We start from the raw sequence: 137,323 nt of genomic DNA, 5'->3' as shown, positions 1-137,323 counted from the left end.
CGGTGACGTTGATGGCCAATCTCCGGCAGTTTCTCCGACCAGTTCTCCTTCTATATCTCCTCCTCAAAAGCCTATATCCACAGCTCCCGCCATTTCTCCTGCTTCTCTGTCGCCGATATCAACAGCTCCCGCCATTTCTACTGCCTCTCCGTCGCCGATATCCACAGCTCCCGCCATTTCTCCTGCTTCTCCGTCGCCCATATCTACAGCTCCCGCCATTTCTACTGCCTCTCCGTCGCCGATATCCACAGCTCCCGCCATTTCTCCTGCCTCTCCGTCGCCGATATCCACAGCTCCCGCCATTTCTCCTGCTTCTCCGTCGCCGATATCCACTCCCACAGCAGCTCCGGCGAGGGCTCCAGCAGCAAGCCCTTCCATCAAGGCTCCTAAATCCTCTGCTTTGGCTCCCGCGAAGACTCCAGCAGCTTCCCCTTCCTCCATTGAGGCTCCTTCCTCTTCCGTGCCAATGACGTCTCCTCCTTCTCAAACACCTGAGCCCTCTCCTACACCTAAGGTCTCTCCACCGGCTCTTTCACCGGAGGCTGATTCTACTCCAACCCCTTCACCGGAAACTGATTCTCCTTCGGCTCCAGTGGCTGCGCCGTCAGCCCATGCCCCGGCTCCAGCTCCGAGCAAACATAAGAAGACTAAAAAGACAAAGAAGCACAAGAACGCGCCGGCTCCAGCTCCAGCTCCTGAGCTTCTAAGCCCGCCTGAACCGTCCGCGGAAGCTCCTGGACCAAGTGATGCTTTCGCTCCCGATACCACCGACGATCAGGTAACATTAATGTGATGTATGCTTTTAAATACTTCTTTTAAAATTAATCCGTAACGATCTTGTGGAAATTATATTTACTACAAATGCTTATAAAATGAAAATGTGTTTTCTGGTTAGGTTGTATTTTTTAAAAAAAATTGAAACGGATTGTTTTTGATGAATGCAGAGTGGTGTAGAAAGAACAACTGTGATGCCAAATGTGGTTGTGGGAGCTGTGGCAACAACGGCATGGGCTCTTCTCGCGCTGGCCTACTAATAAATTTTTGGTTTATTATGCTTTTATGTTTCAACAGCTCTCTTGATTTTTTTTCTAAATATGTTTTACCTAGCTGCTCACATAATTTATCAGCATTTGATATACAATTTGGGTTTTTACGTGTACAAATAAATCCATTTTCCTTTTTCGTGTGTATCAATCTTTAACAATTTAGATATCCGGATAAAATCTATATCTTTAATTGAAACTCATGTAAAAATGCATCACTGCAGGTAGCTCTTATGATTTGCTGGGGGTACTGAGTTTTGATATTTGTTTTCCTCCACATAATTATAGATTTTCAGTTTTTAGGATCAAATCAAAACGAATGGAAATAAAACAAATTAAACTGATATTTTGCCCATTCTTAGTTTTGGTATGGTGTAGTCATTTATGGTGTTTTGTGTTTAGGTTTTTACTAGAGTAGTCGTGTCACGGAACCCCCATATTCTGCCAAATTTCGTCCGTAACGATCGATTTAGCAATGGATCCGATCTCTTCATTGGTCGACCGACAAATCTGTTGTTATCTCATTGTCAACAAACACTTCTGCTTTTCTCTTATGTAAAAAGTAATAACTAGATTTGACATAAGAAACAAAGATGCATACTTTTCAAATGGACCACAAAACAAAGTCTATTAATGGTTAAAATACTCACTCAATTCACATTAACAGCTACATTGTTTACTTCAGAAACTTACAAATAAGAAAAAACTTCTAATTCCAAATCAAAGTTTTATTCCTGGGGAGTATCAATCGAAAATCAAAGAATGCAGATAATCAAGAAAAAACTTGGGTATATAATTATTTGCAGACGAAACCTCTTTTGTACAAAATCACTACTTCAGTAAGAATGACAAACACAAAACAGGCACCGAGGAACCAATATCTACCCATCATCATCATCATCAGCCACGCCCTGCATTTCCATGCCGTTGGTTCCTGAAGTAACTGAGCAATGCCTGTGCCTGACAAGTTACAACATCCTCCAAAAACATTAGAACAACATCAACGAGGAACATGAAATCTTTTATAATGAATGTACCTTTTCTCTGGCCCTTGGAGTACCAGACTGTGAGAGAGCAACGAGGGGAGGAACAGCTCCTTCTTGAAGAACCATGTTGCAGAACCTCCCACTGTTGGTCGAAAGCTGAAGCAGAGCCGCCGCTGCGTTCTCTTTCCCTCTAGCTGAACCCAACTCAACCACCTCCACAAGAAGACCAATCCCACCTTCTTGTCCAATAGCGTTTCTCCCTTCAGGGATCGTAGCTAGGTTAGCCAAAACAGCAACCGCTTTATCCACCATCCCAGCCGCCGGATCCATCAGATCAATAAGATACCTCACAGCCCCAGACTGCACAATCGTCCCCTTGTTCTCCTGATGTATCGACAGGTTAAACAACGCAGTAGCAGCGTCTTTCTTACCCCGAGGGGTACCGTTACCTAGAAGATCCACAAGAGGCCCTATTGCCCCAGACTGACCTATCTTAATCTTGAGCTCTTCTATAACAGAGAGGCTGAAGAGTGTAGCTGCTGCGTTCTCCTTTGCTTCAGAGCTACCGTTCTGGAGCACGTGGATGAGCGGCTCGATAGCACCAGCTTGAGCGATTAGACTCTTGTTGTTGTCGTTGATGGACAAGTTTAGAAGAGCCGTCACAGCGTTCTCCTGTGTAGCTGAGTCTGTTGAGTGAAGTAGCTCAACTAACAAGACGATTGCTCCAGAGTTCCCTATCACTATCCTGTTATCCATGTTGTGCTTAGCTAGCAGCCTTATCTCAGCTGTTGCTTGTCTCTGAACATCCAACGAACTGCTTTTCAACTCCTCCACAAGCTTCTTAACTTGGTTTTCGACCTCGATGAGTTCACGCCTCGTCTCATTCGAAGGCGCTGAAACAATCCTCGAGCCGAGCCTCTCCGAAGGACGACGCCAAAACTGGCCACGGCTGCGTCTATCCATAAACTTCGGGGAGAAATCGGAGAGGTCTCGCTGAGGAGGTGCTGCTGCTGAAGTGGTTGCTGCAGCGAGGGGACCTGATCTGATTTCTCCTGAAGCATCGCTGCTGTAAGGTGTGGCGTGAGGTGACTCTTCTGAGTTCTCGTTCGCTTCTGCTCTTGGAGAGTCCTCGTTAGAAACTGAGCTTGCGGCGGAAGGGGACCTGAGATGGTGGTGATTCTCAGATGTTTGTCCGTTTTCCACTGAGCCTCGTGTTGTTGAAGACACAGATGACCTTCCCGGTGCATCTGTCTTCATTTCTCGAGAGTCGTTAGACCTGACTTCATAATCATGTAGTGAAGAAGTGTCCAATGCAGAAGCAGAACGTGAAGGAGAGGGAGAAGGATGAAGGTTGGAGGATGAGGGCTTCCCGGCCTCACCTGTAGAAGCATCCCAATCATTTGACTTGTTGCTAACACTGGGAACAGAGTCTGTACATGATAAAAGAGGAGACAGCTCGTTTAAACTCGTTGACTTGTTGGGATCAGGCAGCTTGACATCATTTGTCTCACACCAGTTAGCGATCAAGGCTTTCACAGTGTAGTTAGGTATCAGAGTCGTGTGAGTCAGAGTCTGCCGAGTCTTGGGACAAACTTTCAAACCCAAATCAATCCATCTCTTGATGAAGGCCTTCTCGTACGTCTGTCCTGACGACACAATCACCGGATCAGTCATTACCTCAAGGGACAGAGGGCAAAAGAAGTCGGCAAGGATGGCGACGCTAGACGTCTGCGTCTGTTTGATCAGAAGAAGACGCTCGTGCATCCGGTTAACGATGACAATCAACTGGTCAAGGAACTCGACTTCTGAATTGTTCTCAGACTGCTCAGCGATCTCTTTCTGCCTCTCGAGAGCAACAGCTTCGATCAGAATCTCCTGGTTTGATCTCAGGCCAGTGTTCTCTCCAATTCTCACCAGGACCTCGGGGGTGGGTCCAGCCCCATCTCTCTGATCCCTTAGAGCACCGTCAATGACAGAAGATATTTCTTCGTAACTAAGCTGCTTAACCTTCTCTAGACATTTCTGCAATTATCAAAAAATTGTAAATTAACCCCCATTGGTCAATTGCTAATGTAAATGCAAGACTCCTAAAGAGAAGGTACCTCGAGGGAAGGTGGACTGAGCTCATCAGGTAGGTTGCTCTCAAAAGACATGAGGAAATGGAAAGTATCCACAATAGTTTCTCGCATCTTTGGTATTAAAGATTCGATTTGAAGAACCTATAATTGTAAAAAGATAACTTCATCAACCAAAGCGAGCATGATTAACCACGGCTCTTATATCTTTTATTTAAGAGACGGTTCTTAACTTTTTTTAGTTAAAATCTAATAAAATCTAAGAACCAGCTGAAGCTAAGATCCCCAGTTAAGAGACTGGGGTTAATCATGGTCTTAAAGCAACTATACTATAAAGGTTATACAAGTTGTTAATCAATGCATTGTTCAAACTCCACATTAGAACTTACGAAGTAGACTTTGCTGGAGAAAGCGTGCCAGCTTCTGAAGAGATCAATGGAGTGATCAACGTCCTGAGTCAGGTCATCAAACGATTTGCCGATTCTTTCCTCGGAAACGAGATGGGAGTTGATAGATGCAGCATCCGCTACGGGTTTCAGGACTATGAGCAGCTCTTCGACTCGCTTGTAGTACTTTTCGAATGGGTCTAAATCGATGTGTCTCGAAGACGAGAGGTTGAGAAAAGAGGAGATACTGTCGACGAGAGCTGAGGTTCCCATTTCCTCCCACCCTGAACAAAAAAAAAACAAATCAAACAAAAACAATAACTTTAGATTCGATTAAAAGGGCAACACGAATTTGATGAATGGGTCTACCGAAAGGAAAGAGCTTTGACGGAGAGCGAGAGAGAGAGGGGGAAAAGGGGAAAATTAGAAACCCTAAAAGTAGAGAGATCGAAACTAAAGAGAGAGAGAGAGAAGAAGGACGTACGTGCACGTGACGAAGATGAAGATCTATGTCTCGATCGATCTTCTTCCCTCTCTAGCGCAAATCTTCTTCTTCTCCTCTCTGTAATTGTTTTTTTTTTTGTTAAGCTATATCTTATTATTGGTGTCAGCTCGCCCCTTCACTTTAAAAAAAAAAAAATACAAGACAGTTTGTCACTTTGGTTCTGGTCTGGATTTGATACAAGTTTGAACGTTTCTGTACATTTGCAATATTTACTTATCTTTTTTTTAGAAAAAAATTAATTTTAATTCTTTTCATACGGTTTCATTGTGTTCAATTATTGTACTGGTCACCTATGCTATACTATTACCAATCTAGTAGGCCTATTCGATTTTATCCACAACATAATAGGATCAAGTATGATTCCATCTCCATTCCCTAATTCAGTTCTCTCATATGAGAGAATGCATTTAATATTTGCCTTAAATGGGACAACATACTTTCCTTTCTCAATCTTCATTAACCTATCTCTATTCAACAACAACAACAACAAAAAAATTCTCAAAATCTGTTAACTAGTAGTCTAGTACTATTAAATCACTTTGAATTAGATCTATTAATAATCTGATATCAGAGTCCATTTTTAAAAACAATTTCTTACTCCACGTGGATGTCAAGTTTCAATGAGAATAAGTGTGGTGGTAATCCTCAAGTTGAACAAACCTTTAGATGTGAGTAAGCTTTATTATTATAAATACCAACAACAACAACAGATGGTGAAATGATCTTTACTAATTCTCTCATTGAAGAGCTTTCTTTCACAAAACCAAGAACTTCTTATTATATGATACATATAATACAAAAACATAATAAGCCAAGCAAACGCAATTATCCTACTGCTCGAAAAACAAAATAGAGTTACATTGTTTGGTTTGGTCCCCCCATTCTCATCAACTAGACTCTGATTTAGCCCGCCACGGAGTGAAATTAATGCCACGAGCAATAAGGTAGACTATGAATGCACCATACGAAGCCGTGAACACAGTCACGAAACCGGTATAGACGACGCCACTAACCTCGGAGGAGAAGAACTCAAGCAACAGATAACCGTTTATCATTATCACAAGCGCGGCAACAAGCCAAGCGACTGTCTGATACAAAGGACCGATTTTGAAACTACCCATGATCTGTTCCTTGGAGACCAAACACAGCAACGGAATGAGCGCGAACGGGATCTGCATGGACTGAAGCACGTTAAGCCACTCGTTCAAAACATCCAAAGTAGCTTCAGACGAATCAAACACCAGAGCAACGATGATGGTCGGAATGATCGCGCAGCTACGCGTGATCAAAGCCCTCAGCCACTTCTTCATCTTGAAATTGAGAAACCCTCCCATGATGAACTGCCCCGCGTAGGTGCCCGTGATGGTGCTGCTCTGCCCAGCGGCTAGCAGCCCTATCCCCCAGATGTACAGTATCGGGAACACCCCGCCTCCGTACTTGTCCTGGAGGTACTGTCCCGCGTTGACCAGGCCGATGCTGTCGGCCTGGTCGGTGTTGTAGAAGCCTTTGGCGAATACCGTCGTGACGAAGAGGTTGATCATGAAGGAGACGGCGAGAGCGATGGTGGATTCGATCGTGTAGTAGTTTATAGCTTCTTGGACTCTGTGCTTCTGCCGCTTGTCGACTTCTCGGGATTGGACGAGAGCCGAGTGGAGGAACACGTTGTGTGGCATTATAATGCAGCCCACGACTCCGACTGCTTTTTGTATTGTTCTTGAGCTTAGCTTCGGTACCAATATGCCTGCAAGAAGAGAGAAAGTACACTTCTTTTAGAACTTACAAGTGAAGTGAGGATTCTAGTGGATAACGAGAGTGAAGAAAGCCTAACCAACGAGAAGCTCGGAGCCACTTGGCTTGGCTTGACCGAACATCCAAGCGAATGCCACCGCCATTGTTCCGATTAGAACCGCAAACACCGCCTCGAGTTTCCTGATTCCGTAGTTCTCAAGGAACAAGAAGACGAAACTGTAACCAAAAACACACACTTATGAATCAATGGCACAAGGAGAATAGTCAATTAGTAGCTTAAGCATAACCTTTGATGCTCCAAAGTATACATAGATTGAATCAGCTACACATAACGACAAAAAGTTTCTAAGTTTGAACTAAAAGCTAATGGTCAACAGTTAAATGAGACGTTATTATATAGCAGAAGTAAAAAGGAGAGGAGACACAGAGAATGGTCAAAAGGACACAAGGAGACACAAAAGTACATAATCTCAATTTTGACGATAAATGAGAAAAGGTTAAAACTTTAAATGTTAATTACCAGTCGAGAGCTGTAATAACGACACCAGCCCAGAGAGGGAAGATCCCATTGGTCAGAATCTGGATAGCGATGGCACTTCCAATGACTTCCTGAATATCAGATCCGATCAAAGCCAACTCAGCCATAACCCACAAAACCATACCCGCCCAAGTCGGATACTCCTCGCGGCAAAGCTCCGCCAAGTGGCGACCCGTCGCGACGCCGAGCCTCGCCGATAAAAGCTGAACCAAAAGACCCATCGCCGTCGCCCACATAAGCAGCCAGAGAAGCGAGTACCCCGCGATGGCACCGGCTTGGAGATCTCCTTCGAGGTTTCCCGGATCGAGAAACGCAATGCTCATTAAGAACCCGGGTCCGGTGAACAGCCATAGCTTCCTCCAGGAGAACGGCGGTGCGCCGCCGCATCCCACGCCGTGCTCGAGGTCTCTCTCGTCGTCACTCGCGATGTGGACTTTCTCCGCCTCGTCGTACGCCGTCTCTTCTTCTTCTTCTTCTGCGTGGAGCTCCTCGTAGATTCTCTCGGTTAGAAGCGGACGATCATTCTCGAGCCGTGACATCTTTTTGCGGGTGACTCTTGTTTCTATTTCGCTTTCTTTCTTTCTTTTGTTTTATTGGGTGGCTTGTCACGTCTTTCTTACTCTCATTTACTCAGCACACATATATATAATATGCACACGTTTCATAACATTCTCTTCATATTTGTCACACAGTAATCCATGAATTTTTAGAATAAGTAAATCCATAACATTCTCTTCATATTTGTCACACAAGTGAATTTTTAGAATGAGTATTCCATAATATTCTCTTCATATTTGTCACACAATAATCAATGATTTTTTTATAATAAGTAATCCATAATATTCTCTTCATATTTATCACATAAACATCAACGAAACAACGTATTTAAAAAATCATATTTATAATCGTTTAATTGGTTGTGGTATCAGATAAACACCTGCATATTAAAGCAGAAGTAAAAAAAAAAAGATAACTGATGTGTGGTGAGAATAGTTCTAAGAAAATTGTTTTCACCCTGTAACAAAATAATTCAAAAAGTGTCGTATTTTATATTGAAAAAAAATACATTTATCTAGAAATTTCGATAACATGAATATTTACATATTGATTTATTTTAATAGGGTAAATAGCCAAAAATCACCAACTTCAAAAGCTAAAATATTAATCTTTTAATAGGGTAAATAACCAAAAAATCACACAAAAAAGGCAATTCTCTCCGAAGATAGTAAACTAGATTTTTTTACTAAAAGAACACACAAGAACGAATAATCAAAAGATGTTCATTAAAAAGATAAAAGATCATTTATCGTTATTTTATAGATATATAAATATAAATAATTAAGTAAATAACAATTATTATTTTTAAATAAAATGTTTTTGAATTCAATTTTTTTTAAAAAAAAATATTTTAGTTTTCAAAAAATAATTCTTCAAAAATTTTATTTTCAAATCCAAAAATTATTTATGAAACTACTGTTAAATTTGAAGTATTATTAATTTATTCAAATCTAAACTATAAGTCTAAGATTAGTTAAACCTAGATGTATAAATGTAAAATTTTGTTTATTTTGACGTGATATATTTAGGATTTATTCCATACATTTATGATATAAAAAATCTAATACCACCTTAAAGAATTTCTCAAAAAATTGTTGGGATCAAAGTCCGCATCAACCGCCAAAACTGTAAGTAAATAATAAAACAATTTGTAAAAGTTTACGAGCCGAAAATGTTGAGCAACTAAATCCACGCATGTCGCACTTTAACTAGAAAGTTACCCAAAATTAATGTTGGCAATACTGTTTTTATCGTGTTTTACAAACAACTTTCATGAAGTAGTTTTGTCTGAAATGACTTTTGTAAAACAATATGAGAATCAACGTTTTGCGAAACAACTTCTGAACGAGCGATTGTACGGTTACATATTAGTTTTATATCTAATTGTGTTGTAAAATAGATATAGACGTTCAAAAGTCAACGAACTTTTAGAAAATATTGTTATGAAGTTGGTGTATTAAAATGTAATAGAAATGAGTTGTATATTATCACAGAATCTTTTCTTTTTGTGTATAAAAAGGCATGGGTCTTGACACTTGACAATTTAGGTGCGGCAGACAAGTTTATGGTCCTCTCTAATTATCATATTTCAACTTTTATGACGACTTTATTATACGTTCTCCTGGTCTGATTTCCCTTGGGTTTGGTAATTCAAAACATATGTTATGGGCTTTATTCAGACTGGTGGGATGGCACAACTTTCAAAGAGCAATCCGCATTTTCAAGTGTCGCTTGCAAGAATCTCTAGATCATCGTACAACTCCATTTACTAAAAAACAAGAACACGGTGTGTTTTGGAACTTTGGAGCAACATATCTATCGATTACTTCAAGGAACAATGTCAGAGGCAGTTTTGGGTAATATATAAATATATACGATTAGTTGCTTCAATATTTTGTTAATATATCCAAAAAAAGAAGAAAATATAGTTACAGTTTGAGATTTCCAAACATCCTACAAACTTTAGGTGTATAAGAAAGTTTTAAACGTTTAAGAATGAATTATAAATATTGTTAACTGCTTTTTCTATAAATTTATAATACCTTTCATAAGCATAACTAGCTTGTGATTTTAAAGTTATTTGGGGTTTGATGATTTTTGGTAGACTGGGACATTTTACCCGATACCGGAACACATACCTAAATTCGATCCAAAAAATTTGAACTGAGATTCGAACTAAAGTAGAAAATATCCAAACAAATATTGAGTTAGGAGAAATCGGATATATGAACCCAAACAATGAATATTCGAACCGAATGGATATTCGAAGATAATCGAACATTGTATACTTAACCATATATTCATACTTCTCTCATTTTATTCAAAATATTTATATTGATGATGTATATGGCTCAAGATCAGAAAATATCAAAATATACATATAGGGACAAAGTGTGCTACTCACTTAAAATGCATGTCAAGTTTCTTATTTTATACATTAACAAAAGTTGCATCCAAAATTTTAAAACAACAACCATATTTGTGTCTTTCTATTTTTAAAGTTGTATCTCCAAACATATTAATCGTTCAACTTATTATAAATTTTATAGAGTTAAAATTATATTTTAAAATATAAGAAATTTGAGCAATTAAGAATTTGATTTTTTTTTCAAAATCTAGGTATACAAACCCAACCCAAATAACCGAACCTAGACTAAAGTTATCTGAACGGGTTCTAGACTCCAAATATCCAAAAATCCAAAATACCCAAATCCAAGTCGAAACATATATCTGAACGTCCTTACCTAATTTTGAGCAACATAAAATGTTGTATGTGGGAATTAGTTTCACTTTTAGCTATTATCATATTTTTCAATAATATATTATTTTGTTGAACATAGATAGAAAAACATTAGTGGAGATTTCATCTTTAGATAGAAACATACGTTTACACACAAAAATATTGAAAACATATGTTACTTCTAAAGTATTAAACTTAAAACTTTCAAATATATATTATGTGATACTTCTAGTATTTTTATCTATATTTTGTCATGTGTTATATTATATCTAATAGATTACCAGTAAAACATTGTATGTCATAAAACACTTGCACGTTACTAAGTAGAGGCCAGAGTCGTATCTGCCTATCTCATATATGACTTAAGCTTTATATGTAGCTTGGTATATTTTTTTTTTTTTGGTAATCGTAGCTTGATATTTTTGTTGGACTATATGTTCGTTTTATATCATATTCGTTTGGCGGTCGCTGGCGATAGCGATCAACGATAATTTTTGTCATTCATTTTATAGTGACTGGTAACTAATGTTGAGAATAAAATAATCTTTGAACTGTCCACTGGTTATGAGCAGACACATGAATAAATACTGTCTCTAGCTTCTGGTTTTCGAATGAAACGATTTTTCTTGCGTAAAGATAAATGAAAATATTTCTTAAGATAAAGGTAATCATTTTAGATAACAACGAATTTTCCTAAATCTTCTTGAATATGGAAATATTCTAATATCTATGATTATTTTCAAAAGAAAATAAAAATATTCTATTATCTAAAGACAATAAATATTTCATACTCATACTATTATCTAAAGAGCCACAACTTCTACTATAAATATGAGGTTCCTAACTCTAAAGAAAAGAATCCAATTCATCCACCTAAAGAAAACATCAATTCGATAGCCGCTAAAGCATAACAAATTATCCAAAAGACCATTTTCATCGACATACCGATGACATGCAGATCTCCATGATTATTACCAATCACACTAAAATCTTTATTTAGTTAGTATTATTTTCTATATGTAATTTAAATTACCAACCAGACATGCATATCTCCATGATCACTATCAACCAGACTAAAGATTTATCCAAATTATTATTCTTTCTATTTGTAATTTAATTTGTTTCATATCCATTAAAAGTTAATATTTTTAAAAATCAGATATTAATCATCTACTCTATTAAAATAGAGTCCTAAATTTATCTACCATTGAAGTTGTCATTTAAATTTTGGACTGTTTCAAGTTTGTTAGTGTGTTACATAATTTATGGACCATATCCTGTTAGTTACAATTAATTATACAATAAAAATAAAACAAGATAACTTAAATTAAACCAACAATCTATTATATTATAACAACCAAACTAATTATGTTCTATTGAATTATGTTCTATCTACTCTATTAAACTATACCGATTGTATATTTACAATTATATTAGCAATTCAATAACTCTCACTTGGACCTCTTTTACTATAGATTAAACTTTGCTCTAAGTTGATTTATAATTTTCTCTTATCAACATCATATAATTTTCTCTATACTGAACATGTATATGTTTGGTTCCTCTTTGCTTCTATAATAGATTAGATATGATAACTTTTTTTACACCTCATTTTGTATATATGTTACTTGGCTCTAAGTTGATTGATTTTGTATTAGGCTTAGAGATACATGCCATTATGAACACATGAATTAGAGACTTAGAGATACATGTCATTATATAAACTTCAATAATATAAATCAAAAGTGCCAAAATATGATATCTATTTATAAAAATCTATTTTTTTAAAAAAAATAGAGTATAAGTTAGGAATTACATGTATTATTTATTTAAAAAATATTTGTAACTACTAATTTCGAAAATATAATCCTTATCTACAAGAAAATTACAAAGATATTATTCAGCAAATATTTCAAAAATATAATCCTTATCTACAAGATTCTTAACAAGATATTATTCATACTAACTTGACTTGCACACCAAATAATCGATAACAACTTAATACAATTTATTTATTACGAGATTCTCTCATATTTGAAAGTTTATATTTTTAAAATAAATTAAACAATCACATTAACCATATAATAAAAAATTAGATTTTTTTCTTATATGTTATATTTTGAATTTTTTAAAACGTCTATAAATTACTAAATCTCGGTCGATACAACAAAGATTTATTTAGAAACTATTGAAATCACCTAGCGAGAATATAGATTGCATAACAAATTTGCTTTCGTAACCTTTACCCCCTTTCTCTTCGTCACAATACCGAAAATGAATAATTTGAAAGTATCAATTAAAAATCTGAAATGGTAATGTTTTCTTTAGTTCAGTCCATTGTTTTCCTTAACTAGATGGGCCACGTACATAGAAGAATGTATTTTGGCCTAAAAATGATTCCATACCCAAAATCAATACGAATCATCATCAATTTCGTTTAAAATTTTGTTATAATAAAAAATATAGGTTTGGGCAAAAAATCTGAATCCAAAAAATCGTACCAAATATAATCCGAAAGGTAGTAATGAACTTTAATCAAAATTGGTTAGATATCCGAACGGGTTCAAAATTTTGGTATCTAGAGAACCATAATGGAATCGGATCCGAAACAAAATATTTCGGGTATCCGAATATATTCGAACCATATTTATATACTTAAATATATTAATTATTTTTAAATTTAATATTTAAAGAATATACAAAATATATAAGATATTTTTAGGTTGTCCAAAGTACTTAAAAATATATATAAATAGTTAAAAGTACATGTTTAAAATAGTTAAAGGATACTCAAAATACCAAAATTACTTAAAATATCTATTTATTTCATATCCAAATATTTAAGGTAAACCAAATTATATTTTAAGTTTAAGTATTTTGGCATACATTATTCAAATTATATGTTATATATTATTTTTATTTTTAGATTTTGAGATATTTAAAGTATATATGAATTTTATTTTGTTTTTAAAGTTCAAGTAGTTATCATAATACAAACTCAAACCAAACCCGCAAAGATTCGAATTAAATCGAACTCGCAAAGATCAGAACAAACCGAACCAAGCCAAATTGAACCGAACCAAATGGTACCCGAGTGTCCACTCCTAAGATTCAAATGTAAAAAAAAAAAGTTATTCATAGCAAAGTATACTATTTATAATATTTAAATACAACATATTTTTAAAAAATCATTCCGCGCAGAGCGCGGGTTATCATCTAGTTAAACCAGTAAATCTGGATTTTAAATAGTACTTAGAAAGAATAATAATATCTCTGAAAAAATGAATCTGTAATTCAATAACAAATAATTCTATTTAGAATTTTAAATCGATTAAAATCTACTAACTAATGATCCCACAAAATTATATTGGACCCGTTAGCTTCTATCTGTTTAATATTTTCCAGATATTGTATCCTAATTTTTATCGATGCTTAGACTTCTATTTCTTGGGACATTACGTTAGTCATTATTACTTGAATTCAGACAAAGGAGAGAAAGAGGTACTAGAGAACACATTGATCGGGGAAAACATCCGTACACCGATCGAACTTATTGTACGACACAAATCCTAAAACAGAAGCAAAAAACACAAACTCTTCTCAACGACGTCGTTCAGGTGACCACTGTGGCAACGCCGGGCTGAAATGTGTAGAAGCAACCCTTGAGTCAAGCAGCTCCATGATTGGCGTGAAACTCACACATCTCGGCACCTTGTACTGGTTAATCGACGCGCCTCTCGAGATGGCATAGTCCATGAGCTCCTCAAACGTCCCGTTCTTCACCACACGTATCTCGAGCGGTCCAATGGACTTATCAGCAACCCGGCTTTGTCTATAAACAGAGTTCAACGACTCCTCCATTTCAAGACAGCACTTAGCCATGACCTCGTCGCTCGGAGGGTTGGCTTGATCCTTCACAAGAAGCTCCCAGTAGATGACGTAATGGCCAGGTATGGTCTTGGTATCCGCGTAGCTCGTGTACTCGATCACGCGTGTTCCTTGCTCCTCAAGTAACACCGACGCGTTCTCTACCGCCTTTTGGAGCTCAGCTTCGTCGGTTTTATCAGACTCGATGCTAAGCAAAACGTTCTTCCTCCTCACGAACTTGAACTGCGGAGCGGAGTTGTAGAAGCCAGTCACCTGAAGAATATCGCCAACTCTGTAGCGGTAAAGCCCCGCGTAGGTAGTGATCACGAGCTCGTACTCTTTCCCCACCTCGACATCAGCCAGCTCCACGAGCTCGGTTGTTCTTTCAGTTGCGTCTTCATGAGGGAGAAACTCGAAGTAAGCCATGTTTGGCATAATGGTGTAAGAAACCTCAGAAGGTTTACACATCGGTTTTAGGTTAATCCCAAAGTAACTCTCTGACGATGCGTACATCGTACAAGCCATCGGTAACCCGCCGCTATAGTACTCAAGCATCGGAATATACTGAGCCATGGCTCCCGTGACGATGACGTCAAGGTACTTAGTGTTGGGCCAAATCTTAGTTATAACACCTTCCCAGTTACTGTCGTGACAACAAACCGAAGCTATGTAGTCAGCCAATTCTTGGTCCGGTTTGGTCAAGATCTTGGACATGCTTTCTCTGATCCCCGGGTCAGAGATTCTCGAGCTTAGGGTTCCGGTTGAGATATCGTTGACGAGCTCATGCCAGTTGGTTTGGAGGAACCGTATGGCACGGAGGAGACCGGAAGCGAAGACAGCACCGAGACGAAGGACTTCGTGACGCATGAGGAGACCACAAAGCATTTGAGTGTACATGCTTTGCGACGAGTCTGGACAAAGGATGGCTTCGTTGGGGCTCGTGTACACGTTGTAGGGGTCGTATGGACGTTTCTTGAAATGTTCGCTTTTGTAATAGCTTGTGAGAACCGGACGCGCCGGTAATCCACCAGGTGTCTTTGATTCCGACTTCACGAACAAGAAATGTAGAGCTTTGCCTTTGCCTAGTCCCGGCACGTAGCTGTAACAAAACATTGAAAGTTGTGAAAAATAATGATTAGTTCTCAGAAAATTATATATCTCCAACTAAGTTAGTTCATTATTCCGATTAGTGAAACAAATTAACATTTTAATGAATGAATCTCTTAAAACTAGAGAAATAGTTTGGATCATAGATTAAAAAAAAATCAAGAATTAGGTATTATGCTATATTATATGGTTTAGGGATTATAAGTTAAGAATTTGGAGATTATATATATGTTAATTCTTTTAAAAAAATCATCATATGCTTTAGATTTAATATCAAATACTGGACTATTTAGCACGAAATAATAGTATCTGAATAAAATAAAATGGAATAAAAGTAACTAACAGGTTCATCACAGGCATCTGAAGACTGTATAAAAGCTGACGTCGGTCCATGTCTTCTTCAATAGTCGGCATTAACTTCCTTTCACCAGCAGAAGTGCCAGAGCTGCACAAAATAGAGTGCAACCCACAATTATAATCAAATGATTAAATATGTTTAAGACTAAGAAAATATGCATGCAAAAACATTAATTTAAAATGTTATTTAGGGTTGATTTTTACCTGGTCAGGAACTCGGTGATGGGGTGAGAAGACAAAATCATGGACCGGTCACCATTTGCTATACGTTGAATCTCCGGTTTAATATCATCATAAGTAATAACCGGAACTTTGTTCTTAAATGTTTTCCGGTCGGTGGATCCCTTAAGACCGAACCGTTTCAGATACTCAGTCTCTGAGTTACGACTAAGTATCTCCTTGATGACTTTCTTCTGAACGAAATCGACTTTACGTGTCATCTCCTCAATGAACCTGAGAGCTTTCAAGTCCTTGTCGGACTGTGGTGTATGGATCATCGGAGACTTCAAAGCTAAATCAACGATCATGATTGAGTTGTTTTTTGTAAGATTATACACTTTGTTTTTGTCGTTTGATGAGGAGATATGAAAACTCGGCGTTAATGGAGTCGTATTTATAGTGGTAAGAAGGAAAATGCCACGTCAGGATTAACCACGTGTACAAAATATGGGGCCAGGACTTGTAGGGCTCGACGGGGGACAAGAGGGACAGTTGATACGTAACCTATTGCTAATATGGGCAGACAAGTGGGGCCCTAATGTCTGAGCCACGTTGGCATTTTCCTACGATTAGGCAATTTATGTCAGAGACATGACCGTAGCAGCGAGGCGTCAGCCCGTACGTACCACGCGGTTCCCTTTCGTTTTGGGCTTGTGACTCTGCCTGTCGCGGATAGCGACTGTCGATAGACTCAATGCTAAAGAGCTTTTCAATTTTATACTATAGAGTTTTCTTATATTATTCTCTTTTATCAATGCTAATGACATTGTCAACTGATTAATTAGGATTAATTGATACTATAATCATGGAGGGGATCATGCTATTGTGTCCGGAGGCTAACTAAATGTTTTATTAATTTATTCCATGCATTGACTTTGGTTCCTTCGATGTAATAAATACTCTTTCCTATTTAGATTATGAGCTTGGTTACTTGTTGTTGTAGCTTTAGTTTTTTAACTTTAAAAAATAGGATGTGAATTTTCTTATTTTGGCTTTATTTTTATTTATTTTTTTGCTGTGGATTTATTTTCAAAGCACTAAATAAAAATTGTAGAAAATTGATTTTGAGAACCAATATATTTTATTTTCTATTTTTTTTTCAGTAGATTTAGTTTTAAAATTTAAAGCATGATTGCTTTATAAAAATTATTTAGAAAAGAAAAATGGTTGTCCAAAGCACCTATATCCCTTTCCAATCAACTTCTATGTGTGATTTTTTCTTTTTCAAATCAAGTTAAAAAGAGTTAAATGTTTAGTTTACATTTATCTGACTATACGTTTTATGATATTAATGGTTATTAATTTAATTAGAAATAAAAAGATAAATCAATAAAAATTACGTTGAAACTGTATATGATATTTATTTTATAACAAAAAAAAACAAAAAAGTTTAACAATTTTTTTTTGAAATGAAATGAGTAATAGAAATTTTAATTGATTAACAAAATAAAAAATAAATACATGGTGGCTTAAAAGGTTTCAAGACAAATTTGTTTCTTTTGCATCTGTTTCCCAAAAAAACAAATTCCATTCTGTTTGAGAATAAATTTCCACAAATTTGTTTCTTAAAACATTCACAATAACCAAGAAAATCCAAAATATAGTTTTTCTACAGCATGGTTTAACTTTTGATGTAACTTGACTTGCAAAATGAGGTTTTTATCACTAGAACTTCACCACTGGATCCTTTTTCTTAAGCATATATATATTTTAAAGTCTTACCAAAAATAAATAATTTTGTAGAAATTTTATTTTAATGATGATATAAGAGTTATTAGTTATTACCATATTTAAAAAACATTGCCAAAAACAATAAAATTTTAAAAGAAAATTGTACATATCACAATTAAATTAATGTTATGTCACATTTTTTAAAAGCCATGTCATTTTTTTCACATTTTTTAAAAGCCATATCATTTTTTTTGAGAATTAATATGATGATGACACATATGCAATTCACAGATAATGTTTAGGGGATTTGGCTTTAGTATTGTAGTGAAAACTTCGATTTTTAAAACACAAATATTTATGGATTTTGTTTAAAAGATACATGTGCTAACAATACCTATTAAATATAATTATTATTTCAAATAAACGAGTAACAAGTAAACACGGCAAGTATTAACAAAAAATATAATATTTAATATTTCACTTGTATTTGCGAGTTACAAAATTTAGATACTGGTTAGCATCTTCATCTCTACTCTATAATTTACTTCAAAAATGAAGTATGAACAAAAAATAAAAACTATTATATAACTGGAGTAATTTTTTATTGTTTGTTAATACTCTATGTACCATTCCATTTTTGGAGTAAATTATAGAATAGAGATGAAGATACCTTTAACAACACCAAATATTTGTTTTTCTCAAGCCGAGTAGTAGACAAATAGCTATTACAAACCGAGTAATAAGTAGTTATACCTAGCCCTAGTTGGTCTATACTCGCATAATAATGCATGAATGTACAAGAAAGAACTGATTAAGACAATATTGTCATATGAACTTAAAGTCGTGGTACAACTACTAGTTGGTTGGTACTATTCATTGACAATTAAAACTAATTCTTGATTTGGAAGAACTAACTCCAAAGCAATTAAAGTCATGCATGGGACAATTCTTTTCGTTTTGTTCGTGCTGTACCCAGTACCCACTCCAACTTGCACATCCACTTAATTCTAGGATTTTTTTTTTTGTTTTTACTTAATTTATTAGTTTATCGAGAGAGCAAGATGTGAAATAATGATCATACAAATAAGAAAGAAGAACTGAACTTTTACTTCTTTAAACTACTCCACAATTGTTGACAACAAAAAAAAAAATTCCACAATTCCATTTTTTTTAACTGTTCCGTGATTCGTTTCTAATGTAATAGTATTACTTACATCAGAAACGATTTTAATAATAAAATACTCAGAAGATTTTTAAAGATCATTGACTATATGGATGATGTCTCTAGATGTTTTCTAACAAAACCGCTTTGTAATCAGAGCTATAGTTTTCGGTTCTTCTAATTGTAGTCAGTGCAGGGAGAAATCATCCAGGACTCAATCTAAATCTACTGGATCTATTAATTAGGAGATCCCAATTTCTTATCAGCGTATATTTGTCAGTTTTTATTCAATAAAAATAATATTATTTTAATAATTTTTAATATAATTTAAATTTTAATTAAATTTGAGTTATAGAAAATTTATATAACACTAAAATAAGGCCAAGTATTGCACGTGTCTCTTAATTTTTTGAGCATTTATTTTGAAAACTTATTTCATTTTGTCTTTGTCACTTTTATAAATTATACAATTGATGAGATATCATAAGGCCATCTGGATTGAAAGTCTTTCAACTAGAGTTTTTCATGAAAGTATGAATATTTAATTCGAATTTTTTAAAAATTTCAAAGACCCGTGAAACTCATACCAATTTTTTTTTTATTTGAGAGATTTTGACATACGACTATTAACATTTCTAAAACAAATTCTTATTAAATATTGTAATATTTTGGGTGAGAGATTTATGGTGAGAAATTTTTAATGTGGATGCACTAAAGAAAATGTTTATAGATAGTACTTAAAAATAGTTAGAGGTGTAAATTACAAAAAAAAGGATAAATGAATATCCCCTATATATTATTTGAGAAGCATTACAACATTTTTTTGTAACCACGTGTCATCAATAGAATGATTCTTAGAATCTTTAGAGAAATATGTTGGTCCATCTAAATATATAATAATTTTTTTATTAAACTAACCATAATCTATTATTAATGTGCTTCATTATTTCCGTAAATAAAATTACGGAATTATCTAATATGGCTAAAGTATATATGAAAATTAATGACTTTGAATAATAAAGATTTGATAAAAATAAGTGTATCTTATATTATATTTGTTTAATTTTAAACTATTAAAATAAATTAAACAACCATAGTAGCCATTTAATAAACATTTAAAATTTTTTGTATATGTTATATTTTGAATTTTTAAAAACGAGTATAAATTACTAAAACATTAAAAGTTTCACATTTAAATTTTATGATCTATGGTTTAAAATTTCTGTTATGACATGATACAAATAATTAAAAAATTATATAAGTTGAAAGTCTCATTTAATAAGTATTAAAAATTTTAAAAATATATATATATATATATATATATATATATATATCCTTTTAAATTAAATTATATGTCATATAAGAAAATAAATAAATATCTTAATTTTGAAATTTACTTTGAACAATTTTATTTTGATAAAAATTTGAAAAATATTGACAAATTAATTTTTAAAAATATAATAAATTACTTAAACTATTAATCTCACAATGAAAATTTTGTTATCAGTAATTTAAATTTTTTGCTATAACAAATATAAATGATAAAAAAAACATGAGCAAAAAGCATCATTTAATAAATATTAATATTAAATGAGTCTGTAATGTTGTCCACAAAAAAAATTATTAATATTAAAATATGCTATATATATATATGTTACTATCATTTAAATTTAATTATATACTATATCAAATAGAAAAAAATATTCTTTTGGATTAATAAAATTTATTTACATGTTCGCACCAACTTAATTATATAGGTAATAGTTACTGACTTTTTAATTATTCAATATATCTTTATTATTTGATAATAGGTTAGAAACATATAATATATAAAATAATTTAAATATATAACGTTCATTCCGCGGATCTTAATCTAGTGATATAGCGAAAGGAAAACAAAAATATCTAGACCAACTGATGGCACGAGTCATGCCTTATCTTTGATTAGACATATAAGGGGAACAACAACTGCTCATAGAAATGGACCGTTTCAAACATTTTTATAATGTCCAAATCACTATTCCTTAGTATTGCATACGTTAACGTGCTTCCTCTAAGACTATGCATAGTTTACTTCTTCCCATTTTTTCCTGTTCTTTTCTTGAGTAGGTATGAAATTCATTACTAAATAATTGGTCCCATGTGTCTAAAATAGCACACATGAAATTGAACTCACGTTTGAGCAATACAGTGCTTAAAATCACAAATGGTGTTCCACTGGCATCACATTTGCCGAATGGAATTTCTCTGTAGTGTCTAGGCTAACATCTGAATCCTACGATCTACAAACTTTCAAAAACATTTGCAAAAAATTACGGTCATTGCTTTCTGACAGGAACCTATAGATCTTGAAATTCTACGATTTACAAAGTCATTTAGGCGATTACATTTATGTTTTAATTTTTTTTTAAAAAAAATTCAAAAACAAAATTAAAGTCACTACTAGATAATAACTTGATCTTATGCAGCAATTTATATAAAACTATGTTAAATTTTAAGAAAACAAATTTACAAAAAAACAATTATATTTGAGTTCGAAGACTATGCTAGCTATCTTTGGACGAATGGTCACTAATCGACTTATATTTCTTTAGAATCTTAAGCTTTCCAAGTATATTGAAGACACACAATATTATGGTATAGTTTATGGTTTTGTGCCGCCACTTCCCACTTGGCACACTTCGAAGATTGGTTGATTATTATTCGTCACTGTAAAGCTTCGACTATTTTCTTTCAGGTGAAAACAGAACTTAGAAAATAGAAATGTAGAATCCATGAACATATAGAAAAAAAGAACGAACGACAATTTCTTTGAGAACCTCGTGAACTTATACCTTACCTATAAAAGATCACGGCAACACTACAAGCTTTTTTACTATTTCATTGTTATCAATATCATTGTCATTACTTGTTGAGATTAGTATCATAATTGTTAGTAGTAGTTAGTAAGCAGGTGGACGTTTAATGTTTGTTGACTTGTTGGCAATAATAGACCTTAAACCCCTTTTTTTTTGTAACACATAATAGCCTTAAACCATTGTTAATATCTCCGTGCGCAAGACAATATATACTAGTCAGTATATTAAATTATGTCAAATTTAAATAAATAAATGATGTCAAAATGAACCCCTCCTATATTGCACACGTTAATATTTTTTGAAGATTATAATGTTCTTTAATTCATTCTAATTTAATTTAAGTTTTTTTTAAAACCAATTTAACTTTTTTTTAAAAAAAATCTATGTAATTTTTCTTAACCTTGACGTATTCATTGAATACTTAAAAAAATCATTGAACAAATTATTTAAATTGAAATATTTCAATTGTTAAGGTTTTCTTCTTACACATTCTTTGATGTTATTCATCAACTTTGAATTTATAACTTGTAAGAAGATAGTATTATTCATGAATCTATGCACTTTATGAATTGATGAGGTCAGCCGCATGGAGTAAAGAGCAAAGTCGTGCATTTGAAGAAGTCGCGGAATAAACTTCGGATCCTGAACCCCTTGCATGTTCTATTGTTGTTCTTGATTATGTTTTCTAAATTCGAGGAGTAACGAACAGAATACTTCTCATGAATTTTTGTAGAAGAAATGAAGAATCCGTATAAAATATCGTGAAAAAAATATTTTCGAAATGTATTTCGTGTTAGTAATTTGATTTGATAATCAAGTCCTCCAAATATTATAGTGAACCTTTTTATATTTTGAAATCAAACTTATGTTTGAACTTCTAACTCATTGTTTTAAATTTTACTTTAAAAATATATCATTCCGCGTATATATATGTGTGACAAACCTTATAGAAAATAATATTTCTGATTTGTATTGAGTTGTTTGATATGTGATTATAACATATATAGTTATTAGCCTTAACATATATCCACAGAAACCCATAACCCCAAGATGCATATCTTGGTCTCCATGTTTTGTAATAGTGTTTTCAATAATTTTATTTGTCAAGAATTTGTGTAAAATATTTATCATGTATTATTAACCTGATGCTTGTTAGTACACCACGTACAGCGGATAATATCCCGCATCCTTATGGTCCTACAAACACACAGACACGCACACACAAGTATGCAAATACTTTGCATTGATTTGCCACTAAGAATTTCCAAATTTAGGAGAATTTTGGTTATCATAATTTCGATTTTGGGACCCTTATAAAAGTTGTAATCTTATTTAACTTTGCATAAGTATGCAGAAAAAAGACTAAACATTTTAATAGAAAAGAGAAAGTATGATGGGTTTATAGGCAAACACTGTCGTTGTTCTTTCTTTACTATTGTCTATCTATTGCGGTTCAACTTTTTCGTTGAATGTGAACTTTGATGTGTGATTGTGTTAACTTAAAAAGATTATCAATTATGTGCATATAATTTACATAGATAACCGAAATCTTGGCAGAATCGCAAACGAATCATCAAAGTCAGTTGAGAAACGATATATTCCTCTTAATAATGTGTTAACATAACGGAAATTGTGTGTGTGTGTGTGTGGGGGGGGGGGGGGGGGGGACACTAATGTTGTTTCTAATAACATATGCAGATATACTTAAGTTGTGGTTGTATTAACAGAACAAAATACAATGTGTATTTGTATTAACAAAAAGGAAACTTTAATATGTGTCAGTTTCAAACAAAAGTAACTTTTATGTGTTTGTTTTTGCAAGAACAATGATCATGTGTAAGAAAAGTCTGTATACAACATTGTGTCTGTTTACTTTTTTTTGGGCTTAGCCACATTCTCTATCAGCAACTAGCCAAGTTGTCTATCTGTAAAATAAAAGAAAACATGTCGCGTAGATTAGCATGTGATGAGTTTTTCTACTAACCAGTGAGAATAGATCGAAATGCTTAAGATAAAACAATGTTTTTAGAACTTTTTTTTCAACCTACTTTGTAAAATTTTAGTTAAAGAATGTTTTAAGAGTTTATTGATGAGAAACATCCCACATCGAAAATATAAGAATTAATCTACTACTATATAAAGGGTTAGGGCAAATCCACTAATTGCCAATTGGTTTTAAGTTGGAAGCCCATAATAAACCCAAATCTAACAGAGTTCGATCGACCAAAGGTCAGGTTATAGAGTAAGAGGCAGAAAAAGGCTAGCGAAAAATAAATTGAACACAATTACTTCAATTATGACTTACTTTGTGCTTGTTACACTTTTTCTTGCAGCTAACTTCAACAACTGATTAGAAAGGCTAAAATTTATGTATTGATATTAAAATATCAAAGTTCAAAATCTGATTAATCTAACAAATTATACTCTGACAAGACTTTGGACTGATGTCCATATATCTTTCAATTTTGGAACCAAAATATGCAAAAGAACTCGAAATGGATTTAAAGAGGGACGAAACTTGCCTCCAACATAAGTTCTCCAAAAAACTCGAAATGGACTTCGGGTCTTGATTTAAGCGATGCATTCAACTAATGCAATAGAGAAAGTTAAAGGCACATTCATTGCAATTATACCTTTTGAGCAGAGTTTAAAAGATGGCTGCGCCATGATTTTCACCATTAGTTAAATCATATGTGAGACATTTTCGTCTATTTAGGGCCGCTGTTCATTGTAAGTGTAATGTAACATTGTGCTTGGCTTTTCTTTGATGTGCTTAAACAGTTTTCTCAAAAAAAAAAAAAACATTGTGCCAGATTAAATCGTGATTTATCGAGAGGCTTTAAATTGTGAAATACTTTGTGCATGTGGAGATGCTTAACAAAATTGATTTGATTATCTATGTTACTAAAATGCATTTATATTTGTGGTCATTTATCGTGATAGAGTTCCAAAGTTAAACGTTCCAAAACTAAAATATTATATAATGCTATGTGATCCATCGGAAAATGATTCGTGATAACATGCGAATGAGGTTAAACATTAAAATGATTATTTTGTGATTGTGGTATTAGTAAACAAGTCTGAACTTTTGAAAAAAATTAACATATTGACTGTCACACGGAGTGAAACCCATGAGCTAAATGAATGGATTTTTGATGCTCATTAGCCATGGACGCATAAGGACAATTCATATTATTCGGATTATCTAACGAAAATAAAAGTAAGAAATAGAAAATGTATATATGTGTATATGTACAATATTCTAAGCTAAATATTAATATACGGTATAAGTTACGCGTACACGTTACTATTAGTGCAATAATAAAATTAGACTAAGTTCGGCGAATATAACGACTGAATTTGGCAGGAGCATTGTTACAACATTTCTGTTCAGTCGTTTTCTTTGTCGGGAGGAAATGACCCAAAACAATGATGTGTCGAGTATTGTTTTTCAGAGTCGTCCATTATCAAAGTTCAATTATTTTCCCATCACTTATTGTGCACGTGTGTTTAGATTTTACACACGTGTGTTTAATGTACTTGTTCATGTGGCTTTTTGTCTCGCAATGAGAGTTCGTATAACTATTGCTTGTTTTTTTTTTTTTTTGAAAGCGCTATTGCTTGTTTGTTTGTTTTGAATTGAAAATCACGTTGATGTCAGAATTTTTTTATTGCATGCCATACCGGCGAATGTAATCGATCACCCTTATAACTTTCTATCCATCCGGTTTAGAATCGAGTATTTTTTTAATATAGTCTAATATATATTATCCTCTTACAAAGTATTTTGACATATTTAATATAGTTACCAAAAATTATATTGAATTTTATGAATATAATTTTAAAATAATTTCAGAAATGCATATGATACAAATGTATAGTTATGCAACTTGACATATTTAATATAGTTACCAAAAATTATACTGAATTAAATTAATATTAAACACAACTATGATTACAAAAAAACAGAAATATAAAATTATATTTTTCGAAAGAAAATTAAAATAAAAAATATATCCGTACTTTAAAAAGGCGGGTCAGAATCTATTGCAAATTAAATTAAAGAAACTGTTGCATTTACCTGAGTTCTAACGAGTATATCGAAAAGTTTGCTTATAACAAAGTGGACAAGCTACATTATTCAAACATTTAGTGTTGAACACTATCCTTTTTGAAGAGTTTAACATACATTTTCGTTAGATACATGCACTTTGAAAACACTAAAGAAAGTAATTTCAAAGTTTGGTTGAACGAAATGTCACGTGGGGACACACAGACTCGTAGCTTTAGCTTTCGATTCAAAACGCAATTAATATGTTCCTTCTTCTTACATCTTTCTGTCACTTTTTCTTCCACTTCTCCTTTCTTTTCTTTTCTAGGTTTTGTCTGTTTTTCTTTGTAACATGTTCCTTTTTTTCCTTTAAACGTGAAAGCTTTGCTTTTTATAATAAATTTCATGATTTATTTATATTTTCTTTTTTTGTAAAAAAAATCTCTGACACTTAATTAGGTTTCCACCTATTACCGTAATTAATTAGTTTTCCACCTATTACCGTAATTAGGTTTCCACCTCTAACAAAAAAATCTTAAACAAATCTTTCTAGACTCTTAATTAGGTTTCCACCTGTTACCGTAATTAAATAAATAATACACTTACTGATATTCTGTTAGAGCATCTCCAATGGTTAATTTCATTTTTTCATCAAAATTTGAAGTTTTTCAAAAAATGAAACAACATGTTCTCCAATAGTTTGCTTCATATTTTTCATCAAAATGGAATATTCTAACTATATTCTACCACCACTTTATAATTAATTATTAATAACACCTTATACTTTTTCAAATCTACTAAATTTACCCACATGTTTTGTTTTAACATTAATTCGGCCCAATTACTATTTATTATAACTTAATAATTATTATATAATATAATTATTACACATAACATAAATAAATAAACAATTTTTTTTATAAAAAGAACTAAATACATATATCTCTTAAGTGATTAAAAATGTATTTTAAAACAAAAAATGATCTTATTTTATTCTAAATTCTTATAAATCGAACATAAAATTCTTAGAAATCAATAATTTTGTATTCTTGGTTATTAACATTCAATTAGATAAAAGTAAAATGTAAAATTTGAAATTTGAAATTAATTGGATGACATTAACACTTTTAATCTGTTTAAGTAAAATATAACAATAAATAAAAGTTAAAGATTAATTTTAAATAAAAGAGTTCATCTTCAAAAAATGAAGAATTGAACAATATTTCTTCAAATTTGAAGAAATGAATAAAAACTGAAGTACCAATGGAGTAAAAAATGAAGCAAAAAGTAAAAAATGAATCACCATTAGAAATGCTCTTAAACTGATTTTCTTTACAGTAAATGATTTCATTCAGAGATGATATCTCTTAATTTGATAAATGAGAAAATAAGGTATCCAAGTTAAGTATAAAATAAGTTTAGTAGGAAAATAAGGTTTACACATGTGCCTCCCTTATAGAAAATGAAACAGTCGCTTATACATCTCCAACAATATACCAAAACACCAAATTTGATGTAATTTCATCTCCAACAAAACACTAAAGTTGATATCATTCCACCAAATTTGGTGTAATGTGAATAGTGTTAAACTATTCATCACACCAAATATTTAAAATGCATATTTTATTATGTTTCATTTAAAAATATAGTTTAATTACTATCAAATTTGTAATTACACATTAATTTATTGTATTATTTGTATTTTTAATTTATTTTCACATAATTAAAGACCTAATTTAAAAAACAAAATCACTCAATGACTATTACTATTTATCACTTTCAAGTAATAAATTATAAATAATAATCTAAGTGCGATAAAATAATTATTTATCAATTGCAAAAATAAAAAATAAAAAATAAAAAAAATCAAATAATATATAATTTTATTTTCGGTGTAAAATTTGGTGTCATTGTTGGAGATGTCAAAAATATTATGACACCAAAAAAATAAATTTGGTGTACTGTCAACAACAAGTTTGGTGTCATTGTTGGAGATGCTCTTAGGGTAGTATTTTCTAAAATAAATAATAGCGCATCATCTGACAGTTATTGTTTTTACATTTTTTTATTAATTATATTATTTTAGTCCTAATAAGAGGATATCTACATACAATATATGAATTTTTTGTAAAATTTGAGACATTATATTTTCAACCGCTTATGTTAGTGATGAACGCTCGCATGGCTCTGGGTTCACATATAATTGTTCTTGTTTAATAATAATAGTTATCCTATCATTTATTAACCAAAGATGTCAAATGAGCCATGAAATCACGAACTGACTCAGTTCATCTTGTTTTTTTTTTATGAGAACTAACTATATTTTCTTAGTTAATTTTTAAAATGATTTTATTGATATAACTTCATTTAGGTTGCGAGTTATATGGATCTGTTTTAATAAGCATGAATTTGCTCATGATTTTGATTATTTTAAAGTAAAAACTATATCTATATATATATTAGAAATGTTTGTTTTACATTATAATTATATAAGATGAATAAATTATCTCTTTTTAATCATCTAAGGCTTTTTTTAGGAAAATCATTATTATATTCTGAAATTATTTAAATTTTCATTATATCAAAACATAATGATCAATTCATTTAACTTGTGATTATCAATACTATTAAAACACAATCATGACCAACTGATAAAAGTTGGGTTCATTTAGAGGTTGATTATTTGTAGTTTTTGTTTTAGTTTTTGGTTTTTGTTTTTGTAAAAACTATTTTTTATCCAATCAAGTTTTTAGTTTTTAGTTTTTATTTTTGTAAAAACCATTTCACTTGCCAATCAAGTTTTTCAATAAATAGATTCCCTAAAATTTAGGGAAACTAGTTTTTTTAAATTTCAACCAATTTGTGAAGAAAAGCCAAAAACCAACTTTTGTGGGTTTTCAATACAAAAACGAATTTTGTTTATTTTGTATAAAATACTATATTTTAGTTAATTAATAATTAAGTAAATAATGTTTTCATAAAGATAAAATTCCCATACAATTTTTTTATCATTTAACATTAATGTAAAATAATTTATGTGTTTCATATATGTAAATAAATATAGATAATATTAGTATTAGTTGTAAGCAATTACTTATTAATATCTATAAATAAATTATTGAATAATTTTATTATACATACTAAACAACAACTAAAAATTATAAATTTAAAATATTTTATTAATACAATATATTATATTAATTTGAAAAAAATAGCCATTCAAGTTCTAAAAAACGAAAAATATTTTATGTAATAAAATTTATCAATAGTTTCAAAATTTCAAAATATTTTAATTTTAATAATTTATAGATATTTTATTAATTATATTTAAGTATAACACTTAAAAATAAAATAATTTAAAACATGATAATGTTTTTATTTTAAATAACAGCCACTATATTTTGATAAATTTTAATGGTAATTTTTTAAAAATTTATTATTTTAAAATAATGTATTGCTTATTTTATAAAAAAAACTAAGAATACAGCAAAATCAAAATCTAAAAACCAAAAACCAAAAGCTGAAAATCAAAAACCAAAATCTAAAAGTTAAAAACCAAAATCTAAAACCAAAAACTAATGGAAACAATCATCATCTTAGTAACTTATTAATCACTTTCCATTACATGTTAATAACCCACTATACAAATTTTGCGGGACCCACACGATTTTGTTTTTTTAACCAACCACACATGATTTTGTTGTTATGGTCAAACATAATTTCATCATTTATCATATACTATTTATATCCTTTATTTTATAATAGTACTAATGCAATATTTTACAGTGCACCTCATATTACTCACAGTATAATGTTAATTGTATCAATACATCCCTTTTTGAATAAGATAATATGGTTTGTGTGAGGATTTCATAAATGAGTTTTAAAAAAGTGCAATCACTTTAACATGTTTCACTAAATATTTTTTCGTTCAGAAAATATAAAAGCAAAACATTTAGATTCCTAATGTCAATTTCAATACATTTCTAATCAGATTATATAGGTATGTATATTTAAAATACTTACCAAGTATCAATATTATTAAAACAGGAACATGACTTATTGATATAGATGTGATCCAACTATTTTAATATAATTATTAAAATATCTTATTAATCATTTAAGATAAATATTATGTAAAGAAAAACATATATATAACTAAAAACACAAATATAAAAATTAAACTTCAACAAAAGTGTAAAACAAAAAATATACCCGCCCTTTTAAGGGCGGGTCAAAATCTAGGATTCTATTAAATTAGCAATATGACCAGTTGTTATATGTTTAGTCCAATTGAACTAACTTTTACAATATTAACTGCATTATTCTATTAAAGTAATACGAAACCTTATATATCATAACCTCTCTTTTTTTCCGAACTAATCAAAACCTCTTCTTCTATTTATATATTGTAGGGATCCACCACTACAAGAAAACAGCGGTATTCTGACGGACGTTCCGATGGAAAATGAAATCCTCGGAAAATTCCGAGGCATTTCCGAGGATATTCCGAGGAAACACAAAATTTGGTTTCCTCGGAATTTCCTCGGAATATACCGACGGAATTCCAAGGAAATATCATTCCGTCGGAATATTCTTATGGAATACCGAGAAAAATTGTATTCCTCGGAAAAAACCGATGAATTCAGAGGAAATATTATAGACGTTAGAGAGCCGTTGGAGAGCCGTTGGGGGATTTTAAAAATTCCGAGGAAATTCCGACGAACTAGCCGTTGGCATCGGAATTCCGTCGGAATTTCCTCGGTCTGTCGGCAGGATTTCAACTATAAATACAAGCACCCCTCTTCATCTTCATTCACTCCATATCTTCATCCTCCCTCTCACTCTCTTTACACACGAATTTGATTCATAAAAAACATGTCTTCTTCAAATTATTTTCGTTCTTGGATCGATCGACCTCATTTGGATCCGAACACGAGATTGCTTACGGAAGAATACCAACGAGGTATAACCGAATTCATGGGGTTAGTTCACCGACAACCGGAAGTAAAAACATGTATGTTAATATGTCCTTGCTCTAATTGTAAAAATAAAAAGGTTATTAAAGAGTGGGATGTTTGGACTCATCTATATTTGAGTGGGTTTACACGAAGTTACAAAATTTGGTATCATCATGGGAAAACTGATTATGAACATGGTAGTACTAGCGAACCTCAACCAGCGGTTAGATTAGAAGAACCAATTAGAACGGATGTAGATTATGGTATAGGTACTGAGCAGATGGTAAATGATCATTTTAGAGGGGAAGATTTACCCAATGCAGAAGCTAAGAGATTTTATGATATGTTGGATGCTGGAAAGCAACCATTGTATGAAGGTTGCAGAGATGGTCATTCAACTTTATCATCTGCTACAAGATTGATGGGCATTAAAACGGATTATAATTTAGTTGAAGACTGTGTGGATGCGATTGCTGATTATGTTAAAGGTATTCTACCCGAAGATAATGTAGCTCCTGGCTCATACTACGAGGTTCAGAAACTCGTAGCTGGTCTTGGTTTATCATATCAGGTAATAGATGTATGCAGAGACAATTGCATGATTTATTGGAGGGCAGATGAACAGCGGGATGAGTTCCAGTGCCATATAAAAGGAAGAGTTCTAGTGCCATATAAAAGGATGTGGTATTTGCCTTTGACGGAGAGGTTGCAGAGGTTGTATCTGTCTGAACGCACGGCGCAACCAATGAGATGGCATGCAGAGCACTCAACAGATGGTGAGATCAGACATCCTTCAGATGCAAAAGCGTGGAAGCATTTCCAATCAAAGTATCCCGACTTTACGTATGAGAGAAGAAATGTCTACCTTGGATTATGTACTGATGGTTTCGGCCCGTTTGGCAAGAGTGGAAGACAGTATTCTCTATGGCCAGTCATTCTTACACCATACAACCTACCCCCAAACTTGTGCTTGCGGCGAGAGTTTTTGTTTCTCTCGATTCTCGTTCCCGGACCAGAGTATCCTAAGAGATCACTTGATGTGTTTCTTCAGCCACTAATATATGAGTTGCAACAACTATGGGCTCAAGGTGCTGAAACATACGATGTTTCGTATAAAGAAAACTTTCAAATGCGGGCAGTACTAATGTGGACAATAAGTGATTTTCCAGCATATGGTATGTTATCTGGATGGACAACGCATGGAAGGCTATCATGTCCATATTGTCAAGATAACACTGATGCTTTCCAACTAAAATATGGAAGGAAAACGTGTTGGTTTGACTGTCACATGAGATTTCTACCACCAGATCATCCATATCGTAGAAGTAGGAATTTGTTTACGAAGAACAAGAGGGTGTTTGACAGTCCACCTCCGGAAATTTGTGGGAAAGATTTGAAGACACAACTGAGAGATTTTGGTGCAGAAAGGATGCCAGACGTCGGTGGACATGAGCGTTTTCCGGTAGATGGTGTTGGAGACCTACATAACTGGCACAAAAAAAGTATTTTCTTGGATCTGCCATACTGGGAGGATCATCTACTAAGGCATAATTTAGATGTCATGCATATTGAGAAGAATTTTTTTGACAATCTCATGAACACGATCCTTAATGTTCAAGGTAAAACAAAGGATAATTTGAAGTCAAGACTGGATTTAGTCGATATATGTGCTCGTTCAGAACTTCATGTTGATGAGAATGGTAGGGCTCCTTTTCCCATATACCGACTTGATGCAACGGGAAAAGATGCGTTCTTTGATTGGATTTCAAACGATGTGGAATTTCCAGACGGTTACGCCTCTAATTTGCGTAACTGTATCGACAGAAAGGAAGGAAAGTTTACTGGCTTGAAAAGCCACGATTGCCATGTAATGATGCAGCGCCTCCTTCCGTTTGCCTTCAAGGAACTATTACCACGAAATGTTCATGAAGCAATTGCAGGGATAAGTGGTTTCTTCCGCGATTTATGCACGAGATCAGTGACTCTTGAAGGTATTGAAAATTTAAAGACTAACATAGCCGTGATTCAGTGCAACCTTGAGAAGATATTTCCTCCCTCATTTTTTGATGTTATGGAGCATCTTGTTATTCACCTGGTAAGAGAATTGGAACTTGGTGGTCCTGTGCAGTATAGATGGATGTATCTGTATGAGCGGTATATGTTACATTTGAAGAAGATGGTGAAAAATTTAAGTAGGGTGGAAGGTTCTATAGTCGCACAGATGATCAATGAAGAAACTTCAAACTTTGCCGAGTACCACTTTCCAGCAGAAGTTCATATCAAAAACAGAAGAAGAAGTGGGAAATAAACAAGGTAGTTTTTAATTTATTAAACAATTTTTAAATTTATTAAACAATTTTTTATTTATTTAACTATTTTTTTTTTTAATTAAAATGTCCCAAAGTCGATGAACGACATGGTCTGGAAGGAGTTGTGTGCGCATTGAGATAAGGAAGAGACGAAAGAAACTTCTTCCACCAACTCCAACAACCGCAGGAGCGATCGTAAAGGGAAGGGCATCTACAAGCATAACTTGGGTGCTCAATCTATTGCCACTCTGGGAGATCGCATGGTAAGTTCAACCGCTTTTTCTTCAATTATTTAAGTTTCAGAATTTTATTTTTTGTGCATTTCTTCAAATTTCTAATGTTTGTTTAATTTATGTTTTTTTCAAGGCGGAAGAAAATGAGGGCGAGCCGGTTGATGATCTCGCCCTAATGAAAAGGGCGTATACCAACAAGAAGACCGGTCAGATTGATGATGGTCTTGTGAGGGACGTGGTCGACCTGGTCCAAACTCAGGTGTATGACGAAGTGTCTCAGCTTCAAACCGATGATGACGATTCGACGGCTTCGACCAACTTGTCCAGGGTTCGAATCAACGAAATCGTTGAATCGGTAAGTTCTTTTTTTTTAAAGTTCAATTCATTTATTTTTTGATTTTTATTTTATCATCTTTTTATATTATTTAAATTTGGTTATTTAATATTTCAGTCGGTTCCAAAGAAGAAGGGACGTTTGGTCGGTTTGGGTCGTCGCTCCCGGTCGGCTGCTCCTTCTTCTGCACCACCGCCCTATGTTGATCCAGAAGTACTTATGGCTCAGCTGAAGGACAAGGATGATCGCATATCTGCGTTGGAGACTCAGATGGCAGCTCAACAGGCGGGCTATGAAACACATAAGAGGCTGAACGAGCAAATGATGGAGATGATGAAGAGGATGTACCCGAACGAGGTGTTTCCGAACATTCAAGACCCGTAATTTTTTTTTTTTTTCAAAAACTCGGAATGTTTTATTTAACTTTGAATATTATCTAATATGTTTTCAATTTTAAATTTAATTTTATATTTTCGAATTTAAATTTCAAAAATTTTAATTTTTTTTAAAAATATTTTTTTTAAAAAAATTATTTTTTTCCGAAATTCCGAGGGAAAGAAGTTCCTCGGAATTTTCCGAGGAAAAGATTTTCCTCGGAATTTTCCGAGGGCCAGGTTCCTCGGAAATTCCCGATGAACATTCCGAGGAATGTTTCGTCGAAACTTCCGAGGATTGAACCATCGGAATTCCATCGAAATATTCCGAGGAAGGCGTCCCTCGGTATATTCCGAGGAATCTTCCGACGAACTTAGTGTCCTCGGAGTTTCTTCGGAATTTAGTTTCCTCGGAATTCCGTCGGAAATTTCCGAGGGATTTCCGAGAAAATATGAATTTCCGAGGAGATATTTCCGAGGATTTTTTCGTCGGTATGTCCTCGGAATAGCGTTATTCCGACGACATACCGACGATTTTTTCCGTCAGTATGCCGATGTTTTCTTGTAGTGCACTACTCTCAACTTAACTAATTAAAATCCACGTTTATATAATATATTTGAGCATGTAACAAAAATAATGACATGTTCGACTACAATCTGTAACATATTTTGCCAAAAACAATTTTGTTCAATCAATTCACTGAAGATGTTAGGCATACGGCCTCAGCCCAATAACATGATTGGGTTACAGAGAGCAAGTTTCCATAAGAAATCCGTTAAACAGTAAAGGTTTCCGAAAAGCAAAGAAAATAGTTGTACCCCTTGATACCACAATCATTGAGAGAGGTCAGATAAGAGTTGATTAGGTCGCTCCTTTAAACTCAAGAAATTGGAGTTTTGATCTGTCGTTGCAATATTTACACTAAAGGATGTGGAAAGATTTTCTCCTTTGGAATTTGGTTCGTGTAACCTTAAGTGATTGGAGCTTGACATGTTGTTGTGTTACACATTAAGAATGTTGTGTGTGATACTTTTGTGGAATAAAGAAGGATCTGTCAAGACAAGTGTGACGTGAAAAGTTTTTATTGGTTCCTTTATCAGATATGATAAGAGATCTATAATCACAAATTTTCTAATTAATTTGGTGATGCCAAAACTTTGAAAAGAATATGTTGTTTAATAAGAAAATATTTTGTCAATATATAACGTAAGTTTAGGTCATGCTTTTTTTTTTTGTTCAGGAAAATACAAGGGTTGTAGGGTTTTATGGGTGAGTGAATTAATTAAGAAAAGTGATCAACATGTGCGGGATCATAGAAAAGATGGCTAGCCTAGGAATTTGTCCGTCTCGAATAATGTTATATATATCAAAGTAACTAGTTAATACTTACTAATGGTATTTAATGGTCTCAAAATTAGGTGCAACAGAGCTAGATAACGTCCAAAACTGGTGAGGACCAATAATAGAAAACGACAAAAGTAGGGTTTTAAACACTTTCAACAGCGCACTGACATTTCATCTCCGTATGTATTTTCTTGAAAATCTCAGTTTCGCCTTGAGCTCTTCAGTTTTCTCTCTAATGGCTATGATAAGCTTACTTGAAATCTCAGTTTCTTTCCTTTGTTTCTCCTACTTCTTTGGATATTTCTTGATTATGAAGAAACCTCACCGTTCGTTTCCCACGAACTGGCCATTCCTCGGTATGCTCCCGGGCCTACTCGTAGAGATCCCTCGTGTGTACGACTATGTAACCGAGTTTCTCGAGGCCTCCAACTTAACTTTTCCTTTCAAAGGCCCACGTTTCGGAGGCCTCGACATGCTGTTCACCGTAGATCCGGCTAATATTCATCATATCATGAGCTCAAACTTCGCAAACTACCCTAAAGGATCCGAGTTCAAGAAGCTCTTCGATGTCTTAGGAGATGGGATTTTCAACGCGGATTCAGATTTATGGAAGGATCTGAGGAAGTCAGCTCAAAGCATGATGAGTCGTCCGGAGTTTCAAAGGTTTACACTAAGAACAAACATGAGTAAGCTAGAGAAAGGTCTTGTCCCCATTCTTGATCACTTTGCTGAGAAGAAACTAGTCTTTGATTTACAGGATGTGTTCCAAAGATTCACCTTCGACACTACGTTTGTTTTAGCGACCGGGATCGATCCAGGTTGTCTCTCGATCGAAATGCCTGAAATCGAGTTTGCTAGGGCTTTAGATGAAGCAGAGGAAGCGATATTTTTCAGGCATTTCAAGCCGGAGATTGTTTGGAAGATGCAAAGGTTGCTTGGGTTTGGAGTTGAGTTGAAGATGAGAATAGCTCACTCGACTTTCGATCGAGTTTGCTCTAAGTGCATAGCTTCAAAGAGAGATGAAATAGCACGTGGAGTTACTAGCATAGACTCTTCTTCTAAAGATTTGTTGATGTCTTACATGGATGTAGACACCACCAAGTACAAGTTGTTGAATCCGGGTGACGACAAGTTCCTCAGAGACATGATTTTAAGCTTCATGTTAGCGGGGAGAGACACCACAGGCTCTGCTCTCACTTGGTTCTTCTGGCTTCTCTCCAAGAATCCAGAAGTAACGACCAAGATTCGTCAAGAAATCAACACAAAGCTATCTCCAAGAACCAATAATGATTCTGATCATTTCTCTTCGTTCAATCCCCAAGAGCTAAACAAGTTGGTGTATCTACATGGCGCCTTGTGTGAAGCCCTCAGGCTATACCCACCGGTTCCGTTTCAGCACAAGTCTCCTACAAAACCCGACGTTCTTCCGAGCGGACACATAGTCGATGTAAGTACGAAGATTGTGTTTTGTCTGTACTCACTAGGGAGAATGAAATCGGTATGGGGAGAAGATGCATCAGAGTTTAAACCGGAGAGATGGATTTCGGAAACTGGAAGGTTGATACATGTGCCATCTTTTAAGTTCTTGTCGTTTAATGCTGGTCCAAGGACTTGTTTGGGGAAAGAAGTGGCTATGACGCAGATGAAGACAGTGGCTGTGAAAATCATTCAAAACTATGAGGTAAAGATCGTTGAAGGACACAAGATTGAGCCAGTTCCTTCTATTATTCTTCACATGAAACAAGGCCTTAGAGTCATGGTCACTAAGAGATGTAATTTGGTCTGAACGTTATGCAATCCTTTTGTAGTATATAGTATGGCAACAATTATTTAAGTTCTATATAAATGTTTGACTCGTTATTAAAAATGAATTATTTTTGAGATATATTCTATTTTTAGTTAGATAAATTATACTAGAGTTTATCCTGCACATCGTGCGGGTATATTTTTATTTTATAAATATTTAATTTTGATATTATTATATAAATTTAAATATACAATTTATATTTTAGTGTTATGTATTTTATAACTTTTTAATTTTATTGTTTAGGTTTTTTATTATTTTATTAATATAAGAGTTTGTTTTATATATTTTACTTTTTTATTACGTTTTCGAGTTTTCATAATTTCAAATAATCAAATAAAAAATAGTTTTCAACATATGATTTTTGAAAATATATAGCTGTAGAAATAAATTTTTAACATATGTTAATAACTTCATTTGTATAAAAAAAATCTGACATGATTAACAAATTTGAATCCATTTTAGTGGTAGATGATAATTTATTTAAATGAAAGCATTATATTACTTAATTATGAAATTAATTAATGCAATATTTAATAAAAATTATTTAAAAATTTTGTAGAATTTTGTTAGATTTTTCTCAACAGATTTTGTTATAACTGAAAATAAAATTCAAATCTATAGTTAAAATTAATTTATTATTAATATTCCTATTAATTATTATGTCATATTATGTGATTAATGAAATGGTCTTAGTAAACTTCTAAATAGTAGATAAAAATGGTACTTCGCTTTTAATAGAGAAGATACAATAAATTTTATTGACGTATTTTATAAAAGCTTTCAAGTATATCTTCTTATCAACGTTTTTCTTTTAAATATATTGACAAAATTTACTACGGCTAATTTCTTGACGTGTCTCTGACTATCAAAATATCATGAATTAAATTAAAAACATTACTTTTGCAACGTTCCAACATTTTGTAAGTTAGTAAAGTTACAAAACTGTCATGTAACAAAAACCAGCATTTGTCATTTTGCTTTTGATACCAGCGCATCTGTCAGTTTTATAACATAAAATGGTGAACATGAATTATTAATAACTAATTATTAAAGGAAATGTGTGTTTGGTAAGATCTTTTCCAGTTTTGATTAAAAATGTTTGTGTATTTAGAGATTATTGTTTTATATATAGAGGATTTTTACTCGCTTGTGTATTTTCATTAATTTGAACATCCAATCAAAATCTTGTGCATTGTACTCTTGAATTAACAATTATCCTTAAGAAATCTCCAATCCCACTCTATTTTTCACTTTAAAATAAAGTTTAGAGTAAAAATGCTTCAATGGTATTCTATTTTTCACTCTATAATAGAGTAAAAAATAGGTTTACTATATATATATAGATGTAATTTGTTTTTTGTTTGTTCATCACTTTATTTTTTACTGTAAAATAAAATATCATTGGAGCAACATCCAACTTAATTGGTTTAATATATATGAAGATAGCCTCCATAAACTGTTGAAAAATATTTTTGACCAAAAAAAAAACTGTAACTCCTGAAATCTCTGACCGACTCTGATGCACATGCCAAACTGAGTTCCAATACTGTTTCAAGTTCCATAGATTTCCAAATAGAAGCAGTTGTTAATGTGTAGGATAGTTCTACTTGGTTTTTAAAGGCGCTCACCTTTTTCCATGGCTCCAGTACCATCTTATACTTATCCATGTGGTAATCTTAACATTTTTTTTATTCCTACCTTTGTTTCTGTGATAATAATTCAGAAGTTTGCAAAGGTGGAGTTGAGGTCACTGTTTGGGAACTTCCAAATCAATAATATCCTCAGGATGATAGCCGGAAAACGATTCTATGGAGACGGAGCAGAGCAAGACGACGATTCAAAACGCGTGAGGCAGTTGGTTGACGAAGCAGTATCAAGTGCTGGTGTAGGACACGCCTCTGACTATCTTCCTCTCCTCCGTTGGGTTACTAGTTATGAGAGAAGGGTCAAGAAGTTGGCGGTTCGGGTGGACGAGTTTCTTCAAGGACTTGTAGAGGAGAAACGTTCACAAAAAGAAAAGGGTAACACTATGATTGATCACTTGCTTTCTCTCCAAAAAACTCAACCTGATAATTATACGGATGTCACCGTCAAAGGACTAATAGTTGTAAGTATTCAGGAATCTGTTTAATACATCATTAACACAACACTAGTCAAGATCTATATAATTAATAAAGCTTGACTTTTGTTTGTATAGGTACCAAGAACCTTGGAATGGGCGATGTTGAACTTGTTGAACCATCCAGAAGTATTAAAGAAAGCAAAGATTGAAATCGATACCAAAATTGGTTTAGACCGGTTAATGGATGAACCAGATGCTTTGAATCTTCCTTACCTCCAATGTATCGTATCAGAGATTTTTCGACTTTACCCGGCAGCTCCGTTACCTCCACGTAAGGCGACAGATGATTGCATAGTTGGAGGCTACAACTTCCAGCGTGGCACGACGGTAATGGCAAATGTATGGGCCATTCACCGAGACCCTGATATATGGGAAGAGCCAGAAAAATTTAAGCCAGAGCGGTTCGAGAAGAAAGGAGAAGATAAAAAGTTGATAACGTTTGGGATGGGACGAAGGGCTTGTCCGGGGTCTGGGCTAGCTCAGCGGGTACTGCGGTTGGCTCTAGGGTCGATGATTCAGTGTTCTGAATGGGAGAGAGTTGGAGAAGAATATGTTGACACTACCGAAGCAACCACAATGCTTCCAGCGACACCTTTACTAGCCATGTGTAGAGCTCGCCCTATTGTTCATAAGATTCTAAATGCTTAACACTCTTTTCTTTGTCTTTTTATATCCATTTAATAAAAATAAATGGGTAGTAAAATGACATTTATGCTATATTACTTAATAAATGGCACTAACGCGTCAAGTTAGCTTTTTTATTATTTGGTTAATATTTTGAAATATGGGCTATTCTAATGAATTTTTTTTTTGCTTAAAAAATGAAAAATTTATTGAAATGGTAAGACTGATGAGTGTTCACGTAGTAAGTGTTTGTGAACAACATACGGAAGGGGGGGGGGGGGGGGGGGGGGGGGGGGGGGGGGTTTCCGGATAATAAGAAGACTATGTGGTTCAGTGGTAGGACATATATACTGGGGCTGTGGACATCTAAAATAACTAGAAACCAAGGCTCCACAAACTCAAGTGTCTTTTTGGTTCATAATCTTCTGGTTATAAAAAGTATCAACGGTTAACTAGTGCTTTATTTGATTTTTCATTTATCAGAAAATCTGAAATTTTATTTTGTTTTTATTTCAATTTTTTTTGGGGGAAGCCAAAAGTTCAAAAATTCAAATAATTTGTAAGCTAGAAAGAAAAGTTGCCCATCCATTAGACCCTAATAAAAACAAAATAAATAGACAGTTATTATTTTTGTACAATTACTACATAAATTTAGTAGTCATTAACTGCATTAGACGTTACGAAAAACTTTAGTGACGGGTGGTACAACACCCATGCAAATACAAAAAAAAATTGAACTGATTTTTTCATCATCATGCATGCTACTTAGCGAGACGACTCTCGCTTTCATTATAAAATAAGGTATAACGCTTAAGTCTCATCTCCAACAACAACAAAAAGATTAGATCTAATGGAAACCCATTTCCTAGTTTTATCTCTCGCTTTCTTCTTTCTCATTTCTCTAAAACTTTTGTTTGGTAAACTGCATATCAAGTTTAACTTACCACCAAGTCCGGCAAGACCACTGCCTTTGATTGGACACCTTCACCTACTCAAGCAGCCGCTCCACCGTACATTCCTAACCTTCTCTAAGTCCCTCGGCGGTGCTCCAATATTCTCCCTCCGCCTCGGAAACTGTCTCGCGGTTGTCGTCTCCTCCTACTCCGTCGCTGAAGAGTGCTTTACTAAAAACGACATTGTTTTGGCTAACCGGCCAGAGTTCATTGTCGGAAAACACATTGAGTACAACTTCACCACTATGACCAGTGCGCCTTATGGTGACCACTGGAGAAACTTGCGCCGTATCAGCACTCTCGAGATCTTCTCGTCACACAAGCTCAATAGCTTCTTATCTGTTCGTACGGACGAGATCCGACACTTGCTACTGCGTCTCTCCAAGAACTCTCAACATGTATGTGAGCTTTTACGTATCAGTATTTTACAGGAGCATGTACATAGATTAAATTATAGAGCTCAATTAATATACATAATTCAAAATTAATGGTCTTCCTAAACCAGGACCATGTTCAAGTGCTACAATCAGACCCTGACTTGAGACTTCCAATGCTCTATTTAAAAAAAAATAAAAACTACAGATTAACTGATGCTTTTCATAAACTGTACCAACAAAAAAAAAAATTAGTTTTAAAACCACAGTTTTATGATGTACAATTTTTAGACTAAAATTCTAATGAAGTAAAATTCATCCAAAATGTTTACTGATTCTATCTAAGCAGATTTCTTTATTTTATCAACTGTTTTCATTCTCTAGTTACACAATATATTTCATTGTCATATCAATATATATATATATATATATATGTATTTATTTATCTTTTTGGAAATGAAAACCCCATAAAATGAAGGGCCATTAAGATGTTTCAGTGTACAAGCCCAGCTCTGGTTACAGTTTCAGATGTTGCTTCGGTACTATATATAACACCATGCAAAGGAATTCTAATAGGAACAAAATGTTTCATTTCAAGCTTATCTTCATGGTAATGACTTTGTTTATTTTAATCTAATGAAAGGTTTGCCCAAAAAGGAACTCTAATAGGATTTTCGTATGATCTCAAAATGTTTATATATTCTGAACAATTTGAGAACTGATCATATGTTTGTGTGTTCCACTTATGAATCAGGGGTTTGCGAGGGTGGAGATGAGATCATTGTTTATGGACTTGACTATAAATAACATCCTTAGAATGATGGCTGGGAAACGATTCTATGGTGACGGAACAGAGCAAGACGACAACGCGCGGCGAGTGAGACATCTGATTGACGAGGTGGTGGCCAAGGCAGGCGCAGGCAATGCTAACGATTATATCCCAATCTTGCGTTGGTTCACAAATTTTGAAAAACAGGTCAAGGAGTTAGCTGGCCGAGTCGATGAGTTCTTACAGAGTCTGGTGGATGAGAAACGTGCTAATAAAGAAAAGGGCAACACTATGATGGATCACTTGCTTTCTCTCCAAGAAATGCAGCCTGATTATTATACAGATGTCACTCTGAAAGGAATCATAATAGTAAGTATTGAGAATTATACGGGTTGTGTGACACAACAACAACACTAGCACAAAACACTATATGCTATGTCTTGGTCTTGAGAAATCCATTTTTAATATGTAAGAACACTAACTAAACTTTATAAGTTATAGCCATTGATTGATTCTTGATTTTAATTATACAGGTTATGATTCTTGCTGGAACTGAAACATTAACAGGGACGTTAGAATGGGCCATGTTGAATTTGTTGAATCATCCAGAGGTATTAAGGAAAGCAAGAACCGAAATCGATACCAAGATCGGTTTTGACCGGTTAATAGATGAACCGGATACTAAAAGTCTTCCTTATCTCCAAGGGATTGTGTTGGAGACCTTACGTCTTCACCCGGCAGCTCCGACACTTGTGCCCCACATGACATCAGACGATTGCATGTTGGCAGGGTACGATGTTCCACGTGGGTCAATGCTATTGGTAAACGTTTGGGCTATGCATAGAGACCCATCTGTATGGGAAGATCCAGAAATGTTCAAGCCAGAGAGGTTCGAAAATGAAAAGGAAAAGCAAAAGTTGTTGTCTTTTGGGATCGGACGACGAGCTTGTCCCGGGGTCGGGCTAACTCATCGGCTAGTGACCTTGGCTCTCGGATCGATGGTTCAGTGTTTTGAATGGGAGAGAACTGGAGAAGAGTATATTGAAACTAGAGAAGCACCCATGATGCGTCCAGCGACTCCCTTGCTAGCCATGTGTAAAGCTCGTCCCATTGTCCATAAAACTCTCGATGCTTTTGCTTGAATGTTGTAATTTTGCTTGAATGTTAATTTGTCTTTTATGTTCGAAAATAATATAAGATCATGTTTCTGGTTCTCGGTGTTATATATTTTTTTCTGTTTATGAGTTGATACGTTTGTTTTTTTATTGGCTAATTGGGTAAACATATAACACATTTACGAGACACAAAATACTCAAACATCATACAAATACTATAAACAAACGATCTCAAAATATATTTTGATCATAAAGAAATAAAATTCGATAACATAAATCAAGTTACTACATCAAAAGTGAAAAAATCAAATAAAACCAAATTCGAATAAAGAAAAATTTATCTTGCCAGAAGAAACCAAACAAACATAATAGATAACAGTAGGGATGAATGACTAAGTCAAATTTGGAGAGCATCGTAAGGTAAAGATTAGTTAGAGAGAGAGACGAAGACTTGAAAAGTCCACTCGAGTCTTCTTCCAATAATCTCAATTCTTTGTTACAGTATCTTTCAATCTCATCTTCTTCCTCAATCCTCTTCCACACCAACCACATGTTTCTTCATCTATTGACTCTCTTTATTTCTCTCTCTCTCTAGATTTTTTCTATCACAACTATGGAGAAACTCTGTTTTAGATACTCTGTTTCTCTCTTCATGACAATTGTAGCTATTGTTCTTCTTCTTCCACGTCACACTCTTTCCGCTACTTCTCCATACTCTCGTCCCGAGAAGTTCTACGTCAACTGTGGGTCGGATTCTAACATCACCTATGGTGGTCGGACCTTCGTCGGAGATATGATCTCCGGTGGTAACTCCCTCTCCTTCAGCAGTAAAGGAACCGAAGCCATCAACCAATCCGGACCGGGAATCTACGGGACGGTGAGGATATTCAGACGCCCTTCTTCTTACAACCTCCAACTCGATTCTGTCGGTCTACACTTTGTGCGTCTCCATGTCTCCTCTCGGACAGACCTTTTAACTTCTCGCTTCACCGTCTCCGCCACTTCTGGCTCCACTCACCACTTCAAAAGTTTCTCGGTTCAGAACTTCACCGAGACTCCACGAGTAGAGGAGTTTCTCCTGATGATCAACTCGCGGAAACTCGAAATCCGGTTTGTTCCTGAACCTACCTATGTAGCTCTTGTCAACGCCATCGAAGTGTTCTCCGCTAATAACGACCTCGAGATTACGCCCGAGTCCGACAAGAATCTCCATACGGTTTACAGATTAAACGTAGGAGGGCAGAAAGTTACTCCTGAAAACGACACCTTGGGACGTACCTGGTCGCTAGACGACGACTTCCTCTACCAAAGAGATGCTGCGAGAAACAATAGAACAGCGCAACAGCCTAACTACGATTCGGGTTCGGCCACGGAGTACACAGCGCCTGCTTTCGTCTACCAGACGGCTAAAGCAATCAACCGCAGCTCGAGCGACCAAACGGATATGTTGATGAACGTTACTTGGTCGTTCAAGGTGAAAAATAAAACAAAGCATTTCATCAGGGCTCACTTCTGTGATATCTTGAGCGGTTCGCAAAGCCCCGACTCCGATTTTTATCTGTATGTGAACGGGCGAGTGAGGAAAAACGTAAATCCTTCAGAGCAGATTAGGCTGGTCACTCCTTTTTATATCGACGTCGTGGACGTCTCTGATGGGTCTGGACTCTTGAATGTTAGCATAGGTACTAAGGAGCCCCGTAAGGATGCTGGTTTTCTTAACGGTCTGGAGGTGATGGAGTTTCTGAACAAATCAGATTCTTCGGATAAAAGTAGTTCCCTGGTTTACATCATTATTGGTTGTGTTGCTGCTGGTTTGGTCTTGGTCTTGAGTTTGTTGCTTATGGTTTTCTTGAAACGGAGGAGATCGAAGAAGAAGAAGAAGAAACCAGAGGAGGAGGCAACTGTATGGTCTCCTGTGGAACTGTACAGAGGTGGGAGTTCCGACAATAGACTATTCGATCCGGTGTATAATTCGCCATTACGCACCAATAGACCTTTCGATCCGGTCCATAATTCGCCACTACGCAACCTAAACTTAGGCTTGAAGATTGCATTCGAGGACATTCGGAGAGCTACAAACAACTTCGACCCCCAGTGGTTGATCGGGAAAGGCGGTTTCGGAGACGTTTACAAAGCCATTCTTCCGGATGGAAGCAGGGCAGCCATCAAGAGAGCGAAGACCGGTTCAGGACAAGGGATACAAGAGTTTCAAACCGAGATCCAAGTCTTGTCAAGAATCCGGCACAAACACCTCGTTTCTCTAAAAGGCTACTGCGACGAAAACGCGGAGATGATCCTTGTCTACGAGTACATGGAGAAAGGTACGCTTAAAGAGCATCTCTACGGCTCGGATATGCCTTCGTTGACGTGGAAACAGAGACTAGAGATATGCATTGGAGCAGCCAGAGGATTGCATTATCTCCACAGCGGCTCGGAGGGAATCATCCACAGAGACGTCAAATCAACAAACATACTACTAGACGAGAACAACGTCGCCAAAGTTGCGGATTTCGGGCTCTCGAAGCTCGCGGTCCGCGAACAAGATCCGGTCAATATCAGCATGAACATCAAAGGGACGTTCGGTTACCTCGACCCGGAGTACCTGCAGACGCACATCTTCACGGAGAAATCGGACGTGTACGCGTTCGGAGTCGTACTCCTGGAGGTTCTGTGCGCGAGACCTGCTCTCGCGCACGACCTTCCGCACGAGGAAGTGAACCTCGCGGAATGGGCGTTGTTCTGCCTATCGAAAGGGATAGTCGACGAGGTTTTAGATACGAAACTGATTGGTCAAATAGAGGCGAGTTCTTTGAGGAAGTTCATGGAGATTGTGGAGAAGTGTTTAAGGGACTGCGGCGAAGAGAGGCCGAGCATGGGGGACGTGATCTGGGATCTTGAGTATGTTCTGCAGCTTCACATGACGCCGGTTCAGAGAGAGCCTCACGAGGATAGCACCATGACGATCTCGGGCGTGGGAGGTGGAAACTCGTTGGTGGTTCCGAGGTTGATGGTGAGTGATTCGTTTAGCGAAAACTCGTTTGTTCAGAAGAAGAGCAGCGATGGAGATTCATCCGAGACTCAGGTTTTCTCCCAGTTGAAGATCTCTGAAGCAAGATAAAAAGGCTTTGCGTTAACCGGGTTTCCCAAACTTACCGTGTCCATACCGGTTAACCGGTATGGAAATCTTATCCAATTTGTCCGTTTGGAATTTATAGATTTAAAAGTTGATAAAAAAATATTATAGATTTAAAAAGTGATGAAATATTTTTCAAAATTTTTTTTGTGTAATGATTGGAGTTTTTTTCTTCTTTCACAAATGTAATGATTTTAGTTATTATATTTCATGAACTCTATTTAACAAAAATAATATGAATTGTTTAACAGAATTAGCTATTGTCACTATTTTTTTCACCAATTAGATCGATAAAGCTCGATCTATAGTCAATCTTATAATGTAGAAAACATGTTTTTGTAGAATCGAATCGAACATTAGACCATTTAGTAAACTCACCTTCTCCAACTTCTTTTATTACTATTGGAAATACTTCATAATATATTTTTAAAATTCAAGTTACTTATTTTAGTAACCGTTTGGTTCAACTTTTGTAAAATCATGAGCTGAAGTTTGTTTCAGACAAACTAATTGGAAAAAACTTAAAATATAATACTTTTATTAAAAATTCCAATTACTCATTTTAATGAACATTTGGTTCAAATACTGAAACAAAAATCCGGTTATCGCCGGTTTAATTCAAAGCAGAAGCATAGTCGTCAGGTGGTTGACTGGTTGTTGATTTCGGCGATGAACAAGTCCACATTCCGAGCCGACGAACCACCAGGCTCCAACGCCGATGTCGCTGCATTCTTCAGCTCCATCGCTTTCCTCCTCATATCCTCCGCGGCGGGTCCTTCCGTGACAGCCTCAATGCACCTCTCAACCTCCGCGACCTTAAGCTCGCCGTCCACAGCGTCATCCCTCATCCTCACTCCCATTCCGAACACATCCACAAGCAATCTCGCGTCAAGCGGCTGATCGATCCAACTCGGGTACGCCACCACCGGAACACCTGTCGCCACCGTCTCTATCGTCGAGTTCCACCCACAATGTGTAACAAAACAAGAGATCGCCACGTGGCTCAATATCCTTTCTTGAGGACCCCACTCGATAACGACCCCTTGTTCTCCTTGAACCATCTCTTGCAAAACGCTGACGTTTTGAGCGTTCTCCTTAGGTCTAATCACCCAGAGGAATGAAACTCCTCTGTTTCTCAGAGCCGTCGCTATGCTCTCGACTTGATTAACCGAAGATTTGAGCAAGCTTCCGAAAGATATGTAAACAACCGAAGACCTAGCTTGCTTGTCAAGCCACTCCATGCAATCACCATTATCTACGGTTTTCTCTTCATCAGCTCCCATTAGAAATGGAGAAACCAAAGGACCGATAGGCATTACCGGTTTCAACTCGGACATCGAATCGATTATCTCTGACTCGAGTTCGTGAAATGTATTAACCAAAACCCATTTCACATTTTTCAAGCACTCGACGAAATCCACCATTAGGTTATTTAGGTGACTTCCTGCAGAAGGCAAGAGAAATGAAGGGAGATCTCCAACTTCCAACATTGGCAAACCTGGTAACTCAACGGTTTGTGTCAGATCTTCGAGATTGTCGGGGAAAGTGTTTGTCTTCATGTAGTAACGGTAATAAACCGAGAAAGCTCCACAAGCTTCGATCCAGAGGAGTGCACAAGGGATGTTGTGTGCAGCTGCAACACTTGGAACCCATGGAGCAAATGGCACGGTGACCATGCAAGAGAATCTCTTTGATTCGACGATTTCAGACAAGTTCTTGGCTCCGACATTTCTCAACGAGACGATGAGAGAATCTGCATCTCTTGGGTCGTCTTTAGGTAGACCGTCGGGAAAGAAAGCGAGGTCCACCGGGCAAGGTTGTTCATCTTCTGCGGCGGTCGAGAGGAGGTCACGGGCTTGCTCGGTGGTGGCGAGAGTGAAGTGTAGGTTCGGTCGTGAGAGAAGTTTGGCGAATTTGAGCATTGGTTTGAGGTGACCTTGGTACGGTAGGGCTACCAATAGAACATGTGTTTCTTGACTCTCAATACTTCCCATTATTACTTCTTTTTAGTAATAACTAATAACTTAAGAGGTATTAGACTTTGAGTTTTGTATGAACTTGTGAGCTGTAATTGGAGTAGTATATATAACAATGGTTATCTATTGATAGATTTTGGTCAATGAGGATATTAACTATTAAGTGAGATTTTGGTAAGGAAATCTACTTTTTGTTTTTGAACTGGAAAAAAAATAAAATTTACCATCTTACCTCAATTCAAACTTGTAAACATGCTGGAAAAAGAGCAAGTTCTACAGTCATAAGTCTTTAAATTAATGCGGCATAAGTTTAACAATAATTTAATTTGGTTAGGAATGGGCCATACTGACGAAATAAATACTGGTCAATATTCAAACTTATTTTTTCTGTGTTTTGTAAAATTATTGACAAAAAAGCATTCTTACCCATTTTGTTAATATATATGGCCATTGGTCAATGGTCATTTGGGTCCAATTATAGTTAAGTATATTACGTGTTACATGCCATTCATGAACAACTAACCATCACATGCATTAATGTGTTAATTACCTCTATAGTTAAAGTTACCATGATACCATCCCATCATATAGACAATATTGTTGCATCTTTGACTGTAACTAGTTAATTTCAAGAGAATGTGATGAAAAGAAAATGAATTATTATTTTAGAAATGAATAAAAAATGAAGTAGAAAATGAAATAATATTAGTGGAATAGTGAATCTCTTCATTGTACCCATTTATAGTAAAACAAAAAAGATAATTTTAATAAGAACTATTTATAGATTGGAATACGTAGAACTTTATTATAAGTAATTTATTATATGAGCTAATGGAGTGATGCATTTCAAATATATCTATAGTAGAAAAAGGGTTTGATTGCAACTTTTAATCAATTTGTTAGCTCAGCCCTAGTACCTTTTAAACTTTAGACCCAACTACATTCACTCATTAATTAGGTTGAATAGCAAGTATGAAACAGAAGAGACCGAATTGCAAATCAGTTGTTCCTCTTAGAACATTTTAGTCCAATTTTAACATGTGTTTAGCATTGTTTATTTATGTAACAGTCCTTAATATATAAACTAAAAAAATGTTTAAAATAATTGGAGTTGAAATACAGATGCACTGCAACTGCGATTGCGAAAGAGTAAAAAGGCGATGATGGAGACAAAACTTTTAATACTTAAACGAACAGGCACAAAGTATTCAAATACAAAAAATATATGCAAGACATATACAGTTGTAATTTGGTTAAAGGCAAAAAAAAAATTTAAAAGTAGATTATTCTTATTGATGGGTTGGCTTTGGTGCTAATTTTTTATTTAATCTTATTGATTATAATATTAATTTAATGTAGATTACATCATTTATAAAACAGATCCGACAGATTAAATACAAAGAGAAACGGATTAAATAAAGTACAACTGATGACAACGGACTTGTAACGAGTCAAATGGTTGTGATATCTCTGACGAACGAGTCCAAATTTTGAGCCGAAGATCCACCAGGCGCCATCGCCAATCTTGCAGCCTGCTTAAGCTCCGTTGCTCTCTTCCTCATACCCGCCGCCGCAGTTCCCTTTGTCACAGCCTCAATGCATCTCTCTACCTCTGTGACTTTAAGCTCGCCGTCTACGGCGTCGTTTCTCATCCTCACACCTATCCCGAACACATCCACCAGCAGTCTTGCGTCAATCGGCTGATCCGTCCAGCTCGGGAATGCCACCACCGGAACACCAGCCGCCACCGTCTCTATCGTGGAGTTCCAGCCACAATGTGTAACAAAACAAGAGATCGCCACGTGGCTCAATATCCTTTCTTGAGGACCCCACTCAATAACGACCCCTTGTCCTTCTTGTACCATCTCTTGCAAAACGGCGACGTTTTGGGCGTTCTCCTTAGGTCTAATCACCCAGAGAAATGAAACTCCTCTGTTTCTCAGAGCCGTCGCTATGCTCTCGACTTGATCCACCGAAGATTTGAGCAAGCTTCCGAAAGATATGTAAACAACGGAAGACCTAGCTTGCTTGTCAAGCCACTTCATACAATGATCATCAGCTTTCCACATATCCAAATTTTCCCCATCTAGGGTTTGGTCCTGATTAGCTCCCAACAGAGAAGGAGAAACTAGAGGACCTATTGGGATTATAGGTTTGAGATTCGACATCGACTCGATGATCTCTGATTCGAGTTCGTAAAACGAGTTCACCAAAACCCATTTCACATATTTCAAACAATCTGCGAACTCTGCCATGAGCTTATAGAAGTGACTTCCTTCACAAGGCAAGATAAACGAAGGGAGATCTCTCACTTCCAACAATGGTAAAGACGGTAGTTTCACTGTCTGATTCATATCTTCGAGATTGTCGGGAAAAACGTTTGTCTTCATGTAGTAACGGTAGTACACCGAGTAAGCTCCACAAGCTTGGATCCAGAGGATCGCACAAGGGATATTGTGAGCTGCTGCGACGGCTGGAACCCATGGGGTAAAAGGAGAAGAGATGATGCAAGAGAATCTGTTTTCACCAATGATCTTAGACAAGTTATTTCCTCCGACATTTCTCAATGACTCTAGGAGAGTTGGTTCGGCTCTTGGGTCGTCTTTAGGCAGACCGTCCGAGAAGTAAGCGAGATCCACCGGGTTACATGGGTTGTTTCCGGTGGTGGTGGCGGCGGCGGAAGAGAAGAGGTCACGGGCTTGATCAGTGGTGGCCAGGGTGAAGCGGAGGTTTGATCGTGAGCTATGTTTGGCGAATTTGAGCATTGGATTGATGTGACCTTGCATTGGTAGTGTTACCATTAGAACATGAGTTTCGTGACACTCGGAACTTCCCATGATGACGTATAATTATTGTTTTTCTTTGAGGTATTAGAGATTTTAGAGTTATATTTTGATTGTCAGTTGAAATTAAAAGTAGTATATATATATATTTGATGATTTGTTAGTGATAGAATTTGCTTCATAAAGACATTATATGAAATTGTGGTAAGAAAATCCATCCATAGTAATTGCTAATCCACAAAAATGTTAAACTACGTCAGTTACAAATCTTTTTTTTTGGGTGAACTTTACACATCACGATTTGTCAGTTACAAATCTTATCTTAAACTAAAACTTCTTTTTTGTAGTGTGACACGTGACAGAACTATAATTATCATATTTTTATTTGTGTCAAAAAACTTTGTGAGATTTATAACGTTTGTTTAGTACGTATGTTTTCTTACTTAATATAGTATCTTAATTTCATCAAAAAAATATAGTATCTTAATTTATTAAATATAAAAATTAATTAATACTAAAAGAAAATACTACAAAAGTACTAAAATACAAAATATATAAGAGAAATAATATTATACTTTGTGTTTTTTTTTTTGCTAAAAATCATTATAAATTTGTTGCAGTGTCAGAATTAGGAGTGTTAATATTTCTAATGTTTGGTTATCAGTTCAGAAAATTATTTACTTATATGATTGACAAAAGAAATTGGGTATGTTAACACACAACATAACTGTAATTTATGGATTTTACAGGTGTCAATTTATATAGAATCTTAGCTAATTAACTAAAGTTGGATATATTTATATCAACATGACACATAACAGATTTGTAGTTCATCACGTTATGACGTATGTTAAAAATGTGTGATTATTATAATACGTGTTAATATTATTTCCTTTATAGCAAAGTCCTTAATAGTAAGTAAAAATACAGTAAAATTTTCTTTATCAAGAAAATATGGAAAAAAAAATTCTTAAAAGAAAAATATACAAAGATAACATTCATAAATTGGTCCGGGTATATTTTTTCTTTTATAAATATAACTAAACATTTTAAATATATGATTTATATCTTAGTGTTATATATTGTATGACTCTCTTATCTTATTTTTAAGTTTTTTATTCAACATAATTCATATATAATTATTTGTTGTATGCATTAAACTTGTTATTAATTATTATTACATACTAAATTCGGTACAATAAGTTTATAATTTGAAATAATTAAATAGACAATTACGTACAAAATATATTTTTTCTAATTTCAACAGTTTGCATACAATACATTTTAAAATTTTATTTAGTTATACTATAAATTGATATTTGTTTAGAATAATTTATGTTTTATATTTTATTTTAAAAATAGACTTTAGCATCTATCATTTTAGTATATTGTATAATTTTATAAAGTAAATACATTATTCTATTTAAATAGTCCAGTTCTATTATTTTAATAAATTTTATGCATAACAGCATCTATATAATACTATTTTAGTAATTTTATCGATATATGATGTTTTTTGATGTTATAGTATTAAGTTATTATTAAGTTTTCTGATTTTTAATAGAATTAAGATTTCAAAGCATTATACTATTATAATTTTTACACAATATTTTATTTTCGTGTTGCATTTCAAAAACATTATATTTGAGAACCTATTATTTTATCTTTAGTAATTTTTTTTTTAATTTATCATAATGAGTATGGAATATTTATTTTAAAATTATATATCTAGTCAATAGGAATTTGGAAAATAAGACAATCATTTTTGAGTTTGGAAGACTTTTGAATCTTCTTTTTACTAAATTAATGCATTGTTTTATTTAAAATATATTGGAAATTTCAGTAATTTTCATATTTTCAATATTTTTTTGTTATAAGGGTAAATAAACAATAAATTTATTGTTATAATTGATTGATTATTAATATTTTTTTTAAATAAATATTCAAATTTTAAAGTTTTATAATAGCATAATTTTTAAATAATACATAAATTAAATGTTAGTTATATACTTTATTTTGTAAATAATTACCTTTAGATGATATATTGTTGGGAGTTTCAAAATAAATAAAATAATAATATATAATATTTTGTTGTGAGTTACAAAAATATAAGTTAACAATTATTTTTTTTATAAAAATATTACATGATTTACAAATTTTAACCCATTTTAACAGTGAGTGATATTTATTTAAATGAAAGCAGTTTTAAAATATAGTAGGTTACTTTACTAATTTAATTTAATTTTGTTACATCTATTGCGTATATAACTTTAATTTAATTTAATATAGATTATTATTTTAAAATTTATAAAATATAGCGCATAGTATTATTTTAATTCAAATTAATTTGTAATTCTATTTAAATACAAACTAATAAATACTTATTTTATAAAAATATATAAAAAATTTGACATAAAAATATAATAAAAAAATATAATTTGATTCATGTTCGATGCCTTTAGAAATGTGTAAAAAAAAGATGTAACAATTTTTATAAGGGTGTAAAATATTACATGATTTACAAATTTAACTCATTTTAATAGTGAGTGATATTTATTTAAATGAATGCTTTTTTTAAAAATAAAATAGGTTACTTTGATAATTTAATATAATTTATAAATATAGCGTATAATTTTATTTGAATTAAAATTTATAACTATATTTAATCACGAAATTAAGAAATATTTATTTTATAAAAAATATTTAAATTTTTTGGTAAGATTTTGTTAGATTTTTTTCTCAACAGATTTTGTTATATTTAAATTGATATTATTAATATCTTTATTAATTATTAAAATATTTTTGAAATTATATATTTTTAGTTAGTTAATGTAAATAATCAAATATGTCATATTAAATAATTAATGAAATAGTCAAACATGATTTTTGTACATTTTTTTTTTTGTACTTCTCTTTTAATATAAAAGATGCTATTTGATTATGTGTATCTGCAAAATCTATCAAGGTGGCAAAATGAAATTTACTATATATTAGAACAAAATATCTTCATTCACATGGATATGAAGAGGAGTAAAAAAGTATATTTCAAACTAAACTTTACTGGTTGAATTTTTAAAATTTTTAGAATAATGTCTATTTTAAGTGAAATTGCACTCAATAACGTTCAAAAATATTATAATTAAAAATCAAAATCAATGATATATTCTTAATATGTAATGAAAAGGGCAATTGTCAATAATAGCACCTTTGAAGTTTATGTCTCAAAAATAGCACTAGAAGGAGAAAGTCACAAAAATGACATTCATTAAAGGATAAAATATCTCTAATACTCTTGGTTTAAAATTAAATAAACAAACAAAAATTAATAAAAATAAATAAAATAAAAATGAAAAAAGAATTTTTTTTTTATATAGTTTCAGATTATATGTTTTCAGATTCAAAATTTTATAAATTTTTTTTTTCGATTTTTTTTTATATTTTTTTTTTTCAAATTTTCTTTTTATAATTTAAAAATACTTTTTGAAACTGTTTTTAAAATTTTTATTTTATAAAATTTTAAATCCTAATTCCAAAACCCCACCCCTTAACTCTAAACCCTAAAGTTTGGATTAATTAACTCAAGGGGTATAAGTGTATATTTACCTCTTTAATGAAACCTATTTTTGTGACTTTGAGCCTTGAGTGCTACTTTGTGAATATAAACTTGGTTTGGTGCTATTCTAGTATTTTTCTCTAATGAAAATTGGTAACTTCATAAATTGATCCATTATTAAAAAAATGCATTGGATGACCAACAAAAATATATAATATCTAACTATTTTATTTGGTACACCATGATATAATATATAAAATTACCATCATATCCTTTTATTTCAACGACATGACCATAACTAACTATTAATTAGATATTAAATAATTATTCAGTAATTTATGAAAATTAAATCATGGATTAATATACTTCACATATTTACACTGTTTAAGAATAATGTAAACCAGTTTCTTTGTGAATCTCAAAGACTAACGACGGCGATACAATTAGATGGAACAACGATAGGCACAAATAAAAGGAAGGTAATGAAGCAGAGGCGACACACAGATGACGACGTCGGTGAGGATGAAGCCGGCGAATCTAAAAGCAGAGAATCTTGATTCAAAGGCGGCAAAAATGAGTAAAGAAAAAAAATTGGTCTTCGTCATATCACCAACTGTAAGCTCCTTCGATGTCGCTGATCTAAGCATTTTTGTTGCTATTAATTTTTCCTTCATCACCTTTTTTTTGTACATATGCTCTCTTCACCGTGACTCAGAGATGACGGTGGGTTGAGGCAGAAAGAGAGGAAATTGTTATCCCTGTAAATTTATTTAGGTATTACTATTTTATAATTTGAGGCATTTAATATATTATTTCTAGACCATTTGATAATTTTATTTATGTGTACTATACTATTTATCATGTTCAGTCTATTTATATTTATATTTTCATTTGTATACAATATTTCAAAATATTTATTATCTATACCATTTGTTTATGTATTAATTAGTAGTTCAATACTATTTTACATGTGATGATCTTTTTGATAATTTGCGGATGATTTGTTACGTTGTTTCCATCAACATGTCCTTATCTTTTGGAAAGTTACACATTCAATCCGATAGTTGTATAAATATGAGGTTAAAAATTGAGCTTTATCGAAGGTAAATGTTTACGATTAACTGGACATCATAGTTATGTATATATTAGACCATCTTCAACCTCAATTTCTGCTGGCCATATTTGCACTCGTCGATGTCATCTCTTGCGTTCTCTATCACCTGTACTTAGAAACAATAAGCGTATATTTGGACAAATGTGCTGAAATGTTGTTAGATTAGTAACATCGAATCAAAGCTATTTTCTTAATTTTAATTCCAAAATTAGTTAGTTGGCAACCCGTTATTATTTACCTAAGATTTTTGCTTTTTCACTCGAGTACAGGCCAAATTTTTTATAACAATTGTTTTGAAAAACACTTTAATTTCAAAGGTTGAGTAATCAAAATCCACTTCGCTCATGATTTTTCAAAGGATGCTACTTTGAATGGAAATAAAACAACAACGTGAGAAACAAACAAAAAAGTAGGCAGATTGGTGTTTGAACTTTTGAAACATCGATCAAGTTTGATATAGTTGACTCAGACATATCCAAACGATACTAATTTTCAACTGAAAACTATTTTGACTGTTAATTGGATATTGACTTTTTCTATGATATTAATTAATATCTGTGATTTTCATATAAATGTTTTTTTCATATAAATATATTATTCAAACTAATGAGTACTCACGTTTATTATACAAAATATAATGCGTTACATAAAAATTATAATTAATTAGATTTTGGTATATATATTGTTAATTGAAATTAGTATATGCATTATAAATTGATTTAAAGTAATCATCATTTTCATTTTCCTTGATTCTAAATTATTTAATTTTATAAAAACTGAAATAATAAAATAAAATAACAAATAAAATATTTATAATACTAGAAATAATAAAACTGAACAAGAGTAAAAATATATCTTGATTCCTTAACACATTGAGTTTTCCACATAAGAGATGCATGCGGCTGATACAGTTCCCATTGTCTGCACTACAGTCATCCATAGCAAGTTTAATGGAAATTTCCAGCCAAGATATGAAAAATGGCGTGGTATAGATATATTATCCGATGCCATTCAACCACTAGTTTGGTTTTATGGAGGTACAAGTCTTTGTAGATGAGTGTTTCCATAATCCAATTGGACCACTTGACCATTTCCTTGTTCCCAAATCTGTTTTCAGGAAGTCATAGGCTAAAGGTATGAGTTTTAAGGACGTTTTGTCGCTTTATATAATATAGAATTTTTTAAAAAAAAATTATAGGCCAGGATATACATCAAATAATATAATATACACTTTGATCAAAAATAATATAATATACACTATATATGACTTCCCAACATCTTTTATATGATCTACAACTAAAAGTCTGCTCCAAACAATCAGAGAGAAAATCTATTTCTTCAGCCAGGAAAAAAAAACTAATCTCCATTCCTCCTTGATGGCTTTTGTATTCTTCAAAATTATATTATTTGAAAAATATAAGGCGACCAAGAACAAGAAGCAACCTCGGTGTCTTCCCAGGAAGTAGCGCTCTGTTGAATTCTAAACTTATGAAGTCAAAACTTTTAAAAATGCATACTTTTCTTCTCCTTCAAGGCTCTCCACACCATTATATATTCCAACTCCAAGTTCACAAACTCTTCACAACAAATTTCATCATTTCGATTTGACTAGTGAAAATATACATATACAAAAAAGGACAAAGACTTTCTGTTATAATTACTCAGAAGCGTCTAACAGAAAATTATAAATCATGATGAACAAAGTTGTTCTGAGTTCGATTCTGTTTTTCATGTTGGTGGGTTCGGTTCTTGTAGTGGAGGCTCGTCCCTTGGGTTTAACGAAGGCCGAAGAGAAGCTAGTGGCTAAGTTCTTCGATGGTTTATCACTTAGAGCGATCAAGGAATCGGGTCCTAGCTCCGGTGGTGAGGGTCATAAGGTCGTGGATCGCAGTGAGCCGCTTGTATATGTTAAGCAATCCGGTCCCAGCCCGAGCGGACCGGGTCACTAACTAAGGAACCCGTGGTTCCAGAGTTCCTATCGGACTGGTTAAAGTGGCCAGATTACTTCTTTCGTTTCTTTTATTTGTTATACTTTTCAGATTAGTTGTAGACTTGTAGGTAAGAATTTTTCTTTACCTACCACTACCATACAATGATGGAGGACAACATTCTAGGAAATCAAGAATTAGTAGAACCTCAATTTATTCTCTGTTGACTTTTTTGGATTATGGAAATTTATTTTAAACAGTTTACAATGTAATAAAGTTCATTGATTATTTTCACTGATATAATAAATTCATTTAAATTTATGTTAAGGGTAAAAAAGATAAATACATGTAATGGTCTCTCCGTTTCATTTAATTGTCGTTTTAGGTTTGATACACAGATTAAGAAAATATTTAAATTCTAACGCCAAACTCTGGTCAGTAATTCCCAACAGTCTACTTCCATCATGGATTCTTGGCCACCAGCGCCCATCGAAAATTCCTTACCGCCAACTTCAGTTGACAAAATTAAAATATTTTTATAAAGAATATTTAATTTTTTTTTCTATAATATTAAAACCCAAAAATATTTAATATATTAATAAAAATCATAATTAAATTAAAATTAAATAAACATAATTTTGGTTAATTGATATGTTTAGTAAAATCAAAAGTGTAAACATTAAGGTTTAATGTTTATGATTTAATGTTTAGAGTTGAAGACTTAAAAATTAAATAAGTTTTATATGTTATAGGTTTAGTGTTTGGGGATTAAAATTATAATTTTCTAATTAAATTGTATGTTTGATACAATTTTTTTTTCTATTTATACTTTATGGTTTATATTTTAATTTATAGTTTAATCAATTTAGAATTTATAATTCAGGGTTTGGATGATGACAAAAGAAAACATTTAGGCTTTGGAGCAATGTGAAGTTTAGAGTTTAATTTTATGATATTGGATTTTAATTTTAAATTATTAAATTATTAAATTTGGAATTTAAAATATAAAATATAAAATTTGATGTTTATATTTATGACTTGGGAGATAGGGATTATGTTTAGTGTTTGCGATTGGAGTATAATATTTATGGTTTAGATTTACAATTTGAACTTAAATTTTGAAAATAATTAAATTTTGACTTTAGATTTAAGGTTTAAAGTTAAATATTAAAAATAGAGTTTTAAGGTTTTTCTTAGGAGTTAAGTTTTAAAAGCATTTTAGGATTTAGGGTTTCACATTAATACAATAAAAACAGTGGCAAAATCGTGGCATTTTGTGGCTATTATTTGTTAGCTACAAAAGTTTGTGACAAAATCTTCACAAAAAAGATATTTTGTAAATTAGCCATGAAAAATTTTGTGACTAAACCCGACAAAAGAATATTTTGGTAGACTGGCCAAGATTTTAGCCATGTTTTATTCTGTGAAAATTTTGTCACAAAACATTCATGGTAAAATCTTGCCATTTTAGCCACGTTTTATTTTATAGAAACTAGGATTCGGACCCCCGCGGTTCGCGGAGGAAAATAAAACATAATTATTATATATAAAAACCTCGAGAGCAAAAATAATTATATATAAAAATGAACATTTTAACATATAATTTTCTGAAACTGTTAGATTAAAGAATGATATTTAACATAATCACTAAATAAAATAAGTCTCTTGACACTCTTTATTGCCTTCTAATAAATTTATATATGAATTTCTTAAAAAATAATAAAATTTTCCATCAGCCGTAAGAATATTCTTATAATAATGTATAAAGACATTTTACATAACTAATAACATTTGAAAGTTTGACTGGCCAGCATAAAGGCAAACATGTAAATTTAATAAATAGTTGGGAATGATATAAAATATAAATTTGGACGATGATAGGGTGCATTTGCGCATTTTTTGGAAGATTATTTCAACATTTGTCAAGTTTTAGAAGAGTAAAACACCTATAGAGTATTCAATTATTATAATTAAGGCTAATATACAATTGATGTAAAACTGTGTTTTCCATATATATTTTATTATCTTTTGATTAATGAATCTCTTTATTAATGTGCACAGTTATTTATATTAAAAAAAAATGTATGATGGTAAAAAGTTTTAAAATATGCAATGCCTATTCCATTTGCAATGGTTGATACAAAATATTGCAATGGTTGATCACGATATATTGCAACTGTTAATCATCTAACTATTGCATTGATACATTTATACAATATTACAAATATGCATCAAGAAAATTAGAATGGTTTACTTTAATTATTTAAATAATGTTAAATATTCTTCTTTGATCCAAACCCTTAATGAGCATTTCCCATTTTTCAAGAGTTAGTGTGTTAGACGTCGACATCACCTATTTCCAAACACAAATATAAAAGCCTCTTCAAGACAACAAAGTATGTTTTTCGGAAAAAGAAACGACAAAGCTAAAAGGAAACAAAAGCCTGACACCGGCCGGAGGTCACTGCGTGATCGTAAGTAGTTATTAGATGCTACGTCTTTTTTCTTGGTATTATACTAAGTACTATTCTGTAGAAGGAATAATATGATAAAATATGTTCATTGTGTCTAAACTAACATGGTTCAGCAAAACTAATATGCTCCTAGGCACACATAAATCAGTTTCTTTAAACCCGTTGTACAGTGTTCTGTTTTTCGAACATTTGACTCAGTGGTTTAAAGAGAATTATTCATCTTTTTCAAATCTCACTGGGTGTTGTTGGTATAATTCTGCCCATACATAGTTAGTTACGCATGCAATTATTCACATTCGTAAAGAGTGAAGGAACATCAATCGAGTTTGGAAACAAATATGAACTTATTGAGAAACAGTGAGCAAATGATTTCGTAGAGAGGAAAGAGGGCGAGAGGAACGTCTATCGATCAGCAGCCCCAAGTGACCAGTGATTTTTTTTTTTGACCGGGTTTGGAAGTGGAGGGAACGGAGAAATAGAAAAATTTCGCAAGAGCTAAGCCAGAGAATCAAAGTTTATGCAAAAAAAAAGTCAACAAGCCAGAGAAAATCTGATGAATAAACTACAAGAAAATTTGCATACTTATACAATCTATTATATTAAGAAGTTTGTGGAAAGAGACTACTCTTAATAAGGCAGATGACGACGGTTAGACAGTTCTGCAGTTCGTGTAAAGCGGTGCCATTTAGGAGCTATGAATTGGTGAACGATGAGGACATAGTTTTATTTGTTTATTTTTTTCCTATAAAAACTGAATGACGTCAATGGTTAAAAAACAGATTGCTATTATCTGTAAAATAAAAGATGATATACTTATCTTAACGTTGTTTTAGGTAAAAAAATATTTCGTAATGTGAATTATTAAGAAAAAACTGCATCGGATTTTTACAAAAAAAAAACAATCTGAGTTCAGATACATACAAGTTTACTACATCTTCTCTGGTTGCCTCATGTAACATAGTTGTCTTAGCTTAAAATCCACAAAATGTTTCTGGACGAAAAAAGAAGAAGAAACAAGCGCTTAAAAAATGTGCAACATTGCGACATAAATATATGAAACCTCCATCACTTTCATATATCTTGAAACCGTGATAAAAGAAAGGTTACCACTGAAGTTAATGGCTAGTGATTTCAAAATACCACAACTTCCTACCCATTTTACGTACTTCCTCTCTCTTTTGCGTCTTCCTCACATGCCCACATCTCTATTGCAATTATGAATGGTGGATGATCGGGAGATAAAATTTGGTTATGTATCAAAAACTTTAATCAGGAATCAGGAAAAGAAAGAGGAAGGATAAACTGGTTATCAAATATATATAAACAGAGAAGAGACGCAAACCAGAAGGGGTCACAACTCCATTAACGGACGCAATGCTTCACTAAGGACACGACACAAAGCAGCGTCTTCGTCAAAAACGTAAGTCTAATCTCAACCCTTAGATAAAAAGGTGCGATAATATCAACCATTGGATTAAATTAAATTTCTAAAAAGATGACATCATCTAAAAAAGATAGAACCCTTGGATTAAATATCCAATCGACATGAACCATTCGATCTTCAATTTTTTTTTCCTATAAAAAATGGGTGACATCAGCGGATACTAAAATTCAGTTTGCTATTATATATAGATTTCATAAATTCTTGCCATAATCTACACATGAATAGTCATATTTTTTAATGATTTTTTTGGTAACATTTTCATGGCTTTTTTAACATTTGCCACGAAATTTTCGTGGCTATACCCGAACATAATTGAAAAACAAGACGAAAACAAAAGGAAATATTTTAAAAACATTTACAAGTGATAAGGAAATGGAACATAAATATGGTACTGGAAATCTTTAAAAATGATTTATCATGTAAAATTATCAAAAAATGCATTTTTTTCCCTGTAAAATGGGATCATTATGAGGCCATTTTACAACATTTTCGTATAATTCCAAATGGCTCCCTTCTCTTTCTTCTTCTTCTTCTTTTTCTTCTTTCCCCTCCCACCAGATCAGAAGTGCAACAGCGGTGAGCTCAAATCCTCGACTATGGAACCAACTGCTTTTACACATTCCTCTTCTCTCACTAGATTCCCTTTCCCTCTCAAAGCCACTCTCCGTCTCAACTCCTTACTTCTTCAACCTACCACTCTTCCCATTCACACCTCTCCCCGCCGATCAGTTCATCTACTGACCAAATCAGCCTGCGAAAACCACAGTCACCATCACCACCACGAGCACGAGCACGATCATCACCACCACCATCATCACCGACATTGTTGTTCCGTGGGACAAACGGCATCGAACTATCCTCAGAAAGTGCTGATCGAGTTCGCTAAGGCTATTGGATGGATTCGATTAGCCAACTTCCTCAGAGAACACCTCCACTTGTGCTGCTCCTCAGCCGTGCTCTTCATTGCCGCCGCGGCTTGCCCTTACTTGATTCCTAAGCCTTACATCAAACCTCTTCAGAACTCCTTCATGATTGTTGCTTTCCCTTTCGTTGGAGTAAAGAATTCTCCCTTCTTTATTTCGTTGAATTAACAAGCTTAGTTGCTATTTGCTAAAGAAAGAAACGGTTTCTCTCTGGTGTTAGATCTCAGCATCACTTGACGCAATTATGGATGTAGCTGGAGGAAAAGTGAACATCCATGTTCTAATGGCATTAGCAGCTTTTGCATCTGTGTTTATGGGAAACGCGTTGGAAGGAGGATTGCTTCTTTCCATGTTCAATCTTGCTCATATTGGTGAGAACTAACTTGTAGTTCTAATTTGGTAGTTTTTAACCCCAACTGAACTCACTTATGAGTTTGATTTAATTTGGTAGTTTTTAAAAATCTTGGTCATTAGGTTCGGCCTTAAAAAAAACATTCTAAAAAAATCATTTTGATTTTAACTAAAATTTCAAACCGAACTAACAAAAAGTTTTAAAATAAACTATCCAAAATAACCATAACTGCCTGAACTTTTAACAAAAATAAATTGAATTCTAACAAAAACAAACAAAAAAAAAACTTTGTAAATTTGGCAGAATTTTCATAAAACAAACTTTTACCGAATATCGAACCGAGCTGAGTTTTTGAGTTGATTCGATTCGGTAAGATTTTGTGCAAACCGCACAAACCTGCACTGGTCGGGTTGAGATTTGAGTATGCATCTTGACATTGTTTTTCTGTAGCTGAGGAATTCTTTACTAGGCGTTCCATGGTCGATGTTAAAGAGTTAAAGGAGAGTAATCCAGAGACTGCACTGGTGATTGATGTGGATAATGACAATGTACCAAACTTCTTTGATTTGTCATACAAAAGCGTCCATTTGCACAATGTAGAAGTTGGATCCTATATATTAGTAGGAACTGGTGAGGTTTGTGAAACCTGTCTCTTTTGCTTTCGATTTCTTCAAAATTCTTAAAACTTTTACCAGCTTAATTTAACTGAAGCTGTTTTCTATTTGTGGTCAGATAGTGCCTGTGGATTGCCAAGTCTATCAAGGTAATGCAACTATAACGGTTGAGCACTTGACTGGTGAGGTGAAGCCATTGGAAGCAAAAGCTGGAGAGAGAGTGCCTGGTGGTGCGAGGAATTTGGATGGAAGAATTATTGTGAAGGTACATACATATAATTTGACTATATGCGTATGTTCTCTAGCTTATTTTTCTTCAATGAACTACATAATCAGGTTATGAAGGCATGGAATGAGTCGACACTAAATAGGATTCTACAGTTGACTGAGGAAGCAAACTCTAATAAACCCAAAATTCAGAGATGGCTGGATGAGTTTGGTGAGATTTACAGCAAGGTGGTGGTTGTTTTATCAGTATCTATTGCCTTCCTTGGTCCAGTTTTTTTCAAATGGCCCTTTCTCAGCACCATAGGTATGTATACAAGTCCTTTCCTTCTATTTTTAAATGGAGTATTGACTTACTTTAAAGTCCCTAAAAATGGTTGATATTTAATGATGTACAGCATGTAGAGGATCTGTTTACAGAGCATTAGGATTTATGATGGCGGCATCACCGTGTGCCTTGGCAGTTGCTCCATTAGCTTATGCTACTGCTATTAGCTCATGTGCCAGAAAGGTATCTTACTAGTATTCTATGTAGTCAAGCTGAGTAAATTGAAGTTGACAAGTTCTTTGCTAGCTCTTTCAGTTCTGACATTGGTTTGTACACATCTTATTATTAGCAATACTGTGCTAAAGTTGCATTGATGTGATCTTCATGTGTAAGTTGTGATCTTTTTATAGGGAATATTGCTGAAAGGTGGACAGGTACTGGATGCTTTAGCTTCTTGCCATACTATTGGCTTTGACAAAACCGGGACCTTGACAACCGGTGGCCTTACATGCAAAGCAATTGAACCCATTTATGGGCATGAAGAAGGAAATAATGCAAGTGTAACACCCTGTTGTATCCCAAATTGTGAAAAAGAAGCATTAGCCGTTGTAGCTGCTATGGAAAAAGGTACAACGCATCCTATTGGAAGGTACTGCATGTTCAAACATCAGTTTTCTTATACGGCTTTGATTATCTCAAATTCTATCATTGTAGTTTATACTAGTAGTTCAGACTTTAAATATGTGTTCATTTAAAACATTCAAACTCAAAGAATGTTGCTAGAATTAGCCAACTTATTATATAACTCGCTGTCAGTAACTGAAGCAAACATTATTTTTGCAGAGCCATGGTAGACCACAGTATTGGCAAGGACCTGCCTTCTGTATCTGTTGAAAGCTTTGAGTATTTTCCTGGCAGAGGCCTTACTGCTACAGTTAACTGTGTTCAGGTACAGGAAATTTATTTACTAGATTATGTTAAATTCATTTAATATTTGCAACCAATCTCCTCTCAATACAACTTTTATTGCTTTGTTATGTAGTCGGTAACTGAAGACAGTAAAGTGCAGAAAGCGTCACTTGGTTCTGTAGAATTCATCACTTCACTCTTCAAATCGCAAGACGAGTCTAGGAAGATCAAGGATGCTGTAAACTCATCTTCGTACGGAAATGACTTTGTTCATGCCCTTCTTTCGCTTGATCAAAAGGTATCACTCTTTCTTGATTGAAAGTCTAGAGGTGTTAAAGCCTGAGATCCAACTCTTTTGACTAGGTAACATTGATTCACCTCGAGGATCAGCCTCGTCCAGAGGTACCAAAAGTTATAGCAGAACTAAAAAGCTGGGGTAGGCTTAGGATAATGATGTTAACCGGAGACCATGAGTCAAGTGCTTGGCGAGTTGCAAATGCTGTGGGTATTGATGAAGTCTATTGTAACCTAAAACCAGAAGACAAACTTAATCATGTCAAAAACATCTCAAGAGATTCAGGTTATGATTTTCTTGAAATGGATAAATGCTAGAACTAGGAACCAATTTTTTTTTAAGGTTTTGGCTCAGGTTTGATTAAGAGTTAAGTTCGTTCAATAGGTTAGTTTGGTTTTAATTTTTATAATGAATGAAAATTTAACAATATAGATTTATACTAAACTAAATCAGAATACTATCCAAATTTTGAACCAAAATAACTAAAATAGGCAATTTAACCAAAATTACCCCAAATTTTAACCAAATTGAAGTAGATCTAGAATCTAACTGAAAATTAAAAACTTTAGTTCACTTTGGTAGAATTTAAAAAAACCAAACAAGTTTTGTTCGGTGTAGCTCAGTAAGATTTTGAACCAAACTCGCATGCCTTTAAGAGGCTGAAAATTGAATTCAGGTGATTGAGTTTTTGTTTAGGTGGAGGATTAATCATGGTGGGAGAAGGCATTAACGATGGTCCAGCTTTAGCAGCTGCAACTGTAGGGTTTGTTCTTGCTCAACGTGCAAGTGGCACGGCTATAGCGGTTGCTGATGTCTTACTGCTTCGAGACAACATCACTGGTGTTCCCTTCTGTATTGCAAAATCCCGTCAAACAACATCACTGGTACTAACAAAAGACTTAAACAACACGGAAACCAGATGTTAACTTGTCAGATTTATATTTCATAACATCATTTTGCAGGTTAAGCAAAACGTGGCTATTGCGTTAACCTCGATACTCTTGGCCGCTCTCCCATCAGTTCTCGGATATCTTCCTTTATGGTTAACGGTAACAATCATGGTCTGCTTCTCCAAAGCTTTTTAAAACTGTTCATATTGACTCATATTGTACTCTTTCTCACAGGTGCTGTTGCATGAAGGTGGAACGCTTCTTGTTTGCCTTAACTCGATACGCGGTTTAAACGATCCATCATGATCATGGAGACAAGACATAACTCAAATGATCAGCAACTTCAACTAAGACACTTGTGTAATGATCGAACTCAATTTCATATAATCAAGTTTTTAGAAAATTTGAATTGAATCTCAAAATCTAAAAAAAATCTCTAAACCCTACACTACGACCATTAGCTCCTTGCACCATACACGAACTTCCTCATCCGCCATTTCCTAGCTGTAAATCGCAATCATCAAAGCATCATCATCTGGTGTGACATCAGACAAGGCAACGGCTGCGTTGGCTGAATCCAAACCAAGTTCTAAGACCATCTCCAATGGTCTCTATAATTTTCTATATAATTTTCTAAAAATAGAATAACTCAATTATCGAGTAATTTTTACTACAAGAAAATTACTCTATTATAAAATAAAAATAAAAATAGAGTAATATTTTCGTTCTATTCTAAAAATAAAGTAAAATAATAATATTACTCTATATTTCACTATAAAATAGAATAATAATATTATTAGACTAAAAGTTACTTATTCCATTTTACAAAATATTATAGAAGAGCATTGGAGATACCTATATTAAAGGAATTTTGTCTCGCTACTTCCGGTGGATTTTGGCATTTTTCCTTTTACTTTATCTGATACTTCTCTTTTCGAAAATATTATAGAAACGCATTGGATATGCTCTAAGTTAAAAGAATTTTGCTCGCTGTCTCCGGATTTTGGTATTTTTCTTTTTATTTTATCTGATACTTTTTTTTTTAAATTTATTTAATCTTTTTCGAACAAATATCACATTTTAGAAGAAAAAAAATGATAAATACATAAAAAAAATTCAATTGTTAAGATTTGAAACAAAAAATAATAGTAGCATTTAAAATCAATTTCGAATCAATAAATAAATAAAAAGAAATTCTCTTTTTTCAAGTGCCATCTAGTCAAGTAGTAAAGAAGAATGTAGACAAAAAAAAGAATAGAGTCTTATAGTCACGAGATGATCACGTGAGATATGGAAAGACCCACCAAAAGAATCGGACGGCTGAGAACAAAGCACAGACCATTTCTTATATTTTATCTTCAGCCGAGTTAAAATAAAAAAGAAAAAAGATCGTACGGCTAAGACGGAAGCAGGTTATTCTTGTTATTAATCTGAACCGTGAAAAAGAAAAAGAAAAATAGGGTTTTCGAGCAAAGGCATCATCGTTGAGAGACTTGAGCAAGTATATAAACTCAAACCTTTTCTCCATCTCTCTCCCCGCTGCGGTCTCTCCGTGCTGACCACAACCCCCGACTTCGTCTTTCGTCGTCCTTAATTTATCCCTATCTAAAATATTAAAAAAACTAAAAAAATGGCTCAGGCTCCTCCTCCTTCGTCTTCTCCTCCTGCTACAACGGTGGCTTCTGATGGACTCAATCTCGGTTCTATGTGCTCTCTCTACATCGGAGATCTGGATTTCAGCGTCACTGATTCTCAGCTCTACGACTATTTCACCAAGGTCTGTCAGGTTGTATCCGTTCGCGTTTGCCGTGACTCAGCAACCAATGCTTCTCTTGGATACGGCTACGTCAACTACTGCAACATGGATGATGGTTTTGTGCCCTAAAGCTTCCACCTTTTTTGATATTTAACATTTGCACATTATTGATTATGATCTGTTTTTAGGATAATCTGAGTGATGGGTTTTGCTTTAGATTGAGCTGTTAATGCAATGTTTGTGTCAGAAAGTATGTTTCTTTGCGTCTCACTAGAAGTTTTTGGTTGTGTTTTTTTTTGTGTCCTAAAGTTCCCACCTTTTTTGATATTTATCATTCCGCATTGTGCTTATGATCTGTTTAAGGATAATCTGAGTGATGGGTATTGCTTAGATTGAAATTTTAATGCATGTTTGTGTCAGAAAGTATGTTTCTTTGCGTCTCACTGAAGTCTTTGGTTGTGTTTTTTTTGTGTCCTAAAGTTTTCACCTTTTTTGATATTTATCATTCCGCATTGTGCTTATGATCTGTTTAAGGATAATCTGAGTGATGGGTATTGCTTAGATTGAACTTTTAATGCATGTGTGGTTGTGTTCTTTGTGCCCTAAAGTTTCCACCTTTATGACATTTATCATTCCACATTATGATTATGATTTAGGAGAATCTGAGTGATGGGTATTGCTTAGATTGAACTTTTAATGCAATGTTTGTGTCAAAAGTATGTTTAATTTAAAGTCTTTGTTACTTTTGATTGAGTCTTGTGTTTTGTAATGACAGCGGAAAAGGCAATCAAGAAGCTTAACTTCACTCATCTCAATGGCAAGATGATCCGTGTTACTCACTCTACTCGTGACAATGCTGCTCGTAGAAGTGGGGTTGGCAACTTGTTCGTCAAGAATCTGGACAAGTCAGTTGACAACAAGACGCTTCACGATACCTTCTCAGAGTGCGGAAACATCGTGTCCTGCAAGGTCGCTACTGACCACATGGGCCAGTCCAGAGGCTACGGTTTCGTGCAGTTCGAGAGCGAGGACTCAGCTAAAACCGCCACCGAGAAGCTCAACGGTAGACTCCTCAACGACAAAGAGATCTTCGTCGGACCGTTTCTCCGGAAGGAGGAGCGTGAGTCTGCTTCCGATAAGACCAAGTTCACCAATGTCTACGTGAAGAATCTCTCGGAGACGACTACTGACGATGAGCTGAAGGCTGCTTTTGGCGAGTACGGTGGGATCTCGAGCGCTGTGGTTATGAAGGACGGAGACGGGAAGTCAAGGTGTTTCGGGTTTGTCAACTTCGAGGATGCTGGAGACGCGGCTCGTGCTGTTGAGGGGCTTAACGGGAAGAAGTTTGATGATGACAAGGAGTGGTATGTTGGTAAAGCTCAGAAGAAGTCCGAGAGGGAAGTTGAGCTGAGCAGAAGGTATGAGCAAGGCGTGAGGGAGACGGCGGGGAACGGATTCGATGGTTTGAATTTGTATGTTAAGAACCTTGACGAGACCGTCACGGATGAGAAGTTGCGTGAGCTGTTTGCTGAGTTTGGTACTATTACTTCCTGCAAGGTCAGTATTGTTTGCTTTGAGCTTTACTTTTACCTTTTGTCTCTTGAATTGAATTGAATCTTAACGGTCAGGTTATGAGAGACCCTAGTGGAATTAGCAAAGGATCAGGATTTGTTGCCTTATCTGCTGCCAGTGAACCTTCTAGAGTGGTAAATACAACTTAACTTAAAAAGTCATTTCAGTCTCGTTTTTATGTAATAAATGTTTTTTTTCTGGCAGCTGAACGAGATGAATGGTAAAATGGTTAGTGGCAAACCGTTGTATGTGTCTCTTGCACAAAGGAAGGAAGAAAGAAGGGCTACCCTGCAGGTAATTTACTTAACTGACCAACCTTATCATCAAGTTACTTTGGTTTGATCCATCATCATTATGGGTGTTGTTGCAGGCACAGTTTTCTCAGATGAGACCTGCCTTTGTCCCTGGGATGAGTCCTAGTGTGCCAATATTCCCAGGTGGTGGTGCTCCAGGTATTGGACAGCCCATGTTCTACGGTCAAGGGCCTCCACTAATCATCCCTCACCAGGTAATTAACTTTTTTTCTCTAAAGCTGAGGTTTGTTTCATTTTGATGTGCTCATTTACTTAAAAAAAATAATAATCTGTGATAGGGTGGATTCGGATATCCGCCTCAGATGGTTCCTGGAATGAGGCCAGGCTTTTTTGGGCCGATGATGCAGCAAGGCCCACGACCAGGTGATGGGCCCATGCGCCATCAGCCTCAGCAACCAATGCCTTTTATGCAGCCACAGGTTAGTTAGTGCTTTAGATTGATCGTTGAAGCCCTTGCTTTAACTTTGTTCTCTTCTTGTATAGATGATGCCAAGAGGACGTGGATACCGTTACCCTCCTGGTAGAAACATGCCAGAAGATCTAATGCCAGGAGGAAGGGTTCCATTGCCTTTTGACACTAATGGAGTGCCTCTTGGTCAGCATTTGGACGCCGATGCATTGTCTTCTTCCCTTGCTTCTTCCCTTGCTCAAGCTTCCCCTGCTCAGCAGAGAACTGTAAGCATCTCTCTCTCTCTCTCTCTCAATATATAGTCCTGGGGGCTTGGAGAAGAGTATGTTTTACTTACATGGTATGTTTGTGTAGCTTCTGGGTGAGAGTCTGTACCCATTAGTGAACCTGATAGAGCACGTGAACGCTGCCAAAGTGACGGGTATGCTTTTGGAGATGGATCAGACCGAAGTTTTGCATCTGCTCGAGTCACCTGAGGCTCTAAATGCTAAAGTTTCAGAGGCATTGGATGTGTTGAGAAACGTGAATCAGCCAAGTGATCTCTTGGCTGCACTTACCATTCATGATCACTGATGAGTGGCTTTTGTCTGAGTTCTACTCTTAACTCTCTCTCTATCTCTCTCTCTCTATCTCTCTATCTCTGATTGACAATGACAATTTTTGTGGGAACTGGTTTGCGTTCTAGACTTTTGCTGGATGTTATGATTGTTTCTGTTTTGACTCTAGACTTGGAATGATGTTTTTTTTTCTGGTTGGATTATCTTTTACTATTGCGAATTTTCGACTGGTGAAAAATCTTTTACGATGATTCATTTAAATTATTACACTAAAAAAGCATCATCATCTAAAAGTTTGCTACTGATGAGTGAATCTGAGAGACTGAACGCAAGTTTTTGTGTGTTTAATGGCACTAAAAAGTAAACATCAATTTGTTTCAAATTAAAGTGACAATGATTTGCGACTGATGAGTGAGCATCTTAGAAGTTTTTGAGTAGTGTTGTTCATATACAAAGACAGATCACCTAGTTTGCTAATTAAATTTTTATTTAGACCCATTATAAAGTCATTTCTAAATAAAGAAGGCGTATGTGCGTTACAGAAAAAAGGCGTATGCTTGTTTAGTGAAAGTGATTAGGTAATAGCTAGTTTAAGTTAAGGCATCTTTCATAACAAGAAGAGTCTGCTACATAAACATAAAAACACACTCAAGGCTAAAATGTAAAAAGAAAAGACAAATAAGGTGATCTTCCTCCTAAAAATAGAAGTAATTTCCTTTAATATGCATTTTGATTCGAGAAGCTTGTTATTAGTTTAGAGTTAATTTCCATTTAAAAGATACCAATAGTTAAGTCTTAAGATTGAGATCGTAAAGCTAAACTACAAAACAAAAAGCTCTTCTCAAAAGTTGATCAGAATTGTACGCTTAACTCAATTAATTATTACAGTAAAGCATAAAGCATAAAAAAGAGAATTAATAAAGTATAAGCTTAACGTTTTAAAATATTAGAACGCCTAAGTCCTTCTTAAGGATTAAAGGATTCTTAATTTCCTACTAATCACTCTTTGAGTCTTTGGATAAAAGGAAAGTACTAGTGCTAAATAATTAATTTGCTAAATATTAGAATTCCGAGGTCCGTGAAATTCATAAACATGTTTACATTTAAATATAAATTAATTTTATTTTAGTCTTTAAATAAGAGATTTAATTAAATAATATCGTAGGATCCAACGTTCATGAAGCGTACGTGGACCATTTCGATCAGACCCTACCCGACACATCCTCTCTCACTCTCCCACTCTACAGTCTCTCTCTCTCTCTCTCTCTAGAGTTGTTTTCGAGTCATCTTAAACAGTCCCTTTCCTTACACTTTCATTATCTATATTTTCTTTGTCTTTGTTTCAATCTCTTCGTCCTTTGTCTTCTCTGTTGTTAATCTCCATTGTTGTTTCCTTCAGACGATCGGAGGAGTTTGGTGCGAGTTTATTTCGATTTAAAGTGAGTAAAGTTTTTGTTTTCTTTCATGGCTTTCTCCAAATCTTCTTAATGTGGTTAAAAAGAAATCTAACTTTATTGATTCGTCACGTGTTTCTATTAAAGTCTTCAACCTTTTTTAGTTTAGTTTAGTGCATGTAGAAGCCATTGATTGAGCTTGGGAGATTTGTTTTTTTTTTAATTTGGGAACTTTTTATTCAGTTCTTTTTTTGGTTTTGTTCTTCATTCTCAAGTCTTTATTCTGAGTCGCATTCACCTGTAAATGTGGGTCCATTTGACAAATGTGGGATCCAAAAAAAATCTGAACTTAGTTTATGCAAATGAGTTACTAAAAATCTTTTGTTTTTTTTTACTCTGTGTTATAATATATTGTCTCAAAGATTCAAGAGTAGTTGTGGGGTTAATAGATGGACCATAAAGCATGGCCTTGGAAGAAGAAATCAACGGAGAAAAGCAATGGCATATCCTCCAATGAAGAGGTAAGTAAGGTGGACATTAATGATAACATTTGTGTCTTTTTGTTGTTAGGTTGGACATTTGGATCTTATTATGTACTTTCTTGAGACATGTTTCTATGGTTTACTACTTGAATACACAGAGTGGTGATCTGTTTGAGTTTTAACTCTTTCGATTAACTAGGTTTTGATTGTCTTTCTTGGTGAGACAAAAGCAAAGCCCTTGATGCTTTTTTTTTGCTAAGATGTTATAAAATCTGAAGCACCCATTGATTGAGAAACCTTCTTCGGTTTCGTTGCCGCTATGAACCTTTGCTGATCATGAGCTTGATTGTGTTCTTAAAATTAGATTGAGAAGCTTGTTGCTGACAAGATACAGCTGGAGAATCGCCTTACAAGCCTAAATGATAAGCTTACCTATGTCGAAGCTGAGAGCAATAAGCATAAGTCTGAGACACAAGAAGCAATTATTGGTAACTTCACTGAATCTTAAGCTCTTCTGATGGATCTTATTTTTCCTTTTGTCCTCTTCCTGTTTCATATGCATTTTCTGTTAAACAGGATGGGAGAAGACAAAAGCTGAATCAGCATCTCTCGAGAAGAAGCTAGAAGAAGCTTTGACTGAGAAACACAAGAGCGACGAGAGGTCGAGTCACGCAGAAGCTGGTCTGAAAGAATGTATGCAGCAGCTTCGTTTTCTCCGGGACGAGCAGGAGCAAAGGATGCATGACGCTTTGACAAAAGCATCACACGAATACGAAAGAAGATTGAAAGTTGTAAAGACAGAGATTGCGGACACGTGTAAGAAGCTTACAGAGGCAGAAGGCGAGAACACTCATCTCTCAAAGGCTTTGTTAGCAAAGAACAAAACTGTTGAAGAGTTAAACAGAGACAGGAGCCGCATCGTGTCCGATTTCAATGCTCTGGTGAGTAGCTTAGAGTCGAAGGAAAAGGAAAACGTTACGCTGAGGTACGAAGTCAGAGTGGTGGAGAAAGAGCTCGAGCTTCGGAATGAAGAGAGAGAGTTTAGTCGTCGAACAGCTGAAGCGTCTCATAAACTTCACTTGGAGAATGTGAAGAAAGTTGCAAAGCTGGAACAAGAGTGTCAAAGGTTACGTGTACTTGTCAGGAAACGGTTACCGGGACCTGCTGCTCTGTCCAAAATGAGAAACGAAGTAGAGATGTTGGGAATGAGAAGAAGCTCTAACAGCACGACGATCGATTCTGAAAAGATTAATAACCTCACAGAGCAGCTATGCTTACTGGAAGAAGAGAACAAGACTCTGAGGGATGCATTGAACAAGAAAGTTAATGAGCTTCAGTTCTCAAGAAACATGTATTCGAGAACAGCGTCTAGACTAGTAGAACTAGAGGAATCTTCTAAAGGCACAACAAACATTGAGCCAAGCCGGAGCAGCAATGTGTCCCATGAAGTCTCTCTTGCATCGTTTCCGGAGTTTGACAATGATTCTGATTCTTGGGCTTCTGCTTTGCTTTCAGAGCTGGAGAATTTCAAGAACAAGAAGCAAATGGTCTCGACACCTAAAGCTTCAGAGATGAAACTGATGGATGACTTTGCTGAAATGGAGAAGCTTGCAAGTACAGAACCTGGAAGCTCTCCTATCTTCTCTTCTGATTCCATCTCAGCTACTGGTCCCTTAGAGAACGAATCTAACGAAGATTCATCAGAGGCAGCGAAAACTCAGATGAACGTCGGTGAAGTAGTTGAAGATATCAGTAAAGCTCTGTCAGGTGTAAACCAGACCGAGACTCTCACTGTGGAGGGTGCAGCAGACACAGAGTGTGATATCAGCAAGTGGATTCACAGAATCGTTGAAATTATCGAAGGAGTCGGCTTAAAAGGAGAATCAGAAAGGCTTTCGGGTTACACTGCTCGTGTCTTGCAATGGAAAACAACAGAGCTAAGTAGTGTGTTGCAGCGGTTTCTCCAGACTTGTTACGATCTAATAGACAGAAAAGCAGACATGAAGAAGTTCGCGGAAGAGTTAAGCACTGTGTTGGAATGGATGGTGAACCATTGTTTCTCTCTTCAAAATGTTTCAAGCATGAGAGAAGAGATCAAGAAGCAGCTCGAATGGGATGAGTCACGGAGTGGGAGCGATGTTTCCTCTTTAGCTTGCAAGGATCACGAGCTGCCAAGCAAAATAGTTGAAGAAGAGGCCAAGGACAAGACGGCAAGGTAAATATGAATGCTTGAAGACTTTGATCAATCATAGAGTTTCTCTCATGCATCCAATGGTTTGCTTGTTGCAGTGTTACAGCGAACGAGCTCAAGCTGGAGGAACAACAAAACATGCGAACTGTAAGTAACCAGGATAAGATCAAATCCTTACATTTTGACAAATGAGAGGTTGAGATTTTTTTCTTCTGTGGCTGATGATTCAGGAACTGGAGATCACTGCTGCTTCTGAAAAGTTAGCCGAGTGTCAGGAGACGATTATAAACCTTGGTAAGCAGCTCAACGCGTTGACTAACTCAAAAGAGGCAGCTTTACTTTCAGACAAACTCACACCTGAGCTTACCCACAAACCGAACAACCTAGCTGCTGCACTACTACCTTCGCAAGAGACAAAACCAGAGAAGAGATTGACCACTCAGAGATCATCTCTTTTGGATCAGATGAAGGCAGAAGATCATGACACTGGAGATTCCAAGGATCAGAAGAAACCTCAAGCAGCTGATAAAAACGGAAAAGGAGGCGGTTCTGTCTACAATGAAACCATCGACGCATTAGAGCAGATTCTTCTTTCAGAAAGAAAAAGCAAAGGCTCTGAAACAAATTGCTGCGCCATTGTTCCTCAGAAAAAGACCGGCGGAGCTAAGAGCCTCTGGAGAAAGCTGTTGGGGAGGAAGAATAACATCAAGAGCAAGAAGCTCCCTAATCTATTTGCTACCTAGAGAAGACAACGTTATCTGGACTATATCATCTAATACCTTGATCATGTTTACCCGTACTACGCAAACTTTTTTTTTTGAACACACCCGTACTACGCAAACTAAAACTGTAATTTTTCATAGAACGTTTTGGCAGTATATATATAAATCTCCACGTATCTGGCTTTACCCAATGAGATGATCATTCTGTTTCATTTCACTTCTAGTCTCAGAAAAGATACAATCAGTAATCTTTTTGACCCAATGAATCTATCTTTAAGCAGGGTTTATGTAAATTTCAAATGTGGACACAATATGCAAATACCATTCGCCTTCCACGTCATGTCAAGTCTCGGAAAAAAACATCAGTACCACTGATCAAGTGATCTTGAAAAGAGACATCTCAGTCTCTGTAGAGAACAAAGTTGGCCATGTCGTTTAGTCCAGCATCTTTGTAGCACTGAGCAACCCGTTCACGTGACTCGTCCCATGTCCCTTCAAGTGACGCTAGATCCAATAACAACCCAGCCTCGTCGTAAGATGCCTGACAATTACAAGTTTTGTTTCAATCCTTTGTATCCAGATGAGTATCTGAAATGAGAAAAGGTAAAGAACGAACCTGGGCCCTTGGCTTTCCTCTGGATATATCCCGTTGTCGTCTTTCTCCCGTAAGTTTTTCTTTGTACTGCACAATTTGCTCTTCTCCCCACTCTGCTATTAGAGCAATTTCCTATGCATCCATTTCATATATTCAACACTTTCTTCTCTTCTCTTTTCAATTACCGAAATGATTGAACGACATTCAAGGAACTGTACCTCGTATCTGCATCCTAAGGTCCACCACGAAGATTTCAGAGCACCCCTAGCCGCATCTTTCGCTTCTAAGCTACGCCCAAGTCTACAAAACCATAGAGGTCTTAGCGTTTTCTAAAAAAGACGTAAGCATTAACATTAAAGAAAGAGGGCTGGTGAGGGAGGATTATACGAACTTTAGCAAAACCTTTGCGTTAAAAGCAAAAGGCCGAGCAAATCCGGGAAAGTTTCCTCTCTTCGTATAAAACTCGGCAGCCACCAAAGCTGAAACCTTGTATTAGTAGCACATGAAGTTAATTAAGAAAAAAAAAGAAGGTCAACCACAACAGAATAGACGTTATGACTAGCCTTACATGGTCTCCATTCTCAATATGTCGAATAACTTTGCGTTCTAGAGAATCCGGAAACAGTCCAACCTGAACAATAAAGCTAATAATCATCCCAACAACATCTATGTGCCGAGAAAGTGTCTGATATCAACACGTTCAACAATATGTACCTTTCTTAAAAGATAGAGATCTAAATCCATCAGTTCTGATCTGGCAAAATCACCCTTACTGTAAAGTTTCTTCCCAGCTTCACCTGCAGCATCGAAGATCACTTGGCTGGATTCCTCGGGTTTAGAGATATCTTCTTCCACCAATATTCTGTGAATAAACTGATCAACCTGAAATGTTGGCCAATGATGTCGATATGAGAATAAACAGCAATGCTAAAACAGAAAATGAACCTAGATCAAGGCATCTCATTACATTACTGGCCAAAAACCAAACCCCATGTTTCTGAACTTCCACCACAGGCATCTCCATACTGCAAACACAGGAAACAAATGATAAGGTATCACGAAACAGGAAGAGAAGCAGAAAGGATCATCTGACCTAGGACGAGCTGTTGGCCAACGTAGTAGAGCGATTGAAGAACCTGAAAAATTAAAGATTAAGTCACACAAATTTATACAAGTCTTGTAGTCAATACGAATGTGTTTTAAAACTTATACCTGGGCTCATTCTCACCAGCGGAATAGTAAGAGGCAACAAGCCTTGCTTGGCACCAGGAGAAACTATGGATTTGCCTGATACATAAAAAAACAAATACAAGTCACCAACCAAGTCAATGCAAACACACAAATCTACAAACCAAGTCAGTGTAAATATTTGATCTACCTCTAGCTGTGAAAATGCTAAGCAGCTGAGTCAAATGCTGAGGAGGCTGAGCTTTGGCTACCTCCTTGATGAAACATTCATGTTCTGCAAAAACGAATAATCACTATCACCACCTGTTAACTTCAATTCATACGTGAGCTCAACGATAAGAATCAAATCTAACATTCGCCAAACGATCTCAAGCAACAGTTCTAGACGTTGAAACGAAATAGCGGAAATGCGAATCATAAGAAGGGGAATAAATACTATCAATCACCGGATAATGGAGACGAAGAAGAAGAGAGAAATGATCTTGCGGCGAAGTTCCTGCCTACGCGAAGTATCAGTCGTCGATTCCGTCCGTTAGCCACCGCGCCGCAATGCATCTTTCGAGTTTTTCCGATCGTCGTGTTTGTTTCTCTTCCGATGTGATGATGGATACAGAGAAGACGCATCGTTTAAAGAAAAACCCCAAATAAAGCCCATGTTCTAGGGTTTAAAGGCCCAATTAAATTTTAGGCCCAGCAATGTTGAAAGAGGTTATGTTTTTTTTAAGTAAAGTTTCCATTAATTTTCCCAAATGGACATTACACGGCAGATACGATCATACAAAATCGGCACAACCATAAATCTTAAGTTATCTGCCATTTTTTTTCAAAATACATTCGATCAAAAATATCATAACATTAAAATAAGTTTATAATTATTGTTTAATACTAGTATTTACGAGGTAAAATTGATTTATAAACTTGAACTAATATTTTAAAAATTATTTTAAAACATTTATAAACAATTTAGAAAAGTTAATTTAACTTTTTTATCACAAATTAAAAATTTTATAATTTTTTTAAAAAGAAATTTGAAAATGATATCACTCAACCGGACGCTTGTGGTCTGGTGATAAAAAACTCATGGTTGTAAATTTATATATCGGCCACCATCGATTAAAACTGAGTGAAAATGCGGCTACTTAAATGCCTTCGACATTTTTCTTGGCTCAGTTTCAGTGGACGGTCATTTAGTATCGTAATACTAAAATCATCCAAAAATAATTAAAATTACTCCAAAATTTATTTTAGAAAGTGATAAACTTTGGTTAAATGATAATTTAGCGTTGGGTATTACAAACTTGTATAAAACACAATTATTCCACCCACCTGGTCAAACAAGTTTTTTTTTTTGGTCGACGGTCAAACAAGTTAAAATCAAATTTTCCACAGATTTCTTTTTTTTTTGTTAATTATCAAAAAGAAAAATTAATAAAATCAAAAGCACAACACAATTAAAGGGGTAAGACTAGGTCAAAGCTGAAACAGTGGGTTTTGTTTATGTGGTTGTCCTCGTCTCTTTTTAAATTCTCCATTTTTAATTTTCTTCTCCTCTGACCACCACCAAACCACTCTCACTGTAACCAAACAACACACGAAGCCATTTATTTTCCTTACCACAACAAATTGGAGACACAAACAATGGAGCCGAAAGAGAATGGAAACCAACCGGGTCGGGTCATAGAAGGACCCACCAACCCCATGGTCACACCTCTCCTCAACGATCTCTACCAATTCACCATGGCTTACGCTTATTGGAAAGCTGGCAAACAAAACGAACGATCCGTGTATCTAAACAACCTTCTTCATCCCTTTCGCTTATTAAAGTTCTGATCTTTATGTTTCCTTTACAGCTTCGATCTGTACTTTCGTAAGAACCCGTTTGGCGGCGAGTACACTGTCTTCGCTGGGTTAGAAGAGTGTGTCAAGTTCCTCGCCAATTTCAAATTGACCCACCAAGAGATCGATTACGTTCGTGACTCCTTGCCTGGATCTGAGGTATCCTGATTTTTGAATTTGATTTCTTCTTGTTATTTAGTTCTGATTTGATTCGATGTGGGTTTTGATTGAAATTAGGAAGCTTTCTGTGATTATCTTAAAGGGCTTGATTGCTCTGACGTTGAAGTCTATGCGATTCCTGAAGGGTCTGTTGTTTTCCCTAAGGTGCCTCTCATGAGAGTTGAAGGACCTGTTGGTGTGAGTCTCTCTCATGTTCTGTAACACTGTCTTGTTTTTTTTTTTTTTAATAAGATTATAAACGATGGTTTGGTTGTTTGTAAAATCAAAATCATAGGTTGTTCAATTGTTGGAAACTCCGTTCCTCAATCTTGTCAATTTTGCATCTTTGGTAGCTACCAACGCAGCAAGACACCGGTTTGTTGCCGGCAAGTCTAAGAGTCTGCTTGAGTTTGGTGCTCGGAGAGCTCAGGTTTCTATCTTTGTTCTGTGTATATATTTTGAGATCTTTCCATGTTCTTAGTTTTTGGTATCTTAGGGACCTGATGGTGCAATAAGCGCATCTAAATATTGCTACCTTGGAGGTTTTGATGCTACAAGGTAAGCTATTGGTGTTTTTTGATCTTTCTTGTTTGTTCTTATAAATAAAGGGAAAGTAGAAATGATATGCTTTTGTGTTATTGTGTGTATATGCCAATGGCAGCAACGTAGCAGCTGGAAAACTTTTTGGGATACCTCTCCGTGGCACACATTCCCATGCTTTTGTTAGCTCATTCATGGTCAGTCCACTTCAGCAAAAAATTAATAAATATATTTTTTAAACAAATTTAGCAGTAGAGAAATAACATGAAGTTTCTTGAAAATAAGTGGTTCTTGTTAATCTGTTAAATTACAAGGACAGGTTCTGAATCAATGCCTTTGTGTTTTGAATCTGATATACATTTTTTTTTATCTTATGTTCTGCCAATATCACTAGCAGTATTAATATAGTTACTCGAACTTTGGTTTACAGAGCACTGATGAGATTGTTGACAAAGTGCTTCAAAGTGCTGATGGGGAAACCACATGTGATGACTTTATTAGTCTGGTTCAGACATGGTTAACAAAGATTCAGGTTTGTCACAGGATCATTGTTCTACTCCTGCTACATATTTATAAAAAAATTAATCTCATTTTTTGGTTACTTGTGGATGATGATAGTATTCACCTTCTCTAAGTGGCTTTTTCTCTGAGACAAATCAAAGCGAGCTAGCAGCTTTCATCTCATATGCACTGGCATTCCCCAAAGCCTTTCTTGCCCTTGTAGACACATACGATGTGAGTAATAATAGCTGTTGGTGCTAACGTTGCAAAAGCTACAAAGTAATAACTGTTGCCAACGTTCTTACAGGTGATGAAGAGTGGGATTCCTAACTTCTGCGCAGTTGCTTTAGCTCTGAATGACTTAGGGTGTGTAAGAATCTCTTTATCTTTCTTCTTATTCAGTTGCATACGAGAATCTGAGATGGTGTTGTTGATGTGCAGATACAAAGCATTAGGTATTAGACTGGACTCAGGTGACTTGGCATATCTATCTACAGAGGCCAGAAATTTCTTCTGCGCAGTAGAGAGAGAACTAAAAGTGCCTGGTTTTGGGAAGATGATCGTCACCGCTAGTAATGATCTAAATGAAGAGACTATCGACGCTTTAAACAAGCAGGTGATTCCCTAAACTAACCTCACTCTCAAGTGACCCATCAGATTGATGTAACCAAATGTGTTTTTTTTTTATCTCGGTAGGGACATGAGGTGGATGCTTTTGGTATAGGGACTTACTTAGTCACTTGCTATGCACAAGCAGCCTTAGGCTGCGTTTTCAAACTCGTCGAGATAAACAATCAGCCTCGGATCAAACTTTCTGAAGATGTTACAAAGGTTATAAACTCTCTCTCTCTTGTGCTTCTATCATTTAATGTAACATTGCACTTAATATAATTATCATTATGATCTGCTTAGGTATCAATACCGTGTAAAAAGCGAAGTTACAGATTGTACGGAAAAGAAGGTTACCCACTAGTGGATATAATGACTGGAGAGAATGAGCCACCTCCAAAGGTAAAAAAAAATAGATATTAACATTTTTACCTTATTTAAATTTTACATGATTATTATTCTTTTTTTAATGGATTATAAAGGTTGGTGAGCGTTTACTGTGTCGTCATCCTTTTAATGAATCCAAAAGAGCATATGTAGTGCCACAACGTGTTGAAGAGCTCCTCAAATGTTACTGGCGTGGAAGTGCTGGTAAAAACATTTTACTTTACTGTAAAGCCATGATGTTGTAACTAATTCAGCTTTTAATCTCTCTTTGTCTGTATGGTGAAGATGAAGCAAGAGAAGAATTACCACCACTGAAAGAGATACGAGACCGTTGCATCAAACAGCTTGAAAACATGCGACCTGATCATATGAGAAGATTAAACCCTACTCCTTACAAGGTTTATAATCTCTCTTAAAAAAAGGTTTAAAAACTCATATTCTGGTTTTATGAAAAAAAAATTTGTATATTTTTTCCCATGGTTGCAGGTTAGTGTCAGCGCGAAGCTGTACGATTTCATTCACTTCCTATGGCTCAACGAGGCACCTGTTGGTGAATTACAGTGACGACCAAGAAGAAGAGAATTGCAGTGAACCAAAAGAGAAGAAGATAATCATTGTTTTGGTTGGAGTAATGTATATATCATATACCACATCATTAGAACGTGCGATAAGAGTTTTTTCACTTAGTTTTTTTGTTTTGTTTTACAAACATTTGATTGATTTCATGTATTTTTGTCGTAATAAGTTTCATCTTCTTGAAGAGGAAAGAAACTTTTTGCGCTCATTTGACCTTTGTTTTGGATTTGATTCATATTGATAGTTGAAACGAATTTCAACATATTTCAGTGGTTGGCGATTAAAATATCATGTTTAATCGGTGGAACATATATTAACAATCAAATAAACTGAAACATACCAACGATAAGCCGGTAGATACTAAAAAGTTAAAACAGATCTCTGAAAATTTCCAATATCTACCGCTTTATCCTTTGGTTAACACAAAAAAAAAAAGATAATTGTTTCTGGCTTGTTTGTTTTTTTTCTGTTTTTTTGAATTTAATAAACAATCTTCTTTTATTGTTTTAGTTAGTAGCTTTTTTGATAATTCTATGTGTGGTCATCATAGACACTTGTAAGTAAGACATCTTCAATCTCATTCTATTTTTATTCTAAAATAAAATTTATAATAAAATGCTTCAAAATGATATTCTATTTCTCACTTTATAATATACTCCTAGTAAAAGATATGTTTACTTCAAATATAGAATAATTTGTTTTTTTGTTTATTATTTTATTTTTAACTCTAAAATAGAACATCACTAGAGCAAACTCAAACTCTGTTAGAGAGTTCTATTTGACATCTGATGAAACTGCATTTGGTGTGACTAACCTTAGCTTGCACCGTACAAATATGGTTTTTGTTTGATGGGATCTCTTAACTTCCAATTTGTTCTCTTTTTCTTCTTTCTTTTCTTCTCTGTTTACTTTGGAAAACACTGCTTTGGAAGAATCTCTTCGTTTAAGGGCAATACAAGTCACAAAGCGTTAAAATGAACAAAACACCAAAAAGACCTTTTATTATGCAATAGAATCATAGTTAAGTTAACTACTATATTGTAGTTAATTTTTTTCTGTAACAACTCACATGCAAATTATATATACCGAACCTTAGAAATCAAATAAAGAATATATATAAATCAAAATTATAAGCTTTAATCGAAGATGCAAGTCGAAAATTTTATATATATATATATATATATATATATGTCTTGATGAAGTCATTTGTTGTTAATACATAAGGCATGCAAAGCAAACAAACCATGTGGATGCAAAATGCTGAGTTAGAATAAGATAAACTTAAGCAGTAAATTTATGTTTTAGAAAGAAAAAATAAGGTAAAATTGGAAAACAAACTTATGCTTTAAAAAAATGAATAACCGCAATTTCAAAAATAAACATATACTTATTAATATGAAAGATGTCCATATTCATAGATTCCTTAAAGATCTTTGGATTAAGATTTTGAAAATACGAAAACATTATAAAATGGCCAAGAAATCGACAAAGAATCGATAAGACACTGAAAAGTGATTTTATGAAAGAAAAATGAGAATCTCTTGATAAGTGTTCTTGGGTTCATCTTGAGTAGTTAGACGTTGACGTATCAGACGACAAAAAACCATAAATTTATATAACTTAACATCGTTCGTAGCGATTGCTATCGTGTTAGTGTAACCATGATTGAACAAGTATTGCAAAGAATTGTTTAATATAAGTTCTAATATCGCAAAAAGTGTTTGCTTGCTAATATGATAATATATGTTTGCTTATATTCATTATCCCTTGATAAATCTTCTGCGCTATTTTATTTTGTTGCTTTTTTACACTTACATTAATTACTAAGAAAACTGGAATGGCCAAAGCTAGCCAACATGAACGAACTCATATTTCGTTTTGTACAGATAGTAGTGGAGTGGATTAGAGGGCAGGGCAACTGGCCTGCCTATCAGTGAACCCCACCAACCTGTGGCTACACTACAAATTTATGTAACCTATGAACATTTTCTATCATCTATTTTTCGTTTATAGTTTTATATTATACGTATCTTATGTGTGCGTCTCTGAACCGTTGTAGCTCTTCCCCTGACTAGTTATGGGTAGCTCCATCCTGGAAAGGGTGGGTTAAAAGTAAATTTGTCAAGATAGGAAACAAAGAGTTTAAAAAATGTGGGGCTTATTTTTTTAAGAAGAAAACTACAACGTCGAGTTTAGAAAAAACAAACAAATGGTCCATGAGAAAAATTTAGACAAATGTACACCCAGATGGTCCATGAGAAAAGCTTTGTTTTTAAGTCACCGGAAACTAGTCCAAAATCATTTTTTGCATCATTTGTAATAATGTGATTTAAACAACAATATATGCATTTTGGAAAAAAATTAAAATTACTCGACCCACTATATCCTAATAATTCTTCTGGTTTCAAAATAAATGTTGATATATACTGATTTTTTGTTACATAAAATATCTTCTTAAGGATTTAATGTCAAATTTTCTATGGACATATCTAAGTTTCTGTACTTTTAGAGTCGCAAAAAGTGAAATTCAACAAAAGTTCAAGGAGTCGCATGTATTCGTATGAGTATAAACAAATTTTTTATTTTTATAATTTGCATGAAACCTGGTAAAGGAACACTTATATCGACTATCGAGACGGATGAAGATGACGTATGCGTAGTGGATTTGTTATACTTGCAATGCATTTTTCTTTCAACGAAAGTGCCTTGTGACGGAATGCTGATGGTTTGCTATTAATATATATATATATATATATATATATGAGTAATTGTTTAAGACAATCAGAGTCTATCGGCATACTATTTGATATTCTGATTGGTAGAACAGTTGGTATGGTTGGTACGGGTTGGTGCATAAAAGGGTAATTAAAATGTCGACTAGCGGACTAAAATTATTTTAAGTGTCAATCAATTTCAATATATTATCTTGGCATCGGTAAATAGTAATTCACTCTAAAGCAAAAAAAGTCAAAACTAAGCAAGCTGTATATGGTAAACGTTAGTTTAGGGTTAGGAGTAAACTTGTTGGTTTTGATTTTTTGTTATCAAAAATTAAGTTGTGGCTAAACAAAGATAGAATCATATTTTGTTTTCATTACAAATTTAGAACCTGATTAGTTATTAGTACTTAACTAGTTGAGCTTTGATGTATATTCCATTGATAAGAATATTCAGAATTTCAGAAAAGCGTTTGGGATGTTTAAAACGCACTGAAAGACCAAAACGCTTAGGGAATTTTCGGAAAATCATTATAATGAGAGGACAAAAAAAAGAGTGTGAATATAGAAAATCATTATAATGAGAGGACAAAACTGTACAACATGAGAGAAGAAGAAGAGGAGAAAGAGTTAAGCAAAAAGACACAGCTTTTCTGGGTTTATCTTTTTTCACTTTTGCAGAAAACAAAATCTGTTCTGAAACCCCAAAAAGCCTTTATTTCTGTGCAGATTCGTACTTTCAAACATTCTGCTACAAATCTTTCCTCACAAAAGCTTCTATTCTAGAAATAAATAAATTGGAATTATTCTCTGAAAATTAGATACTAAAAGTTAAATAAACGTATGCTTCATCACCATCATCATTTTCTTCATTACTCTGATAATTTAACCCACTCGTAGCGTCCTTCTAATGGCTTCTCCTTCTCGAAATCAAAGTTATACCTATAAATTAACAGACAAAAATACAAACTCTCTTAAGTTGTAGTTAAAGACAAGAAACTCTCACTCAACTTTGTTTTTTGATAAACATTCTCCTAAATTATAAATAAAATTGACATTAAAAAAAATAAAGTTGAAAAATTGTAAACGTACTTCTTCTTGAAATTATCATGGAGCTGTTTCTCAGCTTCCACGAAAAAATCTTCAATCTCCACTGCCGTTGGTGGTTGCTCCGTCGCTGATTTCCCCTTCTCCTCCGTCGTTGACAAAGATGTTCTCCGGCTGCAACAACAATCCGATGATTCTTTCACGGCGGAATCAAAACCAGCTACGATTTGCTGTGAATTCTCCATAGATTCTTTTTCTCTAAGGTTTTCAAATAGCTTCCTCTTACTACTCCTGAAAGAAAATAATTAGAAGAGAGAGTGAATTAATATAATGAAACAAGAACCGGGAAAATTCATAAACCTTCAAATTTCAAATGATTTTAAAAACATTTACTCACCGTCGACACGACGACGTTTCAGTCTCACCATCTCTTTCCTCCTGTAACAACAACAATAACAAAAATTCAAATTTTCGAAAAGAAAAAAGAAACCGAAGATCTAGCTAGAGAGCAGTAAATGAAAATCCTCATAAATTTTCAAAAATATTAAATTTAATAAAAAAAACATTAATGATTATATTTTCTACAGTTACAAGATTCTAGAATCCGTATTTAATAGTACTAGTATTGAATCACCTCAAGATCTATAACTCCATTGTTGTTACTCGCGCAACAAGACGACGACGACGAGCTAGCTTTTTCCGATCTGTAAACGATTCTCCGGCTGCGAAGCTGCATATACGTAGACGAAGCTCCCACCGTCCCTTTAGTTTTTCTGCATTTTCTCACCATTGCGTGTCCGTGACGTTAAAGTCTCCGAGAGAGAGAGAGAGAGAGATGATTAGAGCTGAAGAGGACGAGGAAGACGAAAGACAGAAGCAAGAAGAAGATGGAGTTTTGCTTTAACGGTCGGGATTGAGTTTTGAGTTTGTGTCGTGATAGAGAGATGGCGTTGTTTCTGTGGTCCCGTTACAGTGACGGGGAATCTTTGACGGGTAACTGAAGGCGCCGTTATTTGGATCGCATGCTGCTGAGTAGATTGAGCGACACGTGTCGGTTTTCGACGGTGACTTAACGGGACGGGAACAAGGTAGCGTAATAATTGTGGCGTAACTACTTTTAAAAACCCTCCCATCTGTCGCTAAATCACATATTTGCCATTACATGTACCATCAAAATGAAAATATAAAATTTGATGGAGATAATTGTAATTAGTTTTTAAAAATTGGGGTCTTTTGTTCTTAATAATGTTTACTAAATTTGGGGTTATTTTACACATTTACATGCATGTTTGATAAAACTTTCAAAGTGAGCTGACGACACTAATTGAGTCCGTCCTCGAAAGAAATTTTTTTCTAGATTTTTAAAATATAAAATGTGATGGAAAGAATTGAATTTAGTTTTAAGAAAATTGAGATTTTTCAGTTCTTAATAATGTTTAATATATTTGGGGGTCATTTTAGGCATTTACATGCATGTTTGATAAAACTTTAAAAGTGAGCTGACGACAATAATTAAACAACCACTCTGTCCTCGAAAAAATATATTTTTTAAATATATTTTTGTTTTACAAAAACAGATTTTCTAGAATTTAAGATAACTTTAGTAATTAATGATAAGTTGTGTAACATTAATTGAAATTTTTAAATTAATTAAATATTATTGGTTGATGGTTATTAGAAAATGTATTTTAAAATAAACACGAAATTTAATTGTAAGCATTCATTATATTTTTAATATACATGAATACTCTAAAAAGTTCTTTTTTTCAGAGCAAACAGAAGAAGTATATTTTTCTTTTCTTTTTAGTATATCAATCTCATAGAAAAGTATTATGATTTTATTCTCATTATATTTTTTTTTCTTTCTAGTATTATGATTTTATTTAGGTTTCTTCTTCTTTTTCTCTTTTAACAATTTCTTCTCCTCTAATAATGTTTTTTTTTTTGCTTTCGAGTATTATAATTTTATTTTGATTGTTTTTTTTCAAAGTTTTTGGGGATTTTTTTTTTCCTCTGGTTTTTATAATTGAAGATATATCCAGTTTGCTTTGATCTTCGTTGTAATAGTTATCACATGTTGTTCGACGGGTTTTAGAGCAAACCTTTTTGAAGAGACCTTTTCTGGAACATATCTAACCAAAGAAAAAAAAATCTATTTTTATTTGGAGAATTTTTAGGATCTGACTGGTTCAACCGCAGCGGTTGCGGTTGCGGGAACGGGTGGTTGCGGTTTCCAGCAGTTTTAAAAGATTTGTACGACTGGTTCTGCGGTTAGAAATTGGTGAGTTTGCGGGATACTTATGACTGATTAACTACCAAATGCAGCAGCGGTTAAATAATAAATTAACAATATTTACATTTTATACAATTATAAAAATATCAAAAATAATAATATTATAATAAATATAAAAGTTCTATTTAGAAAGTTATACTTAAAATTTTTTAAAAATTATAGAAAATATTTTTATTTTAAAGTTTTATAATATTAATTAAAATATAATAGATATATTTTAGCATTTTTATAATTCTAATTTAATTTTTTTATTGAATATTTTTATTTTTGTATTTATATTGTTTTGGAAAAAAAAGAAATTTTTTTTATCCTCCCGCAACCGCCCGCAACCGCAAACGCTAGCTGGAACCAACTTTTGAATTTTTGAAGTTCAGAACGGTTTGGAACGGTTTGAAGCGGTTTGAACGATTGTTGCAAAACTCCAACAACCGCTACCAACCGCAAAAGCTGCGTTTGCGGGTGGTAGCGGGAAAACCAGTCATATCCTTAATCGATTGTTAAAAACGCAGAACAAGTTTTTCTGGTATCAATGTATTGGGAAAATCCAACCTAATTTCGGTATGGATTTCATAAATGATTTCTGGTGAAGTCACATTTGACTGATCATATTTTTAATGGTTTAGATCTGTTTTTCAAAAGCTTCTTTAGGCTTTTTTGAAACGATATATCCTATCAATTTTTTGTTATTGTCTTTAACAGGCCATATTGAATAAAAGTAAGTTTTCGACAAAAAAAAAATATCTCAAAGAAAACGTTAATTTTATGTTTAGTTCGTATTGTTTCATTGTTTTTTTGTGAACTTAAGCTTTCATTGCTATCTTAATCTCCAAGAATGGAGTAAAAGTTCAATACAAATGAAAATGAAACGATAGCCAAGATAGCCAAGATAGCCAAAAGAACGATAGCTACAAAAGCAATATCGAAACTGAAAGTACGGTAGATAGGAACAGTATTCACACAAGCCCAACACTGAACATGAAGCAGTCCTCTATAATCGACGTTGATGTTGGAGCTGAGAATAAGAATGCCATGGATACTAAGCAAGCGCACAAGATGCTTCTAAGCCTTGAGAACACAGCCATCCTCAATCAAGGAGGAGGTAGAAGAGCATAACTGGATTGGACCGTTATGTAGAGAGGCTTCAAAAGCGACGAAGCATAGCTTACTCATTTCACCAAGAAATGCACATGGAACTCTAGTAGCAGCAAGGTAAACTTGATTCCCTGAAAAAAGGATGAAACTCTCCCCAAGGGAGTAATATTCCAAACACAACCATGGCCAACTAGAAACGGGAAACTTGAGAACTACTAAAGCAAAACAATTTGCAGTTATAACTATCAGAGGTTTAGGATCCCGTCGAGACAGCTTGATCAATCTATTACCAGCCGGAGAAACATAATAAACTTGCGCGAGTTAATCCGAAAACATCTTTGTTGTTGACTGGTTGGTCCGTCAGGCAAACTGATGCACATCACTTTCATAAAAGCCTTGTATTCCCATGTTCGTATTGAGGTGATGCGGTTCCTTATTTCCACTAGTTTGACAATGATTGATGGTGTCGAAAGGACTTCATAATGTCTTCTTTTGTTTATCCCTTTAAGAGATGTTAGAGAGTTTATAAGAGGTGTTAGGACTAACTGAGAGTTTTTGCTGCACTTGCTTCAGCCGAATTTCTTCACTCGAGCTTCTTCAGCTTGGAGTTTTGATCGGCATTCAAAATACTTTCTCAAAAGCAAAGCTTGATATTCAAAATACTTTACTGATCACCGGAATAACAACACCAAATTCTTGGTTTATATTGTGACTCAATTCTTGATATGTCATTTGTATTAAGAACGATTAGTTACAAAACATATTATGTAATCAAAATCTATAACTTAATGGATATATTAAAATAAACTTCAACAAATAGGATCTATTCGGAATATCCATGGATAGAGAAGGACGACTAAGCTTATATCATGAAAGGGCAGCTATGAATTAAGGAAAATAAATAAATTATATTCTTAATTATTTAGTACTTACTAATAGTTGTAAAGCACACGGACTCTTTAACTAAAATATTTAAAATAACATCTCAAGTGTTGCGCCCATGTGATGTACTATATTTCATCTCTATAAATAGACCAAATGTTCCAAGAGGTTACATGCATCGACACATAATACATACTCGCCTCGACTATATATTATAAACAATAAATTTATTTTTCTAATTCTCGTTTCGGGTTTTTAATCAATGGCGAGAATTAATGTTTACCTTTTTGCATTTATGTTGCTTTTGACTATTAAACAAGAGCTCGGTTCCGTTGAAGGCCGAACACTCACCACGTCCACCATGGGGACGGCTGAGGAAATCAGCGCTGATGGCTCTGTGCCGCTATTACCACCGGCTGAGCCACTTCAGCCGCCACCGAGCCACGGGGTTGATACCTTTAGGCCCACGGTACCTGGACATAGCCCTGGTATTGGACATTCCGTACACAACTAACGGAGATGGACAATGGCATGGTTTATGTGATTATAAATCAATGTTTTCTTAATATATGGTACCTTATTGAACATAAGCTTGTGCTTATGTTGTTGTTGGTGTTGGCTTTTTTTTCTGAATGTGAATTCTTATTTAATATATGTACTGGCTCGTCATATTCAGTTTCTTGCAAGTGTGTGATTGTAATAATGTTTAGTTAAACCGTGTTTTTCAATTTATCAGCTTTTTTTTTGTTTAGAAGAAATTATCAGCTTTTTCTCATACATTTTCTACTTTAAAACCATGTCTATCAATTGAGACATCTCTTCACTGAACTGAACCATACGAAACTAAACATAACTTTAACCGGTGCATGGATCAGATAACCTTACTATTGGTCCTTCCAGTAGACCATGTTAACCAAATAAGGAAAAAAGAGAGAGAGAGAGAGAGAGAGAAAAAAACTCTATCCGCAAACCGATTTACAGAAAAATGATTTCTTGTTTATCTTCGAAATCGGTACGCTATAATTTCATTCTTAAAATAATTCCCACATTATAGAAAAACGTCTCTTTGTTTCTGAATTTAACCTAGACATTTACTTGTATCTTGCATGTTTTTTTGTGGGGTGTCAAACGCTGATTTCATTGAAATTCACCAAAGTTACTTTGCTACGAATATTTTTCATGGTCAACTTTAAAATTTGGAGAAGATTTATACGGAAGTAAATATTTAAGAAATATTTTATGTATTTATATAGTAAAAGATGGGTGTCTACGTAATTCAAAGAAAAAGATACATAAGATAGAAAACTGTAACTTATAAGAAACATAATAAATGGCAAATCGTGACCTTTTAACAATATTAGATAATTATAGCTACTATACAAAGATATGTTTTAATAGAAAACATATGTATATGAGCTTTAAAAAGACAACGGACTTTTCAAATAGAGAACCGGCTCTGAGTTTTAGAAGATTGTAAGTTAGAAAAAAAATTATACGGATTTACAATATGAAGTTTCGAATTGATGCCCGGTTGCAAAAGTTTTTTTTAGTTTTGGCAGTAACCTAAAAAGATTGTATACAGTTTAAGAACTAACTGTAGTTTAAAAAGGGCCGCAAGTACGAACTTGTCCATTTTAAGAACCATTAAGAGCATCTCCAATGTATATCTCTATATTTTTCTCTAAAATAAAGATTTCTATTATAGAGGTGGATTTGCTCTAATGTATGCCTCTATAATAGAGTTCCTCTATTTATATGGGGAAATATAGAGGTAAAAAGTAGGATTCCTTTATATTTTCCTTTAAAATAGAGAAACTCTATTATAGAGGCATACATTGGAGCAAATCCACCTCTATAATAGAATTTCTTTATTTTAGGAGAAAATATAGAGATAAAAATAGAGGTGGGTTGGAGATGGTTTAATGTACATAATAAGGAAAGCCACATCAAAACTGTGGTTTCTGTTAATTTTTCCACAGCTTTTCTTTTCAGTCTGTTGAAAAATCCGTAGCCAATATATAACATAGAGTTTACATGTTAAAATGAAATCTGGACTAAGTTAAAATTGCTTAAAAATATATTTTAATTATAACAAGCGGAAGAATGTGTTAAAGAATACTGGTGAAACGTATATATGATGATGAGAATTTGGTTTTCTTATAATTTTCTAGTTTGATTTTCTATTCCTAGAAACAACGAAACAACCATAAATAATAAGGTTTATAAGAATAAAAATGAAACCGGCTAGAGATCTTCTGTATAGCAGAAATTAAGAGTAGTTTATGGGCTGAGACACAACTTAGCGATGCAACAACTTCAGAAGAGAAACCGAACCAACAAATGGGAAATGTTATATGGTATTATATATGAGGATGTAATCTGAAGAGAACAAGATATTTTTATGGCACAAAGATGGTTCTGCAGCACATCAAGCTCAACCGACAACATTAAGCCATGAATATGTGACGAAGCATATCTCCTTTACATACAAAATGTGAAGTTTTGATATAAATTATAGAGTGCATGAAATTTCTACAGTTTTTAGAGGTGGTGTTGTAACAGAGTATTCTCAACTGGTAAAGATAATTTTTACACTACAGAATAAATGGCTTACACTTTTCATTTGGATGAATTTCAGTGATGTAAGAAAATTTTCCCTAATTTTATAATCCGAAGTATTCCAAAACTAATACGATAACAGATGAGTTTACGGTGTTAAATTTTTTTTCAGCTATAGTTTAGGTTGACTATGTTTCATTGGTTTGAATTTTTTGATTCAGTGTAACTAGTATAGTTATTAGTGGCAAAAGAAATAGCCAACATGTTTAACCGAAGAACAAATGTACATTTTTCTTCTTTTTTGAGCTTTCTGTTTTTGTTCCAAATATTAGATCCCTTTTCAGTGAAACAGACAAAAGGATACTATTTTTAGTAATCTCTTAGGAATCTACACTACATAAATCATACATTTTTCATACATAAGTAAATATCGTTGGGATTTTTTATCAAGTAAACAACAATTCGATTGATTACCATTTGACCCTTTAATTAGTATATGTTTGGTTTGAAAAAAGTGACATGTTATTTTGTCTAATAGTACACTACTTTAGCAGAAAAGGCAACATCGTGCACATTTATTTATGACTCACGATCGCGCTATTCATAAATAATCTGTTACTATTTTAGCAGATGTCATGCTTTTATAAAATAACACAATTTCGCAAACACGTAGATACTATTTTTTTTCAACCCTGCAAAATTCACAAAACTAGTTTTACATTTCACAATAAAAGGTGATTGGTGATTTGTTATGAGATTAAACTAAACAACTAACATTAGTTAATATTATTTACTTATATGTACCGAAAATATAGTAATGCCAGATATTCTAAAATTTTAGCTGTAAAAAGCAATATAGTTGACTTTTAATCAAAACTAGATTTTGACTCGTGCAACCGCACGGGTGTTTGTTTTCACTTTTCTATACATAAATTATTGTTTTACAACATAAGTGGTATATATTTTTAATGTTAATCATATACTTAAATATTTATATAACTATTTCAAATACAATAATTTTATAATTTACATGTTATAATTAATTAATTGTTTAAACCTTATGTATTTGCCACTTCTTATTATATACTTATCTTATTGTATTTGTATTTAGTTATTAAGCAAATTAATATATTCATGAAAAAATATATTTAAAAAATATTTTGTATTTAATTTATGCTAAATTCTGACCCATATTTCAAAACTGGATTTCTTTTTACCAATATTTTTATGCTTATTCATTTTAGATAATTTATTATTGTATATATAAAAGTGTAAGATATGTTAATTTTTAGACATGTATTATATAGTTTGTTAATTTTAAGCCGTTCTATCATCATATTATATTTTAAATAAATAGTTTATATTTATGAAAATAAAATTTATAAATTTATCAATTGAATATAATTTTATCATATTTATTTTAGTATAATAATTATATTTTAACATGATCATGACTATAAAAGTAGACAAAATAGGATATAATTTATTTATTTTCATTTCTAAACGATAACTTAAAATACATTAAGTTATTGTTTAAATATTACACAGATTTATTAGAATTTTAAAATATAATAAATAAATATATATTATATTTAAAATGAAAATATATTATGATTAAAGTAGTTACAAAGATTTTATATTATTAACTTTAAAGAAATACATGTTAATTTTTATACATGTATTATATAGTTTGATAATGTTAACCCATCTTACCAACATATTAGATTTTATTTTTGAACATAAATATTATAATTACGAAAATATAATATATAAATATATAAATTTAATACAATTTTATTATATTTAGCTCAATATAATAATTTTAGTTTAATATGATTGATTATGATTATATAATATAATAATAACTAAAATATTATAGATTTTTTTTATTTTTCATTTTATATAACTGAATATATTAATGTATAATAATATTTTAAACTAATTTCGAAATTAGTGAAAATATTTAAATATAATTTCGAAAATGAAGATCTTGTAAAAATCTTTTTAAACAGATTTGTTAGAATTTTAAAATAAATATATTTATATTTAAAATGAAAAGATATCAAAAGATACTATGATTAAAATATTTTAAAAATTATATTTATTATTAGTTTGAATTAAAATATAATATGAATTTCTATGAATAGGTCCATTAGGTCCATTTTTAAAAAAATCACACATGAATCAAGGTTGTGACTTCTGTTTTAATATATAAGATAACTAAATCAATAGTTGATGTGATTATGTGGTGACTAAACGCACAGTTGACAGTTTTTCGAAAAGTACTGTTTGTGTTGATTACAAGGTTAACTGTTTTTAAAAAAAAATTAACATACGTGAAATTTCAGTTCTTGTCTTCTTTTATTGATTATAGAAATGCTCAACTTGAGTTTAAAATGTTTGGTAAGATATATATATGATATCTTATGGAGTATATGTTTGGAAAAAGCAAATCGTACAAAAAGAAACCAAGTTTCCTAGGATTTCTTTTTTTTAATCCTAGGATTTATTAACTTGGCCTCACGTTACATTGGACCAAAAATGTAAGTTCAATGATAAATAAACATAAGATAGACAAAAAAAGTGACTAAGATCGTGAGTGAGATTCGAATAATGTTTAAAAGGTGTCCTGTGAGCCGCTAAAATATTTCGTAGGCTGCAACAACCAGTGGGATTATTAATTTAGTAGATCGTAGTACTTCTTTTGTGTTCAATATTTGGCAATAGCAGTAGTAGTCTTAACTAAAATATTAGACATAATTATGTCGGCGGGTAAAAAAAAGAGACATAATCATGTCAATAACACATGTGTTTAGTACTTCTTCACTGATATCTTGTTTAACTGACTACACAGTCCCAAGTCACAACTATATAGTGACTATATATCTTCATTGCTGAAAACAAAGATCACACGATTGATATATAGTGGCTTTATATTTTGGATATTACTAGCAAAAAAAACACTGAAGAACGTTGTTTTTTTAGTTGCAACAGTTTTGAAAATTTAAATGTTATCAACGATCGATTTGAGCCTAAACGATTTAAACCAAGTCATCTTCAACATCATCCATACAACATGTACCACATTTTTATGATTACTGATAATTTGTTTTTCACAATACAATATCATTGTCGTGGTGTAAGTTGTACACATTAATTTATTAAAAAGGTCAAATACATTCCACATACACACTCTAGTACTAATTTATGAAATTCTAAATTAGAACTAAAATTGCTTTTGATTAAGAAATCAGCGGTGATAGATGCACGACAGCATTGCAAATCAATTTAATATATAAATATATGAATTTGTTTCGTGGCGCATGAGCTTGTTTAAAGCCACACATCCTATATGGCTCCTCTTAACTTCCAGTAGCCAACTCAAATTATTTCCACTCTTTATTCTTCTTTTCTTATGATCATTAGGATTTGCCATATATACATATAGAGAGAAATACTTTAATCTATTGAACTAAACGTTAAGCGGGGTCTATTCAAGGGGCTTCCGAAAAGGCAGGAGCCAAGAAGAATAAAGTCAAAGTTCTAAAAAGTACTAGTAAAAGTTTAGATTCCATTGGTGCTCCACAAGACATAAGGGGTGTAATTAAGGAAGGTGCACGGTTGAAAAAAATTAGATGAAACTATGAAAGCTTCTTACCCCACCTTTTAATTATTAATGATGTTAATTGTAATTAATGAGAATTTCAATTTAATCACATGTGTGATATCAATTTTCAAATTTATCCTTAAATAATAATTATTTTCATAACTATTTTAAATTTGTGATAAAAATTAAATTAACTCTTTTAAATCATAATGATTTTAAAATAGTTTATAAAATATTTATAAATGTTTATAAACCCCAACTTCCTCGTAAATACTAAACCGTAAACAATAATCACTAAACCCTAAACTTTTTAATGGAAGACTATTGATATTAAGTTTTACTCAGCGCAATACACACTAACAATTGAATATATATATATATATATATATATATATATATATATATAACATTTTTGAAGATTGAATCCAAAGAGCTTTTCACTATGGTTCTTTCATATTGAAGTATAAGTAACAAAAAGCGGTTGTAACTGTTTTTTTAATCAAGCAAAAATAAATAAATAGAATAATTAATTAGATAATGTAAAATTTTGAGAGATAAATAGTTAGGTGTTAGGTGTTAGGATGAGCCAGAAGAAATTAGAGGTCGTTAATCAGTGAATTAAACATGGAAATCATTTTAAACGCTGTACAACTCAAATCAGACACACACACACACACACACCACACACACATATATATAAAAGTTTCCTCTTGTTGTAGTGTTAATCATTATGTTTTAAAACCTAAGATCCTAAAATATTGTTTGGATTCAAGGAGTTATACATGCAAGATATGTTCACAAATCGAAATAGAATCAATTGTCATTGGCTAAAGACAATTTAATCATCTACGTTATTTCAAGCATTTATTAATCAATCACTCTTGCTGTGTTAAACAATCTAAGATCCGAAACTTAGCTAATCAAGTTTTAGCATAAATATCACCAATAGATGAAGACCTCGAAGATAGATCATCATTATAAACAATCTGATTCAACGATTCAGCAGGTTTTTTGAACCCTAAAACCTCTCTTGGACGTATAATTACTCAACAAGGACCTAATGAGTCGAGAATGACTTGAAAATACTTCAAAAAAAAAAAACTGTTAAATGCGCCAAAATGCCACATATCAATTATGAGTCATCTATGTGAGGTAACAAAATAAGAGATCAATGAAGGGCCATAACAAAATTATATGTTAAATTACATTTATCTGTTATTTTGAGATGTTACCTAGAGTATACATTATATATAGTTTGATAAACTAAAATCAAAAACAACAAATACAAATAAATTATATTGGGTGTTTGGGTGTCCAATCGAGGTTTTGTTTAGATTCAATCCGGTTTTGCTTCTTAGAGCGCATAAAATTTAGTCTCATCTGGATATTCTTAAAGTTTGGTTCAGATTAGGTTTGAGTTTTCTTGAGTTTTCTCGAGTTCAGCTTGGATATAGTAATACAAACCTGGTTAAAACTGTTTTAAATCCAGGTTCGGTTTGGGTCCCTTTCGTTGTTCGCGAATCTCCTCCCTTCTTCCACTCCGTCCCGAAGAGATAATTCGGGTTTTTATTATCTAAATACTTATTTTTATTGGAAAGTAGACAATTTAGTTCACAAATTTTAAAATCTTAATCAATTTGCACTAACAAAAGCTTGGTGGCATGACTAAGGACTGGTTAAGAGGAGAGAAATATAAAGGAAAAAGGATTTGTAGCTACACGAACTATTAGTTTGATAAACTAAAATCAAAAACAACAAATACATCTGAAGTATTAAAATGTGTCTCCAGCAACATAAACTCTTTGAAATGTATATAATTAAGCATGCAGGGTCTAATTAGATCTACTGAAAACTCCTTGAGGTCAAATCGAATTTTTGAAACTTTAACCCGCCCAAGCCCAAATTGGAATCCAACTATTAAAATAAATCCGACGACCCACTGTGTCCCCAAGGATAATGGGTCAAGGAAAATCTGAAATTAATAGTCAATATAAATATTTTAAAATATATATATAAGTATTTCAATTATTAAATTCAATATTTGTGGTAATATGATATATAAAATATAAATATAATTTTTTTAATAAATGCTTTAAGTACACAATTAGTTATAAATAAGTACTTTATAATCTACTCACTGAAATAACAAGTTTATTCTCTATAAGGTAATACATATTGTTTACAAATGAAGATTGTTTTCACACTTGATTTAACTTTTTATTATTTTATTAATTTTAAGTGTGATAGATTATTTTTTATTTAATTTAGGTGTTTTTCTTTATGTTTTGCTTTTAAAATTTTGTTTTTTACTTCGGTTATATCCGAACCAAACCGATATAACCCGAATCCGAATGATAAATGGTTACTTTATGGGTTTTAAGATGCAACTAGATTTTGACCCGCGCTTTCAAAGCGCGGGATTGTATCGTTTGAAATATTTTATTTTATAAAAGTTAAATTTTATAACATATATTTTTCTGAAAAAATTACATATGATAAGATTTTTTTTTGTATATGTGTAGTAGTTGTTTTATATGTTTAGGATGATAATTCTAAAGATATAAAGGTAATATAATATATAATCTAATGCTAATTTATAATATATATATATATATATATATATATAATTGAGTCGGTTTTAAAGTGAATATAATCTATTCCAACTTGTGATTTATATTCTAGAATGACTTATATGTTTATATTTATTAATTGTAAATTTGACATTTTAATATAATATCAAAGGCAAAGTATAATATTTTGATAAACTCATAATCTAAAATATTGAAATAATTAAGGCAAAACCCATATACTTAAAGATAGTTTAATAGATATTAACGAAACCCAACAAATTTGTAAATAGAATGGGCCACCAAAAAATGGTTCATTTCATTTGTAACCCAACAAAACTGAACATATATCTTTGGTCTTTTAGACGGCTCAGATTTTAAAAAAAAAAAACAGTAAAGGCAAGAAAACAAAAGACAGAGATCTAGAACGGTCTCTTAATCGACAAAGGATGAGATGAAGAGAAATCGTTGTCGATGTTGAAAATCGAAGCTGTACGACTCAGATTTGGTAAAGACGATATCAGAAACTCGTAATTTTAAGGTATAACATCGTTTACTCATCCGCAATTTGTTTTCTTCTATCTGTAATAGAAGTCCTAATCGAGTTATTTGTTGACAAATCCTAACATGCAGGTGAAGGAATATTAGATCTGAAATATTATTAAAGAGAACAGACGAACACCATCACTTTTCACCTCTTGGAGATGTCGAACATCTGAAGAAACCAGGAACATAAGGTGAGCATTTACGAAGATTCTCCTATATTATTGTCAAAACATGTTGAATTTAGCTTAGAAAAGTCATAATATAAGCATACTATGAAGAAAATAGATTTCTTCACATCCTTGATATGTTGTTACTGTCGCAGATATCGTTTACCGCTTTGAGAGGGACAACATGATAAATCTAAGCCTGAAAGAAGCTCAGGCTAAAACGCTAGCGCTTTGACCAAATCTGGTATAGTCTATTTATATTTATCTTCTTATACGCCTGTTCTGTTTTATTTTAATGTGTTTAACTCATTTATTTGACATATATCATGTAGAAAATAGTATGCTGAGGAAGGAGATGAGGACAAAACCTTAAAGTACGAAGATAAGCGTTACACTTTGTTTATTAAGTTACCTTTTAACTAAACTGTTTGGTAGTTCTACTTTATATTGAGTTGTCTTATTAGTGTATACAGTTCATGTGCAGATGTTTCAGTGGCTTCCTTAGTGCCAGAATTCACATAAAAGACATTGGACACAGACATAAGCAAGGCATTAATAATTTCCAGATAGGTATTGATTTAATTTAGTAAAGATATTCATAAAAGATAGTGGGAAAGTATAGATTATATTGAGTTATATTATTAATGAATACAGTGCATGTGCAGGTCTTGCAATATAATCGTTTGAGCCATTATTCAGTTGGAAACAGGTTAGAGGTTAGTATTGATTTTGAACAAAAAAAAAGGTTAGTATTGATCGCAAAAACTTTTAGTTTCTAATCTATAGTGACTTATATTTACCAATTAAATTTTTTCATCAAGTGTTCCAGAAAAAACCGTTTGAAAGTCGGCCAAATTAAGATACAACTCATCATTCATGTGATTGGATCGAGTATTGTATTGATGGTTTGTTGATCGATAAGCTCCTATTGCAGGTCTAACATGGAAATTCCAGATTTTGCGCCAGAAGCCTCCCTTTACTCTCAATGTAAGTCATTTTACATGTTGCTTGAATCTTATCACCCTTGTACATGTAAAAAATCAGATAGAAATATTTAAGAACACAATCAAACTTTTAAAAAAGACATACTTAAACAAAATTTACATATTTCAAAACTATAAATAGGCAGCTACGATTGCTTACATTCTCATCAGCTAAGATGAATTCCATGGTTTCACCTGATAGTTGATGTTTTGGATCCAAGAGTAATTTAGTAGTGTGTTGGGGCCTAAAGTGTTGAATGGTCACTTTTTCATTAGAGGCACTTGATGTTTGGATTTTCTTTTGTGTAGCCATTGCTTTTTTTGACGGTGTGGGTTTGATTAGGAAGAGGTGATTGCTATTTATAATAGGAAGAGGTCGAAGGGAGAGGTGTTTAGGTTTTCCGTGTAACTTGATGCACACTCTAGATCGTATCTTTCGAGATTTTATGGTTTTGATTTCGATATGAATAATTGTTAATATTAGGAAGGTCCAGTCCCTAATTCGAAATCCCAAGATATTCTGTGGGTATTGCACACGCAATATGAGTAGATGTAATTCTTTAAAGCGTGATTTTAGGAAAATCGTATAATCTACTTCCTCTATATATTCGGTTACATTTAATATAGGTATGAAATAGTGAAGCTTTGCCATAATCTATTTTTTTTTATTTTTAATAGGAAGAGAATAACACAGAATGAGCTAAAGAATATACTTAGAATGGATTTGACATTCCAATTTAATTACCTGTTTTTAAATTGATTACGAAAATTAGGGGATTTGTTGAAAAATTATAGTTCGAATAGATATGGTATCCAAAATATTTATAAATTTATTGGTTGTTTAAAAAATAATTAGATTTGTAAATAAATATTGTTATAAATTTTTGAAATATACCATACTAAGTTGTGGTCAAATATATTTTAATTTTTTTGGTTTGATTAAAGTGTCGACCATTATATATTGCATTTTTTAAAGGAGACAACATATATGTAGGTGTCATGTTGTATGTAAATATAATTTAAATAAGCTTATTATTATTATGAACATTGATTCATCTTGGTTAGTGTTTTCATTTCAGGGCATAGGGTTTGCCAGAAAAAAGAAGATGATTTTGGTGGGGTTTCAATGGTATAGGGTGTTTTATCACGAAGATAATTTTGATGGGCTGAACATTCATTCATGTTTGGATTTAAAAAAAAAGCCTAGAATTAATCATAGATGGGCTTAAAAACGATTTGAATATGTTTAAAAAATCGAAGGATTGCGATTGGTTTAAAAATAGTTGTCGACATTTAAGTTTTAAAAAGGAAAAAAAGGCAATGGCAGAGACTTGTAAATAACTTGAAAAGGCAGGGGTAGAATCTTAGTAGGTATTCTGCTTTAATAGTATAGATACAATTTTGAACCGAATCCGAAGTGTTAATATCCGAACCCGAGCCGTACTAATAAAAATTTTGTATGGGACCTAGGAGCATAAACCCGAGAACCCAAAAATCTGAAAAACCCGATCCGAACCACGGGTACTCGAACGCCCATGCCTAGTGGGAATATAAGAGTTAAAATATGGTTTGTGAGATTTGAGATTTATGATAAGTAGTTAAGAGATTTATTGGGTTTAGGATATTACAATATTCGGTTGAAGTTCATTGATTTGAACAATATTTGTTAAGTTGATTAGAAAATGAGGTATTCCAGAAAATGTGTATATGCGCAAGTGTGTAAAGGGGAAAAAACGTGTTCAAACTACCAATTAGATCTGAGATTTCATTATCATAAATTTAATCAAGAGGCCACTCCAATTCCTAAGTCCGTTTGATGATAAAAGGTTTCCTTAATAATGTACGGTTCTTCCTCTGCTCATACACTGAGAAGGTTTGGAAGGGGCTGGTGTTCAAACTATTTCAGGGGTATTATTCTAACCAATGGAATCAGATTCTTCAAGTGTTGTCGAATGGTGTTCGTCATTATCTTATACTTGTACTTATCTTCAACTACTATCATCCTTATCTCCTATACGATGATCCATGCAGTATGGCATGACAGAAATATCAGAAGAATGGGAGAGCATCCCATGATTTGGTCTCGACTGCTTAGCTCTATAGACGAGCAAGTCAGAAACAAAATAACTGCTATTCAAAGAACTCGGGGGAAATGGCATGAAAACGCAATGAGCGTGTGGTTTGGAACTCGTTGACTCAGCTTCCACTTTCCTCATTCAATCGTTTGTTTCAAATCAGTTTTTTTTTCTAATAGCTTCCATTGTATTTAGTTTCATTATACTATTAGATGCATTCATTGTAATAACGGTTTTTTCGGATGAATAAATTTAACATTCATTAAAAAAAATAGTTTTTGGTCGAAATTGTTGAAAATTATTGCCTAATTGACATCTAACTTTATAGTGTTATGAAACAGAATAAGACAAGTTACGATAAGATCATTGTAGTTTGTTCCTGCTCCACAGATATGTACTTGTAAACTAATGTTGGTTGGTCAACCAATTCGTTTATAATTGAATTAAAATATGATAACTATGAAAACAATAAATTTATTTAGTAAAGAACTCCGAGTTCGTTAGCAATAATCATAGCTGAAAACGCGTTCAAATCCTATTTCAAATCTAATCATGAAGATTTGACATTAAATTGATCTGTTTCTTTTCTCAACTAAAGAAGTCATTTATATATATTATCAGTTCCGGCGGCTCTTAGATGGGGACAATGCGACCGAAGTCTGTTTTCCGTACCTTACCAAATAAAAATCTTAACAAATATATATATATTATCATGTGTTTCCTATTAAATTTTGTAAATACTAAAAATACCCAAAAATATTTTTAATGTATATATTTTCTTTGCATTTAAAATAATTTCATTTTTTAAAAAAAAAAATATGAAATTTTTAAGGGTTTTAAATATTTTTCCTGGTTAGGGTCTGTATAAATGTTAAGCCAGCCTGAATATTTTAACTTCTAATCTGATACGTACGACGATTAGAACATTCTTACTAGACTTTATGTGGTAATGATTGAAAGATTGTTTACATTTACTCATGTATAAAACTGTAGCCTCCATCGTTAATCTCTCTACTTATCATTATGAAAACTGAATGATGTTACAAAAGCTACACAAAGATGAACTTACAAACAATAAAGTGGTACAAAGCGTTTTGAGATCATTATCATCACCTGGGCATGTTACCGAGTAAAGTATTTGCAGACGGTGAGCTCTGTGCACTTAACCAAGGATCTTGAACCGAGACTGGTGAGTTATCATTCATCTCTTCAACAGAAGCGAGGATATCAGGTTGCTTGGGAGGGACAACAAGTCTTCTGCTTCCTGCTAATGCTTTTTTAACTGATGCCGATCTTTCGCTTCCCTGATCAGATGACCTGAGAGAACCGGTTGGTGAATCCAAGCTCATGTTTGGGATCCAGCCGCTGAGCCGTATCTGTTCAAGCTCGTCCGCCACTTCAGTCATCGTAGGTCTCATGTCACTGTGAAAGGCTAAGCATCGGAACGCGAGCTCAGCCACGCTGTGGATAGACGAGAGAGTCCATGCGTCAAGGTTCAGGTCAAGAACCGGGTCTATAATCTCGTCCAGACAACCTGACCCGATTTTGTCGACAGCAAGAGCTGCCAAGTTGATTTCAGTATGCGGTCGAGTGAAATCGACAACTTTCAGTCCTGTAATAATCTCAGCAAGAACAACACCGAAGCTGTAGACGTCGCTCTTGTCCGAAAGATGGAAGCATTGATGGTACTGCGGGTCGAGGTAGCCAGGGGTGCCTTGTGGAGCCGTTGAAATGTGGGAGGTTTCAGTCATTCCTAGCCTAGAGAGACCGAAGTCCGCAACTTTGGAGTTGAAATCATAATCGAGAAGAATGTTGCTGGACTTGATGTCACGGTGATAGATAGGTGGGTTCATTGCAGAGTGGAGATACGCGATAGCTTTAGCTGTTTGAGTTGCAACAGTGAGACGCACAGTCCATGGAAGACCGTCCCCTATCTCTCTCTGCAGATGTTCTGATAAAGTACCATGTGGCATGAACTCGTAAACTAGAACCGGGTCACCTTGGTCTATACAGCAACCCAAGAGACGGACAAGGTTCGGGTGACTAACAGAGGAAAGAAGCTTGATCTCGTTCATGACTTGCTCAACACTTTCCGAGTCTCTATGTTTGAGTCTTTTGATAGCAACCCATTCATCGTTTTGGAGCTTTCCTTTATAGACTGTGCCGTACGCGCCTGTTCCTAGCCTCTGCTTTTCGGAGAAACAATTCGTTGCTTTCTCGACGTCCTTGTAAGGGAAGAACGCGACGCTTGTGTTCCCTGTAGCTTCAGTCAAAAGACGCTTTGCGCTTAAATGGCTTCTCAAAGAAGCAGACCGTCTCCGCTTACAAACGCACAAAAGAGCCACTCCAGCTAGCAAAAATGCTCCACCAACAGTTCCTATATGTAGCAAATGAATAAACAAAGCCAAAGATCCATAAAAACGAACAGAAGTTACAGAATCAAAGAGTTACCTCCTACAACAATAGCAAGATTAGATCTACAATGTCCCCGGACCAGCCTTGAACCATGGCAGTTCGGTGTTGCTGCAAAGGGAGGCAACAACATCATTAAAAGAAGTAATAAATAATCTATACACCAAACATCATACTTGAATCATCTTTTAACAAGTTACTCCAACTTTTGAAAACCATTCCCACTGACTAACCTTTCCGGCAAGGAGACTTGATGTACCCGTCGCCGCGGTACCCCTCCAAACATGAGCACCGGTGTCCTGCACTTCCATCAGGAGTTTGAACTGGCGTACACATGGCATTAGCCCCGCAAGTAGAGTCTCTCGTCTCACACTCCCCCTTCACCCACCAACCCAACCTAACCCGTTCAAACTCCAGCGCTATTCCCGCATTCCCACCCACAGACTCGAACGCAACCGACGAGAACAGCTTCTTGCACGAGCTCCTCCTCAAATCCTTCATACTAAAAAACCTAGCTGTACCATTGGAGCTCGAGTTCGTCTCAGTAGAGAAACAACTCACGTTATCCTTTCCCAGAGGATCACAGCTCTGCAGATTCAGCTTAGTCTCCAAGAACTTCTGCTTGATCGAACACCCGTCCGTCGCGTTGGTGCATTCCTCCATCAGGAAGCTGTTCTCCGACGTCGGCGCGTAAACCTCCCCGAAGAGCGGCGCCATGGCTTCGATACTCCGGTTGCAGTCGTGCGGGACGGCGACGAATATGCTCCCTTCCGTCGCGTTCACGTTTCGCACGGAGAAGCCTCCGATCTGCGCTCCCTCCGTCCCGGAGCAAGTGAATTTGATCGGGCAACCGTGTGAGAATCCGAAAGGGTAAGGCATAATAATTCCACGGCATGTTCCGTTACAAGGAGATGAGTAAGAAGAGACGGATCCTCCGATGATGACCGTTAAGATCAAAAATAAATTCAAGTTATGAGAAATCGCCATCATCATCTTATCGATGTTAATGATAAATCACCTTCCTGCAACAATATAAGAATCATGTGATGAAGCTAAAACCCTTAAGAGCTAGTAGGAGATTTAGTTGAGCTATTAAAGCTCTCTCAGCTCCTCAACCGTAATAAATAAATACACACATAGAGACGAAAGAAAGAGAGAGAAACTGAGTCCTCTCCATTAATGGCGGATACCATAGAGCTGAAATATTGATCGAAATAAAGTACCTCTGTTCTTCCTCTACGACGAGCTTCTTCTCTTCATCTTCTTCGCATCCATTTTTAAGAGTGTTCCACTTCGAGAAACTTTTAAAATCGTCTGCTCTTCGGTGGAGATTTCGGTTGATACTGATCGGAGAATCGAAATCTCCGTTTTGGGGTTTTCCGGTGATCTGCTTCCTAATCGGGAGAGTGAAAATTGAATTTTGATTAGAGACCGGAAGGGAGGAGAAGCGTAACGAGTGGGTGTCTATTTTTTCTATAAAGACGGATGAGTCCTTAGGAAAAGTCTGGGAACGGTTGTGAAGTGACGGATATACCCTTTTTGGTCAAGGTCAACTACCAACTTGTTTATCTTTGACTTGGCATTGAGACATTTCTTTATTTTTATTTAATTGATGCGTTTGTGAGTGGGTGGACAGCATACTATTTTTTCAAAGTAAAATTTTTATTTTAATTATAAGAGAAATACTTTTCAAAACAGATTTTTGATTGAATCTAGGAGTAACTTTCGTTCTTATTTTTCTTTTAATATATTTAAGACAGCATAACTAGCAAACAAAATGGTTACGTTACGCATGGATGTTAAGTAGCTGTTTTTTTTTTTGTCGACTTCGGACCACAACGGACCGGCCCATTAGCCCATTAACTCTATGAAGGGGAGGCTCCTTCCTTTGGAGCAGAGGAGGGATTGAATCCTTGATGCCAAGGTGAACTTTGTCACAAGGCATGGTCACTGGACCATAACCATCTCGGCATGTTAAGTAGCTGTTGAACCACTGAAAGCAGGAGTGGACAAAAAATCTAAATCGAAACTAATCCGAAAAAATAGTTATGAACATGAATCAAAGCAGGTTCGAAATTTTGGTATATAAAGATAGAATACCGGAACCGCATCTGACTCGAACTGAAATATTTCATATATATCTAAATATATTTACATACTTAAATATATTAATTGTTTTAGATTTTATATCCAAAAAAAAATCAAATACACAAAATGTTTTAAAGTTGTTCAAAATATCTGAAAATATATATAAATAGTTAAAACTAAATATTTAAAACAACTAAAAATATTCAAAACACCAAAAATACTTGAAATATCTATATATTTTTAGGAATGTGTAAAAATCCCATACCAAATCAAGCCAAATCAATCCAACCAAACCCAAACCAAACCAAATTATATATCTAAACTATTTGGTTCACGTTTTCATCAACCCAAATGGTTTGGTTTGATTTGGTTTTAAACCCTAGACGAATTGATTCATTTGAAAGGACTTGAAGCACTTAAGCTATAGGTTTCCGGTTCGTGTATACTTAATAACCTAAAGAGAGGGTTAAATTACTAGTGTTTGTCTCTGAACCTAGGAGGATTAATTAAGCCTTAAAATAAAAGGAGAAAAAACTTTAAATTATTAGTTTTTATCTTTATTTTTTTGTTTGTTTGATTGATTGCAAGAAGTTTCGCGCCAAAATTCTCATATTTTCTTGAGCCATGAATAAGAACCGGTTGCTAAATTCTTTCTCCGCTGTTGCTAGGATTCGTACTTGGCGTTTCCACCCGTAAGCCATAAAGTTTTACCAATAAAGGTAGCAGCTTCAAATTTTTATTTCTAATGTTCAGTCGTCGCAAGATTCTAGTTTCTCATAATCTTTGATTCTTTTCTTTAGTAAGCTTCCAAGATCCGGTGGTAGGTAACCAAAAATCGATTTAACAAGAAAAACTTTTTCAATTGATAACAAAACAAGAATTAGTGAGTCTTTCAACATGGCTGAGTTCACCAGCAACTTGGTACTTGAGATATACTCATGAACACTCCAACTCATCATTGTTATGGCAGAAGACATGGGGACGTAATATCCGGTAGCAATTCCGCCATTATAATAAACGCTTGTATAGGGGTCCTTTGACAAAATATATATGCGATCAATAATAAGTTTTTATGATAATATTTTCTCTGTAAGTTTTAGCTGCAACACCAAAACATAACAAATTATCAGTCTTTGAGATACAAGTTGTACAATACAATAATCACTTATAACATTGAGCATTCAAGAAGTTAAGCGCATGTGTATTTGTTTTATAGTTGGTTCTTGGCCAAGGCTCTCACTGTCTTTTACTTTTGTGCTTGGTTTTTTTATAATGTGGTGTTTGTGTGTGGGTAGTCCTTAAGCTTTTCCTAATTTTTATTAGCACTGACTCATCATGGTTGAAGCTTTGTCTCTCTGTTTCTTAGGACTTTGTCTCCTGAGATTTTATACTTGTGGGCCGAAAACGTAAGCTTTTAACGTGTGGCTAGTCTGGACCCAATACGATGGAAACTATTATACTCTTGTATAATAAAAAAAAAAAGAAGAGATTTTACATCCGGTGGTTTGGTATTCCATAAATATCTCTCATCTATCTAGAATCGCATCTCTACACATTGAAATAAAACATTTTAATAGCCCCCATTTCTAAAAACAAATATATATATATATATATATATATATATATATATTAGTGTAAAATATGTTGTGTAAAGAACAAGATATATGATCATTTTTTAAAACTGTTTATAGAAATAATTAAGAATTGGATGAATATTATTTTCTCATAGTTAAAGTAAAACTAATTTATGAAATACTATAGTTTCTTAAAAAGAAAAGTTTTGTTCATAACATCGTCAAATTAATTTGTAAAAAAAATATTTTGAATAGTGTTCCATAAATTTTACTTTTTGTGAAAACAGTCTAAATGTAAATGGTAATAACTTTTTGTGAATAGATTATTACACTTATTTTTTTGGTGTAAATTATTACACTTATTGATGTTTATTTATTAAGATTCCCACATCAAAGAAAAAAGTTTCAGTTTAGAGCATTCATCTCTTCTTTAAACTTAACCATTGCAGCTCTTGGCAACGTAATCATGACTTGAACCCCTCCGACCATTGAAGGTTCTAACCTCGACGCTGGCATGAACATACTAACAATTCTAGCTATCTCTGCTGGAACCACCGGGACAATATTCACCGGCTCACCCCACCCAAAATCCATCGATCCAAAAATCCCTATGTTCCTCCAGTCCGTCAAACAAAATCTACCTTTGATCGTTAAGTTCATATTGATGATACTTTCAATGTTCGCAAGCTCTTCTTGGAGATAATCTTTATCGTATGCCTTTCTCTTTGCTTGTTTTATGAGCTTCACGATGTCTGAGATGGTATGTTCTTCCACTTCCTTAACAGTTAATGGCAAGTACACGTCTATGTATGCATTACCGTAGTATTCATCGGGCAAAGGTGGATTCACTGCATTTCGGATTCCTACAGCTACACCCAAAGATGTGACTCCATCTCCATCCAAACTCAGAGCTTTAACTCTTGACTTCCACAAATAAGCCCCTACGACTTCGAAAGTAGTGAGTGTCTCATTAGAGAAGTCACACTCTTTTGATGTAGCTTCTTTCAGTTTTCTTATGCTCTCAGCTCTAATATTTATTTTCTCAGTTACCTGATTACATATATCAAAAATGGTAGAGTTAGAAATATTTTTTAGATTATAAAATAAGAATAAATAATTTAGCCCATCTATTTCTTTTAGTTGTTATAAAATGAGTTTTGATAAATGTTTCTGTAAAAAGAGTAATAATCATAATAGTTTTTCGAGAGGAACAAAAATATTTTGAGATTTCTTTAACCTAAACATCTTAATTCTATTATACTTGCAGTCCAAAGTGTTGACCAGAAAAATAACATCCCATTTAAAAGTTTGTTGTTCTTTTTTAATGAATATACCAAATGATTCATGGAAAATGTTGAATTATGGTTTCAAATTAGAGAATTACATTTTTTCCTCCAAAACAAGAATCGCATATTTGATTTATAGATATAATCGTGAAGTAACCCGGAATATACAGAGAATCAGAAATCCAAAATTTCACTACTAATTATATATATATATATATATCTTAGATATTTTCCAACAAAATATAGATATATGTATCATTTATACACATTGTTATAACATACACATCTTAATACCATTAGTAATTTTATAATTCAAAGAAAAACATCAGTAATTTGACATCTGATTTTTTGAAACAAGTTTTGTTTCATTTTTAGCCAAAGTTTGTCAGCACGCAAGAACTATTTTTGTATATTGCATTAATTACTGAATCATTTCAAACAATTCAATTTTGCTAGCTTTTAACACTAGACTAACGTCTTTAAGTGATTGTAGTTGTCGAGTAGCCTATTCACTGAGTTTTCTAATAGATTTATAGCGTGACACCATTTTGATTTGCCAAATAAAAATGGTTAGGGAATTTCAGTTGAAGATATCTTTCGTTGAATAGTGCAACCCAAAAAGGTAAGAAAGAGATTTGAAAAAGTTTTATCTAAAAACTTTTGAGATATCTATAAAATATTTGTCTTTTTATGAATTGTCAATTAGTTTTTTTTTCAAAAAACTGTATTAATAATTTATAATAAAATAGCAATATTTTTTTTTGAAAAAAATAAGAATCGCATGGATAATGCTCCTGGATAATTCTTCATGTAAGGAGAACCGTTCCTAGCCTATACTTGTAGGAAAATTATTCAAGTGGGAACCACTAAACCAATCCTTAGCTAATTTTGAAATATTTCGCAACTCCAAATATGTTAAAACTGGATAATATCACATATTATTTTCTTGGTTTTATCATAAGGGTTCATAAACTCGTGTGAAAGGGTCCGAAATCATTTGCAGGAAAGTTTCCTAAAACCTTCGTAGAGAAAATAGTCTTTTAATATTTTTAGAAGGGGTTATTGATAGATTAATTTTAAAGGAATTAAAAAGTTTAGAGATTCCATTGTGGTTTAGGGTTTCAAAATCTTAGTAGAATTATTTGTTATTGGCTTAGAAACTTATAAATTTCAATAAAATCCTCGTTTATTCAAAAGATTTCATTAATTTTGTAATTATATATATTCAATTATCTGGTTATCAAGACATAAATTCTTTCAAATTTTACTCATAAGACTCAGTTTTAGAAATATTATATATATTCTTAAGATTCTTTAAAATTATTTAACAAAAAACAGATACACAAACACACTTTTTTATTACTTTTTATTCTAAGTGAAAAATTATGAAAAAAGAGAATTATAGATAACAAAATCATCAAAAAGTGATGTAAGAACAATTTGAGAAAATATTATCTAGAATCATGAAAAAATTATAGGTTGATCTTGAATAAGAATATGAACAAAGATCACACAAAACTTGAAACAAAATCACAACAAGACAATACAAAATGTCAAAACAATTATTATTAAAATGCAACAAAAAATATTTTAATATTAAATAATTAGAAAACAATCATTTTATGTGAAAAGTTCATAAGTTCTTAGAAAACATGTATACACATTATTCTACAAAATAAGTTTTGAGAAAAAAATATGAAATCCATGATAACCGAAATAATCAGTGACATCACTTTCTTTTCTTCGATGTGTGGAAATCATCAAGTCGCCGGCGTCCTGACCCACTGGCACCGGCGCCCAGACCAACTGGCACCGGTAATTTGAAAACTTTGGTGGGCGAAAAATTAATATATATAATTACAAAATAAATTCATTATTTGTTAAATCTACTTGGCTTATAAAATTCTTTTAACTTATTTAATTTTCTGAGTCCACAGAAATTCTATTTCCAATAAGCCTATCTTAGTTTCTTTAGGGAATTTCAATCTTTTGTTTTTTTCTTTTACTAAAAGATTTATGTTGGGAATTTCAGTTTTTTGTTAGTTTTTCTCTAGGGAATTTCAAATTTTGTTAGTTACCTCATTTATCTGTAGTTTCTATTTCCTCTGCCTTTACCAAATCTAATGAAAATTTCAAAACTATGTGATCTTGATTGTACACATACCCAATCATCAGTAGGTAAGTAGGGTGAAGCAGCCGTGTCGCCCCCGGGAATAAAAGAATGTTTATCGTTTTCTTTAGTCTTTCCCACGAGCCTCTCTCTTTCCCAAACCGGCGTCGCCAGTGGCTTCTTTTTCCCCCGGGCCAACTCCGTTAAGGCACACATGATATGTCCCTCTCCATATCCATCGCACATTGAATGGGACAGAGCAATCCCTAAGATGAAGCCTCCACATTCAAAGTTGGTCACCTGTCATCATGATTGGTATTTCACTGAAGGTGTTTTTTTGTTTTGTTTTTTTTTTCGGAGAAAATGGACAAGAAGACAAGTTTTAGGGGATTTGGGAAGACCAGACCGATTTTATTTTATTTTATTTTATTTTTCCTCACACTGTCGGTACTCATTATTCATTAATATGGTAAAATCTAAAGGTTTCAAATTACAAATCCACTCTTCTTACGAAAAAATAACCTAATTTATATTTCTTAATTAAACGTGATCAAATATATGCAAGATAAGTAATAGGTCTAGCTATTTGCATGCATGAAATGTTCGTCCTTATCATATGAAACATAAATGGTTTATGTACCTGCAAGGCAAAAGGTGGATAACCATCCTTATCCACTCGAAGCTCTGGCAAGAACTTCAAGGCTGTATCTGAGTCAATGTTCTCTAGATACCTCAAAGAAGAAAGCTCCACGTTTGCAGTAGCCACCGTGAACGGCACACCGCCTCCCTCGCCGCCGCAGCTCAACTGAATCTTCCGATCAGTCTCCCGCCGCTTCATAGTCCCCGAAAGTGGGTAGTAGTAGCCAAGAAGTAGAGACAAAGCCTCCCTAACCAAATATCCCGGCTGGTTATCATCACCAACGACGTTCCTGGCTTTGAAAACGTAACATAGCTTGTAAATAACTTCGTTGTAAGGAGCATTGTCAAGTGTTGAAAGAGAAAGAGTATGTGAAGGTATGCGCTTTAGTGGTTTCACCATTTCGGTGAGTTTTTTCTCGACCATTAAAGGGATCGATGAGCTTTTTTGAATCGACATGTTATTTTTTCTACTTGTTTGATGAATAAAACTCTTAAGAACTCTTTCGTCTTTTATAGAGAGAAGGGCATCTGTCAAGATGTTAATTCACGTTTGTTTTCTTAGTGAATTGAGTGGTGGAGCAAAGTTAGGTTACCGGAAAAGGACATCAGAAGACTATAGGTTGTCCAGATCTGGTAAGTATAGCATCTCCCTGACACGCACCAAATCTGGCCACTTATCAGGATTATAATTCACTTTTGTTTTCTTATCATAAAATGGCCCGCAACGTTAAAATGGTCCGCAACGTTGACGGTGGACATTATAATAGCGCACGTTAGTCTTGGCCACGTCAACTTTTAAGTTTTTAACATTTCAACAACTGTTAATCTTTGCATATAAGACTATCAGATTTGATTTCAGTGTCTTGCATCTAATAGGCTGGTGGAGCAATAGCTGAGTGTCTATGAAAAGTTCTACAGGAAATTTATTTGCCTAATCACATGCTGCTCCTATTGTTGCTCACGCTGCTCATATTGTCGATATTGCATTGTCTGCTGCGTTTATAGTATTTGTTGCAACATTTGCATCTCAGTAACAATTTTGCTGTTGCTAGCGTTGTCCATGATGGCGATATTTTGGTCTTTGATTTGGTCGACAATAGAGAGAGTAATGTTACATATACATAAAAGAGAGGGAAACAAAAGAGGTTAGATTTATCAAGGAGCTTGAACAAACAACAAAAGAAACATAACAGAGGGAAATGGCAGAGTGAGGGAGAGAAAGACTGAGAGATAGTTTAGGTTTTTCGTCCCAAACTTCTTTTGAAGGCCATTTTGGTCCTTCTACGCTGCATTAGTCTTGCACCAATGCTATCTAGATTAGATTCTTGAGTCGGTTTCCTCTTACTTCAGTTTCTCGAGTATTCATTGAGTTACCTATGTTCAGTTTCTCCTGAACATCGACTGCAAGACGAGTCTTTTTGACATGAAGAGAATAAAGAACAAGAGTAAAGACATGAAGAACATGATTGATCATGGACAGGAGATTATAAACAGGAGATCATGGACAGGAGATCATGGACAGAAAATCATGGACAGAAAATCATGGACATGAAATCATGGACAGGAAAACTGAAGCAAGGAAATGTGTGAGACTGATTTAAATATCTTGCCTGAAGTCTTAGACGAATTTAAACAAGTGGAGGCAACTGGATAGAGCTGTTGGAGTGTGGAAACAAGCCAAAGTCACATGATATGCTAAGGAAGGAAGAGAGAAGAGAGTTGTCACTTTCCGAAAGTGACTTTCCCAAATCTGGTCTTCATTAGTTTATTCATCTCCATTTGTTTATTCATTCTCATTGTCTTATTCTCCTTGCTAGATCTATTTATGTAACTATTGTAGACACTAAATCAATCTAAGAAAAAATGTTCCTCAAATATTCTTGTTTCTCTCTTGGATTTTCTCACATACCTCTCTTAGTTCTTCACCAAAATCTCTCAAATAATTCTCATAAACTTTCACTAATTCTCATAAATTTTCATGGTATCAGAGCAACAATCTCTTGAAACCTAAATCTCTTCCGTAAATTACTCTGGTTTTATTTCTCTTTTTCTCTTTAAAATCTCTTATCATTCACACCAGTCTCTCTCCTCTGTTCTTGAACTGTTCTTGAATTTTTCCAGTTCTGTTCTTGTGATTCTTGATGGATCTATAGATGCAGACATAGTATTATGTGTTTTACAGTGTTGGCAAATTAATTGAGGCCAAGGTAATCTATTGTATTTATTGTATATACAATAGATTAATAGGAGCTGATATTATATGTATATTATGCTAATATTTTTAATATTTCATAATAAGGCCGACTTAGAGGGTTACTAACATTGATGGGTTTTCCAAAATTGTCTTCGACCCCATTGGTGTTCCAGAAATTGATGCTTTACGATTGAGGTAATACATGCATTCACTTATTTTGTTAAATAATGTTTTTAATTTCTCTAGATGATCTCTTTGCTATTGCTCATAATATGATTGCAAACGAAGACTTCTGAAGGCATTATTGACAGCAGTTATTTTGTCTCTATTTTTCATTTTCTTTTATTTATAAATTGACCTTTATATTTTATTAGACTATTGCTTATGTTTCATTTAATATTATATTTATAATTTACCTACATGCAAACAAATATACAATTTAATTTTAAAGTTCATCGCATATAAATTTTTATTGACATACTAAAATTCTTAGTTATAATCCGTACTTTCTTACATATATATTTTTTACTATGACTTTAACTTTTATTATGCCTACATATTAAAAGTTATAAAAAAATCTTCTCGCTCCCCGCAGGGCGCGGATTATCACCTAGTCATTTATTATTGGATTAACACTTTTATACTACTTTGACATAGAATTAGCAATAGTCCTTATCAAATTAAAGTACTATAAAAGTGTCAATTTAATCCCAAATGACTATGAAATGTTCGTCCTTATCATATGAAACATAAATGGTTTATGTATCCTGCAAGGCAAAAGGTGGATAACCATCCTTATCCACTCGAAGCTCTGGCAAGAACTTCAGGGCTGTATTTGAGTCAATGTTCTCTAGATACTTCAAAGAAGAAAGCTTCACGTTTGCAGTGGCAACCGTGAACGCCACACCGCCTCCGTCGCTGCCACAGCTCAGCTGAATCTTCCGATCAGTCTCGCGCCGCTTCAAAGTCCCCGAAAGTGGGTAGTAGTAGCCAAGAAGAAGAGACAAAGCCTCCCTAACCAAATATCCCGGCTGGTTATCATCATCAACGACGTTCCTGGCTTTGAAAACGTAACAGGCCTTGTAGATAACTTCGTTGTATGGATCATTGTCAAGTGTTGAAAGGGAAAGAGTATGTGAAGGTATGTGTTTTGGGGGTTTCACCATTTCGATGAGTTTTTTCTCGACCACTAAAGGGATCGATGAGCTTTTTTGAATCGACATGTTTTTTATTTATTTCTAGTTGTTTGACGAATAAAACTCGAAGACGCTTTCTTCTTTTAAAGAGAAAGGCATATGTATACTATATATATATACTGGATTAGCCAGATAAATTTAGTCAATTTGAAATCATTTATTCAGATGTTAATTAGTATTTTGTTTCCTTACGATAAAATGGTTGGCAAGTTAACGTCGGAGATTATAAGAATCTCTTGGCCACGTTATTTTATTGTTAAAGTACTGGCCACGTTAACCTAACATTTTAACAACTGTCATCTATTATGTTTGTTAACGTATTGCCCAACGTTGTACGTATGGATATATTTTTTTTATATATATTATAGTTTGGTCCGCAATATATTGTATTTCCCATTAACAAAAAATATTAGTTTGGTCCGCGGTTTACAGAAAGATTTTGTGTTTACCAAATATTTTATTTAATGTTAATTTTGAAAGAATTGATTGCATATATATATTATGTCTTTCGATGAATATATATTTTTTTTTGGGGGGGGGGGGGGGGGGGGGGGGGGGGGGAGATTTGCTAAAAATGACTTCAAATTTAAATTTCAGTGCAAATTTATACTGCAAATTCATCAAATGCAAAAATAACTTAAGAGATTAATAAAATTACAGTTTATCCCTTATGACCAAAAAATACTTGTAAACATTTTACAAATATATTCTTGTAAAATATTCTCTGTATAATGAAATATTCTCATGTATTTAATTTTAAAGTGAATTTATAAAATTTATAAAAAAATATTTTGATGGAAAATAAATTTAAACCATGGGATAATTTGCAAAATACCCTATTTAGGATTTGAAATTTGATAATTGCAATTTTTATTTTACTTTTTGAAATATACACTTCCTTGATATGAATTGACGTTTTTACCCAAGATATATAAATTCAAAACTAATAAAAATAATATCATTAAAATAATTTATGTTTAAGATAACTATGTGTGTTGAGATAAATATGTCATAATCTTTCCGAGTTTCTTGTGGGGAAATATTTTCCCATGCCTCCAATTGTTCGTTTCTTTCCACAGAGTGTATTTTTTTTACAGGAATCCGGACCTCTCACTTAGTCCGACTATTTCACCGCGTCCAACCGGAACTAGCGAGGAAGGTCCTGGAGGCCATACGGAAACCATGTTAAATCCGCTGTGGCCGGAGTTCGAACTCGTGATGACGGGCACCTCAGCCGAGGTTCCTTTACCACCAGACCATGAGGCCCGGTTCAGAGTGTAAATTGTAGCTTGAAAGTTGTACCTTACTAGCAGCAATGAGTTATGATTAAGAGTTGTTGTGCTGAGCATGGTTACATGCGCCCTACCTCTGTGTACTGATCTCTTAAAGGGGAGTCAAGACCGCTCATGGAACAATGAAGAAGAACAATATCAAATGTGGATGCGGAAATGACAAGATTTTTTATTTTATACCATACTTCATTCAAATCTTTCACATCAAAACCGTTGTCAGATTAGTCACTGAAATAAAAATTCCATATAATGTGATTATTATGTTACATTGTTTCTCCAATGGCAGATTCGATATGTTTAAGTAGAAACTGATGTAGCTTCTTTCTTAATTCTTCGACTTTTTCACTGGCTTCACATCTGTTTTTTATCAGATCATCGAGCCAACAGTTTACTGCTTTAAGGCTGACAAGAATAGACTCTTTTCCATTTGCTTTTTCCTTCTTCACAAAGAAGGACCCTTTCTTCAGTGAGTTCTCCAAATATTTAAAGAACCATTGGCTTGAAACTCGAAGTAACTCCTCCGCTGAACTCAGTGACTCTTTTAACCTGTTCTTCTTACCTTCAGAATTACTTATTTCAGAAACAGAACTATGTTTTGTTGAAGGCTGTTTGACACCCATGTAAGCTTGGTTTCTTGAACTGGGAAAAACCGGTCACTACAGCATCTTGAACCCAAGCTACTGCATTCTTCTTAGCTCCTACCTCCTAATCTACAAGAACCGTTGTGAGTAAGCAACAGACAGAGTGCTTTGCAAAAAACGTTTTGAACAGATAAACCTTTTCAGAAAAACGTTTAGAACATAAAAGCGTCAAATTCCAAAGTCGTAGCTAGCACGATTTATGTTTAATGAAAGGTTTGTTGTTGTTTAATTAGTTATTTGATTTTATGGTTTAAGGTATTCTTAGAGCATCTCCAAAGAGAAACTCCATTTTGAAGTTTCCAAAACTCTATATTTGAAGTTTAAAATGTTCTTCTCCAAAGGCAAAACTTCAGACTCAACTTCAAAATTATTTGTATTTTATAATATGGTCATTATATTTGTCATAACTAATTTGAATTCATAAAACTTTTGTAAGTAACTAGCACATATATAAACATATCACAACAATATTAATTAAAGAAATATTCTATTATAATTTAAAATTTTAGATAAAAATAACTTAATTAATATTAAACTTCGCAAAATACCATATTATTCCATAAATGATTTTCGTAATGCATATGTGATCTATTAGTGCATTTTGAAGTAAAAATGGCTCTCCTCATTTTTACTTTGTTGAAATCGGGTGATATTGATACTTGTAAATATATCAGATCAAAACAAGAAAGTAAAAGAGAAACATAAAATATTGCTAAAAGACTAATTTATTTTCAATGATATTAATACTCATGAATATATTGGATATGAATAAGAAAGAATTGTACGAAAAAGACAAAAAAAAAAAAAACAACAACAACAACCATCTTCAGTTAACAAAAAACATTGGACAATATTTGAAAATTTTGAGGTTCCGGATCAAACTTACCTACTACTAGTGTTGTTGTAATATTTAAATTTGTGTAATAGTTATGTCATCATGTAATTTTTAAAAATATTTTTTTGTTAAGTTTCTTTTGTATATTATTGTTTTCCTAGTTAAAATATTTTAAATCTTATTTTGAAGTTTTATTTAATTTTATGTGTAAAATAAAATTTTGTAAACATAATTTAAAATATTTATGAGATATAATTTTTGTAAGGATTAAAATAATAAACAAGAAAATATTTATGGAATATAAATGTGATGTGTGATTGTAAAGAGCAAAATGCAAATAAAAAATATGAAACTTTAAATTTGAAGTTTTGAGTAGTGAAACTCAAATATAGAGTTTCACTCCTCAAAATATCAAATTTGAAGTTTTTGAAATTTCTTTTTGAGAAGCAAAAAACTTCATATTTGAAATTATATAGTGTCTTTTGGAGATGCTCTTACATATAGTGCACTAGAAAAGTTCCGCAATAGTTCTACACTTTTTAAATGTCTTCTAGTGCATTTTATTTTAGAATATTTTCCAAAAAAACTTCCGAAACCGAAAATATTTAATCAAGTCTTAATTTTTACTTTAAGATTTAATATAACTGTACTTAACTAATAATTTATATATGATGTTTATTAGGGTTTGGAAGATTTCCCTTTTATCACTTAAGATTTCTGTAGAAGACCTTACAGTGAAGTCTACTATTACCCAGTCAAATTTTAGTAAAATTTGTGGTTTTCCGGTAACCATTAATTTAGAAATATAACAAATAATTTTTATTAGCTTAAAATTGAAAACCTAAAATTATTATTTCTTCTCATGTACAACGGCGCCTCGTCATTAATTCTTTCTTTTCTTCTCTCATTTATCTGAAAACGAGTGGTGATTGCGGACACAAACAAGGTCAGTGACGATGTTGCCTTCTACCCAATCGTAAGGCTGACCAAGACGACTATAGGCGAGGTCGTCACTTGTCAGAGAGAGAGTTCTGGAGCTGCTTGCTTTGCCTGAAGATGATGTTCCTCGGCTCCTCGCTTCTTGCTTGACATTGGTAAGGTTTATCTTTTTATCTACTGACGATGAGAAATGTTGCATTCACATGTTTTTGTTGACAGTTTGTATCTTTATTCGATTAGCTGGCTTCTAGATGTTCAATGGATGTTCTTATCACAAGACTTCCTTTTTTAGGACCGTTCGTCTATTGTTTTAAGATTTAGTATCTGGTTTTGACACTGTGAAAGGTTATCTCTTTAACCTTCCTGCAAAAGCGGAGAGCAGGGAAACAATCTCTGAGAATGGGCACCAATGGATTGGCCTTGACCTCTCAGCCTCTATGCTTAGTAAGTTAGTGATGTAGCAAAAGATTCTAGGAAAAAGCAACTAGAGCTTGAAAATATTCTTTTCAGTTCTTAATTAAAAACTCTTTCGAAAACCAGTTTCCTTTTTATTAATCAATCATAAAATAAATAAAATTATAGTTTAAAAGACTATATATAATAAAACTATAAAACCCAAACACAATAAAGATTTTATCCTATAAATAATAAATATTAGAGTTTTAAGATTTTATTATCTTGGTATTACTATAAACATAAGACTCTAACACAATAAAGATAACTAGAGTTATAAATAATTTATGACTTTTATTAAATCACTTATAAATGTTTATAAATTCAAACATAAAATTTATAAACTCGTTTATAAATGCTTCTAAATCTATTACTTATATTTATTATGATTTATATACCATATAAAATTATTTCAAACTTTTTAATCTATTTTCTATCTTATTAAAACAGAAACATTATGGCTTTGATTGGCGGCCACAACGGAAAAAAATGAACAAATTGAAAAATAAATTTTCATTTAAAGAACTGAAAAACTAGAATAATATGAACTTTTGTTTATTTTGTTCCTCATAATAATTGCAGATGAAAACATTTCTTTATAAATCCATTCATCCATGAAAAATTTAGAAGAAAATAGTGGAACCCACTTATCAATAATTTCACCAAAAATTTAAACTGATATAAATTTTGAGGAACAAAATATTTACCATAAAAAAATTTCCTTCAACTTGGTCACCAATTAGAGCTTATGTTGGACTAAACCTTTGGTGTATCACTAATGATTAATGAAAACAATATAATTAAATTAAAGTAATTATGGAAACAACATTATACTACTATCTATGCTTTCAAGCAAAATAACAATAATTAAACTTGTGTCCAGCTAATTTAAAACACTATATCCACTTTTTTAATATTAAGGTTTTTATATTATTTGATTAGTAGATGTATTTTTAAGGTTAGATACTAAAAATAATTTCATTTAATATAAAATCAATTAAATTAATTGAATATTTAATTTATATTTTCATAAAATATTTGTTTAAACCTATATAAACTTTCATATTAAACTAAGCATTTATATTTTATAATTGGTAATTTGTCAAAAAAATTATTTATCACACAATCAATCATATAAATTACAAATTTTTATTAAAAATTTATAGCGGAAAAGATTGAAATAATAAAATAAATAATTTAAGTAATATCTTACATTATTTCATATTTAATATAATAATAAATAATATAATAACATTTTTAATACACCAAATATTGATTTCGCAAACTAGATTTTGTTATGTTATATATATAAAAACATAAGTCATTTAAGTGAATTTCGGTTACTATGCTTATAGTAAAATCGTTAAATATTGTTATAATTTTGATGAGAATTTAGATTTTATTTATTTTTATCAATTTAAAATAAAAGGTAATTCTAAAATCAACTATTTCAACTTTTAGATTGGCGTACCTTAATAAGATTAAAAAAATCTTTTTGAATGACGGATTGTATTATCAGGTCATATAATCAAAGAGTTGTAAACAAGGTGAACCACAAAAACTTTTAAAATTTATAAATAATTGTTTGTAAATGGTTATCAATATATTTATAATTGTATAAATGTATATTTGTTGGAATGATCATTGTGTGTAAAAATCACTTTTATATACTATTATTTATTTTGTGTCCATTTACATATTATGAAATAATAAAATCATAAATATATATATATATATATATATATTAAATCATTGCGTATATAGTTTAATTGGAGCAAGTCATAAATCAAAATAATAATTCTTGTTCTCTTACAATTATTTTATGATAAATAAATTAAAACAATAATTTTATTAATTTTATATGTTAATATGATTAAATTTAAATTAATGATATCAACATAAACATATATTGCATTTTTAATATGAATATTTATTAAATGAGACTTAGTATTCATATAGTATTATGATATTTGTATCTTTGCTATGACAAAAAAAATTAAAATATTGTATCACAAAATTTCTAATGTGTAATTTTTAACAGTTTTAGTAATTTATAATCGCTTTTGATAAAAAAAAATACTCATGATGCACCAGGAAAGTGATGGAGGTCGCTAATTTGTTGCTTCTCTAGCAAGGAGCGAACATAGCCAGGCATGACCGGACCTTGCCACATACGATTGATGGCGGTGATCCCTTGTCACACTAATGGCTATTTCAGAGGCCGCCTTGTTACATGTGCCCGGCACAAATTGCAGGCTGCTTCCAGAAGAGAATTGCTGGAGATAGTTACTGATGGCGCTAGCAGCTCTTTCAGAAGAGAATTCAGACATCACGTTTTTAATTTTCAAATCAACCAGGGCTTTTGCTGACCACAACAAAGCCAAAAGGTCATCCTGTAATGAGGATGCAATGCCACTGAAGGATCTCCTGCTATGGAAAATAGCTTTCCCACTCGAGTCTCTTAAGTAGAAGTTAACACATTTTTTCTTTCTAACTGCAATATCAGCTGGAATATGGAACCTTGTAAAACAAACTTACTATAACTACTTTCTGCAAATTACAAATGAGTGATAAAGTTTCAACTTTTTGAGAAAATTTCCCAAAAATGAGTCTCACCTTCTTGACCAAATTAACACCTAATCTCTTTTAGAGGAACATTCTCTCATTTACTGCAAAATATAGAAATAGTATACGATAAAAACTAAAACATAACTCTGTTTAAAATTATATACTTTGACACACGGTCTCTTTCTCTACAATTTTGTTTGTAACTTTTCCTCCACCTCTACCTCAATTTTGTTACGGTTTACATATATATATATGAATTAAAAAGTAGTAATAAAATAATCTACTGCTGACAAAAAAATACTACTTTGTAGTATAATTTTGGCTGTAAAAATTAAAAAGTGGTAATAAATAATTTTTTGGAATGATGTGCATCTGTAGTTACTTTTCTTCTTGGAAATTGATATTTATTTGTCCAACAAATGTGAACTACTTGGATTAGATGTGACTATATATCCGGAGATCTCAAGCGTCCAACGAATCAAAAGGCTCACAAGCAAAAGGAAAAATTAGTCCACGTTGATGAACCACCACTTGAAAAATCTTGAAGCACAATTTCACAAGTTTCCTTTCGATCCCAACCCCATCTTTTATAATATAAATTTCAAACAGAAGCACCTAAACTTCTCAAAATCGTGAGGAATGGCCACACAAGCTTCTCGTTCAAGAAGAGATATGGACGTGACTATCTTCTTGTTCTCCTTCCTCTTAACTCTCACTGCTCTAGTGGAAGCTGCTGGTCGTGGAGTTTCCAATAATAATAACAAAAATGGCGGATTAGGAGCTTCGTTTATATTTGGAGATTCTCTAGTCGATGCCGGAAACAATAATTATCTACCGACCTTGTCTAGGGCCAATATGAAGCCTAATGGTATCGATTTCAAAGCCTCCGGAGGAAACCCTACCGGTCGGTTTACTAATGGCCGGACCATTGGTGACATCGTTGGTACGTACAACTACAAGTATCTATATTTTGTAACGCATATATATATAGTAAATGATATGTTGCATAAATCATAAGTATATATGATGTTGATGTTTATTTGGTCTACACATGTTACTTTTACTATATATGAACGGTTTGATTTATGATATTTCAGGGGAAGAGCTAGGGTCAGCGAACTATGCGATCCCATTCTTAGCACCAAACGCTACCGGAAAAGCTTTATTAGCCGGTGTTAATTACGCGTCTGGAGGAGGAGGAATCATGAATGCAACCGGAAGAATCTTTGTAAGTTTTAGTCATCTGGATTTGATAATATGTTAAAAATGTATTTTAATTAGACTTCTAATTTTTGTGTAAAAATGTAAATATTTGGTAGGTGAATAGGTTAGGTATGGATGTACAAGTCGATTTCTTCAACACCACACGTAAACAATTCGATGACCTACTTGGAAAGGACAAAGCAAAAGAGTATATAAGCAAGAAATCAATATTCTCAATCACTATTGGAGCCAACGACTTCCTCAACAACTATCTATTCCCACTTCTCTCCGTCGGAACACGGCTCACGGAAACTCCTGATATCTTTATTGACGACATGCTTGATCATCTACGCGACCAACTAACCGTAAGCAAAACCAACACATAGTTGTGTTACCTTTTGTATCGTTACAAGCTTACAGTTAATGGATCTTTATGGTTACAATGCAGAGGTTGTATCAATTGGATGCGAGAAAGTTTGTGATCGGGAACGTTGGACCGATCGGATGCATACCGTACCAGAAAACCATTAATCAATTAAACGAAGACGAGTGTGTGGACTTGGCTAATAAGCTAGCAAATCAATACAACGTTCGACTAAAGAGTTTATTGGAGGACCTAAACAAGAAGCTTCCCGGAGCAATGTTCGTGCATGCAAATGTCTACGATCTGGTCATGGAACTCATTACTAACTACAAAAAATACGGTAATATTCTGGGTTTATTCTTCTATAACTCACACACACATTACTAACATACGCACGTTTTATACCTTGAAGGGTTCAAAACTGCCACAAAGGCTTGTTGCGGTAATGGAGGACAGTATGCGGGTATAGTACCGTGCGGACCGACTTCGAGTTTGTGCGAAGAAAGGGATAAGTATGTGTTTTGGGATCCCTATCATCCGAGTGAAGCAGCAAATGTTATCATCGCGAAGCAATTGTTGTATGGTGATACTAAAGTTATATCTCCGGTTAATCTCAGCAAACTTAGAGATATGTGATTTGATTGTCTGCTGAACAAAGCGTCTCCTTGGAGATTCTATAAATATTTTTCTTGCATTTACGTTTGTTATACGCAAAGCTAAGATCCATCTTTGTATCATTGTATGTGTTTGTGTTGTGTTTACTTTTAGTGAGAATTCTTTTTTTTTGTCAAGATATATGATAGAAAATTCGAAAATGTATTTGTCAAAAATGTGAACAAATTTCTGGTTCTCCTTCTACATTGCCTTCTTTACTTTCTGCATCTTGGTTTAATCTTAGACGGTTAGTTTCCCACGTATACTCTTTGTACATTGACTATTAGTTCTCTGAGATCCAGAGAATGCCAAACCAACACTACATTAACTGTTAGTTTTTTTTTTCTCTCTTAAAGCATAGAAAGCAATAAACGTCTTGAATTTTAGAAATTTCCATTATTGAACACACACTTTATCGCATCTAATCTACAGTGTTCCTTATTTTTTAGGATATGCTCAGAGCCTCAGACAGAGTGACGGAGCATTAGTTTTCTAAGAATATGCTTAAAAGAATACAGAGCATTAAAATGATTATTTTGAGCAACTGAATGTCCCACAATATGCTCGGGCAGAGTGACATATTTCTGTAAGGACATTTATGCTTTTAATTACTTATTTGTCTATCTCTTTAATTACTTACGAATTATTATTGATGAAGTAACTACCAGTGATAATGTATCACTTTTTACCCCAGGTACTTCATTTCTGACCGAAGAAGAAGTCCATGTGCCGTGGCAGAGCCCATGGGCGAAGACAAACCGCTTCTTGTACTCCTTACCTATTATTTTATGTGATACTTCTGCATCTTGGCTCAACACTTATATAGACGACTTTCTCACATATACTTTCTGTATAGTACTGATTGTTAGTTTTTGGTCGTTCTCTTAGATCTAGAGAATGCCAAACCAACACTACATTGACTGTTAAGTTTATTTTAAATTATGTCAAACATTTAAACGCGATAAAAGTCTTGATCTTTAGAAAGACCCATTTGCAGGACAACACTTATTTGTATCCAAATACATTTTCATATAACAAGATAATTTAAGCTAATTTTTCCGCGATTTCCGAGAGATAGTCACTTAGTAACTGAGGCTTGCAGAACATTGGCATATGATCTGTGTCCTCCATCTCCTTCACTAGTTTCGTCGGAAAATTATCGATCATCCACCATTGAATTTCTTTTGTAAGTGTTTTGTCCTCTTTGCACACAATGTAAGCTCGAGGAACAGATCCATACCCTTTGTCCGAAAAGTTCTCCACCTTGGATAAATCGTTGATGAACAATGATCCGGGCCTCTTTAAAAGCAATCCAAGCTCAATATCCTAAATCAAGATTACCATATACATGAGTATTTATCATTTTATCATGATATGTTGATGATGATACATCAAATTACCTCAACAGGAGAAAGTTGATAGAGAGCGTGCTTCATGAACTCAGTGCTGAAAGACATTGACACACCGGAATTGTCTGAGCCATATGGTTTTAACTCCGAGCCCAACCATGCTTCTGGTGGCGTCTCCCGTTTAAACTTGTACGTGATCATAGAGTTAAAATTTAGATTTATCTTTCTGGTTAAAGACAACTAAATTATAGAATGATATTACGGTAAAATTTTAACCACTATGAAAGTACACTACTTGGACTTTTAGTAATATAGGTGAAATTAAACTCATTGTACCCACATACACGTTCAATGGGGGCGAAATAGAATATGTGAGATATGTGACATATACGTTATATATTTTAAATATAAATGGTTACTGCATATACACACCACATATCATAAAGACTCCAAAAATGGAGATCTACCCCACGAGTTATGAAGACTCCAGAAAGGGAAAATCTATATGTATCACATCCTTATCAGTTTTATCTTGGGTGATTGGTTAGGACTATTATAGGTATTGAATAATGTCCGTACAATTTACGATGTTGAATTTTGGGTTTGCAACGTGTTTGTCATTTTGTAAATAAACTAATATATATTTTTCCTAATCTTAGCAAAAAGAAAAATCATAGTGGTAAATTGATTGTTTTAGAAGAGCAAAGGTAATAAAATTGTAAATTGTAAGTGCCAACATGTATCACATCAAACTAAAGATATATCTAACATCATATATATAAGAATGACAAATTCATTTAAAGCTACTTTTGTTTTAGGATGAAAATTCATAGTTCAAAAATTAGGATCAGAGCTATGGATCATATGGACGATTTCCCACGTCATACTGGCCCATCTTGTAGTGATATTTCTTAGATAAGCACAAGATAACATATAGAACTAATAATTATATAGAAGTAAGTATTGCGGATGAAAATAATTAATGTCTAGATAGTTTAAGCTCCTACGTTATAATTACTTTTATTTAAGCTCGTAATTACTTCTGTTTAAATTTTCAAATCTTAGAGATTTGGCTCTAAACAGGAAAAAAGTAGTTGTCGTTAAAAACAAGATCGAACCTTATCCACGACGAACGATGGTGAGTGTTTGGTATCGGGCATGAAAGCAGTCACGAAGACTGAGACAGAGATTTTGTCTGGAAACTTATCCATGGCCATGGTTAAGCTGAACCCTCCAAAGCTATGACCAACGAGCACAACCTTCTCATCACTTGGTAATGAGGCGATGAGCTGTATCAATGGCTCAGAGTATTGTTCGCATGTGGAGATCTCAGTGATAGACCTGGTTGTGTCTATACCCGAAGCAGCTAGGTCTAAGGCGGTTACGCGGTGGCCGGAGGCCTCGAGAAGCGGCTTAACCTTGTACCAGCACCACGCGCCGTGGCATGCACCATGTACTAGCACGAAGTGCTGCTGCTTCTTTTCCTCACCCATTTTTTTTCTTCTAAACCTTTGATTTTGTATATTATTTTCTACTCGTCACAGACCGACACCACACAACATATATAAAGAGATTTTCTCTCTCTCTAAATGCCGATACGTCAGCCTTCTGTTACTAGTTCACTTCAGTTTATTTTCCAAAATCACAATCCACATCAGCACAATTTTAAAGCAGCTTTTTCTAAATATAAATAGTTTGTGATTTTGTAACTACATATGAGAATCCTCTAGACATTATTTACAAATTGATTCTAACACATGTACTCTCTACCATCAATTCCACTAAATAAATCTGATATGACATGCTAAAATGATGACATGGTTCATGGTTAAATGTAACAAGAACAATTACATTTAATGTTTATTTGTATTTTTGTTAAACATTTTAGATTATGGTAGTAAAGTATGCATCAAAATTAAATTAAATCTATTCAAATATGATATTAAATCATATAATAATATTTTCAAATTTTAAAATATTTTTTTAATAATTATATAATTTTATTACTAAAATTTTTGCAAAATTTTTATTATTATTTTAAAAGCATAAATTTTGATCGTAATATCATTAGCTTTTTTATATATCCACAAATTTTAGAAATACTTTTTAGTTGTATTTTTTGATAATTATATAACTTTTATATCATAATTAATTTTATACAAGTTGATTTAATATATTTTATCCAAAAAATAGATAAAATATCTGTCTAAGATTATAATCTTAAATATATACATATCTATTCTTAAATATGATTTATAATAAACAATTTTTTTATTTCATCTTAATTTTATGTTCAATTCAATCAAATTTATATTAAAATATTACCAAAATAATAAAATCTAAAATAATAATAAAATATTTTAAATGTAATTTAAATTTATAATTTTTATTACTGCACGTGATGTAGAAAAACACCTAATAGATTATAAATTTAGTGAATTTAAATGTTTGATAGATATGATTACATATGAAAACCAAACTATAGACTAAATAACAAATATTCAACTTATGGTGAATATATCAAAATACGAAAGAATAAGTACAAAAATATGAACTTTTTACATGACGATTGAATTTTTATTTTTGTTTATATTTTTTTACTTAAGTTGGAAATAATATCAAAACCTTATAAACTCTAACACCGATAAATCCCCAAGTTGATCGTCCAATCTGCATTAAAATTGTCACAATCAAATATGCTGATCAAGATATGCTCTGAGCTTGCAAATTTGGTTTGTATAGTTAGTTCAGTTTGGATAATTCGTTTTTTGGTTAGTTCGGTCCTTACAAAATCTTGCCAAACTGAATAAAAGATTAATTCAATTTGGTAATTATTTAGTTTTGTTTTCAATTTTTCTACCAAACTAAACTGAAGTTTTTTTATTTTGGTCAGATTTTAGGTTTTAGTTAAAATTTTGGGTCATTTTTATCAGGTTTGGTACTTTGGTTAGTTCAGATATTTCGATTAAATTGGTTCAATATTTGGATATGATTTTGGTTTAGTATGGTATAAGTTCAAATTATTTAATTAATAAAATTCTAAGAAAATTAAAAATAAAATCAAAATAACTGATCACTGATCTGAATCGATAACCAATTTTTTTTAAAATGTGTGAATTGAATTATTAATTAAAGTTTAACTGAAAACTAAATATTGTGGTTCAGTTTTGGAAGTTCTGTGGGGTTAGTTTTCGCAGTCCTAAGAACAACATTACTAGTAAAACATTTTTTTGCCAATAAAATATTATTATTTAAAAATGTATTATTAAAATTTTAAATTAATTAAATTATTAAATTAATTAAAATGGCGCACATAGAGAATCCCTCAAATATTATTGAAAGTATTTTGCACATGTAAAGTTTATCAAAATAAAATTTTCTTTCTCCTCTATTTTTTTATTTTTATTATTTTGATACTGAAATGTTAGATATCAAACGATAATAAAGAAAATTGTTTTTGAAAACCAACGACGATAATGATTTTCTAATGGATTGGATTATCACTAAGTCACACTATATCCAACGTAACTCATATAATAATAACACAAAAAGTATGAGATCATAACATATTTTGTGTAATGGAACCCACGTACAGCTAAGTTTTGCTAACGAAACCGCATGGCCGGACCTGAATAGAAACTTATCAAGCATGTGCTATGTGTTTGAAGCCCGACAAAAAATATATATGTTTTAGAGTTAATAATAAAAATAAAGAGCTTGTGGTTTTACTGGTAACATTGTTCTGAGTGTGAAATTGGACCCGGTTTTAAATCACTCCGACTGTATATTTTAATATTTTCATTGTTTTCTATAAACAAAAGAGCCAAAAATATTTTTTGCTTGTGGGTCAGTATTTTTCAGCGCAGCCCTGCGAAACCGTCACTGATTTTGTCTCCTAAATATATAGACAAAACGGCTATTTTCATGACTGGCTGCACTAACTCGTGATAAAAAAGATTATACTCTTATTGATTGGGTTGCAAGTCGTTACCATTGTGATTTGAAACGCATCCCTGAAAATCACGGAAGTGGCTTTATGCTATAAACGACACGCTCGTGGTCTAATTAATAATAAAATTAGCGATAAATGAGTCTAACGGGACCTTTGGCCTTTCCGCAAAACAGAGCGTTAAGAGGTGGCTAAGCTTGGCCTCAGTGTAGAGAGATCTCAAGTTGTTCCGAATACGAACATGGAGTTCTTGTCCTAAATATCTTCTTGACCATATTTGTGACCTCACATTCCAGAAGATTTTAGAACCATTTATACTAGATTTGATATAGATATAAATATAGGTGTGTTGTATCATGCACGACGAATAGTAAGTGTTGATTAAAAATCATATTTTAAATCTAACTGGTTTCGTTAGACATAATTTCAATTTATTTTGTTCTATAATTAATCCAATTTTTCAATATAATAGTTTGGTGTCTGGCTGCTCTTATTTCTTTTCTGTAACAGCTCATATACACGCATTAACTTGCTTAAACTCGGGTTGTGGCAGTGATATCATCAATACTAAACAAGTAGAAAACATCAATGTATGTGGTAGGGTATCTACATTATTTTTATCGTTGTGCCCTTTTCCATCTTGTAGCAAGAGTTGCCTTTTGTATCTATTATCTAGGGGTGGGCGTTCGGGTACCCGTTCGGGTTCGGATCGGGTATTTCGGATTTTCGGGTATTTCGGTATAGAGGTGTAGAACCCGTTCGGGTATTTCTGTACTTCGGGTCGGGTTCGGGTATTTTTAGTTCGGATTCGGTTATTTTGGATCGGGTTCGGATTTTTAGATTTTGAAAAAAAATTTAAAATTTTCATTTCTCAAGTTTCTTGTATTTAAAAATATAACTTTCAGTTAACTATTTTTTTTATTTTTAATAGATTGAATGATTAATAGATTTGGACATAATATTTTAAAACTAAAAAGACAATAATTTAGTTTTTTTTTTAATTTTGGATGTAACTTTTTGTTAATTTTTGAAATAAAAAATTTGACATGCATTTTAAGTGAGTAGCAAATCATTTTTTCGTAATTATATATATATATATATATCACATGAATTTAAAGTATGTATAATATCAATATAAATATTTTATATAAAATGAGCGATGTAAACTAGAAATATAAAGTTAATTATTCATATGTTCGGTTATCTTCGGATATCCATTCGGATTCGGGTATTATCCGTTCGGGTTCGGTTATCCAATCTCTCCCTATTCAATACCCGTTCGGGTATTTTGCTATTTCGGTTCGGATTTCGGTTCGGGTTTTTCGGATCGGGTTCGGGTGCCACTTCGGATATCGGGTAAAGTGCCCACCCCTAGTATGTGGCTATTAGGCCTGAGACAGATCGGGTATCCAGACAATTTTAAGGTATTCGGATCCGGATCCTTATCCGGCGGATTTGTACTTTTACTATCCTTATCCGGATCCGGGGTTCTTAGATATCCGGATGTCGGATATCTTTCTAAAAACTGTAATATCCGGCGGATATTCGGATCCAGATTTGAATCCTTAAAATAAATAAATAGATAATATTAATATATATAAAATATTAAAAATATTTTTTTAAAAAAATATAATGTTTTTAATTATTTCTTTGTATAATATAAAAAATTTTACATAAAATTTGTATATACTATTATAAAAATAAAAATATATTAAATAAAATTAACTTTTATATATAGATATAACTATTTTTGAAATAGCTATTAATAAAATTTACGGATCTGGATATCCAGACTAAAATATTAATATATTTGGATCCGGATCCGGTTTTGACGGATCCAACATTTTACTATCCGGATCCGGATTCGACCTCTCCGGATATCCGGATTTTCGGATCAGATCCGGATCATTAATCATATAAGAATATTATATACATATATATATATATATATATGTCATTATTAAAAACAATAGTTTGATTTCCTCTTTCTTAATAATATCTTGATTTTATATTTTTTACCAAACCATATGAATATGAAAAACAAAGTATGTATAATTTTCTAATATGGATATTTTATATATAAAATAAAAACGTGAATTCAAAATTAGTTTTTATGTTTTGCTCTCCCGTTAATTTTTTAAAAGGACTAATTATAAAGATATTCATACTAATGTATTGATCATTATTAAAAATAATAGCTTGATTTCCTTTTTTTCTTAATAATATTTTGATTTTTTTAGTATATTTTCGTACCAAACCATATAAATATGAAAATCAAAAGCTATAATTCTTTTTAATATGAAGATTTTATAGATAGAAAAAAAGCGTGAATCCAAATTAGTTCTTTGTGTGCTACTCTTATGTTAATTCTTAAACGGTTAATTATAAGGATATTTATAATAATATATTAATATATATATTATTATTTGTGATTTTTTTTGGCATTCGAACTTTCACGTTAAAAATAGAGTGGTTAATATGGTTTATACATTTAGTGAATAAAATATTTAAATTAGTCAAAACATAAAAGCAATTTTATATTTATTTGATTCAATTTTTAATTAAAATTAATAATAATAAAATGATCTAAAATCTAAAAATATATTTAAAAATAAAAAGATAATTCATATATACATAGTGTTGTTATCCGAAATATCTTTAATAAAAATTAAAATTAAAAACAGAAAATACATAAATAAATATTAATCAAGTTAAAGAATTTTAATTTTATATAATTGGAAGTATAATATTGAATAATTTCTAAGATTTATTTATTAATAACAAATATAGTATACAATGAATTTTAAAAAAAACTATAATACTTAAGCATTTTCAAATAGAAAAAAAATTATCATTATTTTATTTTAATTAGTAATGCATGTATTAATAAGTAATTATAAAGTATTTATACTTGCATTTGTTATATATAAATTTCACGATTAAAAATAATAGTTTGATTTTTTTCTAAAATAATGGTTTTGATTTAGTTTGCATTTTCTATAGTTACCAACCCATATAAATGTGAAAATAAAATATCTATAACCTTTTTAAGATAAATATTTTATTTATAAGACATAAACATGAATTCAAAATTAAATTTAAAAATTTCTATAATGTTGTTTGAAAACAGTTTCATAAATCTAAATGTTAGTGTATTTTAAAAATGGTGGTATCTGCGTATTATAGTTCAAGCAATTTCTTTTTTTTTTGTCATAATTTTTAGATCATAGATTTGGTTGATAAGTGTAATAATTTTTTCACTTTTATGATTTTCTAAAGTATCAAATCTCTTCCACATGCTTTATACACTTTTAAAAAACAATTATATTTAAAAAAATAAAGTATTGGTGTTTTGGTTTTGAAAGATTAATGAGTAAATCATGAAGTTTTCTTAAACCTATACTTCAAATTTTAGAGCATTAAAATCTTTAACTATAACAACTTAGAGCATTAAAATCTACAACTATAACAACAGAAAAATCTATAATCTTAATTCTACAGCAAAAGAAAGATAAATTAAGGGACAAAATTGTAAATTTTGTCTATTCATTGACCACTTGCTATGGTGAACTCAGAATCCATGCAATCCGAATTACAACCATCGGATATGGATATGTGGCTTCTGTCCAAACATCATTGATTCTGCATATACTCATAAATCGGATTTTGTTTTCTAAAGATATAAATTATTTTTTTCCCGAAGCTCTATCGGTTATCAAATTAATACAATTCAATCCTTTACTTTCATATCGAACCGTCCAACATATTTTTGATAAAAAAGAAAAGAATTTGATAAAGAACCGTCCAACATATTTTCGTCAGTTCAAAAAAAAAAAATATTTTCCGTAAAACGAAACACATATCAACTTTGCATGGCTCCCACGTCACCGCAAAGTCACCACGACGTGTTACATCAAGAACTAATGAAGAAACTTTTTTCACACACACACCATTCTCTAGAATCCTTTCAAATATATACATCGTAAGCTATTATTTTCTTATTTTACTACCAGCATCATCTATTACCATAACAGACATGGCCAACGATGTGTCCAAAGATACATCACCTAAATCTGGTAAGAACAATAGTCTGAGAAACAAAATGCTAAAAACTAGAAAACCGACACTAATTTGATCTGAACGTTTTAGACATCATTTAACTCTGATATCTTCTTCGTTATGTTTCATGAATTACATAGAAGATACTACTTTGGAGGACATATACTTATGGAGGAGGAAGAAACTAGCCTTCTCTGTACTTCTTGTCTCAACAGCGACGTGGGTTTTGATCAATATTTATGGTTTCAGTTCTATAACCATTGTTTCTTGGGCAGCCATGGCCATCGTCTCTATGGTCTTCCTTTGGGGCAGTTTACTTCGCCTTCTCAGCAAGTATTCAAATAATTCCTTCTCAAACAGTTGGGCATGTTGAAAGCCGTTCATGAATTAATTTATATATTCTGAGGAAAGCTGTTTTAATTTTTGCGTTTATTAACTTTCGGACAGGGTTGAACCGGACTTGTCAGGGTTAGAAGTGTCAGACGAGTTTGTAGCAGAGATGGCGAGGTCGTGTCGAAAGCTAATGGAAGAAATGGTTGGATGGATGTTCACGGTCGGTGCTGAGAGTGAATGGTTTGTTTTCGCTAAAACCATTTTGGGGTTCTGGATCTTGTCAAGAATAGGAAACCTTCTCGATTTCCATACTTTTCTCTTCATCGGTACGTAAGTATTTATAAGATCTGCAATATCGACCGTCCCATTAGGTAAAGAGTATAACCCATTAGGTATAGTATAACTCGGTAATATTCCAAAATTTTAACTTTACTTAACATAAATAAGACTATCAGATTCTTAAGCTGATCATTTATGCTATACGCCAGATTTGTCTAATGGTTTGTATCACCACCTTGGTTTAAACATACAAACAAAACAAAAGGTCGAACTTGATCAAACATGATAGTATGTTTTGTTTTACGTTGCTTTTGATTAAGCAAGCATTTGACTTATGTTTTTAAGAAACTAGCAACATTAGGAATATTGTACGAATATGGTATAAGTAGTGGGAGAAGATTATTATTACCTGTCTTGTTACCGTTTCAACCATAGTACTACAAGTAATAAATCTACTACTCCTTTACTCTTTGGTATATGTAGGGTTAGTGATCGGCTTAACGGTTCCGAAGTTGTGGGAGAAGCATGGAGATCGACTACAAAAGCTATCGAGGAATCTTAAAGATAGATCAAATGAAGCATATGATAACAGTCGTGAGAAGATTTTGAAAATGAAGAACAAGTTACAGCATGGTACAGAGGATAAAGTTAAAAAAGCAGAGTAAATGGTACCTGGTGTTTTGTTTTGTACAAAAATGTTACCTGTCTTGTAAAGCAAAAGTAATGTGTAAAATGTGTAAACAAAATGTAGTAGATTATTATTACCTGTCTTGTTACCATTTCAACCATAGTAAGAATCTGAGATGATGAAAACATTGTGAGATCGATGTTTACCCTTCCAAAGTAGATTCAGTCTCATTAAGTCTAGGCATGGGCATTTTATCCGGATCTATCCAATTCGGAACTGATTCGAAAATACAGGTTCGGGTCCAGAATCGGAACCGAGAATTTTATCCTAGGTCAACTAATAGAGGATCCGCGAATAGCAGGTTCGGGTCCAGAACCGATCCGGGACCCGATCAGGTATTTTTGGAACCAAAAATATTAAAGTTAATGAGTCTTGAAATCCGATGCACCTACCCTTTAGTCCTTTACACTTTTCCAGTTTTCTTTGTATATTGTTTCCATTTTTCCTAAAAAAACAATTGAGAAAAGAAAATTGGGATTTACTAATCTATAAATACGAAAATCAAGCAAATAACAAACTGGAATAAGAGAATCCAACATTTCTCCTCCATCAAAAACGTCCAGAAATCAATCCCAGGTTTGACTTGATGTGTAATTGCGTATAATTACATGTTTATTGTTCAAGTTTTCACTTGATCTTTGACGTGTTGTTTGTTGTTCAAGTTTGTTCTTATTGTTTGTTGTTCAAAATTTTGTTCTGTTCATATTTTTTTTGTTCCGAGTTTGTTTATGTTTTCTGTTCAAGTTCGCTCTGTTGTTCGACTTTGATTTGATTATGTTGTAACTGTTGTTCTTGGTGTGCCTTGCTTTATAATTTAGTTATTATGTTATTCGACTTTGACTTGACTTCTATAAGTTTGACTTGTTTTTTGTTGTCGTGATTAAGAGTATGATGATGATCTTTGCTTTTTTTTTTCTGTTTTGGAATGGAAACTTGATAAAGTGTTGTGAGCAAAAGAATGGATAATGTATTTGGTGTACTACACTACTGTAGGTTTTCAGATTGTTTTTATTATCATAGATATTGTATTATGTTCGAGTAAAATTAAAGGTTTTATGTTCGGGTATTGCAGGTTCATGGGTATAATTAGATCCGAAACTCATATTTAGACCCGAAAATATGTGGAATTGACCCGAAATATCAGAAACCAGCCCGAAAAATGTGAAATTTATCCGAACATGGACTCGAACTACCTGGAACCGACCCGGCACAATAAATACCCGAACCGACCCGGATCCGATAGGACCCGACCCGGAACCGACCTGGATTTTTTTAAGTATCTATATGAGTCTAAAATTCTAGGACCCGAAAGACTCGGATCCGATAAAACCCGATTCGAATCCGACCCGGATGCCCAGACCTTAAGTCATTAAGTAATAAATATTTTGTTGGGCCAAGCGTGTTAGTGCTACAAAAATATATTGTATTAATGCAGTTCAGGGCAGCCCAAGAGAAGAAGAGGAAAGGAAACGAAAGCCGTTATCAGTCAGGTTTCGACCCTAGAGACCTGTGGAAATGGACCAGAAATAGACCACAGTTTCGGTGAGCCACTTTTAGACCATTTCTAATTCAGTTCTATTTTTTTCTATTTTTTTTTTCTAAATTTACTCCAATGGTTGTTTTTATAGTAGAACTACTCTATTATAGAAGAAAATACAGAGAAAAAAATAGGATTAGGTTAGAGAAACCATAGAAACATTTAAATTGAATTATATATTTTTCTATGCTTTACCATATTGTGCATATTTACTACATGCTATGCTTGTTCGGCAACATTTGTTCTGGCCAAAATGGTTTAAATTACACCAACCACATTTATTTT

General features: G+C 33.3%; 24 protein-coding genes and 3 long non-coding RNA genes across 36 annotated transcripts in view; 14 read left to right on the top strand and 13 right to left on the bottom strand.

Moving 5' to 3' along the window:
* LOC103842429 (lysine-rich arabinogalactan protein 17) overlaps positions 1 to 1,238 on the top strand; it is a 1,512-nt gene extending 274 nt beyond the window's left edge. Inside the window, exons 1-2 of the mRNA XM_009119051.3 lie at positions 1 to 778; positions 945 to 1,238. The exon at positions 1 to 778 is cut by the window's left edge and continues 274 nt beyond it. Of these exons, the coding sequence (XP_009117299.2) occupies positions 1 to 778; positions 945 to 1,034 (868 nt within the window). The 3' untranslated portion in view covers positions 1,035 to 1,238. The remainder of the gene's footprint in view (positions 779 to 944) is intronic.
* A 417-nt stretch (positions 1,239 to 1,655) lies between these two features.
* On the bottom strand, positions 1,656 to 5,182 carry LOC103842428 (U-box domain-containing protein 4). Its single transcript, XM_009119050.3, has 5 exons — positions 4,975 to 5,182; positions 4,494 to 4,774; positions 4,132 to 4,248; positions 2,081 to 4,051; positions 1,656 to 2,003 (listed from the first exon to the last, which is right to left on the bottom strand). Exons 2-5 carry the CDS (start codon positions 4,761 to 4,763, stop codon positions 1,944 to 1,946), a joined length of 2,418 nt encoding a protein of 805 aa, XP_009117298.1. The 5' UTR covers positions 4,764 to 4,774; positions 4,975 to 5,182; the 3' UTR covers positions 1,656 to 1,943.
* A 482-nt stretch (positions 5,183 to 5,664) lies between these two features.
* LOC103842427 (metal transporter Nramp3) lies at positions 5,665 to 13,781 on the bottom strand. The gene is made up of 3 exons (XM_009119049.3): positions 7,265 to 13,781; positions 6,824 to 6,960; positions 5,665 to 6,736 (listed from the first exon to the last, which is right to left on the bottom strand). Exons 1-3 carry the CDS (start codon positions 7,819 to 7,821, stop codon positions 5,883 to 5,885), a joined length of 1,548 nt encoding a protein of 515 aa, XP_009117297.1. The 5' UTR covers positions 7,822 to 13,781; the 3' UTR covers positions 5,665 to 5,882.
* A 236-nt stretch (positions 13,782 to 14,017) lies between these two features.
* Positions 14,018 to 17,938, bottom strand: LOC103842426 (indole-3-acetic acid-amido synthetase GH3.3). The gene is made up of 3 exons (XM_009119048.3): positions 16,116 to 17,938; positions 15,898 to 15,999; positions 14,018 to 15,546 (listed from the first exon to the last, which is right to left on the bottom strand). The coding sequence occupies exons 1-3, from the start codon at positions 16,436 to 16,438 to the stop codon at positions 14,181 to 14,183; spliced, it is 1,791 nt and encodes a 596-aa protein (XP_009117296.1). The 5' UTR covers positions 16,439 to 17,938; the 3' UTR covers positions 14,018 to 14,180.
* A 16,297-nt stretch (positions 17,939 to 34,235) lies between these two features.
* On the top strand, positions 34,236 to 37,313 carry LOC103842425 (alkane hydroxylase MAH1). Its single transcript, XM_009119047.3, has one exon. It carries the CDS (start codon positions 35,610 to 35,612, stop codon positions 37,212 to 37,214), a length of 1,605 nt encoding a protein of 534 aa, XP_009117295.1. The 5' UTR covers positions 34,236 to 35,609; the 3' UTR covers positions 37,215 to 37,313.
* Positions 37,314 to 38,302: 989 nt separating this feature from the next.
* On the bottom strand, positions 38,303 to 39,929 carry LOC117128443. Its single transcript, XR_004451738.1, has 2 exons — positions 39,795 to 39,929; positions 38,303 to 39,718 (listed from the first exon to the last, which is right to left on the bottom strand). It is a non-coding gene; the product is annotated as an uncharacterized LOC117128443 (long non-coding RNA).
* Positions 38,810 to 40,250, top strand: LOC103842424 (cytochrome P450 81D11). The gene is made up of 2 exons (XM_009119045.3): positions 38,810 to 39,342; positions 39,433 to 40,250. The coding sequence occupies exons 1-2, from the start codon at positions 38,872 to 38,874 to the stop codon at positions 40,003 to 40,005; spliced, it is 1,044 nt and encodes a 347-aa protein (XP_009117293.1). The 5' UTR covers positions 38,810 to 38,871; the 3' UTR covers positions 40,006 to 40,250.
* Positions 40,251 to 40,515: 265 nt separating this feature from the next.
* Positions 40,516 to 43,324, top strand: LOC103842423 (cytochrome P450 81D11). The gene is made up of 3 exons (XM_009119043.2): positions 40,516 to 41,332; positions 42,063 to 42,446; positions 42,611 to 43,324. The coding sequence occupies exons 1-3, from the start codon at positions 40,832 to 40,834 to the stop codon at positions 43,217 to 43,219; spliced, it is 1,494 nt and encodes a 497-aa protein (XP_009117291.2). The 5' UTR covers positions 40,516 to 40,831; the 3' UTR covers positions 43,220 to 43,324.
* A 223-nt stretch (positions 43,325 to 43,547) lies between these two features.
* LOC103842422 (probable receptor-like protein kinase At2g23200) lies at positions 43,548 to 46,536 on the top strand. Its single transcript, XM_009119042.3, has one exon. The coding sequence runs from the start codon at positions 43,806 to 43,808 to the stop codon at positions 46,308 to 46,310; it is 2,505 nt and encodes an 834-aa protein (XP_009117290.1). The 5' UTR covers positions 43,548 to 43,805; the 3' UTR covers positions 46,311 to 46,536.
* Positions 46,498 to 49,325, bottom strand: LOC103842421 (UDP-glycosyltransferase 84B2). The gene has a single exon (XM_009119041.2). The coding sequence runs from the start codon at positions 48,317 to 48,319 to the stop codon at positions 46,964 to 46,966; it is 1,356 nt and encodes a 451-aa protein (XP_009117289.2). The 5' UTR covers positions 48,320 to 49,325; the 3' UTR covers positions 46,498 to 46,963.
* A 245-nt stretch (positions 49,326 to 49,570) lies between these two features.
* On the bottom strand, positions 49,571 to 53,814 carry LOC103842420 (UDP-glycosyltransferase 84B2). The gene has a single exon (XM_009119040.2). It carries the CDS (start codon positions 51,136 to 51,138, stop codon positions 49,753 to 49,755), a length of 1,386 nt encoding a protein of 461 aa, XP_009117288.1. The 5' UTR covers positions 51,139 to 53,814; the 3' UTR covers positions 49,571 to 49,752.
* Positions 53,815 to 55,489: 1,675 nt separating this feature from the next.
* LOC108869840 lies at positions 55,490 to 56,865 on the bottom strand. Its single transcript, XR_001956277.2, has 2 exons — positions 56,793 to 56,865; positions 55,490 to 56,677 (listed from the first exon to the last, which is right to left on the bottom strand). It is a non-coding gene; the product is annotated as an uncharacterized LOC108869840 (long non-coding RNA).
* A 521-nt stretch (positions 56,866 to 57,386) lies between these two features.
* LOC103842419 (PAMP-induced secreted peptide 2-like) lies at positions 57,387 to 57,998 on the top strand. Its single transcript, XM_009119039.3, has one exon. It carries the CDS (start codon positions 57,443 to 57,445, stop codon positions 57,698 to 57,700), a length of 258 nt encoding a protein of 85 aa, XP_009117287.1. The 5' UTR covers positions 57,387 to 57,442; the 3' UTR covers positions 57,701 to 57,998.
* Positions 57,999 to 58,289: 291 nt separating this feature from the next.
* Positions 58,290 to 66,527, top strand: LOC103842439 (probable cadmium/zinc-transporting ATPase HMA1, chloroplastic). 4 transcript variants are annotated; one of them, XR_004451717.1, is made up of 13 exons: positions 58,290 to 62,652; positions 62,741 to 62,891; positions 63,323 to 63,507; positions 63,605 to 63,751; positions 63,823 to 64,018; positions 64,110 to 64,222; positions 64,390 to 64,628; positions 64,823 to 64,928; positions 65,022 to 65,186; positions 65,252 to 65,468; positions 65,880 to 66,023; positions 66,146 to 66,232; positions 66,308 to 66,527. XR_004451717.1 is itself a non-coding variant. In XM_033280766.1 (13 exons), exons 1-13 carry the CDS (start codon positions 62,101 to 62,103, stop codon positions 66,377 to 66,379), a joined length of 2,409 nt encoding a protein of 802 aa, XP_033136657.1. In that variant the 5' UTR covers positions 58,290 to 62,100; the 3' UTR covers positions 66,380 to 66,527. The 4 variants fall into 4 exon arrangements, 2 of the variants coding, with proteins under 2 accessions (XP_033136657.1, XP_018509956.2); XM_033280766.1 differs by having other exon boundaries at positions 63,323 to 63,502; positions 63,609 to 63,751; positions 65,880 to 66,067; XM_018654440.2 differs by having other exon boundaries at positions 65,880 to 66,067.
* Positions 66,528 to 67,433: 906 nt separating this feature from the next.
* Positions 67,434 to 70,896, top strand: LOC103842418 (polyadenylate-binding protein 4). Of its 2 annotated transcripts, none has more exons than XM_033280773.1 (8): positions 67,434 to 67,944; positions 68,605 to 69,386; positions 69,458 to 69,535; positions 69,606 to 69,695; positions 69,772 to 69,909; positions 70,018 to 70,134; positions 70,199 to 70,390; positions 70,479 to 70,896. In XM_033280773.1, the coding sequence occupies exons 1-8, from the start codon at positions 67,704 to 67,706 to the stop codon at positions 70,695 to 70,697; spliced, it is 1,857 nt and encodes a 618-aa protein (XP_033136664.1). In that variant the 5' UTR covers positions 67,434 to 67,703; the 3' UTR covers positions 70,698 to 70,896. The 2 variants fall into 2 exon arrangements, with proteins under 2 accessions (XP_033136664.1, XP_009117286.2); XM_009119038.3 differs by having other exon boundaries at positions 69,994 to 70,134.
* Positions 70,897 to 71,139: 243 nt separating this feature from the next.
* LOC103842417 (filament-like plant protein 7) lies at positions 71,140 to 75,646 on the top strand. Its single transcript, XM_009119037.3, has 6 exons — positions 71,140 to 72,120; positions 72,498 to 72,596; positions 72,922 to 73,045; positions 73,134 to 74,772; positions 74,847 to 74,895; positions 74,979 to 75,646. Exons 2-6 carry the CDS (start codon positions 72,525 to 72,527, stop codon positions 75,489 to 75,491), a joined length of 2,397 nt encoding a protein of 798 aa, XP_009117285.1. The 5' UTR covers positions 71,140 to 72,120; positions 72,498 to 72,524; the 3' UTR covers positions 75,492 to 75,646.
* LOC103842416 (protein IN CHLOROPLAST ATPASE BIOGENESIS, chloroplastic) lies at positions 75,627 to 77,907 on the bottom strand. The gene is made up of 11 exons (XM_009119035.3): positions 77,700 to 77,907; positions 77,444 to 77,527; positions 77,278 to 77,352; positions 77,159 to 77,201; positions 77,033 to 77,090; positions 76,780 to 76,947; positions 76,634 to 76,696; positions 76,457 to 76,551; positions 76,284 to 76,365; positions 76,087 to 76,197; positions 75,627 to 76,011 (listed from the first exon to the last, which is right to left on the bottom strand). Exons 1-11 carry the CDS (start codon positions 77,875 to 77,877, stop codon positions 75,871 to 75,873), a joined length of 1,098 nt encoding a protein of 365 aa, XP_009117283.2. The 5' UTR covers positions 77,878 to 77,907; the 3' UTR covers positions 75,627 to 75,870.
* Positions 77,908 to 78,719: 812 nt separating this feature from the next.
* On the top strand, positions 78,720 to 82,127 carry LOC103842415 (nicotinate phosphoribosyltransferase 2). Its single transcript, XM_009119034.2, has 15 exons — positions 78,720 to 79,037; positions 79,104 to 79,248; positions 79,327 to 79,446; positions 79,544 to 79,678; positions 79,745 to 79,806; positions 79,910 to 79,985; positions 80,219 to 80,320; positions 80,407 to 80,523; positions 80,597 to 80,655; positions 80,731 to 80,905; positions 80,986 to 81,120; positions 81,202 to 81,300; positions 81,381 to 81,489; positions 81,571 to 81,683; positions 81,772 to 82,127. Exons 1-15 carry the CDS (start codon positions 78,892 to 78,894, stop codon positions 81,847 to 81,849), a joined length of 1,671 nt encoding a protein of 556 aa, XP_009117282.1. The 5' UTR covers positions 78,720 to 78,891; the 3' UTR covers positions 81,850 to 82,127.
* A 2,994-nt stretch (positions 82,128 to 85,121) lies between these two features.
* LOC103842414 (cyclin-dependent kinase inhibitor 1) lies at positions 85,122 to 86,617 on the bottom strand. 2 transcript variants are annotated; one of them, XM_033280821.1, is made up of 4 exons: positions 86,260 to 86,617; positions 86,023 to 86,072; positions 85,671 to 85,916; positions 85,122 to 85,520 (listed from the first exon to the last, which is right to left on the bottom strand). In XM_033280821.1, exons 1-4 carry the CDS (start codon positions 86,413 to 86,415, stop codon positions 85,451 to 85,453), a joined length of 522 nt encoding a protein of 173 aa, XP_033136712.1. In that variant the 5' UTR covers positions 86,416 to 86,617; the 3' UTR covers positions 85,122 to 85,450. The 2 variants fall into 2 exon arrangements, with proteins under 2 accessions (XP_033136712.1, XP_009117281.1); XM_009119033.3 differs by having other exon boundaries at positions 86,023 to 86,063; positions 86,260 to 86,536.
* A 1,497-nt stretch (positions 86,618 to 88,114) lies between these two features.
* Positions 88,115 to 92,294, top strand: LOC103842412 (precursor of CEP3). The gene has a single exon (XM_033280828.1). The coding sequence runs from the start codon at positions 90,155 to 90,157 to the stop codon at positions 90,404 to 90,406; it is 252 nt and encodes an 83-aa protein (XP_033136719.1). The 5' UTR covers positions 88,115 to 90,154; the 3' UTR covers positions 90,407 to 92,294.
* Positions 92,295 to 94,661: 2,367 nt separating this feature from the next.
* On the top strand, positions 94,662 to 103,572 carry LOC117128440. 3 transcript variants are annotated; one of them, XR_004451733.1, is made up of 8 exons: positions 94,662 to 99,166; positions 99,259 to 99,362; positions 99,494 to 99,582; positions 99,671 to 99,712; positions 99,812 to 99,908; positions 100,004 to 100,047; positions 100,273 to 100,325; positions 101,401 to 103,572. It is a non-coding gene; the product is annotated as an uncharacterized LOC117128440 (long non-coding RNA). The 3 variants fall into 3 exon arrangements; XR_004451731.1 differs by having other exon boundaries at positions 94,664 to 99,166; positions 99,812 to 100,047; XR_004451732.1 differs by having other exon boundaries at positions 94,665 to 99,166; positions 99,823 to 100,047.
* On the bottom strand, positions 103,326 to 106,811 carry LOC103842409 (wall-associated receptor kinase-like 14). 2 transcript variants are annotated; one of them, XM_033280770.1, is made up of 4 exons: positions 106,043 to 106,811; positions 105,042 to 105,830; positions 104,848 to 104,919; positions 103,326 to 104,773 (listed from the first exon to the last, which is right to left on the bottom strand). In XM_033280770.1, exons 2-4 carry the CDS (start codon positions 105,799 to 105,801, stop codon positions 103,506 to 103,508), a joined length of 2,100 nt encoding a protein of 699 aa, XP_033136661.1. In that variant the 5' UTR covers positions 105,802 to 105,830; positions 106,043 to 106,811; the 3' UTR covers positions 103,326 to 103,505. The 2 variants fall into 2 exon arrangements, with proteins under 2 accessions (XP_033136661.1, XP_009117279.1); XM_009119031.3 differs by having other exon boundaries at positions 106,032 to 106,769.
* Positions 106,812 to 108,754: 1,943 nt separating this feature from the next.
* On the bottom strand, positions 108,755 to 113,989 carry LOC103842408 (spermidine sinapoyl-CoA acyltransferase). Its single transcript, XM_009119029.3, has 3 exons — positions 112,507 to 113,989; positions 111,921 to 112,166; positions 108,755 to 109,520 (listed from the first exon to the last, which is right to left on the bottom strand). The coding sequence occupies exons 1-3, from the start codon at positions 112,960 to 112,962 to the stop codon at positions 108,876 to 108,878; spliced, it is 1,347 nt and encodes a 448-aa protein (XP_009117277.1). The 5' UTR covers positions 112,963 to 113,989; the 3' UTR covers positions 108,755 to 108,875.
* Positions 113,990 to 115,457: 1,468 nt separating this feature from the next.
* On the bottom strand, positions 115,458 to 115,922 carry LOC103842438 (spermidine sinapoyl-CoA acyltransferase). The gene has a single exon (XM_009119059.1). The coding sequence runs from the start codon at positions 115,920 to 115,922 to the stop codon at positions 115,458 to 115,460; it is 465 nt and encodes a 154-aa protein (XP_009117307.1).
* Positions 115,923 to 116,474: 552 nt separating this feature from the next.
* Positions 116,475 to 125,048, top strand: LOC103842407 (GDSL esterase/lipase At2g23540). 2 transcript variants are annotated; one of them, XM_033280794.1, is made up of 7 exons: positions 116,475 to 119,757; positions 119,948 to 120,046; positions 122,150 to 123,566; positions 123,721 to 123,851; positions 123,943 to 124,191; positions 124,275 to 124,530; positions 124,603 to 125,048. In XM_033280794.1, exons 3-7 carry the CDS (start codon positions 123,263 to 123,265, stop codon positions 124,824 to 124,826), a joined length of 1,164 nt encoding a protein of 387 aa, XP_033136685.1. In that variant the 5' UTR covers positions 116,475 to 119,757; positions 119,948 to 120,046; positions 122,150 to 123,262; the 3' UTR covers positions 124,827 to 125,048. The 2 variants fall into 2 exon arrangements, with proteins under 2 accessions (XP_033136685.1, XP_009117276.1); XM_009119028.3 differs by lacking the exon at positions 119,948 to 120,046.
* A 712-nt stretch (positions 125,049 to 125,760) lies between these two features.
* On the bottom strand, positions 125,761 to 127,795 carry LOC103842406 (methylesterase 2). Its single transcript, XM_009119027.3, has 3 exons — positions 127,312 to 127,795; positions 126,245 to 126,379; positions 125,761 to 126,170 (listed from the first exon to the last, which is right to left on the bottom strand). Exons 1-3 carry the CDS (start codon positions 127,684 to 127,686, stop codon positions 125,889 to 125,891), a joined length of 792 nt encoding a protein of 263 aa, XP_009117275.1. The 5' UTR covers positions 127,687 to 127,795; the 3' UTR covers positions 125,761 to 125,888.
* A 6,279-nt stretch (positions 127,796 to 134,074) lies between these two features.
* LOC103842405 (reticulon-like protein B13) lies at positions 134,075 to 135,640 on the top strand. Its single transcript, XM_009119025.3, has 4 exons — positions 134,075 to 134,218; positions 134,342 to 134,534; positions 134,649 to 134,860; positions 135,297 to 135,640. Exons 1-4 carry the CDS (start codon positions 134,179 to 134,181, stop codon positions 135,476 to 135,478), a joined length of 627 nt encoding a protein of 208 aa, XP_009117273.1. The 5' UTR covers positions 134,075 to 134,178; the 3' UTR covers positions 135,479 to 135,640.
* The last annotated feature ends 1,683 nt before the right edge of the window (positions 135,641 to 137,323 follow it).

The sequence above is a fragment of the Brassica rapa genome, chromosome A09 (genome assembly GCF_000309985.2).
Source record: "Brassica rapa cultivar Chiifu-401-42 chromosome A09, CAAS_Brap_v3.01, whole genome shotgun sequence".
NCBI classification, from domain to species: domain Eukaryota; kingdom Viridiplantae; phylum Streptophyta; class Magnoliopsida; order Brassicales; family Brassicaceae; genus Brassica; species Brassica rapa.
This window is presented reverse-complemented; position numbering and strand designations above follow the sequence as displayed.

Excerpts from the sequence above, each read along its gene's own strand:
- LOC103842423 (XM_009119043.2), top strand. The coding sequence starts at position 40,832 with ATGGAAACCCATTTCCTAGTTTTATCTCTCGCTTTCTTCTTTCTCATT. Across the intron at positions 41,333-42,062 it reads TCTCCAAGAACTCTCAACAT|GGGTTTGCGAGGGTGGAGAT; the intron begins GTATGTGAGCTT and ends CTTATGAATCAG. Across the intron at positions 42,447-42,610 it reads CTCTGAAAGGAATCATAATA|GTTATGATTCTTGCTGGAAC; the intron begins GTAAGTATTGAG and ends TTAATTATACAG.
- LOC103842439 (XM_018654440.2), top strand. The coding sequence starts at position 62,101 with ATGGCTCCCTTCTCTTTCTTCTTCTTCTTCTTTTTCTTCTTTCCCCTC. Across the intron at positions 63,752-63,822 it reads ATGGAAGAATTATTGTGAAG|GTTATGAAGGCATGGAATGA; the intron begins GTACATACATAT and ends CTACATAATCAG. Across the intron at positions 65,469-65,879 it reads AAACATCTCAAGAGATTCAG|GTGGAGGATTAATCATGGTG; the intron begins GTTATGATTTTC and ends GTTTTTGTTTAG.
- LOC103842418 (XM_009119038.3), top strand. The coding sequence starts at position 67,704 with ATGGCTCAGGCTCCTCCTCCTTCGTCTTCTCCTCCTGCTACAACGGTG. Across the intron at positions 70,135-70,198 it reads TGCCTTTTATGCAGCCACAG|ATGATGCCAAGAGGACGTGG; the intron begins GTTAGTTAGTGC and ends CTTCTTGTATAG. Across the intron at positions 70,391-70,478 it reads CCCCTGCTCAGCAGAGAACT|CTTCTGGGTGAGAGTCTGTA; the intron begins GTAAGCATCTCT and ends ATGTTTGTGTAG.
- LOC103842414 (XM_033280821.1), bottom strand. The coding sequence starts at position 86,415 with ATGGTGAGAAAATGCAGAAAAACTAAAGGGACGGTGGGAGCTTCGTCT. Across the intron at positions 86,073-86,259 it reads ATGGAGTTATAGATCTTGAG|TTGTTACAGGAGGAAAGAGA; the intron begins GTGATTCAATAC and ends TTGTTATTGTTG. Across the intron at positions 85,521-85,670 it reads CATGATAATTTCAAGAAGAA|GTATAACTTTGATTTCGAGA; the intron begins GTACGTTTACAA and ends GTTAATTTATAG.
- LOC103842406 (XM_009119027.3), bottom strand. The coding sequence starts at position 127,686 with ATGGGTGAGGAAAAGAAGCAGCAGCACTTCGTGCTAGTACATGGTGCA. Across the intron at positions 126,380-127,311 it reads CATCGTTCGTCGTGGATAAG|TTTAAACGGGAGACGCCACC; the intron begins GTTCGATCTTGT and ends ATCACGTACAAG. Across the intron at positions 126,171-126,244 it reads ATCAACTTTCTCCTGTTGAG|GATATTGAGCTTGGATTGCT; the intron begins GTAATTTGATGT and ends ATCTTGATTTAG.
- LOC103842425 (XM_009119047.3), top strand. The coding sequence starts at position 35,610 with ATGTATTTTCTTGAAAATCTCAGTTTCGCCTTGAGCTCTTCAGTTTTC.
- LOC103842416 (XM_009119035.3), bottom strand. The coding sequence starts at position 77,877 with ATGCGTCTTCTCTGTATCCATCATCACATCGGAAGAGAAACAAACACG. Across the intron at positions 77,091-77,158 it reads TGGCCAACAGCTCGTCCTAG|TATGGAGATGCCTGTGGTGG; the intron begins GTCAGATGATCC and ends CTGTGTTTGCAG. Across the intron at positions 76,012-76,086 it reads GAGGAAAGCCAAGGGCCCAG|GCATCTTACGACGAGGCTGG; the intron begins GTTCGTTCTTTA and ends TGTAATTGTCAG.
- LOC103842421 (XM_009119041.2), bottom strand. The coding sequence starts at position 48,319 with ATGGGAAGTATTGAGAGTCAAGAAACACATGTTCTATTGGTAGCCCTA.
- LOC103842412 (XM_033280828.1), top strand. The coding sequence starts at position 90,155 with ATGGCGAGAATTAATGTTTACCTTTTTGCATTTATGTTGCTTTTGACT.
- LOC103842428 (XM_009119050.3), bottom strand. The coding sequence starts at position 4,763 with ATGGGAACCTCAGCTCTCGTCGACAGTATCTCCTCTTTTCTCAACCTC. Across the intron at positions 4,052-4,131 it reads TCAGTCCACCTTCCCTCGAG|AAATGTCTAGAGAAGGTTAA; the intron begins GTACCTTCTCTT and ends TGATAATTGCAG. Across the intron at positions 2,004-2,080 it reads CTCCAAGGGCCAGAGAAAAG|GCACAGGCATTGCTCAGTTA; the intron begins GTACATTCATTA and ends GTAACTTGTCAG.
- LOC103842422 (XM_009119042.3), top strand. The coding sequence starts at position 43,806 with ATGGAGAAACTCTGTTTTAGATACTCTGTTTCTCTCTTCATGACAATT.
- LOC103842426 (XM_009119048.3), bottom strand. The coding sequence starts at position 16,438 with ATGATCGTTGATTTAGCTTTGAAGTCTCCGATGATCCATACACCACAG. Across the intron at positions 16,000-16,115 it reads ATCACCGAGTTCCTGACCAG|CTCTGGCACTTCTGCTGGTG; the intron begins GTAAAAATCAAC and ends TATTTTGTGCAG. Across the intron at positions 15,547-15,897 it reads CAGATGCCTGTGATGAACCT|CTACGTGCCGGGACTAGGCA; the intron begins GTTAGTTACTTT and ends GTTTTGTTACAG.
- LOC103842420 (XM_009119040.2), bottom strand. The coding sequence starts at position 51,138 with ATGGGAAGTTCCGAGTGTCACGAAACTCATGTTCTAATGGTAACACTA.
- LOC103842438 (XM_009119059.1), bottom strand. The coding sequence starts at position 115,922 with ATGTCGATTCAAAAAAGCTCATCGATCCCTTTAGTGGTCGAGAAAAAA.
- LOC103842409 (XM_033280770.1), bottom strand. The coding sequence starts at position 105,801 with ATGATGATGGCGATTTCTCATAACTTGAATTTATTTTTGATCTTAACG. Across the intron at positions 104,920-105,041 it reads CAAGTCTCCTTGCCGGAAAG|CAACACCGAACTGCCATGGT; the intron begins GTTAGTCAGTGG and ends CTCCCTTTGCAG. Across the intron at positions 104,774-104,847 it reads TCTTGCTATTGTTGTAGGAG|GAACTGTTGGTGGAGCATTT; the intron begins GTAACTCTTTGA and ends TGCTACATATAG.
- LOC103842417 (XM_009119037.3), top strand. The coding sequence starts at position 72,525 with ATGGACCATAAAGCATGGCCTTGGAAGAAGAAATCAACGGAGAAAAGC. Across the intron at positions 72,597-72,921 it reads GCATATCCTCCAATGAAGAG|ATTGAGAAGCTTGTTGCTGA; the intron begins GTAAGTAAGGTG and ends TCTTAAAATTAG. Across the intron at positions 74,896-74,978 it reads AACAACAAAACATGCGAACT|GAACTGGAGATCACTGCTGC; the intron begins GTAAGTAACCAG and ends CTGATGATTCAG.
- LOC103842424 (XM_009119045.3), top strand. The coding sequence starts at position 38,872 with ATGGCTCCAGTACCATCTTATACTTATCCATGTGGTAATCTTAACATT. Across the intron at positions 39,343-39,432 it reads CCGTCAAAGGACTAATAGTT|GTACCAAGAACCTTGGAATG; the intron begins GTAAGTATTCAG and ends TTGTTTGTATAG.
- LOC103842405 (XM_009119025.3), top strand. The coding sequence starts at position 134,179 with ATGGCCAACGATGTGTCCAAAGATACATCACCTAAATCTG. Across the intron at positions 134,219-134,341 it reads AGATACATCACCTAAATCTG|AAGATACTACTTTGGAGGAC; the intron begins GTAAGAACAATA and ends TGAATTACATAG. Across the intron at positions 134,535-134,648 it reads TTACTTCGCCTTCTCAGCAA|GGTTGAACCGGACTTGTCAG; the intron begins GTATTCAAATAA and ends ACTTTCGGACAG.
- LOC103842427 (XM_009119049.3), bottom strand. The coding sequence starts at position 7,821 with ATGTCACGGCTCGAGAATGATCGTCCGCTTCTAACCGAGAGAATCTAC. Across the intron at positions 6,961-7,264 it reads GTTATTACAGCTCTCGACTG|TTTCGTCTTCTTGTTCCTTG; the intron begins GTAATTAACATT and ends TTTTGGTTACAG. Across the intron at positions 6,737-6,823 it reads TGGCTCCGAGCTTCTCGTTG|GCATATTGGTACCGAAGCTA; the intron begins GTTAGGCTTTCT and ends CTCTTCTTGCAG.
- LOC103842407 (XM_009119028.3), top strand. The coding sequence starts at position 123,263 with ATGGCCACACAAGCTTCTCGTTCAAGAAGAGATATGGACGTGACTATC. Across the intron at positions 123,567-123,720 it reads GACCATTGGTGACATCGTTG|GGGAAGAGCTAGGGTCAGCG; the intron begins GTACGTACAACT and ends ATGATATTTCAG. Across the intron at positions 124,192-124,274 it reads ATCTACGCGACCAACTAACC|AGGTTGTATCAATTGGATGC; the intron begins GTAAGCAAAACC and ends GTTACAATGCAG.
- LOC103842408 (XM_009119029.3), bottom strand. The coding sequence starts at position 112,962 with ATGTCGATTCAAAAAAGCTCATCGATCCCTTTAATGGTCGAGAAAAAA. Across the intron at positions 112,167-112,506 it reads ATCCACCTTTTGCCTTGCAG|GTGACCAACTTTGAATGTGG; the intron begins GTACATAAACCA and ends TCATGATGACAG. Across the intron at positions 109,521-111,920 it reads ACTTACCTACTGATGATTGG|GTAACTGAGAAAATAAATAT; the intron begins GTATGTGTACAA and ends ATATGTAATCAG.
- LOC103842419 (XM_009119039.3), top strand. The coding sequence starts at position 57,443 with ATGATGAACAAAGTTGTTCTGAGTTCGATTCTGTTTTTCATGTTGGTG.
- LOC103842415 (XM_009119034.2), top strand. The coding sequence starts at position 78,892 with ATGGAGCCGAAAGAGAATGGAAACCAACCGGGTCGGGTCATAGAAGGA. Across the intron at positions 79,249-79,326 it reads ACTCCTTGCCTGGATCTGAG|GAAGCTTTCTGTGATTATCT; the intron begins GTATCCTGATTT and ends GATTGAAATTAG. Across the intron at positions 80,656-80,730 it reads TTAGCTCTGAATGACTTAGG|ATACAAAGCATTAGGTATTA; the intron begins GTGTGTAAGAAT and ends GTTGATGTGCAG.